General features: G+C 36.3%; 1 protein-coding gene and 1 pseudogene across 2 annotated transcripts; one reads left to right on the forward strand and one right to left on the reverse strand.

Annotated features, from left to right (window-relative positions):
• The first annotated feature begins 26,741 nt into the window (after positions 1-26,741).
• Positions 26,742-99,178, forward strand: CCDC50 (coiled-coil domain containing 50). 2 transcript variants are annotated; one of them, XM_077117882.1, is made up of 12 exons: positions 26,742-27,035; positions 65,674-65,736; positions 66,412-66,538; positions 70,754-70,844; positions 81,257-81,374; positions 85,506-86,033; positions 91,286-91,401; positions 91,816-91,860; positions 91,997-92,101; positions 92,724-92,803; positions 97,304-97,410; positions 98,745-99,178. In XM_077117882.1, the coding sequence occupies exons 1-12, from the start codon at positions 26,987-26,989 to the stop codon at positions 98,762-98,764; spliced, it is 1,449 nt and encodes a 482-aa protein (XP_076973997.1). In that variant the 5' UTR covers positions 26,742-26,986; the 3' UTR covers positions 98,765-99,178. The 2 variants fall into 2 exon arrangements, with proteins under 2 accessions (XP_076973997.1, XP_076973998.1); XM_077117883.1 differs by lacking the exon at positions 85,506-86,033 and having other exon boundaries at positions 26,745-27,035.
• LOC143648988 (U6 spliceosomal RNA) lies at positions 56,175-56,271 on the reverse strand (annotated as a pseudogene).
• Positions 99,179-144,179: the final 45,001 nt, after the last annotated feature.

Consider the following 144,179-nt stretch of genomic DNA (forward strand, 5'->3'; position numbering starts at 1 on the left):
TGGGAGGGTTTGTTTCATTTTTATTGGTGGCCTAAAGATTTGAATGGAAACCAATGAAATAATTCAAATATTCTCGGGAGTGTTTTCACATAAAGCTTTCAAGTAAAAGCACATTTCACATTTCATTTTGCTCAGCCCTAGCTGATCTACAATGCTACCTTGCTTTCCACAAGTTTCTCTTTGTTTCTCATCACAATATTTTAAAGGTTTCACTATGAGAAACCTTGAATGTTATCAGTACATTGAGCAAAGGATGAAGTTAGATATTGAACAATTGAGATTAGTTTTATTAACTAAATTCTTGGTGATAGTCATACATCTATGGAACCCTAATCCTAAAAGCAGTGTTTTGGGGAGAAGAAACTATTATCATTAATAAGGAGATTCCTTTCTCTGAAAGGAACCATTAGGTAGACTTAATATTTATGAAGCTTTTATTCTGACTTGCATTGTTTGTAACTCCTACCTGAATATGACTTTATAATTCAGCTATTCATAAATCTGTTAACTACTGTAACAGGATGAACTAAGATTTATTAGCATTATTGGATATTTCAGTAAGAGGTAGGGTTAGAGAGGAAAGGATCCCTGAAAGGTGGAGGATTTCGAAACAATCAGTTTTCTTGGCTGTGGAGGTTTAACTCCATTTATAGCCTTTATATGGGACATATCCATCAGAAATCCCTTAAATCCCTTGAATAGATATTCCCTGTGGGAAGGGGAATTTAAGATAGAAATTTGGACAGTAATATAAATATGAGTGCATCCTCTTTAAAAAAAAAATTCACAGTTAATGCATAAATACCTGTTTAGCACTGGCCAAGTGACTATCAGAGAGCTAAGTTCTATGAGGGCTAAAATTATTCAGGAATCTGTGTGCCATACAGGAAAGAACCCATTACTACAATGCAGAATGCCTAGGTTCAAGCTGTGCTGTACTATTCATGAGTGCGATGACATTTGCTGAGTCCTGATTTCTACATCTTCTTCCTCTTACTCCAGTGTTCTTCTTGGTATTTAAGGCTGACAGGTATTTAAGGTATTTAAGCCAGCAGTTGTCCATGGGGTACTACACACACGACCATGACCTAGGCCCAAGCCATTTGATTAATTACTGTGGGTTCATGGCTTTCTATGTGGTCTGACACAGAACGGGATAAGGCACACTTATTTAAGTCCAGTCTGGAACAAGACCCTTCAATAACGAAGGATGTATTACATGAAAGACACTTGGTTGATAGCTTTGAAAGGAAATTTAGTAGAGTTCCCCTGAAACAGCTTTCACAGGGACAGACCAGAATTTGATGGATTAACAGGCCAACATCCTCAATCTTGATTGGCATAACCGTGAAGTGTTCTTCACGGTCTTCCCAGTTCCGTGACAGAATTATACTCCAGCTACCCACAGGGGTAACTTGGTTGATAACATACCCTATTTGCTTTCTTCCTTTCCCAGACTCACTTTCCCTCTTCCCACCATTATCTCCTGATATTATATCCCAAATAAACTACTATACTTGAATCTCGTCTCAGTGTGTACTTCTGCAGAAACCAAATTGACACCTCTATTATAATATGAACATAGTATTTAAATCTCTTTTTAAAACTCACCAAAAATATTTTATGTTATTTTTCTTTTCTCTTATTTATACTTTTATTTTTGCTACACCCTGCTCACTGGTTTCATTTTTCTATGAATTAGGAATAACGGTGATCAAAAAATAGCGCACTTCACATCTTAAAATTTCTAAGCAATCTATCCTCTATCTATTTTATAGATTTATATCCATCTTTGTTTTGCCCTTCAAAGCGTTAAGTCAGAAACATGCACTAGAATCCAGATTCCAAGTTAATTTCAGAAATTGCTTTAAGAATCATATAGTTCTTGATAATAGTGATTGGTAACAAAAGACCTGCTTTAAAATTCTTTAACTGCTTGAGCACTAAAGAGTCTCCTCGAGTAAAGAGTTGCAGTAGCTTTCTCATTAACTCATTCCCTGTAGTAGCTTTGCTTCACCTTTGGCAGACCTTTCCTCCCCAGCACGTGAGAGATGGGTTACTGGCAGGAAGGACAGTGCAACCCAGTTAATTAAATGAAAGAGAAATTCATAGAAATTACATGAAGAGAAAGAATCAGCAATCTTCACTCCCCAGTTCAATTAGCGAATGACTGCCTGGACAGACGCTGAGTCTACTTTATTGATTGATGTAAGGCCCTGCTCCTAGCATGCTACACGAATACTTAATCATAGATTCTTAGAACCTGAAGCTACTTTGAATCCTTAGTTTGACATTAAAGATTCTTCATGATCTAGCCTCAGCTTATCTATTCTTCCTCCTCAACAACCACTCTTCTATATATGCTGTATGCTCCATTAATACTATTTTAGTCTGGGTGCTGTAGAAAAGAAACCCTGAGATAAAGTTACATCCTAATGCTTTAATTGAAAATGCAAAGAAGCATAAGTAAGAGGAAAAAGGAAGGTGTGGAATGGAAGGAGGGAAAGCAAATATAATAATATAATATGAGATGCTTCTGTGCTGGTCACAGCCTCACATGAAAACCCAGTCAATTGCTCAGTCTCGCAGGATGAATCTGGACTGGCTACAAGGAATCACTGCACCTCAGAATAGTCCACGGTGGGGGAAAAAGGACAAGGGATGCTCTGTTGCCTCCATCTTTTGCATTTCACTGTTCTGCCTTATGAAGGATTAGTTTCCTTGCACTTCCAGGTTGTAATTCTCCTTGCCCTGCCCAGGCATCCTATAGAAAAGCTAGCACCCCGTCAATATCATTTCACCAATAAGCCATTGCAGAGGTCTCTCCTATCAGTAAGTATCTTGTGTGTGGGCTCAGCTCTTTCATTTATTCCATTCATCGTCATAGTTAGATGACTATGAAGGGCTATAGTTAGAACATCTTTGGCTTGGAAGCAAGCAAAAGCCAGAGCCACGGATAAAGGTAGAGCTGAATCACACACATATAGCCCATGTGGCTTGCAATACTTCATGGATTTGGTTTGCATTCCAACATGGACCTGCCACAGAAACTCTCTCTTGCACAACGCCATTATCAAAACATATAGCCTCTAATTTACTCAATTAATACGGATTTTTGTCCCCTTTCTGGCATTCATATCTCTCTTACCAAGTTATTGAGAATATTTGCCACTTCTTTATCACCAGGTCAAATCAGAATGCTATCATCTGTAGAGTAGGCCAATGTGATATTTTGCAGAATATGAAAATGATCAGCATGGTCAGAATACCTAAGGACTATACAAAAGAGAGTAAATAAGTTAAACATTTAAAGCAAACTGTTTTTGATTCATCAAATGTCAGAGCCTGGGTTATTATGCTTAAGCAAAGATAATGCATCTGTTATTAGGAGTCAATTAACAGTAGGTATCCCACGTTTCTGCATATCTTGCAAGCAGAAGCACTGACTGCCTTTTAACTGGACTGTATTTTCAAGGGTATTTCTATAGCAAATATCTTTGGGAGATAGAGATAACATTAATTCAGAGCAAAGGGTAGATTTATTTATTGTCCTGTATAATAAAGGTTATATTCCCATTAGGGCAAAGGTGAAGCGGGATTACTGCCCTTTATAAAAGATTCAGGGTCCCCCTAAGCTTGAGATTTCTCTCCTGTAACACACTCTATTGAGTATACAAGAATCACCTGGCTTTCTTTGCATCACTTGGTATGAATTGGGACTTGTATAACCAGTGCAAAAGTTGATACTCTGGGTACCACTATTGTTGTGAGTAATAAATTGTCCATTGTCTTTGATTCAGGAGTCTCATGCCTTCCACCAGCATCCATGAAACTGCAGCAGGTTAACTTATTAGCTCGTAAATAGAGTAGAATTTCAGACATCTCATAAATTCTTGACATCCGGCACAGCAGCAACGATCGATACTATAATTTAATTAAGGCTATTGTAGTCGCTCATCATCTACCATGAGCCAACTGATTTTTAGAAAGCAGACAAGTAAATTGATCAGGAGAATGGTGATGACTAGCTTCTCTACATCTTTTAAGTCTTTGATGGTGGCTCAAATCTCTTTAATTTCTTAGAGATGTGATATTTCTTCTTATTTACTATCTTTGTGGGGGGATTGGATTGGGGGTGAAGGTAAAGTTTCAGGGGCGTCTGGTTGGTATTCCTTTATAAAATGTCAGAGGACCACTGCAAAGTTTCTGTTAGCTTCTAAGCATATCTATCTTGAACGTAAAATGTGTTGCCTACAGAAATAACCACAGAGTAAGTCTATAGATACAGGGGGTCAATGTAAGAGAGACTTTGATGAAAACTGCACCTAACACCTGTGAGACCCATCAAGTTTGCACATATATATTTTTTTTGTGGCTCTTCCAACTTTATAATTACAAACATCCCCTTACCAATCAAGTGTAACAGTCACTTGACCTTCTAATGCCCTTCCTTCCACGTACATCGCATTCCAATTAACCACAGGTGAAAGCTTTCAAAATTGTGATTCCATTATAGACTAGGAATTTGTTGCCACTCTGTTTACAACAAAAATGGAGTAAATTCCTATGGTTCCAGAATGTCGTTCTAATTTGCAAATCTCACCCTGAGGATGGCTTTTAAGGGCTGCCTTTATATCAATGATCTTTGTTTGTGTCTGCTAAAAAACAGAGCTTGTGACAAAACCAACTACATGCTAACACTGTTTGGAAGTTCAAGACCAGCAGGAGTAAAGAGGAAGGGAAAATAATCAGAAAAGAGAAACAAATGCAAGGTGGTGTTTTGCTTTGTTGGTCACATTATCACAGGAAGTGCAGGGTCATTGGATTAATAAAGATATTTAATATTATAAACTGTCAACCAGTTTCCTAAAGCAGTAGTAAGATTTCCTACTCCTAGGAGTAATGTAAGAGAGTTTCAGTTGCTTCAGTTGGTGAAAAGACTATCCTTTTACCATTGATTTGCCTTTGCATCTTTATGAAAAAATCAGTTAAATGTACATATGTAAATCTTGTTCTAGAGTCTCTATTCTATTCCACTGAACTGTTTCTTTTTGCCAATGCTACAATATCTAGATTGCTGTAGTTTTATAGCAACACTTGAAAATAGGGAGCATAAGCCCACTAACTTAGTCTTTTTCAAAATCATTTTGACCATTCTAGGTCACTTACATTTTTACATAAGTTTTAGATACATAAGCTTGTTGATTTCTACAAAAAAAAAAACAAAAACACACTGTTGGGATTTTAAGTAGAACTGCATTGGATCTATAAATCAATTTCAATAGAATTTGCCTTGTAAAAATATTCATTCTTCCAATCAATGAACATGGAAAGATTCTCCATTTACTTAGATTCACTTCAATTGCTATGAGCAATATTTTGTAGCATTCAGAGTAGGACTTGCATATATTTTGTTAAATTTATTCTTAAGAACTTCATTTTGATGCTACAGTAAATGAGGAGTTTTTAAACAGTTTTATTTTCTGTTTATATGATCCTGGTATATAGAAATACACTTGATTTTTTATATTATCTTCTGCCCTTGCTAAATTTACTATTTCTGGTAGTTGTTTTCCAGATTCCTTAGGGGTTTTTATTTAGACAATCATATGAAATATGTAATGGAGAAATTTATACCTTTCCAATCAGTGTGAATTTTGTTTTCCTTCCTTCTTATTATACTGTTGAATGTTGCACAATAGAATGTTGAAGAGAAGTGGTAAGAATTGATAAACTTTCCTTGTTCCCAGTCTTAGGGGGAAATCATGCACTGTTTAGCCATGACGTATAAGGATAGCTAAGTTCTTTGTAGATGCTTTTTATGATAATGAGGAAGTTTCTTTCTATTTCTGGTCTACTGAAAGATTTTTTGTTAATTTTTGTTTCTTGTTTTTTTTTTTAATCATTCATTGGTGTTGCATTTTGTCAAAAGCATTTTTGACAATGTCTATTAAGATGATCAATATGCTGAATTATATTGACTGATTTTTGAATGTTAAGCCTATTTTACATTCCTGAGAATAACCCTACATGTCATTTATGTATTATTCCTTTTACATATTTGCTATTTTTTTTTTGGTTTGTTAGTTATTTTGACATTTTTGCATCTATGTTCATGAAGAGTATTGGTCTATTATGCTATTTTCATATAATATTTTTGTCAGGTTTTGTATTCAGAGTTATGCTGGATTCATAAAATAAACTGGGTCATGTTTCCTCCTAATTTAGCTGAGTCTTTCACAATTCAAAATTGCATGGTAACTAAATTCAATTTATCTCCCCCATTGCTTTGCACTTTTGTTGTCATGTATTTTACTTCTACATGCTTTGTAAACATTGTTTTTTCTTTAAACAATTAATTTTCCCTAAAGGAAATAAAAAGAAAAAAATAATCTAGCCTTGTAAAAAATTATTCTGTTTAACTCTTTATTCTTTCATTACAATCTGAAATTCCATTTGTTATCCTTTCCTGCAGTCTGTTGAACATCATTTTGTATTAATGTATAGGCCTACTGAATACAACTTCTTTGCGCTTTCATTTGTATTAAAATATCTGTATGTTATTATTTTTGAAGGGTAATTTTGCTAGAGAGTGAATACTGGCTTGACAAGCATTTTGATTTGGCTGTTGTTAATCCCTTTAAAGTTCTAATTCTATTATTTTCTGGCCTGCATTTAGAAGTAAACCACCATTAATATAGTTGTTCTTTTGTATGTAATAGGCCATTTTTCTTTTGATGCTTTGAAGATTTGTCTCTCCATCTAACTTTTGTTATCAGCATTTGACTATGATCTTCTAGGTGTTCTTTCTTTGTATTTCTCCTTTTTACAGTTTGCTGAGCTTCTAGGATCTAATGTTTTGGAATAAAATTTGCAGCATTGTAAATCATTTTTTAACGGTCTTATTCTCACACCCTCTCCTCTCCTTCTAGATCTTCAAGTATATGTATTATAAACTGCACGATATTGTTCCACAGTTCCCAGAGACCCTTTTAAAAGAAATATGTTTCTACTTTCAACTTAAACAATTGCTATTGACCTGTCCTAAAGTTCACTGAATATTTATTCTTCAATCTACTATTAAGCCCATCCAATGATTTTTTCCTCATCAGTTATCATACATTTTTAATCTAGAATTTCCACTTACTTTTCAATTTTGTTTTTCTGCTATTCACTAATTTTTTGCATATTTCTATTTCTCTACCTAGATTCTACAACTGTTCACTTATTAAGACTATATATTTTGCTCTGAGTCCTTGAGCATATTTATGAGTGCTTATAATTGCTTCTTTAAGTCCTTGCCTGCAAATTCAAACATCTGGGTCATCATGGTGTCTGAATCCATTTAGTGCTTTTTTCCTTGATTATCTAACACATTTTCCAACTCCTCTGCAGGCCTAGTAATATTTGACTCGATGCTGTACATTGTGAATGATACATTTTCCCTGGCCCAGAGGGACCTTTCCAGCTGGCAGACCAAAGAAAGCACCAGCTATGGACTGAGATATGACATTTATTATAGGAATTTACTTATAGGAGTAAAGAAGGAACTTAAACATGGAATCATGCTGTTTCGAAGGTGATCGATTCCAGAGCCCAGGTGAAAGCACTCCACACTTAGGGAGGAATCTACAAGGCCAGTTATAGGGGCCTGAGACAAAGACATTCCACTGGGTATGAGAAGAAGGGTATGGCAGAGGGGTCTTGTGACACAAGTAAGACTGATTACGGTTTGTGTGCACAGAGGGAGGATTATAAATTGCTTTGTAGATAACAATAAACATGACAACATTGCAAGGACTCCAGGAAGAAGGTAGGGTATGGATTACCATCCTACACAGAGAAGGGTCTGGTCTCACATACATGGACCATCTCCATGTTGCTCCTCCCATAGAGAGGTTAGCTCAAACACTAACTGACTCATATCATGCAAGTGGCTGCATGCTTTTTTTTTTTTTTTTTTGCAAGTTTTACAAAGACTTAGGGAATGACTCGGCATTTAGGTTCTTCTTTATAACAGTACTGAATTGTTTTGTAGCTTTGTAGTACAATTTGAAATCAGGAAATGTGAGTTCTCCAAATTGCTCTTCTTTTCAGAACTGTTGTGGCTATTGAGGTCCTTTTGCACTGTCATGTGAATTTGAGGATTGGCTTTACATTTCTCCAAGTAAAGCTGTTAAAATTCTGAACAGGTATAGTATTGAATTTGTAGGTCACTTTGGGTAATACTGACATGATAATATTAAATTTTCCAATGCATTTACATGTAATAGCTTACCATTTATTTAGCTCTTCAATTTATTTCAGCAGTGTTTTATAGTTTTCAGTGCATAAATCTATTACATTATTGATTAAATTATTACTAGATATTTTACTCTTTGGATGCTATTGGTCATGATATTGTTTTTTTAATTTCCTCTTCAGGTTGTTCATTGATAGTATAAAGAAACTATTGAATTTTCTGTATACCTGCTACCTTGCTAAAATTGTTTATTAGCTATAGTAGTTTTCTTTGGGATCCTTTGAATTTCCTAATTATAAGATCATATTTGCAAATGGAGACAGTTTTAGTTATTTTCTTTATTTTCTGATTTTAATATTTTTATTGTAAAAACTTAACATACAAACATACATAATTGACATACAAACATTCCATACATGGTGTACAATCAATGGCTCACAATATCATCACATAGTTGTATATTCATCACCATGATCATCTTTTTGAACATTTGCATCACTCCAGCAAAAGAAATCAAAAAAGAAAAATGAAAAACCCATACATACCATACCCTTTACCCCTTCCTGTCATTGACCAGTGCTTCAATGTACTCAATTTATTTTAACCTTTATTCCCTCTATTATTTGTTCATTTTTTATCTATATTTTTTACTCATCTGTACATACCCTAAATAAAAGGAGCATCAGACACAAGGTTTTCACAATCACACAGTCACATTGTAGACACTATATCATTATACAATCATCTTCAAGAAACAAGACTACTGGAATACAGCTCTACACTTTCAGGTACTTCCTTCTAACCACTCCAATATACCATAAACTAAAAAGGGAATATCTGTATGATGTGTAAGATTAACCTCTAGGATAACCTCTGGACTGTGTTTGAAATCTCCCAGCCACTGAAATTTTATTTTGTCTCTTTCCTCTTTTCCCCCTTTTGATTGAGTAGGTCTTTTTCAATTCCTTGATGCCAGGTCCCTACTCATCCTGGGATTTCTGTTCCACGTGGCCAGAGAGTTATACCCCCTGGAAGTCATGTCCCACGCAGGGGATTAGGAGAGTGAATTCTCTTGCCTTGTTGGCTTAGAGAGAGAGGTCACATCTGAGTTACAAAAGAGGTTCTCTGGGGGTGACTCTTGGGCCTAATTTTAAGTAGGCTAAGCCTATCCTTTGCAGGGATAAGTTTCATAGGGGCAAACAACAAGATCGAGGACTCAGCCTATTGATTTGGTTGTTCCTACTGCTTGTGAAAATAATAAAAATTCTCCAAATGGGGAAGCTGAATATTTCCACCTTTCTTTCCATTCCCCCAAGGGGAATTTGCAAATACTTCTTAATTTGCTGTCCAAATCACTTTGGGATTTATCCGGGCATCACACCTACCTGGACGAACCAACAGTCTCACGCCCTATTCAAGATTCCATGTACTAATGGTGTTCAATTAAACTGACCATACAAGTTAAATTAGGAAATGCACTACCCAAAATATAAATTTCGCACCAAATAAACATTTCTCCCTTTAGTATCACACAGAAGTTGAAGTTTTGAAATACAGACAATATCATCCTTTACCCAGTTTTCTGATATACCTTAGTCCTATCCATATCAGCTTCATTCGTATCTCAACTTAATGTTTGATCATTTTTTCAACTTTTTAAACAGTTCCTGTATAGGGTACTTCTGACTTCCATAGCTTCAGAGCTCTAACTCTGAGTCTCAGGTGTCACACAAATACCAAAAGTTTCTGGAAAAGACCCTGTTATATACAAACAGCTCAGTATCTGAGAATTTAGAATTAGTAGTTACACCTCCTGAATATATGTGATTGCTATAAGAGTTTACAATCTAAGAACCTTTATAATATGCCCCAAATTGATATACCATGATCTCGACTTTAGTTCACTGAATTTTTATATCGTAGTTAGTCCCTATGATTGAGGCATGATAGCATTTGTCTTTTTGTTCCTGAGATTTCATTCAACATATAGGTCTTAAGTTTCATTCATCTAGTTGTATGCCTCACAACTTCCTTCCTTCTTGTGGCTGCTCAGTAGTCCTTTGTCTGTATACACCATAACTCCCCCTTTCATGCCTCAGTCATTGTACCCTTAGGCCACCTCCATTCATTGTGGATCATGAACACTGCCACCAGAGACATCAGTATGTAAATGTCCATTCATGTCCCCACACTCAGCAACTCCAGGTATATACTGAGCAACAGGATTTCAGGATCATATAGCAAACCCACTCCTAGCTTCCTATGGAGCCACCACACTGCCCTCTGAGAGACTGCACCTCTCATTTCCCTAACGACAGTAAATAGATACATCTCTTTCTTTACATTTTCTCCAGCACTTGTTTCTCTCTGTTCATTTTTAAATAGTTTTATTCACACATCATACAATCCAGCCTAATTGTATAGACATGCCTTTACCACCATAATCTATCTGAAGACATTTCTTTTTCTTCCACAAAGAATCCATACCCCTTTACCAATCTCCCTGCCTGTTGACATTTAGTTTGGGCATAATGCCTTTGTTACAGTCAATGGAAGCATATGGCAATGTTACTGTTGACTATAGACCCTAGCTTGTATTGATTATACTTTTTCCCATATTCCATCTATGTTCAACACCTTGCAATACTGACATTCCTTTGTTCTTCCTCATGCAAGAACATTTTTTAATTTCTACATTTAACAACTATCACTGTCCACTCTAAGCATTCCTAAGGTATACCATGTCAGTCTTTATCCTCAATATTTCCTTCTGGTTTCATACATGCCCTGAGCCCTTCTCCCTCTATCATATTCACATTCAACTTCATTCAGTTTATTTATATTATTGTGCTACAATCAGGAAGTTTTGTGCTATCCATTTCTGAATTTTTACAGTCAGTCCTGTTGCATACTCTATATTCCTTCAGCACCAATTATACAATCTCTACCCTATTTCTTTCCCCTAGTAATCTGGGTTCTTAACTGAAATTATCCAAGTTCACTCATTAATGTTAGTTCATATCAGTGCGACCATACAGTATTTGTTCATTTGTTTCTGGCTAATTCCACTCAGTGTAATGTCCTCAGGATCCATCCATGTTGCTACATGCTTCATGACTTTGTTGTCTTACACCTGTGTAATATTCCATTATATGTATATACTACAGCTTGCTTAGCCACTCATCTGTTAATGGACATTTGGGTTGTTTCATCTCTAGGCAATTTTAAATAGTGCTGCTATAAACATTGGTGTATAAATGTCTGTTTTCTGCATCAATTAAAATGATTATGTGGTTTTTCTGCTTTGATTTGTTGATATGGTGTATTACATTAACTGATGTTCTTATGTTGAACCATCCCTGCATACCTGGAATAAATCCCACTACGTCAGTGCATAATTCTTTTAATGTGCTGCTGGATTTGATTTGAGGATTTTGTTGAGGATTTTTGCATCTATACTCATTAGAGGATTGGTCTGTAACTTTCTTTTCTTTTCTTGTAGTATCTTCGTCTGGCTTTGGTATGAGGTGATGTTGCCATCATGAAATGAGTCAGGTGGCCTTCCCTCCTCTTCAATTTTTTGAAGAGTTTGAGCAGGATTGGTACTAATTCTTTCTTGAATGCTTGGTAGAACTCATAGGTGAAACCATCTGTTCCTGGATTTCTTTTGAAGGGGAGCTTCTTGATGACTGATTCAATCTCTTTCCTGGTGATTGGTTTGTTGAGGTTGTCAATTTTTCTCCAGTCGATATTGGTTGTACATGTCTTTCTAGGAAGTTGTCCATTTTATCTACATTGTCTAGTTTATTATCATATAGTTGCTCATAGTATCTTCTCATTACCCCCTTTATTTCTGGAGTCAGTGGTTATGGCTCCTCTTCCATTTCTGATTTATTTATTTGCATCCTATCTCTTTTTCTTTTTGTCAATTTTCTCAAAGAATCAACTTCTGCATTTGTTGATTTTCTCTATTGTTTTCTTGTTCTTGATTTCATTTATTTCTCCTCTAATCTTCATTATTTAATTATGTTTGTTTGCTTTGGGGTTAGTTTGCTGTTATTTCTCTAGTTCTTCCAAGTGAATAGTTAATCCCTCAATTTTTGCTCTTTCTTTTTTTTGATATATGCACTTAAAGCCATAAATTTCCCTCTTAGCTCTGCCTTTGCTAAAATCTCATAAATTTTGATGTGCTGTGTTTTCATTTTCATTTGCCTCAAGATATTTACTGATTTCTCTTGTAATTTCTTCCTTGATCTGCTGGGTATTTAAAAGTGTGTTGTTCAGCCTTCATATGTTTCTGAATTGTCTGACTCGCTGCCTGTTATTGATTTCCAACTTCATTCCTTTATGATCTGAGAAACTTTTTTGTTTGATTTTGATCTTTTAAATTTATTGAGGCTTGCTTTGTGACCCAGCATATGGTCTAACCTTGAGAATGATCCATGAGCACATGAGAAAAAGGTGTCTCCTGCTGTTGTGGGGTATAATATTCTGTAAATGTCTGTTAAGTCTAGTTCATTTATTGTATTGTTCAAATTTTCTGTTTCTTCATTAATCCTTTGTCTAGATGTTCCATCCATTGATAAGAGCAGGGAATTGAAGTCTCCAACTATTATAGTAGAGGTGTCTATTTCTCCCTTCCATGTTTTCAGAGTTTGCCTCATGTGTTTTGGAGTACTCTGGCTTGGTGCCTAAATATTTATGATTGTTATGTCTTCTTATTCAATTGTTCCTTTTATTAATAGATATTGTCTCTTTTAATTGTTTTATATTTGAAGTGTAATTTGTTGGATATTAGTACAGCTATCCCTGCTGGTTTCTTATGGTTATTTGCATGAAATATCTTTTCCCAGCCTTTCACTTTCAACCTAATTTTGTCCTTGGGTTTAAAATGAGTCTTCTGTAGACAGCTTATAGATGGGTCCTGGTTTTTAATCCATTCTGCCAGTCTACATCTTCTGATTAGGGATTTAATCCATTGACATTTAGTGTTATTACTGTAAAGGCAGTGATTTCTTCTACCATTTTCCCTTTTAGATTTTATATGTCATATCTAATTTTGTTTCTCTTTTTACCTTTACTCATATTCTTCGTTTCTACACTCATCTCCACATCTCTCTCTCCTGCTTTTTACTATCTGCCTGTAGTGCTCCCTTTAGTATTTCTTGCAGAGCTGGTCTCTTGGTCACAAATTCTCTTGGTGATTGTTTGTCTGAAATGTTTAAATTTCCCCTTATTTTTGAAGGACAATTTTTCTGGATATAGAATTCTTGGTTGGCAGTTCTTCTCTTTTAGAATCATATAAATATCATACCAGTGCCTTCTTGCCTCCATGGTTTCTGCTGAGAAATCCACACATGGTCTTACTGGGCTTCCCTTGTATGTGATAGATTGCTTTTCTCTTGCTGCTTTCAAAATTCTCTCTTTCTCTTTTAAAGTTCAAAGAGACCTGATAGTCTGATTAGTAAGTATCTTCAAGTATGTCTATTTGGAGCTATTCCATTTGGGCTATGGTGTACTTCTTGGATCTGTAATTTTATGTCTTTCATGATAGATGGGAAATTTTCAGTGACAGTTTCCTCCATTAGTCTTTCTCCTCCTTTTCCCTTTTCTTCTTCTTTTGGGGCACCCATAACATGTATATTTGTGAGCTTCACGTTCTCATTCCAATCAATAAGACCCTGCTCATATTTTTCCATTTTTTTCCCTATATTTTCCTTTATGTGATGGATTTCATATATCCAGTTCTCTAGTTCACTAATCCTTTCTTCTGCTTCTTCAAATCTATTGTTGTAGGTTTCCATTGTTTTTTTTTTATCTCTTCTACTGTGTTTTTCAGTCCCATAAATTCTGTGATTTATTTTTTCAAACTTTCAATTTCTTTCTTTTGTTCACCCATTGCCTTCTTTATATCCTCTCTCAATTCATTGGTTTGATTTTTTCTGAGATTTTCCATGTCTGTTTGAACATCCTGAATTAGTTGTTCCAGTTACTGTATCTTGTTTGAATTGTTGGTTTGTTCCTTTGACTGGGCCATATCTTCAATTTTCCAAGTATGACATTATTTTTTGCTGGTGTCTAGGCATTTGATTTCCTTAATTAGTTTTTTCTGGAGATTGTTTTTATTCTTTCACCTAGGATTTTCTTGCTGGATGGCTTTGGTTCTCTATCTGTTCTTTGACATTCAGTTCAGCTTATTCTAGACCTTTAGCATAAATTCTTTTGAACTGATCAGAATTTTTCAGTTCTTGTTTTTCTGTTTCTTGTCCTGCCTATATGAAGCCTTTTTTTTAAAGAAGGGTCTACTTGGATATTATAGACCCTAGCAGGTTTCCCCAGACCAGACTGGCCTCTTTTCATGAAGAAAAAGTCACCCGCATCAGTTTTCCCTGAAGGTGAGACCCAGCAGGTTGACAGACTTTCCTATAAAGCCTCTAGACTCTGTGTTTTTCCTATCTTTCCCAGTATGTAGTGCTTGCCTACCTGCAGCTTCCCACCAGTGTAAAGTGATGTGGTGCCTTTAACTTCAACAGACTCTCCCTGCTGGGGGCGTGTTTGAGACAGTGGTGAGGTTATAGGTTGGCATTAATTGCTTCAATTTTCCAGTCCCTGGAGCCTGAATTCCTTGAGGGAGATATTCCACTTGAACTTGGTCCCACCCTTCTCTTGGGGAAAGTGCAACTTTTAGGGAATTAACTTCTTTCACCTGACTATTTACTTTGTCTCTCAGACAAACTTAACTCCGCCCTTGCCTGGGGCAGTTAGAGCCTGAGAAGTCTGACAATTCTAACTAATGAACTACTAAGTAGTAGAAACAAAGCAAACAAAAAAATTCCTCGTCAGAGAAGGACTCTCATTCCTCGGGTTTGTTAATCAAGAGCTTAATTTTACATATGGCTCTATGTATCTACAGGCTTTATGTGCCCCCCTCTTTTTTTAGGGTCCAGCCCTTTTCAAGTATTTTGTGCTGTCTGACTCCAAAAGCTTCTGTTTTGTTTTGTTTTCCATCAGCCCTGTCCCCTCTTTGCCAGGGCAAAAACTCCTAGTACCTTTAGCTCATATTCCAGGTTTATCTGAGCTGGGGAACTATTTTCAGTAGTCAGAATTTGTTAATTGATTCTGCAAATGGAGCTTGATTGAGCTGAGCCCTTGCTGCTAGTAAAGTCTGCTTCCTTTCCCCTCAGGAGCCAGGTTGCTGTGCCTGTGGAGGATGAGCACAGGTCTCCATGGCCTGGGGGACTTAAGTTCTGTGTGGGGTCTCAGCCAGACTAGCTTGTCCAGACTGGTGTACACTGTGTGTCCTGACACTGATGTGCCCCAGCAGTTGTTCTGTACTGTTTCTGGTTATTTACTAGCTGCTCTGGAGGATGAACTAAATTCCATGCCTCACTAACCTTGCCTGAACTCCTAATTCTTTTCTAATTTCTATGCCCTTTACTCCTTTTTTTTTTTTTTTTTTGCCTAATTGTTCCATCTAGAACTTCTAGAATAACATTGAATGACAGCTGTGAAAGGAGGCATCCCTGTCTTGTTCCTGATCTCAGGGGGAAATCCTTTGTTTTTCACCATTCAGTATGATGTTCACTGTGGGTTTTTCCTAAGTGGCCTTTTTCATGTTGATGAAGTTCCTTTCTGTTCCTAATTTTCTGAGTGTTTCTCTATGCACTTTAGTGACAGGTCACAAAAGGAATGAAGCTCCTGACACCAGCCCCCCCCCCCACACACATCCCACAGCAGTGGTCAAAACTTGTGACCCTTTCGCCCCTTCCCACTTGTTGCAACTCATGACTCCCCTTGCCAAACATTCCTCAAGGCAAAAAATAAGGAGCAAATAGGTCAGAACAGACATGGCCAAGAAGGAAGCAGAAAGGCATCCTCCCCTCCTGGCTTCACTTCCTCCTGGCTTCACTTACTCTTTAAAACATGGCTCCCACAACAGAAAGCCAGAGCCATTTTTCTTTCCTTTCACTGGCAGGTTTCCCTGGCTCCCTGCCTGTCTGCTCTTTCCCTGCTTCCTCTCTGCTGTCTTTCCGTTCAATAAACCTGTTAAACTTCAACTCGCTGTCCTGCGTGGATTCCTTCACAACACGGTGCCTAACATACTCTGGTAAATGCTTTTCCTGAATTGACTGAGATGACCATGTGGATTTTCTCCTTTATTCTATTAATATGGTATATTCCATTGATTAATTGTCATATGGGGAACCACCCTTAATTCCTGGGATAAATCCCCCTGAGCATAGAGATTAATCTTTTTAAGAAGTTGTTATATTCTGTTTACTAGCATTCTGTTAAGGATTTTTACATTTATATTCATAAGGGAAATTGCTGTATTATTTTTCTTTTCTTGCCATTTGTTTATCAAGCTTTGATTTCAGGGTAATGCTGGTCTCACAGAATGAATTAGGAAGTGTTCTCCCCTCTTGAATTTTTGGAAGATGTGAGAAAGACTGGCGGTAATTCTTCTTTAATGCTTGACAGAATTCATTCAAGTGAAGCCATCTTGTTCTGGACATTTCTCTGATGGGAGTTTTTGATTATTGGATCAATCTCTGCAGTTGTTACAGATTTGCTTAGGTTTCCTATTTCTTTCTTTTTAAAATGTATTTTGAGATATATTCATATACCATATAATAATCCAAAGTATATAATCAATAACTCATAGTATCCTTATATAGTTGTGCATTCATCACCATGATCATTTTCGAACATTTTCATTACTCCAAAAGAAAAAAGAAAAAGAAAAAAGAAAATGAAAAAAGAAAACCCCAAACATCCCATACCCTTTATTCCCTCCTATTATTTACTTATTTTTATCTTTATTTTCTTGGTCATCTGCCCATACACTGGATAAAAGGAATGTCAGTTACAGCTTATCACAATCACATTTTCATACTGTAAGAGCTATATAGTTGTACAATCATCTTTGAGAATCAAGGCTACTGGATAACAGTTCAACAGTTTCAGGTATTTATTTCTAGCTATTTTAATATATGGAAACTAAAAAGGAGTATCTATATAATGCATAAGTATAGACTCCAGCCTTCAAACTCTATTTGAAATCTCTTAGCCACCAAATCCTTATTACGTTTCATTTGTTCTTTTGTTTCTGGCTAATTTTGCTCAACATAAGGATCATCCATGTTATTGCATGTGTCATGACTTTATTCTGTCTTAAAGCTGGTAATATTCTAAGTGGTAGTTAGGTTCATGCATCATCTTGGCCAGGTAATGATGCCCCATTCTGCTTCTGTGGACTTAAATCATCAGTATGTGAAACTCATCTCTGGCTGATTAGATTTGTGCTCAGCTAAGGGTATGCCTTCCACAATGAGTGAGGTTTAATTTAATTAGCTGTTTTAGTATACCAAAGCTGCCAGAGTGCAACACACTAGAGATGGATTAGCTTTTAATACAAGGGGATTTATTTAGATTAAAAACTTATAGTTCTTAAGAGGAAAGGCAGCTAGCTTTCATCTGAAAGTCTCACTTACATGGGAAGACACAGGGTGATGTCTTCTGGCATTCTCTCCCAGATTCTGTGTGCCAACAGCTTTCCCTGGGGCTATTCCTTTCTGCATCTCCAAACACCTGAGCTGAACTGCGAGTGCTGAAATGGGATATGTTGAACTGCTTGGGCTGTTTTTGTTGAGCTCTCTTGTAACCTCTCTCTTATAAGCCTCCAGCTAATTAAGTTAAGTATCACTCATTGTGGAAGGCATGCCCCTTAGCCCACTGCAGCTGTAACCGGCCATAGTGAATTTCACAAGCTAATAATTCAAGTCCACAGTAACAGAACTAGGCACCATTACCTGGCCAAGTTGAAACCTGAACCTAACTACCACACCAATTAAGAGCCAGCATTGGTACTCAGCTGTTTGTACCCCTTTTCTTGGGGCATGGCCCTTTTCCAGTATTCCGAGCTCAGCTGACTCCAAAAGGCTTTTTTTTGGTTTTGATTTTTGTTTTGTTTTCTGTCAGCCCTGCCTTCCCTCTGCCAGGAGAGATCTCTGGGTTCCTTCCATGCTTGTTCTGGATTTATCTGTGCTTCTGTGGTTATATTTAGCAGTTGAAATTTGGTAATTAAAACACTGGAAAAAAGATCAAAGGACAAGCTGGAGTTATAACAGTAAAAGGATTTAACAAATGAGTATGATTGCTAAATCATTTTATTGACATTTCTTTTACTCTCCAATGTCTCTGAGCAGCTAGAACTAACAAATTCCATCTCCCTTTAAAATCATCTTGTCACATCTCCTTCTGTTTCTTCTTGAGTCAATTTCAGTAAATTTTGTATTTATAGGAATTTTTCTGTTTTGTCTAGATTATCTAATTTGTTGGCATATAGTTGTTCATGGCACCTTCTTACAATCTTTTTTAATTTGAGTGTTTTCAGCATATGATTTTAGTTAATTGTGTGCTTTCTCTCTATTTCTTCTTCAGTTTGGTAACGTTTTGTCATTTTATTGATTTTTTCAGAAAAACAACTTTTGGTATTGTTGCTCTTCTTAATTACTTTATATTTTCTATTTCATTTATCTCCACTCCAATTCTATTTCCTTCCTTCTTCTAATTTTGGGCTTAAATTTGTTCTTCTTTTTCTAGTTCCTCAAGATGTTAAGTTAGCTTACTAATTTGAGGTCTTTTTTAAAAATATAGGTATCCAAGCTATAAATGTCCCTCAAGCACTGACTTCACTACTTTCCATAAGTTTTGGTTGATTGTATCTTCATTTTTTTTCATTCATCTCTAAATATTTTCTAATTTTTCTTGTAATTTCTTCTTTAATCCATTGTTTAAGCATATGCTGCTTGATTTTCACGTTTGTACATTTTTCAGTTTTTGTTCAGTTCTTGAAATCTTGATCCATTCTACTGTTGTCAGAGAAATTAGTTTGTATGATTTCAATATTTTTAAATTTGAGACTTCTCTGTGCCATAACATATGACCTATGCTGGTGAGTGATCCATGTGCACCTGAAAAGAATGCATTATTATATTGTTGTTGGGTTAAATGTTCTATATATGTCTTCATTTCTCCCTCACACTTGAACAATGTCTTTGCCAGAGATTTTATTCTTGTATAACAAAATTATTTTTTCTTTTAACACTGTAAATATGTCACTGCACTGCCTTTTGGTCTCCATGGTTTCTTCTGAGAAATTGGATGTTAGTCTTATTAAGGATCCGTTGTATGTGACATTTCACTCTTCTGTTGCTGTTCTTAAGATTTCATTTTTGTCCTTGACATTCAATAGTTTGATTGAAATGGGTCTCTGTGTAGATTTTTTTAGTTCTTCCTGTTTAGCATTTGTTGAGATTTTTGGACTTGTATATTCAGATTTTCATCAGATTTGGGAAGTTTTCATCCATTATTTCTTTGAATATTTTAACTATTTAATCTGTCTCTCTCTTCTCCTTCTGGGACTCCTATGATGCATATATTGGTATACTTGATGGTGTCCCGCAAGTTCCTCAGCTTGTATGTTTTCTTTCTTTCATTCTTTTTTCTTTGGGTTCCTCAGACTGGAGGTGTATTAGTTTGTAAGATGTTGAAATGCAATATACCAGAACTGGAATGGCTATCAAAAAAGGGAATTTAATAAGTTACAAGTTTATAGTACTAAGCCTATAAAAATGTCCAAACTGAAGCATCCGGGGAAACATACCTTAATTCAAAGAAGGCCAATGGGCCTAGAACACCTCTGTCAGCTAAGAAGTCAGGTGGCTGGTATCTGCTGTTTCTTGCTCCTGGGCTCCATTGCTTTCAGCCTTTGTTCCTATGGGGGTTCTTCACTTTGCTTCTCCAGGGTTGGCTTTCATTTCTTTGCTTCCCTTGACTCTCTCCAGGTTCTGGCTTGCTTAACATCTCATGGCACTTTCCACTGGGCTCCAAGCATCTCCGACATCTGTGTCTGTGTTCTCCAAGTGTTTGACATCAGGGTCAGCTGTGCTCTCATTCTATCTCTTTTGGCTCTAAGCTCTCTCCAAAATGTTTCCTCTCTTAAAGGACCCCAGTAAACTAATTAAGACCTACCTGGAATGGGTGGAGTCATATCTCATCTAACCAAAAGGTCACACCTACAACTGGGTGTGTGGCATCTCCCTGGACATAATCTAATCAAGAATTTCTGCCCTACAATATTGAATTAGGATTAAAAGAAATGGCTGCCCCTACAAGATTGAGTCAGTATTAAAACATGGCTTTTCTGAGGTACACAATACTTTCAAACTGGCACAGGATGATTTCAACTTCTTATCTTCAAGTTCACCAATGCCTTCTTCTGCTTCCTCCAATCTTCTATTGAATTCCTCTATTGAATGTTTAATTTCAGCCACAGTATTTCCATTTGATTTTTCTTTATAATTTCCATCTCATAATCAAAATCCTACTTTTGTCATATATTGCTTCTCTGTTTCCTTTAGTTCTTTGTTCATATTTTCCTTTAGTTCATTAACTCAATTTAAGAAAGTTGATCTAAGATCTATGCTTAGTAATTCCAGAGACAGAGCTTCCTTGGAATAGTTTCTGTTGAATTAATTTTTTCCTTTGAGTTGGCCATATTTGCCAATCCCCTTTTATATTATGAATTTTTTGTTGAGAACTGGACATTGTGAATATTATGTTGTAGTCACTTTGGAAATCTAGTGCTTCAACTCCTCATTCTACCAGTTGTCTGATCCTTTTAATGTCTTGGCTTGGAAGTCACAAAATATTGATTCTACTTGTTCTTTTGGTCTAGGTAGTCACAAATTCAGTCCAGATTCAGGCAGGGTATATAGACCCCATATTTTGATGGAGCATTATGTCATATCACAGGAGAGCATGTGTGATATGAACTAACGTTGTAGTCATCTTTCCAAATACAGTCTCTTCTAGTTTTTAGCTGCCAGAATTCAATATACCAGGGACGGAATGGCTTTTTAAAAGGGGAATTTAATAAATTGCTAGTTTATAGTTCTAAGGCCAAGAAAATGTCCCAATTAAAACGAGTCTATAGAAATGTCCAATCAAAAGCATCAAGGGAAAGTACCTTGTTCAAGAAGGCCAATGAAGTACAAGGTTTCTCTCTCAAGTGAGAAGACACATGGCGAATATGGTCAGGGTTTCTCTCTCAGCTGGAAAGGCACATGGTGAACATGGCATCATCTGTTAGCTTTCTATTCTGGCTTCCTGCTTCATGAAGCTCCCCAGGAGGCATTTTCCTTCTTCATCTCCAATGGTTGCTAGCTAATGGACTCTGCTTCTCACGGCTACATCATTCTGATCACTCAGAATCTCCAGCTTTCTCCAAAGTGTTTCCTTTTTTATAGGATTCCAGTTCCCTCCAGCCTCTCCATTACATCTTGACTCACAAGGTGATATCTATTTAATGCGTAAGAATAACCTCCAGGATAACCTCTTGACTCTGTTTGGAATCTCTCAGCCATTGACACTTTATTTTGTCTCATTTCACTCTTCTCCCTTTTGGTTGAGAAATTTTTCTCAATCTCCTGATGCTGAGTCTCAGCTCATTCTAGGTTTTTTCTCAATCTCTTGATGCTGAGTCTCAGCTCATGTCCCACATTGCCAGAAAGGTCCACACCCCTGAGAGTCATGTCCCATGTAGACAGGGGAGGGTGGTGAGTTTGCTTGTTGTGTTGGCTGGAGAGAGAGGCCACATCTGAGCAACAAAAGAGGTTCTCTTTGGGGTGACTCTTAGGCCTAATTTTAAGTAGGCTTGACCTACCCTTCGTGGGGTTAAGTTTCATATGAACAAACCCCAAGATTGGGGGCTCAGCCTATAGCTTTGATTGTCCACACTGCTTGTAAGAATATCAAGAATTCAACTTGGGGAAGTTGAATTTCCCCCCTTTTCTAGACAATTTTTGATGCACATATGAATTTGTAGAAAATATCATAACTCTAGTATAATGGGGTTCTAGTCCAGACATTAGGAAACTTTCACCATAGTTCACTCAGATGAATCTTCCTTTAGCTTTGCTTTAGCTTATTGTCCTGTTTGTATTATACTCCCAATGTCACTTTGGAAATCTGACTCTCCAGCTCCTCAGTCTGCCAGTTGTCTGGTCTTCTTAATGCTATGGCTTGGAAATCTCAAAACATTGCTCCTCCTGTGCTGTTTTGATCCAGGTAGTCACAGGTTCAGTCCAGATTCAGCCGAAGGGAAAATAAACCATTTATTTAGATGGAGGGTTACAATCTTATATTGCAGGAGAGTAAGTGTATGGTCTGTGCGAGTATGTTTAAAATCCCTGATTATGAAACTGTTCATCTCCTACTCTAATCTTTGTCAAGTGTTATGGTTGAAAGTCCCTTGTCCTGGTTACTTATTAATATACTTCCTTCATTACTGTCTCTGACCTGCACTCTCATGGCAGCCATGAAAAAATCTCCTAAGTGGCAGAAAGTGTCCAAAATCCTACTTTCTTAAAAAATATATACATTTTCCTTTTAAAATTTCAAACCAGAAATTTGTTTATCTGTACACTTTTACGTTCCTTAAACAAAAAATGAATTTCAGGACATAGTGATATAATTCTTGGCAAAGCAAAAGACTTCCCTCTCTTTTTAATCCTGTTTCTTCTCTAAATCTTTTTCCAATGAGGACTATTTTGTAAAACCTATTTTCTTTTCTTGAAATTCATTCTTAAAATCTAAGTTTCGTAAAAGATTACTCTTTAAAAGTATTGTTTTATCAAGATAGTCATCTTTATGCTTCAATATTTCTTTACTAAATACCTTATTCAACAATTTATTCAATACATATTTTTTGAGCATTATAATGGCTCCAACACTATTCTATGTATTGAAGACATAGCCATACTCTACATAGACAAAATTCCAGTCCTCATGCAATATTGGACTGAGAAAATAAAAACAAACAAACAAGCAAACAAACAAATGTAAAAACACATAACCTCTACAGGGATAACTGAACTTAACAGAAAAAAAGCAGAGTGGGGAAGATATCATTGACAGGAACTGGATTGTTAAATCAGATAAAGTCAGGGAAGGTGAAGGTCTGTAATAAAAGGTCGTATTTGGGTAGGCACCCAGATGAAACTAAAATGAGGGAGCACTTCATGCAGTTATTTGGAGGTGCATGAGGAGAGGGTGTTCCCAGGAAGAAAGACTAGTTAAGTGAAACAGCCCTGAGGTCAGAATTTGCAGGATTTATTCAATTAATAGCTAGGAGTCCTAGATGAGGGGCATGTGAGAGAGAGTATAAGATCAGGTAGTAGTAGGGGTATATTATTGTAGCACTTTGATTGTGTTCTGAGCAAGATGAGATGCCACTGAAAGTTTAGGTACAAAGGAATGACACCTTTTTTTTTTTTTACATTTTTTATTGTTAATTATAACATATCTACATTTTAAAAGCAATAAATTTCTCAGTACATTGTAACAGGTAGTTATTGAATACATTTCAGAGTTTGGTGTGGGTTACAATTCTACAATTTTAGGTTTTTCCTTCTAGCAGTCCAAGACACTGGAGACTGAAAAAAATATCAGTATATGATTCAGCACTCATACTCATTTGTTAAATTCTATCTTCTCTAACTGCGCCTTCTCCTTTGATCTTTCTCCCACTCTTTAGAGATATTTTCATGTTGTAAAGGGCTGTCAATAATATGGGATAGGGGGATGGAACTAGTTGATATTCTTGGAAGCAAGTCTTTATGGGTTTCAGGACTTAACTGGTGCTCTGACTTATTTTTAAAAATAAGCTACTATGGCTGCTCTGTGGAGAATAAACTCTAGAACAAGGGTAGCAAACAAGAAGCCCAGAGAGGAGGCTATGGAAAAATCCACGTCATGTGAGAGATATTAGAGCTTGGAGCATATGGTAGCATTCAGGTAATAAGATGTAGCCAAATTGTAGTTATATTTTGAATCTTGAGTCGACTGATTCTGGTAATAAATAGATGTGGGTTGAAAAAGAAAGGGGTCGGCAGATGACCCTAACATTTGGACCTGAGCAACTGCATGTGTGGAAGCACTTTCTACAGAGATGTGGTACACAGAGGAATAGGGGGTATCAAAGAAATGAAGAGAGCAGTTTTGGTAATTCATGCTTAAATGACAATTAGATATTCAAACAAATATGTAAACTGGCAGTTGGATACACTAATGTGGAACTCAGGATGTGTTTTGGTTGAAAATATAAATTTGAGCTGTCGGCATATTAGGTTGGGCCATATAAATTGCCAATATTTTTCCAAAGTGATTGCATATTGGCAATTTCATTTACCCCTGTGAGTTGGTAATTAATGCAAAGATATTGAATGAATTTCCCAAAGGAGTAAGAATAGTTAGGAAGTAGAAGAAATTTGAAAACTGGAGTGCAGCTTAGTACATGCCAACATCTCAAGGTCAGGGAAATGAGGAAGAAGCCCTAAAGGAGACTAAGAAGCAGAATATGATGTGTTCTGTATTCACTTATTTAGAATAGCTGTGTTATATAGGTGTGTGGGTGGGGTGGGGTGGGGAGTAGTCAATTTTGTATACGTTCTAGGGGTAATCAGTTGCTTATCCAATAATGATGGGACTATTTCCAGAGGTAGGGGGAAGGTTAAGGGAACTGGCAGCAGCGGGAAGCAATTACTATCCTAGGCCTGATGGGGCATTGAAAGGAAATGGAGGAGCTGGAGCCATGGAAAAGCGGCGGCCCAGACTGGGTTTGTGGTCAGAAGAGGACACAACTATGGCCATTTGGCCTAGCATAATGGGGAGGAGGTGTAATATATTTCTTGATATTTCCTTCCTTCCTCTGATCTCTATCTGTGCTTCCATTGATCAAGCCCAACAGGAAGCCTCAGGTCAAGAGGGACCTGGTGATATATGTCCACAGGTGTTAGACTTCCAGGGCACAGCATGGCAGAGAAGTGGAGATAATAGATTCCAGGAGGCAAACAGTTACTAATATTCTTTATTACCACAGAAAGTTTTTTATAAAAAAATCATTAGGTGGCAGGACAATTAAAAATACTCATAAAACTACCTTTCTAGCATTACCTTCTTCCAATTCACATATTTAACTCACTGAGTGTTCTCTCTGTCTAGCCCAAACTTTATCTGTAAAGGATCAGATAGTAAATATTTTAGGCTTTGTGACCTAAGATGCAAAATCGAAAAATATAACATTGTACTTACACATCTATTTAAAATGTAATCATTTATAAATTTATAAAGCAGATACATTACAAAAGCCCAGTGGGTTGTTTTTGGCTTGTGGGTGTAATTCACTGGCCCATGGCCTAGAATTTCTTCTCCTAAATTTTTGCTAACCTAGTCTCCCTATTTTTTAAAGTTAGGTTCAAATAAGACCTCTTCTGTGTGGCTTCTCATACTCCAACGCTGAGCGACAGAAACTTCTTTTCTGATAGTTTAAGTAAAATAGAAGATGAATTAAGAAGATGCTGAGGTAGCTCCTGGAATCCAGGGGCCCCAGGAACCCTTTTCATCTCTCTCTTCTCTTTTCTTCCCTAGTGCCTTAGTTCCATTGTGTATTACTGAGAGCAGACTTTCCCCATAGGAAATAGAATGCTTATCTGTCCTCTCTTTATGTAATAATCCCAGGGAAGTATTCTCGACCTGTCTTGGTCAGGCACCCACCCCTTAGATGAATGTGTGTGGGCGGGAATGGTGCGGAGAGGAAGTGCTGATGATGAAGTTCTGTATTTATGCAAGTTTGGAATAGGAACTCCTCCCTGAGGAAGGGGAAAGGGCTAGTTTTCCAAAAGAGAAAAGAGGGTGCTGCTGCCAAAGATATAGAAAGGGAAAGTTGTGTGTCTATTTCGCGGAGAAAGAAACGTCACGATTTGGTCCAATGAGTGACATGCTATAAAAGAGATGTCTGACACACGTCTTTATCACCCCCCCACCAGTATCTGACATCGCACTTGCTAGACATCCGTACTTTTTTGATGAATGAATGAATCAGTTCCCCCACCTTGATGTGAACATTCTCTCCTCTGAACTGGCCCGGGATTTCATCACCTGTTCTCTGATCTGTAGATTGTATTAGGTGCTTTTCATACCCATATACGGTCTCCCTCTAATTTTGGTTGTGAAAAGAGTGCCTGAGACAGAGTCAGACACACAGTAAGCATCCTTTAGAAATCTCATTCCCAGAACTACAGCACAGAACGCGGACTACACCGCTGACAGCAAGAACTATGTTTTGGGTGATGCCGTGGTCTCTTTGTTGAGGCCTTCAGAACATAAAGCCTCCATTTGAAGACGACCCTCCGGTGGGGAGAGAGGCACGGCCCAGGGTCGGGGGCACAGCGGGGCGCCAGCCTCAGACGCAGACCGAGCACGAAGGAGACCGCAGCGAGAGCTGATCGGGTTCGCCAGCTACTTTTGCAATTGCGGTTACGGACCTGCAGCTCCCCTCTCCTCCCTCCCCCCACCCAGGCGCCCGCCCACCTTTCTGTCTCCTCTCTCCCTCCGTACTGGACGGCCCGAGTCCATTTCCGGGCTTCGGATATTTGGTAGAGCTCCGAGTCGCGGGCTCGCGAGCAGGTGGCTGCGGTGGGGTAGCTGCGCCGCCAGGCTGGTGCGCCAGGGGCCGTCTCTTGCCGCCTTTGTCGTCGATCCTTCCCGGGCCGGCCGGCTTCTCCCTGCCGGCCCGCGCGCGCTCCGGGGCTTTGCGCCGCGCGGGGCGCTGCTGCTGCGCGCCGTGTCCCGCTCGGCCGGGAAGCGGGCGGTGAGGGGCAGCCAGGACCCTGGCCTAACATGGCTGAAGTCAGCATCGACCAGTCCAAGCTACCGGGAGTCAAGGAAGGTAAGAGCCGGGATGTGAGGCGAGCGCGCGGTCCCGCCCCTCTCCCCAGGTCAAGTTATCTCGGGGCGGGAGGTCTCGCCACTTGAGGCCCCACGGCCCTTATGCGGCGTCCGCCTAGGGCTGGCCTGCCCTGGAAAAAATGGGAATGGATTTGGGATCGTCTGTGGTACCTTGGGCGAGTCATGTTTTAAGCTTCAGTGTCTTCCTTTGTAAGGGGTGGGGGGGGCGGTGAAGATAGCACCACCCTCAGCAAGTGGTTGTGCAAATGTTCTAGTCAGTAGCGATACGTTTACACTAAAACGCGGGACAAGTGTGACCTATTATTCTTAAAAAATCAAGGCCTGGTCTAGCTGGCTTGGAAACTAGGAAGTGGGGAGGGGTTGACATTCAGTTCTTGTGGAACCTTTGTTTTGAAACATGACTCTCTCCCTCCTCCTCTCTACTTTTTCTAGCCCAGCGTCTGGCTGGCTGAGTTTTCCACCTTACTCAAGGTTTAAAAGTTTAGTCTTGGCATTGCCCGGGCAGGCAGACAGGAAGTCACAATAAGCATTTTCTTATAAAAAGGGAGTGAGCCGGGAAAGCCGGGGCTTGGCGACCTGGATTTTTTAATGGTTCCCTGTACTGATTTCCAGGAAAATAAAATTAGTTAGTTAGTACTGGCCTGGTCTTCCATCAGCTGCCCCGGACCTTTGGTGCTGGGTCACTTTAACCTTTAGTTATCTTTGGGTTTTCTTTGGCTCTAGGAAGCATTTAAGTTCCAGGTGCTAACAGGGCTATCAGATTGATATCAGGGCTGCCTTGTTGTGCATGCTATTTATTTCAACTGAGTACGTTGGCCTGAGGTATCTTGGGAGAGTGGAATTGAAGATAAGAATCTTTGCTTTCTTGCCAACTTGATTGGATTCAAATGGTTCTGTGGGTACTCTGGCCAACCCAGAAATCTCAGTAGATTAGTGACTACTCGACTCTTTTCCCAGAATTCCAAACACTGGAAGACAACAATCAGTGATTTTATGCAGAATCTTCAGTGAGGCTGGTTCTCCTTTTGTTCTTCCAAGGGTGTTAGAGCCGAGGCCTGAGATTTTGGCAGTGGTCCTTTTCAACCCCACTCTTCCTAGCCTGACTTTGGTCATGATGCTGTCATTCACACATAAATGTAGTTTTCACATCAATATCAGGATTTCCCAGTCTGAGTGATAAGAAAGGTAAATCTCCATGTGAGAATCATAGTCATAGAGATTGTCTGGTTGTTCTTGCCTTTTGGTTATGAGGTGTGAGTGCTTGCTAGTGTGTGTTTGGTGTTTCAAGAGAAAGTGATCCTTTTGTAGTGAATAGTGCTTCCTTGGGGTGGCTAGTATGTAGAGTGTGAACTGGAATTAAAATAAAACCTTATGTGTTAAGTATTTATCATGAAGTGCTGTGGTTTTACCCAGTTTCTCTATCCATATCAGTGAATATTCACTTTCTGAATATGCATTTATGTTACCTGTAGGTTTTTGGCTTCTTAACAAGATATGAATGATTTATTTTAGTGTATTCTTTCTCAAGGAGTTGCACAAATGCTGTCTCAAAGTGTAAGATCTTTCCATTCCTGAACTTTAAAATTTAACACATTTGGATTAGCTTTCATTTTGCTTAATATGGTGTTTGGCAGTTGAGCTTACATAAACTATTAACCTGGTGAGGAAATTTAGTGTGTTTCTTTCATATGTCTTCATTAAATCAGAAATATGTATTGATTTTTGAATCAGTAAAATCAAAATCAGGTTTTTTTAAACTGTTGCGAATATTATTGTTTAAGTGAGCATCTTACTTTTCTGGTTCCAAAATTGCTAAGGGACATACATGATACATTATGCTAGGAACTTGCTAATGGTAGTGAAGTTTTTGATCTGGAACGTATACAAGCCTAATAAAGTGTATGTTTCGCTAATATAACTCTTAATTATGGCCCAGTTATTCCATAACAATCTTATTGGACATTAATTAAAAAGAATAAACGCTGGTGCCTGTGATCTTGGTAAATCACGCACAAACATTGAAGCTATTCTTAATACTGAAAGTACAATCAGGTTTGAGAAAGTTTAACATTTTATTTACTATTCTGGCACATTTTGGATCTCTTTTTAAAAATCTCTCTCTGCCTTCTCCTTTACTCTTTCTAATCTGAACCTTTGATGGGTTTATATATAATTGCAATTTGTGATCATGGGGTTGATTCCAATAGAGATTGAAAATAACAGTGCAGTCAGTGTCTGCCCCTGTGAACTGCCTTTTCTTTAGGGGGCTTCAGGTGCCCTGTGATCTTTATTGTGAACATCTCAGCAAAGATCATGAGTAGCAGCTAACGCATCAGGGAAAGGGGATATTTGAAAATCTTTTCTAAGTTAAAATCCAGTGCTTGCTTACTTAGTTTTAAGGAGTTTTAAGATTCTCATCATTTGTAGACTTCCTTCCCTACCCTCCCCCACCATCCCCACCCCAGACTAGGGCAGTATGTATAATCATGAGAAATCTCCCTAAAATAGACAAAGGGAGACTTTTGAGTTGTAGGCAAAAAGAATTGCCAACTAAATGCCAGTATGTACACAATTATTTCTGGCTTAAATGCATTTTTTTTGGAACATCTGCATACTTTTTTAATTGAAAATACTTTTGCTAATGTTTAGGAATAATATTTTATTTCTTCTGAAATATTTGAGATTTTGTGCAACAAAATTTGAAGTAATCCCCAGCTATTTTATTGTCAGTAGATATATAACTGAAATAAGCCATGCTATTTGTGAACAATAAGCAAAAGGACAGGTTCCAACAATATTTTGAAAGGGCATTAGTTCATAGTTCAGACTTGGGAAATACTTTTTTGAAAATGAATACTTTTTAATCAGTTGATACACGTTAGGTTTTTTTGGCCATTTTTACCTTATTCCCTGAATTTCCTTTCTGAAATAATCAAGATACCTCATTTTTCGTTTTTAGTCTCTCCAGTTAGAATCTCATATTACTACTTAATTTGAGTTGTCTACTTATCACTATAATCTTGCCCTGTTTCCTCATTAACAAAGCTCTTCTACTATCATAAAATTTTGGTCTGAGAATATTGCTTTTTCCTTCAAAACAATTTGTAGTTTATCAATTCCTTTGCAGTTTCTTAAACATTACTGTTTTTCCATTTCTAGCCACCTAACATTTTTATTCGAATCCTCCCATCTTTTCCATATATACACTTTCTTTTTTCCTTACAGCAGTTCCCCAAATCTCATTTTTCATTATGTATTTTTACTGTTCTTTAGATGGAAAGCTCTGCCCTAGCCAAAGTTGGTTAACTTTGTGTGTGAACATGTATATGTGTTTTTATCTGAAATCAGTGCACCCAGGAATGATTTATTTTTTGAAGTATAGGTAGCTAGCTAATCTGAGAGCAAATCCTTTTTCTTTACTAAAATAGAAAATTTTAATAGATTTTCATAAACATCTATAAATGAAAACATACCTAGAAAGTGTTGAAACATTTTAGGTCTAGGACAGTCCAGTGCTTTCTTAATGGCAGAAATCTTTAACTTTAAAGGGAAAGATATAAAATTGTGTCTGGTGGAATAAGTAAACCAAGTAGCCCCAAAGACCTAAAACTTGTCATAACATCTAAAGTGTCTAGTGTTTGTGAAATGTATGTTATCTGGTTTCAGGACAAACTTGTTTTCTCTTTTCTTCAAAATTTTTCAGCAGTTTTTATGGCTGTTTAGTGTAAAACCATGGCTGGATTTCCTTGCAGTTTTTGTCTTAGTTTTCTTTACCTCATGTGGCTTCATGTCTTTCATATAACCAATAAATATTCAGTAAATATTTGTATGCATAAGTGAATGAATGAAGACATTATTTGATGCTCCCTTGTGGTTCAAGGAACGCATTTCTGGCATAATTTCATGTGAGAGTATGTGCTCTTAAAAGATAGAGATATGTGTATCACATAATAGCTATATGTATCATATAACATGAAGATTGTTTATAGAATTTTTAATGTGTTTTTCTAATGTTTATTTTTTCATAGATGTCTCTTGTAAATAGCATTAATCCAACATAGGTATGTGTAACATAGGAAGTCAAAAAAGTAATTCCATAATCTGTCTTCTCACCTTGGGGATAATCATTATTAAGAATAGAATTTTGGTAAAAAAAACATTTCTGAGGTGCTATTTTGGAATTTTTATTTTTCTTTGAGTTATAGACTTAATTTTTTCTTAAGTGCAAAGCAGAGTCACACAACTTAGAGTCTAAAAGGAATCTTAGATTTTTTTCAAAAAATAATTTATTGTTTACTGTGTACCATATATTTTACAAGGGTAGTTACACAAGAAAAAATGACTTGTAGTATGTGGACATCATCTTGTTGACTGTGATGGAGAGACACTTATCTGTGGAATACACAGAGCTGTTGTTAAGAACTTTCTAAATTCCTATGTGCAACTTAAATGTCTGCCACATTAGGGGGAAAAATCTTTCAATTATTGCTATAGGCAGAAATGCAGTAATTTCTTGAATGAATAAATGATTTTTTCCCAATTGAATGTAGCTGTTATTCGTAAAATAAAATTTCTTTTAAAAAACATTTCTAAAATCATTAAATATTTTTTTTTCACCAACAGGTGCTTAAAGGTATTTCTTCCATCTAGTAAACTATGGAGTTAATTGATATTTTATAAAGGGACCTCAGAATAGAAAACATTAAAAACCACTGATCTTGGCCAACCTCCTCATATTCCGTATGAAAATCTGAGGACCAGAGAGGAGATGTGAGTGCTTTGTACTGAACCACTGAGAAGCTAAGCAACTAGGCATTGTTGGCACATTGGAACCTCAAATTAGGACATTTTAGAAGTGTGAATATTCACAGTTCATTCTTTCTTCTTCTTTCCTTCTCCCTCCCTCCCCTCTCTCCCCTCCTTCCTTCTGTCTTCTTTTTTCTCCTTTCCTTCCTCCACCTTTGCTTTTCTCTCCTCCATCTTTCCCCTCACTCCCCACTTCTTTTAAATTGTTCTGTAGATATATAAGATTCATTCTTGATGTGCTTCATTAATACTGTCATATGGTTAAAACAGAATAAAATAAGCAATGACACAACAATTGCAAAAGCTTTCTGGTTAGTTATTTTAGGGATAATGTTTCATGTGGAAGCTAGTGAATTAACATAGGTTTATTTTATTCTTTAATTAAAAGCATTTTTGTGTAACATTTTTAATTCGCCAAATGAATTATCGGGTGAATTATAGCAAGTCACACTCCTGCCTCGGTGTTCTCTACCTGAAAAATCCCATTATAAAGTGCAGTTCTTCCATTTAGTATACTCGGAGTCTGAAGGGGCTAATGTTTAAAGGCTTGAACAGTTTAAGCTGAAACATGTTAGGGAAATAAACTCATAGAAAACCATAGGTTGTGTTTTTTCCTCAGTTCTTAGTTAGGGATGTGGGAGTTTTTATTGAGATAAATGAATTTTCCCATGGTTTCAGAAGTCAATATTATATTCTACTGTTCATATAGAGAGCAGATACACACACACACACACACACACACACACACACCATTAGACTTAAGAAAACTCTATTTGAAATCCTACTTCTCAAGACACAGGAGTATGTTTAAAAAATGAACCACCCGTTACCATAGGGAAAAAATAAAGCCTTATCACATCTATATTTGCAGTTTCAGAGGTAGCCACTGTATTAATTGATGACCCATTTAAAGATGCCCTGTACTTCAAAAATGCAAAATTAGGATAACCTAGGTCTTGATGAGACCTAAAAAAGGATAATTGATTTTTATAATCAGAAGGATCTTGGAGATTATTTAGACTATTGAGTCCCAAGGACTTGAATTTAGAAACAAGTACAACTTCATAGTTGAAAAAACAAAGGGGGAGACTATGGGGAACTGACTAAAAGTTCCCACTCTTTGGTAAGGACATGACAAACAAACAAAAAAAACAGTAACTATTTCCTTTTGCCATCAGTTCATCAAAAAAGGACAAGATATATACGTATGACAGGATTAATTAGTTAACAACCAAACCATACACTGTCATAAAAACAGAAAACTTTGTAAAAAAATATATGTATATATATACACACACACATATATGTATAGTTCTTTTTAAATTTTTGTTTTAAAACAAAAAGCCAGATTCATTGAAATATCATTTACATGAAGTTAAATTCATCCTTTTTAGTAAGCAGTAACCACCAGAGCTATCAAGATAGAGAACAGTTACATGACTCTTAAAATTCTTCATTCTCTTCCCTCCCTCAGGTCCTGCCCCTAGTAGCCACTGTTTTGTTTTCTGCCCCTGTAATTTTGCCTTTTCAAAAATGTCGTACACATGGGATCACACAGTAAGCAGTTTTTTCAGTCTTCCTTTTTTCTCTTAGTGTAATGTATCTGGTGTTACGTTGTTGTGTGATTCAATAATTCTGCTGTGTTTTATTGCTGAGCAGTACTCTATTGAATGACTGCAGAGTGTGCATATCCTTTCACTGATTGAAGAACATTTGTTTTATTTTCAGTTTCAGTGGTTATAAGTAGTCACTAGATACATTCGCTTATCGGTTTGGGTGTTTGTGTATGTGTGTGAACATAAGTTTTCATTTCTCTTGATTATGCATGTAGGGTGGGATTGCTGGATCATATGGTAAATAATGTTTATTTAACTTTATAAGAAGTTGCTAAATTGTTTTTTAAAGTCACTGAATCATTTTGTATTCCTACCAGCAATGCATGTGAGTTCCAGTTGCCCCATAGTCTTTCTTGACTAGGTCTTGTCGGGATCTTGTCTTTCTTTTTCCTTCTTTCCTTCCTTCCTTCCTTCCCCACCCTTCTCCTCCCTCAATTAAAATTTTAGCCATTTTAATAGGTATGTAATGGTATCTGAGGTGGCTTTAATTTGCATTTCCTTTGTGACTAATGATATTGAGCATCTTTCCCGTCTTCTTGAAGTGTCTGTTCTAAACTTTGCCTCTTTTAAAAAAATTGTTTTCTTATTTAAGTTTTGAGAATTCCTTGTATATTCTGGATGATAAGTCAATCATTTTTAAACCTTATTTCAATATCAGAATGTTGTGGGAACTTTGTTGTAAACACGTTTTTACTCTTATGTGATAGCAACTGAATCTCTTGGAAGTAGTCTCAGAAATTTGTATGTTTTACACACGAATTATACACTTATACAGTGGTCATTTGAAAATTACTAAATGAGAATACTATGGTCACCCTAATGCAGGGGTTCTCCCCTATACTAATGTCTTAAATTTTCATGGGCAGCTCATTGTTAAAAGAATGAGTAGCTTCTTCCCCTCCCCCCCCCCCAGCCCCCAAGTAATTGAAATTTTTTCCTCTAAGATAGGGGTCTGCAAACTATTGCCCATGGGCCAATTGGTCCTGTTCATTGCCTGGTTTTGTATAGTAGGCGAGCAAGGAATGTTCTTTTACAGTTTTAAATGGTTGACCAAAAAAAGTCAAAAGAAGAATAATATTTTGTGACACAGGATATCATTTGAAATTAAAATTTCAGTGTCCATAGGTAATTTTATTGGAACAAAACCATGCACATTTGTTTACATATTGATTGTTGCTGTTTTCATGCCACGGAAGGCTGAAAGGAGTAGCTGTGGCAAAGACTTTGTGGCCCGCAAAGCTTAAAATTTTTACTTTGATCCTTTATAGAAAAAATTTGCTGACTCCCATTAAAGACCAAAAAACTCCAAAAATTAACGTTCCGTGTAAATTTCCAGGGATTTCGTAATTAGTTAACTCAGTAGGTAGAAATCTTAGGCAAAGTGAAAGTAGTCCATCCACCAAATGAGTGAGGATCTATGGGGCTTTCTTGAGTAGAAGCGTGGGTATCCAGCAATTGAGCTTTTTCAAAAAAGCTTGATTTTTTTTTTTTTGCTTTTTTTCTTATTACTGGTTCTTTTCAAAACTTGTATTGACCGTTGCATGAATGACGTATTCTTGGTTTTCTTGGAAACTTGTATCAGAAATGCCTAGGCTGATTTACCTACCACAAACCTGAAGGCTTGATGTGTGATGAGCATTTACAGTCCTGATATAGCTCCTCACTGAGTATATATCAGGGGAGTCTACCCTGGACTTTTTTGGCTTTTGCCTTTTGTTTTTCTAATGAGTCATAAAGGCTGAGTCACTCACTAGCCCTGAGGTTTACTCTAGGACTTTTAACTGTGATAGCAGACAAAGGTGGTGAATTCTCTGCCTAGTGGCTCAAATGACCAATTCCTGAGACATCAGGGTTTCAAAGAGAAAAAGTTTATTGCTTGGCATTAAGCAGGTGAACAGATGGCTTAGTGGCCCCCAAATGTGTCTCCCTCAGTCTAGGAGGTTCAAGGTTTTTACAGATTCAAACATTAGGAGATGGAGTTGTTACCATTACAGAAGTATGTATAAACAAGGGAGAGACTAGGCAAGAATAATCATTAGAATAGTAAATACACCCAAGGCTGAGATTAGACTAGAATGACCTATTAGCATTAGGGATTTTGCCCTTACAGGTTACTCTGAGTCAAAAACTGGGTAAGGGAGAAACAACTCTTATGAGGCACAAAAACATAAAGAGTATACAGTCAGTATCAGAGATCAAGGCAGTTGGATTATAGTTCAAAGATTTCAAGTATTTCCCTCTGTCAGTATGCCGGAAAGCAAAAAAGGATATCTGTATAATAGTATTTATTCAGGTGTCATCTCTTCTGTGAGGTCTTCTTAGGTTAGTTTTTAATCTATCTGCTTTTTAAATTCTTCCAGCATTTTTATTCCTTTGTTACTTCTGTCTTATAGTATGTCCTGTTACAAGTATATTCCAACTAGAATAAAAGCTTTTTGAAGCAAATAATTATAGTTTTCTTATTCATGGCAGCACTTACAGGCAGAAATGTACTGATTGATATTAACAAAGTCACTACAAATTCAGATTCTACCACATACTGAGGTAACAAATGGCAAAATAACTAAAAAGCCAGATTCTTTGAAATTTAGGTAATTACAGTTTTAAAAAAACCTTATTTCTGTTAGAAAGAATGCCATACTTGAAGGAGAACTAATTGTGGAGGAGAAAAGAATTTATTCATGATCTTGCAAGAACGGTGCCTAGCCAAACACAATATGGTGGCTGGTGCACCAAATAATAGAACGCTGAAGCAGTTGTACCTATGCCTGACCCGAAGACCCTCCCCTGGTTCTCCGCTGACTGGATACTCCAGAAGTTATAGCCTGTCCAGGAAATCTAACTAATTTGAACTTCCTGCCGAAATTTCCCCCTTTGATTATGTTTTACATTTTAATGACCCTGGCCTTTAAGAATTTGCAACCAGTTCTGAGCTTGCATCAGAGGTCCTCCCCTTTCCCTGCCTGGGTCACTTTATGTGAAAGCTAAACAAAATTTTTCTTCTTACACATGCTCTTTCTTTCTTTTCAAGCCTTTAGTGTTCACATTTTTGTCTCTTCTTCAAAGTTGATCAGAGCCTTTTCACACTCTTCATCATAGGGATCTTCCTTTTAAGGGGGCTCTTGATGGGTATCTGACCTAAGCCTTGGGCACCTGGGATAATGCAGCAGTTAAATATTGTGAGTACCCCAGCTATGATGGTTAAAGAAGTTAGCATGGGCAGTGCCACTCTTTTCCATTCCCCAAACCAGATTTCTAACCATCTCATGAGGGGGTCATGAATGCCTGAAGTTTCACCAATTCTTCAGATAGGCCCTCAGACCTTGTAAAGCTTTGGTGATAGTTCCATTTGGGGCTGTATTATTGGGGATAAATGTACAACTTCTCCTGACCATAGCACAAATGCCTCTCTTTTTGGCTAACATTATGTTTAGGACCATCCTATTCTCCTGGGTCATTCAGCTGGCAGCATCCAACTGTTCTGGTGTTTCTCAGCTGCATCCTTTGCTGATTAATCCGGTCTACATCTCTGTTAATGATGATCCACCAGAATTAGAATGACTCAAATCCTGAAGGAACTGGGTTTTTAGCCTTAAACTCATCTGGGATTTCCCTTGACACGCCTATACTGTCTAAAATCAACTTGATCCTCTTCCTTTTCAAATGCCACGGTGAATGGGATGGTCAGTTGGACTAGAGCACAGGTCCCCTTCCACTTCTTGGGCAGAATTAGTTGGAAGATGCCCTTTCCACAATGCTACCGAAGGCTTGCTTGTGGTGTAGTGAAACTGAAGAAATTGTCAGTACTATCCTCAGTCACACCCTATGCTTGGGTATGCGAGACCATGGTCCCAAGGTCCTGGAGCCCTTCTTCCTGTCTAGAGAGACAAGCAGAGTGGTTTCCAGAAGCCAGATTGGCCTTGTTTTTCCACTCCTTACTGGAGGAAAAAGAAAGGACAATGTACTACAATTTTCACCAGGAGTAGTGTTCTGAAAAAGGAGTACCATGCGCTTGAACTCCTTTTCATGTTCCTCCATACCCATTGGGAAGAGCACGACAAGAATAGTGGGTCGGCCTGTTGCGTAAGCTTAACAGTTGCTTTTGTCTAGACTCTAGACTGTATATGTGATCCATTCCACCCAGGCATTTGTATCTTTGCACTCTCTCCCTACCCTTATTGTTTGCTCCAGTTTTTCTGTCCTGTCCTCCCTGACAACTTTGGGATCATTCTATATTAGGGAACTAAATTCTAGCTGAGTGTCCTTAGGTGCTATTGAAGGGCCATTTGGAAAGGGCATTGTGTCAGGGAGAGGGCCTGCATCCAGAATTTTCCCAGAGACTCCGCTCCAGTAATTTCTATCCACATTCCATATACTCGATCAGGGGAGGTGTACCTGTTTCAGCCCAAACTGAATTTCCTACCCTGAGTGGTGATGTTGATTTTGTCTGCCTTTTTGATCATCATCAGTACAGGGTTGTACTGGATATCTTGATAGTCTGGTGGGGTATTTTCTTCATAAGAGGGTATTTTATTTTGGGCATCCTGCCATATTTCTGAACCCCAATCACTGGCTGTAGTATGCCCCTTGTTGGGTAGTCCATCACACAAAAACCCAGGGATGGCAAGGCCCCTGTGACTAAGGGGAGTATTTGTAATTGTTTACTGGCTCTGGATTCAGTACTCATTTTCCCAACTTAATCATCACTTACTCGTCAAGTTTCTGTGGTCCGCCACCTGGTAAGCATTAAACTGCACAGTTTGGGGCTTTAAACCTTTAGCTACCCTCACCACCAACTTGACAGAGCTTATTGTGCCCCCAAATTGGAGCATTATGACTAGTATTATTATTCTCATTTTTAAATTGGGCCTCAAATCCCTCATCTGCCCTTCGACCAGGATCATTATTAATTATGTTAGGTTAATATACAAACTCCAAAAACCCCCGTTGTCCCCTAACTATTGTCTCTTCAATGTAACTTTAAAGAGTCCGAAGTTGGAGTTATTTCCCAAGAATCAAACTTATCATCTGACTCAGGTACTGGTCCTTTCACTCCGGTATAGTGGGCCCAGCCTTTCCTGTCATCCGGACAGCTGCCTCAGTTGTTAACTGAACTTGATAGGGTCCTTCCCAGAATGGCTGGGGTTTGGACCTCTTCCACGATTTGATGAGGACATAACTACCAGGTTGGTGTTGATGGACAGCAAATTCAAGAGGTGCAGTCTGGGCGAGTAAGCCATGGTGCCTGAGGGATGACAGATTAGAGGACAAAGCCAGTACTTCTTAAGGAAGCGGTCCTTTGATTCTAAGGAAAGGAGATCTCTAGTTCTTCCTGAAAAAGATAAGCCAATGAACATTTCATAAGGGAAGATCCCTAATTCTTTCCTAGGGGTAGTTCTAATTCTTAGCAGAGCTATAGATGGACACTTAGTCCAAGGTAACTTGGTTTCTAAGACTGGTTTAGAAAGATGCTTCTTTAAGGTTTGATTGATTCTTTCCACCTTTCCCGAGGATGGCGAAAGCCAGGGTGTGTGAAAATCCCATGTAATGCCTAAGCTTTGCATAACACTTCATAGTACAGGGTAGGTAAAATGACTACCATTGTCAGAATCTACACTGTCTACCAAGCCATAGCAGGGAACAATTTGTTTAAGGATAATTTTGGAAGTTCCTGATGCTATAGCTGAGAGTAGAGGATATGCTCCCACCCACCCTGTTAGATGGCCTACAAGAACCAAAATATATTTTAGCAGTCCCATTGGAGGCATCTCAGTATAATCAACTTGAATGTTTTGAAATGGCCTGAGGACTGGTTCCTTTCCCCCTTTACCTGTTTCCTTAAAACCTTTTTATTGATCTTTTGGCAAACTATGTATGATTCACAATGTTTGTTTAGCTATGGTGTAGAGACCCACACACCCAAAATGTTAAGAACCAGGTCATACATGGCCTGTACTCCCCAGTGACTTCCCTGATAAGACTGCTAATATTTTCCTCATTACCTGTTTATTCAACATCTGAATCTGCCTGCCATCCGGCAGGACCCATCTCCCCTGACTGTCTGGACTTGCTCCCAATTGTTCCAGTTCCTTTACTTCCGTCTCAGAGAATAGAGGGAAACTCAAGTTCTCTGGGAATGGAAGGTATTAAGACCATTAACTTCAACGGGGAGCAAAGGGAAGCTTCCTTAGCCTTTTCATCTGCCAACTTGTTGCCCTTTGCCTCAAAAGTATGGCCTTTCTGTGTCCATTTACGTGCACCACTGATATTCCCCTTGGTAAGAGTAGATTAATTAATACTTGTTTTATTAATTCTCCATGGACCAATTCCTTCCCCTGGCTATTAATTAGTCCCCTTCCCAGAGTTTTCCAAAGGTGTGGACTACCCCAAAGGTATGCTTAGAGTCAGTGTAGACTATACCATCTAATAATTTGAGGGTTTGGTTTAATGCATACAACTCTCAAGTTTGAGCTGACCAATCATTGGGCAATCGACTAGCTTCCCTTACTTCAAAAGATAGTCCATCCACAATTGCATAACCATTGGGCCTCTTTCCCTCCAGGACCCTAGAAGATCCATCTATGAACAGTTTTTCCCGTGAATATAAGGAGAGATCCCCCAGGTCAGGCCGAACTTGGGTTTGGTACTCAGTTAAATCCAAACAGTCATGTTCAAGGGCTTCCTTCTGGTCAGGCCCTTTCCAAAGAAAGGAGGCCGGATTCAAGCTACTGTCTATGGTCAAAACCAAGTCATCCTTCTCCGTTAAGATTGCCTCAAACTTCAAGATTCGGGAATTAGTTATCCCTGCCTTTTGGGATAAAATAGTCCTGACCTGATGAGGGTTACTGACCACTAATGCCCCTCCAAAGAATAGTTTCCTACTTTATTTTACTAGGAGAGCAGTTGCTGCAACAGCCGTACCCAGGCCGTCCCCTGGAGACAGGGTCCAAAAGTTTAGAAAAGAAGGCTGTGGGTCTCCTTTGGCCTGCCCAAGTTTGGGTTAGTACCCCTAATGATTCCTTCTACTGTAACAAATAGATGGTAAGACTTCTTGAGGGAGGGGAGAGCTAGAACAGGAGTCTGTACCATGTCCATTTGAACCCTTCTAAGGTTCCTACTTCCCCCTCCCTCCATTCTAATTTGTCAGGCTCTTCCTCTAACAGTTTTTGTTATGACCCTTTAGTTTGAGAGGCATAAGAATCTGTCCACAACCTAAAGTACTCCAGTAGTCTAAGAACTTCCTTAGTTCCTTCTTTGTCTGGGGAAGAGGCAATCTAACTATGGCCTGAATTCTCTCTGGATTTATTCTTGCTTTTCCTTCACTTGTGAGATGGCCTAAATATTTAACTTCCCTTTCCACAGCAGTAGTTTATTTTTTGATACCCTTAGTCCTTGGTCCCTTCAGAAGTTCAGCAGGTCCTTTGAAGCCTAGGTAACCCCCTGATTTTCTTTACCTGATATTAACAGATCATATACATACTGTAAAAGAGTAATTTCAGATGGGATCAAAAACCTTTCCAACATTTTTTTAGTTCTTGCTTGAAGAAATTGGGGGACTCTGAAGCCCTTGGGTAGGACTGTCTTGTTGAACTTGGTTTTAAAAATTTTAAATGAAGGTAGTCGGATTTGAGAGTTCCTAATGTCCCTCTTTTAACTATTTCCAGTTATTAGTTCTATTTAAATTAAAGCTGTGAGAGTTGGAAAAGGACTTTGCCTTTTACAGAGGCAGCCCTCTAGTAGCCTTCTGCTGCCTTAAGAAAATTCCAGGAGTGTTTTCTTTCTAATGTCCAGGTTTGTTTACAGTAATTACAAAACTAAGGTTTGAGCACTGCTGCTCAGAATGTTTTTCTTTTCTTTTTTTTTCACTTAAGAAGAACTAATTTATATATTTATATAAAAACACCTATTTATTTTTAGGCAATTTGAATAGACCTCTTTAAGAATTTTTTAAGTTGTTATTGCCACCGGGAGATATGAGAATATATGTAGACACAAATAGAAAGTTAGTTACAGGAAAGCAGAAACACAGAAATACTTTTGAGAGGGACAAATAAAGGATTGAATATTCATTATGTTATTCCATTTTTTCCCTTTTGCAGAATAATTGTAGAGGCATTTTTAGGCCATTTCTCCCATGATTTTACATCTTATTAAAGCTAGATTGTCTTACAGAAATAAACCTTTTTCTCATAGACTCATAACTAAAATCTTTCCAATTTTATAATCAGTAACCAGTTAGGAACCCTTGACTAATAGGAATCCAGTATGACATGAACTAACATTTAAAGATGCTTAACAACTATATAATTAAGTAAGCCAATGGTTAATAACTAGACCGAGCATACCAACTAACAATTAAATAGGCATTATGCTTATCACAACAGTTAACAATTAAACAAGCATTAAACACTTAATATACCTAGTTAATAAACTGGCTAGCAGTTAAACAGGCCTCCTTAATTTCACTGAAGACCAATTAATTGTGGATTACTTATTTTCTAGAAGTATGCTCAACAGACAAACTCACGTCAAGGCCTCAAACTCCATACAGGATGGTACCCAGCAAACAGAAGGTGTAGAGGTCAGAGCAAGGTGAATCATTCTGGAAGTGAGACCCAGTGCAAGGCTATAGGTTAAGGGGACTTGAAACTCCAAACTGACTTCCTGGTCAACTTCAGCCTTGATGATGCACTTACCTAGGCAGACATCCAGATTTGGAACTGAAAATTTCTCTCTTTGAAACTTCTTAAAAATTTCAAACCCAAAAGGGTTTGGACTGTTGGCAGAACAGAGAAAAACCCAGTTTCTGAGCCTCTAGACTAAAGAACATCTAGTGATTACAGAAGGCTCAGTTTCCATGCTCACCTGTTCTGCTGGAGCTCCAGAACCTTTCAGACAGCTTCCTTGCCTCATAGGACCTTTTGTTTCCCCTGGAGTCGCCAGGTGACACCTGACGAGGTGGTGAATTCTCTTCCCAGTAGCTCAAATGACCAATTCCTGAGACACCAGGGTTTCAAAGAAAGAAAGAATTTATTGCTAGGCATGAAGTAGGAGAACAGATGGCTTAGGGGCCCCAAAATATGTCTCCCCCAATATAGCGGTCCAAGGTTTTTATGAATTCAAACATTAGGAGATGGAGTTGTTACCGTTACAATAGTAACAGGGTGAGACTAAGCTGCAGTAGCCGTTATAGTAGTAAGTACAAACAAGGGTGAGACTAGGCTAGAATAATCATTATAATAATAAGTATATTCAAGGCTGAAATCAGACTAGAATGACCTCTTAGTGTTAGGGCTTTTACCCTTACAAGTTGCATTGAGGAAAAGACTGGATAAAGGGAGAAACAACTCTTATAGTCACAAATGCACAAGATGAAGGCTCTACAGTCATTATCAGCGATCAAAGCAGTTGGGTTAGAGTTCAGAGATTTTAGGTATTTCCCTTTGTCTGTGCCAAGCATACCAGAAAGCGAAAGGAATATCTATATAATGATTCAGCAACCATAATCATCCCTTAGATTCTAGTTTTTCGGGTACAACTGCATATAGTAACAGTGCGAATGATTTATTAAGATCTCTTTCCCTGCTCACTACTTCCTCATCAAGAATCAGATTTTTTGTTTATTGACTATAGGGGAGTCTATGATTATTTTTTTCTTCAAGACTTACTTTTAGGTGAGTAAATTCATTAATTCAGCAATTGTTGGGTACCACCTTCCCACCAAGTACTTTGAAATATTAGCCTTTCTTTCATGTTTTGTAGTTTTATATAAGTGTAGAATGTTACGATTGGCAAATACTGTCAAAAAACTCCCTATTGTCTAGATAGGAAATCTGAAGCAGAGAGAGAAAAAGAAGGAAATCTAATATCTTTGTTCTTAGATTGCATTCTTCCCATCTGAACATCCTATGTTTGGCCTAATATCTGGACCAGCAGCTGTTTTGGAAAGAGCTGTTCACTCTCATTGTCCACATTTATCTAGAAAAGTTTTCTTATCCTGTCAGTGATGACTGGATTGTAACATTCCATGTGTGCTTCTATTGTTTTCCCAGGTTTCTGTGATCAGACCTCATTATTTCAGGTTGGGCTTTAGTGTATCCATGAAGCATTTCTTCTTTTCTTTTGCTTTTGTAATTATTCCACTAAACCTCCACAGAGCTAATCTTTAAATGATTATTCTGGTTATATGTGTATGTTGGAAGGGCAAGACTGTAGATAGAGAAAAACAGTTATGGAGCTATTGACAGACTCCAGTTTACTGTGCTTTTAATCTTCTTGAATTTTAGGAAGTTGGTTTTAATGGCACTCAAGCTTCCCACACTAGGTTAACTAGTGGGTTTAAAGGCAGGGTTGTGGGCGGGCCACAGTGACTCAGCAGGCTGAGTTCTTGCCTGCCCTGCTGGAGACTGGGGTTCGATTCCATGCCTGACCATGCAAAAAAAAAGAGCTTCACATTGTTTGTAGGCCATCCTCTACACTATGTGAATAGTAGGAGTTGTTACTGATAATTTCACCAGAACCATAGGCATATGCAGGTGACCACCCAACTGCAGAGCGCGGCATTGCTGTAATACCACAGGAAATTAGATCTAATGACTGAGTGTTATTCTTGTCACAAAACCTTTCTGATTTTATAAATTTCAAGTTTTCATTGGCAGGTAAATCTTGAAGGGTATCTATCTTGCATAGACTGTCCTGATGTTCTAAATTTGTGTTTTTATTAATTTTATAATTGATTACTAAATGAAACGTGAAATATGCTCTATAGAATGTAGGAGAAATCATTGAGGCTTCATATAGTTGTTCTTATTTGGTTTATCAAAACTATTTTTGTTAGTTTTCTTTCTGTTCCCAGTTTATGGGTTTCCCCATGATTCCCCAAAAATGTAAGTAACAGATGTTGGGCACATTCACACAGTTGAAGGGAGGTAAGAAATGCACACATTTCTGATTCCTACCTTCCTCAGTATGTATTATAACATTTTCTTGCCTTTTAAATAGAAGTGTAGAAGGCTACTTTTTTTACCTTATATATTTCTGCTGTGCATCATTTCAGTAAGTGAGCTCCTAGAAGTAGCTTTTATAGCTTTTGCTCTTGTTTACTAATACATTAAATAATTCATCCAAATTGAAACTCAGTTTGGATTCCAATGGCTAACTACTTTAAAGGAAAAGTGTCCTGAACCTAGACTTATAAGACTTGGATTCACATCTCTTCTTTATGACTTATTAGCTGTAAGGACTCAGAGAACACCCAGTTATTATCTCTAAGCTCCAGTTTCCTTTTAGCCTGGTACATGGGGTAGCAGTGAAAGGTAACTGAAGAAATGAATATGAAAACATTTTGTAAAACTCAGTGGTATACATTGTCTCTTAATGGTATTATTATTCAAGTTGTCTTGTAAATACTCCTGCTTTTCCCTCTTCTAGACCATTATTCTATGAGGCCTAACTGAGATCCTTTGTCTGGAGTTTCCTTCTCTACTGTTTAAACATAGCCTATTCCTGCCTTTCTTTCCAGGCCTAACTCAAATGTTAATTCTCTGTTAAATTGGTCTTGCTTCTTTCCCGTGTATCTCTTTGAAGTTATTCTTTGAGCTTCATGTCTCAAGCCCTGTATTGGCCTGGTAGTTCCCTTAAGATGGAAGTGGTAGTTACTTGATCTCAATATTTCTTGGAGTTATTGTACGTAGAAGATGCTCCAGAATACTAATTAGAATTTTCTAACTAGTTTTAGTGAGAACTTGTGCTCTTAACTATTCAGTTAGTTCTCATGTATATCTAATTGAATTAATGACACTAGGATTCGAGAGATGATCATTTGCCTGAGTTCATGGGAGTGTGAGGAGGGATTAGAACCAAGTCCTTTTGCTTTTCATTGTGTGAGTTTTCTCATCTCTTGAATTTTTACAGGAGGCTTATTGGTGTTGAGTTAAACTCAAGGCGTAAAAACAGTCTCCTTGGGAGCAGTGAACTTACCTGTTTAGTTTTATAAGACACTGATAATATGTTCACATTTTCTGGGAATATGATATGGTGTCATTTTAATGTTGTTACCAGTGGATCTATATAGTTTCTTAGATGATACAATCAGAATTTTTATGCATGCTATATATTCTCCTTTAGATCTATTTTTAGATGGAAGGGGAAGCATCTTATAAAGTTTTAACTAAACAGGTAAAAAATAATGTGTATTTTTAGAGTTTTTGATTGTAAGAGAAGATAACAATAAAGAATCTGAAAGTTTTGAGTTGGGAAATAAAAAGTTGAATGTATAGATTGCAAACTTGGAATGGTTTATTATGAGAAGAAGGAAAAACTTGAGTAAAAGAGTCAGCTCAAGAGATTTTGCCTTGGGGATAGATGTAAATTGTTTCTTAAATAAAAATATAAGTTCAATAGCCCATTTATAGAATACTTATTGTTGGTTGTTCATTTATAGAATGCTTATAGAATGTTCAAAGTCAGTTTAATGTGGGTTGTGTTCACTACTGTATTTCTGGGCCTAGAATAGCCTATGTACGTGCCCAATCAATCATTTTTTTTGAATGAATGAATTTATTAGAGAATCATTGTTTTTACTCTGTTTTTCTTTGGATTTAATTCATACTTATTTTAGAGTGGCTTTCTGAATTAGGGGACACAATTTAGTCTCTTTCCATTTCATATAATGTAAATATGTAAGTTAACACTGCTTTTAAAACATGTGCTCCTACAGAAAACTAATTTTATTTTTATGTGGATATTTTATCAATTTTTTAAAAATGGCGAAAGTGATTTTTGACTCAAAAAAACAAGTGAGGCAAGCGAATCCTTTTGTGCAGAAAGGTGGACAGCTTGACTTCCTCTTCACAAATGCAGGCTGTTCCTGATTTTCTTTCGCTTCCTCTGTAGGTGAACTACATGATAATCAAGTATGCTGTAGAGTGTACTGAAGCCAGTTTCAGAAACAATACATGGAGAAGTCCAGGGCATTTAGAACATATTCCAGTTGAACTTAAAGTGTTGGTGCCCTTGGAAGAGTCTTTTGAACATGGAAGGTCTTAACTTTCCCAAGCTTTACTTTGATCGTCTGGACCCAGGAAAACTGTTTTAGTAAATGGCATTTTCCGCATTTGTATTCATAGGACAGTTGGTGACTGATGAGATGGTCTCATTTTTTCCTGATTCTGAGGGTTCTGTGAGATTTGATAGTTGATGGAGAAAGAGCCTGCCTTTTTCTAAGGCACTAGATTAAATGAAAGGTTATTTTAACAATTACTGCTGTTTAAAGCTACTATTCATATGGATAAAAGCACGTTTGCTTTTTTTTTGGTATAAATAATGAAAGCAAGAGCAGCAACAAAGGAAACAATATTTGGTGCAGGAACAAGTTAGCACATCAGACATGCTATTGGCTAGGCTTTGTATAGCCTGTGATTGTCACATTTTTAGATGATGTGTTTGTATCCAAGAGACAAATGTCTGTCATCTGCACTGATCAACTATATTTCATTACAACATATAATATCTAATTTGGATGAGTTCTTAAAGATAATTTAGACTGTGTCCTTCAGGTTAGGCCATTGAGGCTTTAATTTGGGAAGTTAATTGTTAAAGGTCACTTAGTGAGCTGCTGACGAAACCAGGACTAAAATTCTGACAGGTATATGGACTTCAGAACAGGGTTCTTTGTACCACAACCTGTTTGTACCTTATGTGCTACAATAAAGACATTATATGTCTATAAACAGGGCAAGAAATGTCAACATTTCTTAAAGTAACAATGCCAAAATGTCTTGGGTTTTGGCGGAAAGCTTTTGCTGGAGAGCTCTGAGTACAGACATTAGGAAAATCCATCTAGTTTTAGTCCTGATAAAAATTTTTAACCTACATGTTAATATGCTGGTTAGATATTAACTACTCTCCTACCATCCTTGATGGTGATGCTTTGATGATTTTTGTTTGTTTGTTTCAGTAAATTGTAAGCATTTCATATAGAATTCTACTTTGTTTTCTAATCCTGGACATTCAGCTGAAAAAAGTTTGAAGTGATTGAGCTTATTCAGCATCTCTAGACATACAGAGTTCCCTTTAACTCAGGCCCTCAATGAGTGCAGGAAACATCTTCTTCCTCAACTGGACAAAAGTGATTAGAAAGAGTTATAGAAATGTAATTGCTTCTATTGTTACCTTTACCTTTCAAGGAATTACATTTCCATGGATTTATTATAGGAAGTAGTTATTACATATTTCAGTTTAGATTCTGTATTGGAAAAGTGACTAGCTCTATGTTAACCTGTGACTTAGTGGAACCTGGCTGGAAGAAATACTTAAGATAAAAAGAATAACTAACTGTAAGAATTCATTAACTCTGATGCTGCTGCTAACGTCTGTTTATTGAACTTTTTCTTACTGAGTGGCTGATACCCTTCTCCTTCACATACCTTATCTCATTTAGTCTCTACAACATTTAACCTCATTTTACAGATGATTAAACAGTTTACCGAAAGTCTTGTAGCCTGTAAGTGGCAGAAGCAGTATTTGAGTCCTGATCTGCATGGCTTCAAAGTTGATGGTTTTCCTTCTCTGAAATATTTTTTAAACGTTAGGCAAAAACCAAAATAGAGCCATGTTGTCACTTTATGTACATTCTGTTTAGTTTTTGATTATTGAAGAGTTATGGAGAAATCTTAGACTCCTAAAGTTTACCACTATGTTATCAGCTGCAGTTTTTGCTTCTCTTTTCCCGTAGTACTGGCTGAGTTTCCAGCATTTTGGGGGACAACCATCAGAAGTTCACACCTAATTTAAGTACTGCTAAAGAAAATATAAATTTCTTCAGGGGCAGGGGGAGTTGGGATCCTCTCCTGTTGAACCAGCTACATAGGGAGCCAAAGTGATTGACTGAACCTTTCTTAAAATCTCTGATCAACAAACTTGTTATTTGCGTAGGAATTTTCTGGGCCAGCTTTGAATGAAACACAGGGCCAATTCCTTCCAATTTACTATTGGGTCATATTATGTTATATTGAGTGTATTCACAGGGGATGAAGTCTGATTTTAATGTATGCCTACTTGTATCATAATTAGCAAAGTAAATTTCCTGACCTCTGGTTGGGGAGGAGGGGTAGTATTTGAAATATTTCCCTATATTGTATAAAAAGCTGAGTTGATTCTAGCATTGTACCCATGATTTCAAGATAATTTTTAGAAATATGAATTTCTTATCAGTGAATGTGACCTATTACTGAGCATATTGTGGCATATCAGAGAAGAATTGACAATCTGTCAAGATTTATCTTTTTTTTTCAATTTATATTTCTTGATTTAATTTAATTCCTGGAAATGTGTGTAGTTGTTACCAGAATGGAATTTGAGTGTTAGAATTTGCTTTATGGAAGCAAGATTCTAAGAGTTATATCCACCATTCCTACTTGTCGCATTACCTCTGTCATGGAAATAAAATTTGGGAATTTTTAGTATTGATTTCAGTTTTGAAATTGAAATGAATTTTCTAATCCTAAGAGGAAAAAAGAGTGCTAGCTAAAGTATCTGTCTGTAGAAGAGAAGTAGAAAGTGGGACTATGTGACTCAAGGGTGAATAGAACTTGCAGTAGCTGGTACTTAAGGAAACTCTTTTAGTCATATGAAGCCAGTAAACCAAAATGTTTTTTCTCCTGGTGTAAACTTGTACTTAAGTTGGGCTGGAAGTGATCTTTTGGGTTTTAATGGGCATGACTGGGTTTATCCTGCAGAGGTTTAAGGAGATGGGTGGCTTTTCTTTCTAGGCTAAGGCAAACAGAGAACTAGCTGCCAAACCATTTGAGGGCTTGTTTAAGTGCCAGGAAAAGTGCCATTCAAATAGTGGAAGAACTGAAGGTTGGGGTTTCTTTAGGGATACATGGAATCAAAATGAAATAAATTCTTTCTATCTGGATATTCTTATTGAAAAATCCATTTTAACCCTGCAGTGTTCAACTACTTACAATGGGTATTGTCACTGTTACTCTCATTTTACAGGTCAGCAAATGTTAAGTGATGTTATAAATAAATTGGTGAAGATTATTCTACTATTGAGCAAAAGAATCAGGATTAGAACTAGGTTTGCCTGACCCCAAATTGAATACTCGTGGTTACACCAGATTGCTTCATTGTTATTAAGCATGGAGTCATTAAGGATTCTACACAAGATAGTGGGTTAAAGATGCACAGATTTATTGAAGGAATAGAGCAGGAAGAAAGTAGGTGGGCAAGCAAATGGGAGAAAGCAGGTAGGAGCCTGAAATTGGCTTCTGCCTGGGGAGCCAGCAGGAAGAAAGAGAAAATGGCTCTGGCCCTTTGTTGTGGGAGCTTTGTTTTTTAAAGGGACAGTGACACTGGGAGGGGAGGGTGCCCACTAGTGGTATGTTGTTTCCTGATTGGATAGGGGCTTATAATAGGTTTATATCTGGATCCTTGGGCCTGCCAAGGATGCTGAGGAGGGGGGCTGATTGGGGCTCTGCATGAAGAGTTCCTTTTGCTCTTAGAATTTCTTTCTGAGACTTAATACTTGTGTAATACACATGCACTGAGTATCACATGGAACTAGGGATTTTGTGTAATGTACTACAGAAAACACTGTATTAGATTGGCCTCTTACTTTTAAGTATCAATTTTTTTTTTTTTTTAACATAGGGAGGCACCAGGAATCGAACCTGTGTCTCGGCATTGCAGGTGAAAACTCTGCCACTGAGCCACTGTTGCCCATCCTTTAAGTATAATTTTGATAGCTCTATATTTTAATTGTGAAATTTTATAAATCCATTTAGAAATAAATAGACTCATATGAAAGCAGCAGAAACATTTCCTTTTTTTTTTTTTAACATGAGCAGGCACCGGGAATTGAACCCGGGTCCTCGGGCATGGCAGGCAAGCATTCTTACCTGCTGAGCCACTGTGGCCCGCCCTCCTTTTTTTTTTTTGGTATGCTGTATGGTAGGGTCACATTTCATTCTTTTTCCATGTGAGTATCCCATTATTATAGCACCATTTGTTGAATTTTTTGTTAGTTTTGTTGGTTTCTTTGTTTGTTTGGAAAGTGCATGGGCCACGAATCAAACCTGGGTTTCCCTCATAGGCGAGAATTCTACCACTGAACTACCCTTGCACCCTCAGAATGTTTCCTTTTTAATCATTTTTATGATGATAAGAAAAATTACTTGTTTAATTTCTAAATTCGTATATTCCTGAATGTTCTAAATCAGAGCACCAGTGTAAAATGTAATTGTTCTTAAGGGAAGCATTGAAAGCAGAGTACTTTGGAGAGATTACTCCTCCATTGTGAGTCTAGAAGTGCTTCCAATAGAACTTTTGTGATGATGGAACTGTTCTGTATTCTTCACTGTTCAACAGAAGTGCTGCCAGCCTCATGTGGCTATTGAGAACTTGAAATGTGGCCGATGAGACTGAGAAACTGAATTTTTTAATTGAAATTTTAATTAATGTAAACTTAAATAGCTACCTGTGACTAGTGACTACTCTGTTAGGCAACACAGGTCTGGAGGTCATTTAGACTAACCTTGTCTTGACTCTTCGTATATTATGTGGAAAAGAAAACATTTCTTTGTGATCTGTAGAGGACAGAATCATGATAGATCTATAGGAGATGATACAGACTTTAGTCCAATTTAAGGAAAGATGTTCTACTGTCTGTTCCATCTCACAGTGGATCATATGGGATGCATATCACTTGGGATTTTGAAGACAGTCTTAGTGTCTTCAGGGGATGAAGCCTGATTTTAATGTATGCCTACTTGTATTATAATTAGCAAAGTAAATTTCCTGACTTCTGGTTGGGGGCGAGGGATAGTATTTGAAATATTTCCCTATATTGTATAAAAAGCTGAGTTGATTCTAGCATTGTACCCATGATTTCAAGATAATTTTTAGAAAAATAAATTTCTCATCAGTGAATGTGACCTATTACTGAGCATGTTGTGGCATATCAGAGAGTGACCATTTGGTAGGGACAAAGACAGAACCAAGTATCAATTTGATGGGGACTCAAACTAAATGACCTCTAGGTTGAACTCATTTTGAGATTACTGGGTGTTTCTTAGAATGAGGAGAGTGCAACCTAAGTGATTTGTGTTCATATCTGCGTCTTAGAATAGAGAAGGTCTGAGTCCTAACTTTTCTTGGGTAGCTTTTATTTTGGAACTGCCAACACAGGACAGTTTTGGCTTCAAAGCACCAATCCATAAAGTTGTTGCCCTATAGCGTAGGAAACTTGAGGTTGGTTGTGTTTGTGGGTTTTTTTTTTTTCCATCATTTCTGGCAAATTGTCAGATATTTCCTTATGCAAATTCTTATCTTTATCAGTTCTACCAGTATGAATGAAAATTGCTCTTTTCTACCCTGTTACCTTTTTTCCCCTTCTTTTTTCCCCCTCCTTTCTCTGTGTTCCCTTCCCCCTGAGTTATTTGCCCTGTCAGATGGAAATTTCTGACTCAGTCATTTTTTTCTTCTCCAATAAATTACCCAGTTACTCTGTGGTCTCTGATAATGATGTAGATGGTCTGTGATATTAACGTAGTATTTCTGATTTGAGGACTTATATCTCAGCATTTTCAAAACCCACTTGGCTACAATCTGGTGTGTCAGTGGTTAGCTATAATATATTTACTTTCCAAGCAAGTGGCTTTGATCACTGGGGTTTTAATTTTACTTCAAATTTGGGGAATTAGAAAAAATCACTCAGAAACCTACTTTGATAAGTTGCATCTGAGTGAATGTTAGGATTCAAGCAATTGTTTTACTTTTTAAAATGCTTCTCTTCACTGTTCTGAGCCTTGTGTGTTGTTGGAATTGTGTGTGTGTGTGTGTGTGTGTGTGTACACACACCAGTTTAAAACTCATTCTTACACTTGCCTTTAAAACTATTGATGATATCCATTATATAATTTAGAGCTTCTTATTTAATTTTTAACATAACTGAACTTACTTTCATATAATGCTAGGCTAAACATTTCTCTCCAGGTGAAGAACGGACCTTTTTTCTGTTTCCCTTGTAAGAACTGAACAATTTTACATATTTATCTTCTTGATTTGGTTATCAGAAAGAGCAGATGCAAATTTATAGTCTTTTATAGATCTTGTTTTTTGTTTGTACTTCTGTTTTCCTTCTTTAAAAAAACCACTTTCTGGAATGCTGTTTTGTTTTTAAAGAAAGTAACTGTATAAATAAATTGAATCAGTAAAACATTGCTACTGCAGTTCACTTTTTTCTTAGTAAATATTTATTGCTTAAATTAGATTAAAACATATTTTTATTATAAAGTATTATGAAAAGAATTATAAATCATAGGTTACCCCCTCATGATATATAAATTGGAAAATTATAGAAATATTTGAAAGGAAAATGTTTCATTGTAATCCTGCAGTATATAATCATTGTTACAGTTATGATGTTTTCTTTTCCAGTATTTTCTAAATTAGAATTTAAGTTGAAAACTTGAGTACTTTGACTATAGTCAGATTATATTGTAGAGAGGCTCACAAGATCAGCTTCATGGGCCCTGTCCACAACATGGAGAGTAACTTTAGGATTTAACGTGTGCATTATTAGTCCATATGATGTGCACATGGATGTTCATCTAAGGGTTTATAAAATAGCAGACTTCAAAGTGCCATTGGTTTATACAAAACACCCACATCCTCTGGGGATTGTGATAGCCCCAAGGCTGTAACAAGGACTAATGGTTAATCACTACAGATTGGCAGGTTTTGTTTTCTGAAGACCATTTTATCAGTAGCTATGTAAAGAGGGGCTGTGTTGCTTGAAAGGAAGTGGGCTTCATGTGGTAGAGATATTTAAAAGGAATCCAAATGGTTGGTTGGACAGGGTAGTGCTGGACTGGACAACTACTCAAACCCTTTTTAATAAACAGTGCCTATAATTTTAAGAAAGTCATGAATTACTCAGAATTTTTTTTATGATTAGTAACCATCTTTTAGAGATATTTGAGGAAACTAGAAAACCCATCCTATCATCTAGGACCTTTATTATTCTCAGGGATATTCCCTTAGGATTTAAGACTTTGATACTCTAAGACAGTTTGGCGTTCTATTCAAGATGGTGACTTTAGAAGATGAGATATTTGGTAGGACTTTGCAGAGGATGCAGTTATGATATTGTGGTCCTTGTAGAGCCTTTTCTGAGGAAGGTAGCTAGCTGTCTGTTGTTTTGTGATGTTTACTGCGGGATGATTAATCTTGAAAAGATCTTTTCCAGTACCAGGATTTCTCAAGATCTTTTCCTTTTTTTCTTTTACTTCTTTTCAACCTTGCTTAATTTTTCTATTCACTTTATATTTAATTTATTATCATTTTCTGATTTTTAGGACTGTTCTCAAGATAGCCTGCAAATACAGAGGGCTTAAAAGGACATGGGGCATATTCCTACCAGCACCTCCAGCACACATCACATTCTCTGCTTCAAGATGCTGCATACAACCTAGGCACCCTATCAGATTATTTAGTTTGATGAACGTGTCCTTGTGTGGACACAACGTTTTTCATAGTACTGTGCTCCAATTTTGCTATGCCATTTACTTAGCGTATGTTATTCCAGCTCTGGATATGTTATTCCAACTCTCAGAAACATCTTTATTTTTCATACACTGAGTGATGTGTTTAGCTGTTGTGATCCAAAGATGCCACAACTGACCTACTGTCTCAGTATACCACCTTTCTAGGTATTCCTGGATTCTATTGGGTAGTCAATGCTTCCATTAGAATACCTCTGAAATTTGGGGTGAGAGAAGCAGAAACACTGCTCTTAATTGTTATTTGAGCAGTGTTGGTAGACATGCAGCTCCTGAGCTTTATTTCAGATGAGCTGAATGATGTGGATGGACTATATCTATAAAAAGTGCATTATTTCATAATCATCATTTTTGTCAGGATCCCTCTTTCCATCAGGTTATTTGAAAACTATCCCAGGCACTGGGATAAATGTTCGTGATACCAGGATCTAGAATGTATGCTGGGGAAACAGATGAGTAAAATGAATTATAATATAATCAGTACTATAGCACCATCATATTCTCTATATATGAGATAATAAAAAAAAGGAAAAAAAGTACAGGAAATCTGTTTGGGTGCAAGTGAGTCAGTTGTGATAGTTTTGGTTGCACAGTGTATAGGATTGGATTCTAGACAGTGGAGGGAGTGCAAGAGGTACTCTAGGCTGAAGGAACATGGCCCTACACCCCAACTTCAACCCATGTAATAATGGTGTCTATCCATACTTCCTTCAGACTTGCAAGGCTCTCCCATTCCCCATATTCCACACTCACACCAGCTAACCAACCAAGACTTAAAGCAAAACAGTTGACACTTTGGTTAATAATACTTGGTACCTCAGTTAATCATTTGCATACTTACGTAGAATGAAAGTCTTTGTCTTTCACAAAGAATTACAGAAATCTCTGTGTAGTTTGTAGGGAGTTTAGTAAGGGGAGATAATTATACTAAAGTTAAGACCTATAGAAAGGTGAGCCTGATTTAATTATATTGGGTGCCTCTGCTCATTGGAAAGGATAGGGGCTTTAGATGCTTAATGAGAAAAGTAGCCTAACCATCGACTACATGGACAAAGAACAATGTAAGTGAACATAGAAAACCTGAACTATTTATCTGCTTAGCATCAGCCCAGTGAGGTGTCATTGCCCTTCCTCTATGATACTGCGCTCAGTTAAAACAATATGTATTTTTAATGAGAAATCTTCACACACGTACAGTCCATTCATGGTGTTCTATTTACTAGATGCCAGATTGTGATATATCAGAAAAAGAATGGCTTTTAAAACGGGGAATTTATTTAGTTGCAAGTTCACAGTTCTAAGCCCACAAAAATGTCCCAATTAAAGCAAGTCTATAAAAATGTTCAATCTAAGGAAGGCATCTTGGAAAGATACCATAGTTCAAGAAGGTTGATGAAGTTCAGTGTTTCTCTCTCAACTGGAAAGGCACATGGTGAACATGGTGGCATCTGCTAGCTTTCTCTCCATGTTCTTGTTTCATGAAGCTCCCTTAGGGACATTTTTCTTTTGCATCTCCAAAAGTTTCTGGCTGTGTGGGCTCTGGTAGTTCTCTTGGCTATCTCATCGTTCTTGTCATTCTGATGCCTTCTCCAAAATGCTTCTTCTTTTAAAGGATTCTGGTAATCAAGACCCACCTGTAGTGGGTGGAGTCACATCTCCCTCTTTTCAAAAGTTAATACCCAACTCAAAAAAAAAAAGTTAATACCCAAACTGGGTGAGTCACATCTCCATGGTAATAACCTAATGAAGTTTCCAACCTATAGTACTGAATTGGAATTAGAAGAAACGGTTGCTCCCACAAGATTTATTAGGATTAAAACATGGGTATGTAATTAAAGTATGTAAATCCTTTCAAACCAGCCACACATGGTGTACAATCAGTGGTTCACATTATTGTTGTATATTTATCACCATGATCATTTTAAGAACATTTGCATCACTCCAGAAAAAGAAAGAAAAAGAAAGAAAAAGAAAGAAAAAGAAAAAACTCATACATCCCATACCCCTTACCACTCCCTCTCATTGACCACAATTTTTTACCCTTTTTCTCTCACCCCATTATTTATTTCTTTATCCTTATTTTTTTATTCCTCTTAAATGAATAAAATTCCTGGATAAAAGGAGCATCAGAAAAATATGGAACGCTTCACGAATTTTGCATAGCATCCTTGGTCATGCTAATCTTACCTCTATCATTCCAATTTTAGTATGTGCTGCCGAAGTGAACACTGCACTCAAGTTTATTAATTTCAACAAAATGGAAATTTTGAAATACTGAAAGACAAAGAAGAATCAAAGATTCCAGTTACCCTTTATTCCCTAATACAATAATTGCTTTAACATTACTTAGCTGTTATTCTCATTGTTTTCAACCTTCTGCCTCTAAGTGGAAAATTTCAGTTGTCAAAATGATCAGAGATTCAGAACTGGTGATCTTTGTGCATTTTGGGGATTCATAAATTGAAGGAGGTGGTTAGGAGAGTGTCCACAGTCTGTACTGGCTGCTGCTCTGGCCACTGGTGATGGTGATGCTGGTATCATTTTGCTCCCTATATGTAAACTTAGTGGAGGTGAGAATATAGAGTATTTGTCATTAAGATGAGATCTGTTTACAGACTCCCTTCACTCCTATTCTGTTCTGAAACTGAGGTGCTCTTTTTAGAACTTTGAACAAAGGGGAGAGCCTCTTTAATATAGGGAGGCAATATTGCTTGTGTAGGGCATCAAAAAGTATGGGGATTTACATATGCTATTATTTCATAGTTCAAATTGTCTTTAATTTCTCATTTAACAATGTATTAGCCTTATATTTATTAATATTCTCTTTTCCCAAAGGGAGGAAAACTCATTGAATGACACTGAATGGGAGGAAGGTGTTCTAATTTGCTAGCTGCCACAATGCGAAATACCGGAAATGGCTTTTAAAAGGGAAATTCATTAAGTTGCTAGTTGACAGTTCTAAGACTGTGAAAGTGTCCCAATTAAAGCAAGTGCACAAAGAGTCCAAATTAAGGCACCAACAAGAGGTTATCTTGACTCAAGAAAGGCTGATGAAATTCAGGGTTTCTCTCTCAACTGAAGGCACATGGCCAACGTGGTGAAGTCTGCTAGCTTTCTTTCCAGGCTTCTGGTTTCATGAAGCTCCCCTGGGGCCGTATTCCTTCTTCATCTCCAAAGCTCGCTGGCTGGTGGGTACTGTTGTTCTTGTGATTCTGGTCTGTTTCTCTCCTGTTGTTCTAAGCTTTCTTCAAAATGCTTCCTCTTTTAAAGGACTCCAGTAAACTCATCAAGACGCACCTGGAATGGGTGGAGTCACATCTCCCTCTAACCCAAGGTTAATACCCACAATTGGGTGAGTCACATCTCCATGGAGATAATCACATTTCCAAACTACATTATTGAATAGGGGTTAATCTTCGTCCCATAAAATTGGATGAGGACTAAAACATGGCTTTTCTATGACACGTAATGCTTTCAGACCAGCACAGAAGGGCTAGATAGTTTGGTTTCAAAAGGAGATTTTCCTTGAAATTTTCTACAACACCCACTATATCATAGGATTATTCCTGTGGGCTAAATGGGATAGTGAATATATATACAATTTGGCACCAGCGAGACATTGCAGATGAAAGGAACTTTCTATTGACCTTGTTTCTCAAAAGTGAACATGGGCAGCCTGATTGCTAGAGGCCTATTTCTTGGGAGATAATGAGTCAAAGTAAACTATGTCACATTTTTACTGCTCCAGTTTCTGAACAGGTGTACTACCCTTAATGAAATTTAATTTTTTCTTCTATTTCAAAGAACACAATTCACTTTGTCTTGTTTTAATTAGTGTTTAATGATACCATTATTTTCTGACATAATGTAACACATCTATTTCTTCCAGGAGTTCTTTGAACAGAAGTATTTTGGGCCAGAAGATCTGGGTTTGATTTGCAATTCATTGGTTTATTTGTTAGGGGATTTTATTCAAACCAATTAACTTCTCTGAGCCTCAGTTTTCTCATGAATACAAATCTATACCTTCAGGTGGTTAGGAGGAATAAATAATGGAAGTGCCTTGTAATCTTCAGGGTGCTATATGGATGACAAGTGTTGCTACCTGTCATTACCAAACTTTTACAAGACCGAATATGTCTCTGGAACGTCTTCCTGTTCATAGGAGTTTTTGTGTGTATGGAAAAGAAAGCAAGTATAATCCCTGCTCTCAAAACAAATGAGCAGTTATTCCAGGTACTACTATTAGCATTTACACAAAAACAGTACAATTCACAAAATTCCACCTACATAAAAGGCAGTACAGATATGCAGTTGAAAAAAAGCCTGGTTATTATGAAACTAGGCATATTTATATGGGTGGAAGCTTGTAAAAATTGAGTCATAGGAACTGTATTTTCAGAAAGAATTGGAATGTGAGTAAATGAATGGCAGGAAGAGAATAAAAATTCATTTCACTGCTAGTTTGCATAGAACTAACTGGGAAAGAGTTGGCAGTGTGTATGCTATTTGGATTATATATGAGTGTGACATGTTGTCATTCCTTAGGGCAAAAAATTCTAAGTTTTATTATGATGGGATGATTAGGTGATGTGTACTCATTCTGCATTTTTGACTGGTATGAAGGAGGAGAATTCTTGCTAACAATAACACAATTTAGTTCTTGTTTGGAACTTTTAAACACTTGAGAACAGAATTAGTTTAGCAAAATTTTCCCCCACTAAGTTTTTTTCCCTCACCAATGCTATGCCAATACAAACACAGGCCAAGTTCTTGATTCTTGGCTGAAATTTGAGAATTTTCTCATTTAGTGGAAGAATAAACAAAATTCATGCTGCCATGAAAGGGGAGCAGATTTGTGTGTGTGTGTGTGTGTGTGTGTGTGTGTGTGTGTGTGTGTGTGGTGGTGGTGATGGTTATGGTGGTGGTAGGGCACTTCCATTTTCCATGAAAAAAAGATAAAGGATCCAAAGAAGTTCTTAACACATAGTTAGAAACTTGAATCACCTTTCTCAAACATTTTTAAAGCTTAGTTTTAAAGAGAAAATTTTGTTTGTGAGTGAGGAAAACAAATACTTGCTTTAAACTGAGCTTTCTAAATAATCTTATTATGTTTAATGTAAAATAACTATAGTCATTTACTTTTTTCTTTCTTTATTGGTGGAAAGCTGAGGTGGTCTTTCTCTGGTACTGTTAATGGCTAAGAAAACAGCATTTAAAAATCTATTTTGGAACTCTGATCAGTGTGCCAGAATTTTCGGGTTCATGCAAACCAATGATGTACAATTTTCTCTTTCGCTTTAAATGCTGATTATTAGGCAGTGAAGCTCTAGCTTCTGCTTTCCTAGAAATTGTCAGGAGGAGGGCAAAGATGAGGGTGTTTTCTGTGAAAAAGGAAAGAAGTGGTGCTGTAACTAAAGTACATGGGAAATCCCACAATTTTTGGTAGGAGGAACAGGGATGTATCTGGGGTTACAAGGGTGAAGTTGGCAAGCAGATGTCTATGAAAAAATGTGTGTGAGGACAGATAATAAGAAAGCAAAAAGGTAACTATGGGAAGTAGATGCAAGAAGTGGGAAGGAAAAAGTATGGATGAATCACTCTGTTTTTCTGGACTTTGTGAATACTTTGTGCAGCTGGAAGGGATGACTTGAATTATTAATGAGCATGCAGATAGTCCCTATAGACATGGCTACTTCTCTGGTTAGCTTTCCTTTCATCTTTTTATACTTCTTCCTTTCTCTTTCTTGTCACATTTCACTGAAGGGCTAGTAGGAAAAATTTAATTGGATTAAATATAAGAGTAGCAATAATTCTTTAATTAGTATTTGTCACTGGGGCTTCACCTATAGGCACTTTCAGTTTTCCCCAACAGAAGTTATTATCACATAAGCAAAAGGATATGAAATCTTCAGGACTTTATTTTTTCTATCTTTTAAGATAAGACTAATATTAGATTTTGATTTAGGAGAAATAGGTTCCAGCAGTAACTGCACCGCTAATTTCTGTTGAAGTTTCAATTTCCCCTTCAGTAAAATGAGGGCCCTAACCTAGACATTCTTAGAGATCCTTTTCAGTAAAATAATAGCAACAATGATAATAGTAATAATAAAATAATAATGATGTAATTGTTATTTTGTGAATGTAGAATCTTGATTGTCTTGTTCTGTTGATTAACAGAGTTTCCTTATTTTTAGGAGGTAGTTTTTGGCTGGCTTGAAATGGAGTATGGTAGTCATTAGCAAATTTTCTTTGGTGCATGTCATGTAAACTGTGACCCAGGAATTCCTGTGGAGCAAAGAGATTCTCAGCATGGCACACAGAGCCTTTCACAGCTACCTCACTTTTGTAACTTTTTACTTTGGATCCTTTATGCTTCCATCATATAGAACTCCAGAGCATCCAGAGCAGTCTATGCGTTTTTTTAATTTTGTCTTTTCTCATAATTGGTCCCACTACCAAAGAAAGTTTACCACTCTGCCCATAGGAATTTGGTTTTTTGTTTTTTTGGTATGCTGTATGGCGGGGTCACATTTCATTCTTCTTCTGTGTGATATCCCCTTATTGAAGCACCATTTGTTGAATATTTTGTTTGTTTTTGTTGGTTTCTTTGTTTGTTTGAGAAGTACATGGGCCAGAAATTGAACCCAGGTCTCCTGCATGGCAGGCAAGAATTCGACCACTGAACTACCCTCACACCCCCTCTGCTCATAGGAATTTTAACCCATCCCTTGACATCTGTTTCACGTGGTCACTATTTTAACACTTTGCCCAAGTCACCTATAATCCTTACCCCATTCCCAAAGCGTGACAAATATAGCTACTCCAATATTCATGTCCTCAAAGAACTTTCTATAAGTCTTAAATGTTAATCTGTTAATCAAACTAATATTATGCTCATCTTTCTTTTACCTCTACCTTCCTGAGGGCTTGGAAGTGTCTAATTCGTTCTAAAATAGAGCTTATTGAAAAATAGATCTTGTTGAAAAATGAGTTTCACTAGATGCCCTCTATGCCATTGGTTTACTTAAGGATCCACAGCTGAATGAGAATCATCTTTCTCTTCATGGAAAATAGATTAGCAATATAAATCCCATCTCCTCATTTCTGATACCTGTTTAATTTGATGTAAACCAATTCATTGTATACTTACATATGTATCTGGATGAAAAAAAATAATTGAAACAATTTCTTTTAATGGGAATGAGGGAGGATTCTAGTTTTTATTTGAATGATGTTTGGCAAATTTACAAGTTACTGTGATCTGTCAGAACAGCAGAGCTTAATCATTTTAAAACGTTGTTTTCTTCCTTTGTCTATGGAACTGTTGCTGTTCTTCAACTTTATTGACCAGTTTCTCTTCATTTATTTTCTATTCATGAGCGTTTCCTGATATGCCATTTATTTTTTATTAATAGGCATTTTCTGAAATCATACTATATGCTACATTCAGTGCTGATTGTGTGGAAGGTTCAGAGATTAGGCCCTCAAGGTTCCTGCCCAAAAGAATTTGCTATTTGATGGAAAGGCAGTTGTGTGCTCCAGTTGAAGGACAAAGATTGTTTCTTTCTGTTGATGCTCTTCTAAGGAACAGTCCAGAGATGGATGGTTATCGGTATTCAAAAGAGACTTAGCATCCTAACTTTGGGGAAAGTGTTTGGGGCAGTAAGAAGAGGCTGTAGGACCTCACCCAGTGAGGTCTGGGTGGAACAAAGGATTACAGTTACAGAATTAACTAGGATGAGGAAGCTAATATTAGTAGTAGGGCAGGAATATTAGAAACAGTGATGAGGGTGGCTAAATGGCAAGAAAATCAGCTTCTGATTAGGGTGAATGAAAGTGAACGTGGGAGGGGAAAAGTTTAAGACCCTGGATGAAAGCCCAGGGTCTAATGGTTTGTGTTAAATTTGCCTGCATGGAAGAATGGTGAGATAAATTAATGCTATTTATACTTAGTATAATATTTAGACTGTTTATGTCAAAGTAGGTGAGGTTAGAGAAGGAACAAAGGTCTAGGCTCTGAATTTGGGCTGGCTATGAAATGTTTTCAATAACTCCCAATCTGGTTACTCATTTACAGAGTAACTGGAGTGTGAATATCTTCCAGCTGGCATCAGAATAGCAATGCAGGGAATACAGAGGCAGGTTGTTTTGGTTTGCTGAAGGTGATGAAGTACAGTATACCAGAAATGGACTGGCTTTTACAATGGGAGTATATTAACTTACAATTTACAGTTCTTAGACCATGAAACTGTCCAACTCAAGGCGTCATCAGCACAAATACTTGGAAGACAAGCTGCCAGAATTCGGCATACTACTGTCATATGGGAAGGCACATGATGATGTCTGCTGGACCTTCTCTCCTGGGTTTTGTTGCTTTCAGCTTCTGGCTTCAGTGGCTTCCTTGCTGTTTTCTTTCTCTTAGCTTCTCCAGGGCTTTTCTCTAAACATCTCTGGGCTTTTTCTGTCTTTTATCCTCTTTACAAAGGATTCCAGGAAGAGGACTACAACCCACCCTGGGTAAGTCCTCAACTGAAATAACCTAAGTAAAATATCTCACCTCCAATAGGTCTACACCCACAGAAATGAATTAAAAGAACATGACCTTTTCTGAGATCTATAACAGCTTCAAACTGCCACACAGGTCTTGAAAGGAACATAGTGTTTGCAGAAGAAATTGTGAACTTAGCAAATAATATATATTTGGAAACTGTTAGTAAACTCTGAAGTGAAAAATCAGTGTCTTTGAAAAAACAGCCTCTGTGTATGAGTGAATATATGTACTTCTTTGTAGTGAATGAAGATATTGATCCTCTTCTGGCTCAGACCCTCCCCATATCTTTTGGGTGCCAGTTCGACCTCTGTTATAAGAATATGCAAGGCCAAATCACAATAATTGAATGTACTCCAGTCTTGTAGTTTTAGATAATAAGCATGAAAGAGTCATTGTTAAGATAATTAATAATAAATTCCTTGCTCTCAGTGATCGATCAAGTCTGTGTTTTCATGTGTGTTTTAGCAGTATATGCTATTGACATAAGATGAAACAATTGGATTAAAAAAAGAAGTTACTTTCTAGTATAGAATCCAAAATACCCAGACCATCACAAAAAGCACAGAAAATAATGTAAAAGACACCAAAGTTTAATAATTTTTAATATTTTGCTTTATATGCTTCAGTTTTTTTTCTCATTATTTTTAAAGTAGTAGAATAGCATATACATCTAAGGTACATTTGTCCTGTACCTGCCCCCTTTCCTTTTTCTCTTAACCACCATTCTGGGTTCTGTTTTTGTCAGTGCCATATGTTAAAATATATGCATTTTTATTACAGGTGTATGCATCCATAAACTATATATTTTATATGTTTTTAATGTTGTGCTGGCTGAAATAAAAAAGATTATTGTTTTAAACAATTATATATGTAGCCCCTGTCTCAGTCTAAATTTTTAATTGTGGAGAACACAAGTTATTTTTATAGTTTTTTATCTTAGTCAACATTAAAAGTGTATTAAATCTATTATTTTGGTATAATTTTCTGATATAATAACTTACATTCAAAAGAGCTTTTAAACTTTTTTGAACATGTTCTGCTGAATGATACGTTTTACATTATTACTCAATACATATTATAGGCATGTATACGCATATGCATGTGTGTGTAGTGTGAAATTGAGAAAAAAGTTGCTTTGAACCATAGTTTCCGATATTAAGTATGATAAACTATGTTATTTTCTAGACTATTTGTTTCATATTTGACCAAGACTTGGTAAATTGGTTTTATGACCTAATAACAGGTTGCCACCATGATTTGTTAATAATTGTTAATGTAAGTTTGTTTTATTTAAAGACGGGCTTTTCCAATATAATAAATGTTCTTCAAATAAGGCAATGTATTAAAATAGCATTCTGTTGCACACGATTTGATTACATTCTTTTTGGTTAATTCACTTCAAATATATGTTTTCTATAAATTAAATCCATACATTTTACCTTTTAAAGATGTTAATTAACTGAAGTGTTTTAGAGGGTGCATGTTGGTTAGTATAGAATATCTCCTTTCAGTGTATTCCAGTCATGACTTACTCAGAGTAAAGGGGGCTGTCAGGGAAAAAAAGAGCTCTTGCTGTCCTGGAAGATAGGAGATTCAGAAGCTGCCCCTCAGCCTTGTCACCATCATACTGTATAGCTTTCATCAGTCTGTTCTTCTTTTCTGGCCCTCCATTTTCCCACCTGTTCAATCAGGGAATTAGACCTCAAGTGTTACAGTTTGCTGAGAATGTATTTGATGAAAAAGAATGGGATTTTTGGTGTTAATTAATTACTAGATTTGTTGATCATCTTTGCATTTGAGCAAAGGGTAAGCAAGTGATTTTTAGTTTAATATGATTCTTGGGCAGGAACACGTCTTCCATCATAAAATCACTCCAAAGTAGTCTTGACATCTCCAAGTTCGTCTACTTTGTGGTTGCATTAACTCTCAGTGGGGGACAGAGTGGTCTGAATGTGTATGTGAACATGCCCATGTGTTGAGAATGACAAGGGAGTATTTTTTCATTCCATAGAAGTTAAATGTCCTCATGAGAAATTCTGGAGCTTCAGAAAGAAATCTGTAACCTGATAAGTCCTAGGGGACAGTTTCATGAGTACCACACAATTCAGTAATTGAGGCTTTTCGGAGTTTTCCTCTTAACCTGCATTACATATTTGGAATAGAGTGAGAACATATCACCTAAACTGCATGGTCTTAAAACAAACGAAACAGCACTTTCGGTAATAAGGGCTTATCATATTTTATTTTGTTTGTGTGTTTGTTTTAAATAGCAGGAGTTTGAATGTTAGTACAATGAATGTACTTTGGGGGTCATCCCTTTTCCATTTTCCTTCAAGAAAACGGAGTAGCAAATACTCTTCTCTGGATCTCCAGATGGAGGCAGAGTTAAAAGCAAATTTCTGGTCTCCTCATCTAGGGCCAGGGTTTTCAATTGCTTTTAGCATACAGACTATTTGGAGGCAGCTCTAGGTTTAGAGAGAGAGACCTAGAGATCAGTTCTTCCTCATGTCTGAAAGTGTGGAACACATTTAAGAGTGATTATCCTTAAAGTAGTGATCTGCTCCTACCTGCGGGACTAATGAAGACATGTTTTCCATAAAGACCCCAAGATAGTTGTTTATTTCTGGGAAAAGATCCTCAGATGGCTGAGGCATAGGCTAGATTTCTTTTAACTCCTCTGACCACGTGGGAACTCAGCTGTCTCTCAGTAGCAATATGCAAAGCATCATTGACTCTTCTTTTATTTCAGCAGTACTTGTCCACCCTTTATAGAAGTGGGTTGGAATTTCTGGATCTCTGAGTTTTGTTTCTGTGGGTTATGTCCTCTCAGGCCAGAGAACAGAGCAAACCATATTTTAACACTGTGTACTTTACTAAGCAGGTATTGTGTGTACGTTGTGAGTGAAGACTTTGTGCCAATTTGTCACTGTTTTGTGCATTGCCAGTTGTAACTCTAATCATCCTGGAGTGTTAAAATGGACTTTTTTTTTTATGTAAACAAAATCCTTTTCCTTTTTTAAAAAACAATGTTAACCAACCTTCCTCTGTCTTCTCTTTCTCCCTCATCCTTTCCAGTATGCCGTGATTTTGCTGTCCTGGAGGACCACACCTTGGCTCATAGCTTGCAGGAACAAGAGAGTGAGTAATGGCCTCTTCTCATTCATGCACCTTCAGTTTTCTTTTTTTTAGTGTAGCTTGGGGCCTATTTCTTAGGGTGAGACTCAGAGAAAACACAGTCAGCAGGCTAAAACATACATCCATCTTGAAGGATTTGCCCAGGCAAATGACATCTGGATGAAGAATGAAGTTATGATTGTTTTGAAGTAATGTAGTTTAGCCAGGGATGCAAGAAAAGAGGATGTTGAGTCTCTCTCTTTACTTTAATATTATAGGAGGGAGACAGTGGTTGTAGGTGTATCTAGGGTGTGCAGAAAGCAGGGATGGGGATCTGTTCCTCCCTCTAGAATAGGTGCCTGAGCACTTTTCCCAGGAAACATTAATTTTAATTAGGTCACATTATGGAATTTTTCTATCTCTGCATGTACTCTGACTTCAGAGTATTTGTGTCTTAAGTTCTGGCACTACCATTTTTTGCTTTGTGGCCAAAGCCAACCACTTAATCTTTCTGATCATCTTCCTTCTTAATGGAAAAATGGAAATAATAATTCCTGTGATGCCTATTATACAGCATTGTTGAGAGCATAAAATGAAGTGTTAAATGTGAAGATCTTTTTAATGGTAAAGCTCTTTTAAGTTTATTATGAGGTTTATTAATTAACATGCCAAAACATTATACTTCTCTTTTCTGTCCAGTTGAGCATCATTTGGCATCGAACATTCAGCGGAATCGTTTGGTTCAGCATGATCTACAGGTGGCTAAGCAGCTTCAAGAGGAAGATCTGAAAGCCCAGGCTCAGCTCCAGAAGCGTTATAAAGATCTGTGAGAATATGGGGAGTAGGAGGGATCATACCAGTGACTGTGAGGCTAACACCGGGACAGGGGAAAGGGGGACTGTCCTTCTGTCCGTCTGTTTCCTTTCACTATTAGATTTCAAATCCTACAGTGGTATCCAGTAGTTTTCTTTGATTTGAAAAATGTTTCTTGTTGTTGGAAAACTTGAGTAGGATTTGGGCCATGTAGATTTGGGTGTTAACCCCAACACTTTTCAGCTATATGGCTTGGAGTCAATTGGTCTACTTCTCTGTTTTCCTTACCCATAACATGGGGAGAATAGTCTCTGTACCCTCTAACTCATAGGTATAGGTTGTTGGAGGAAAAAATGAATATCAGAGGACTTTGAGTTGTATTCTGTTTCTTTACTCTTTCCTAGCTGTGTTTGCTGCTGTTATTTTCCTTGAACCCTTTGCTTTTCAGGTAGAAGCAGAATGTTCTGGAAAACTTATACACTCAGTTCTATACCATATTTTCAGTATCTGATATGTTTGTTCTCAGTCTCCTTTAATAAAGAGATGATCATTTCTAAGATTCCTTTCAGCGCAGTAGCTTTTTAACTCTTTTCCAATGTTTTAAAGTTCACAGGGTACATCTCTTCTCTGAGAGTGATTCTTATCCTGAAGAGCTAATGGCAGATTTAATCATGACCTATTTTATTCAGGGAAAAGAGGCAAAGGAAGAAGTGAGAGGTCCCCTAATTTACTGAAGTGTCAAATAAAATAGAAAAGCCTGCCATTTTTACTATCTTTTTGGAGGGGTTTGTCATTGTTTTATTATTTGTACAGAGGGCTTTATTTATTTTTGTTTGGCTTCTTCATTTCGTAAATAAACATTTTTATTGACTCTTCATGAAAGGCACTGCAGACCACATATGAATAAAATGTAGCCATTGCTTTTTAAGATCCTCAGGGTGAAACCCTGAGTATTGTATATCTGGAGATGTATAGACAAGTTACAAATAATAGTCTATGAAGAGAGAAGTGGATGGAAAAAGCTTATAAAACAAGTGATATATTTAATTTGAGTCTTGATGGTTATTTAGGAGTTAACAATGATAACTGGAGAAAACTATTCCAGCCAGAGAGTAGCAAGCATAAAGGTGAGAGGTAAAAGGGCCTGAAATCGTACAGTAGCTGCAAGAAGTTCAGTATTGCCAGACTAGCGCATATGGTTTGGGACACAAATAGGAAGTAAGGCCAGAAAGTTAGTCAGGAGCCAAACCATAAGCATTATGTAAGTTATATTAAGGAATATAAATATCATAACTTTTATAAGAACTAGAGAATAACTGAAGGTGTTTTAGATTTTCATTTTGCAATGTGTTTTGGGGACTGGTGGGTGAAAAGATTGAAGACAGCATTGAGTGGTGGTCAAATTAAGAAATGATGAAACCTGAATAGAGGGTGATGGTGACAGATAATAGAGAGGAAGGAAATGAAGAGTACTGAATTTGGGGTAATGGTAATGGAGCCATAGAGAGTAAAAGATTGAAGACTTAGAGGTTCAGTGTTACAGATTGTGTTAAGGTGAGAGAGCTAGAACGTTCAGAATTCTAAATCATAATTCATATCTCCATTATTCACAATGCATCTCTTAGGAAAGCTTTGCTGAGGCTGATGCAGAAATACACATTTAAAATTTAAGATACTGAATTAGGGTAATGACAATATAATGAGGTTCTTCAGAGATTATCAAGACAAACCAGTGTAAAATTTAAATCATGACTTGGAGATTGATGGATTATGTGTCCCAGATGAGAGGAGATCCAGAATTACATTTCTTCTTGGGAAAGTGTTACTGGCTGGAATGAATAAGTTAGAAAGGATGGTTTTTAATTTTCACACCTCTGGCAACCTTGATAGCCACACACTATGGAAAGAATGAAATGCTGCAGATTTTAATGAATTAGAACCTTTCACCCAGTCTGGATCCTGGGGCTCAGGATCCACTGATCCTGAGTGGATCAGTGAAGAGTCAGGACCACTCTTTTGTCAGGATCAGTGAAGAGTCAGGATCAGTGAAGTGGATCAGTGAAGAGTCAGGACCACTCTTTTTTCAGGATCAGTGAAGAGTCAGGATCAGTGAAGTGGATCAGTGAAGAGTCAGGACCACTCTTTTTTCACTTGCTTTTGCTTCCTTAGGATTCTGTACAATTAGCTGGCTGAGCCAGAGCTGGTCCTTTTTGTCAGTATGGTTTGAAATCATTAAGCTGAGCTGAAATTTCACTTCTTTATTTTCTGAACCAGGAAATGCATCTCAGTCACTTCTGACTTTTAACCCTTCATTTGGATATGCCTTCTGTGATGTTTCTGCTTTCTTTCATCTATTATCATCTCACATGTAGTCTTTTACTCCCTCCACAGATTTTATATTAATTTGGGAAGTCCAAGGTAGAGAAAATCTTTGACAACTAAGGTCATAATTTTGTATATGATTATTAACCAGGAGAGGAGTGAATGAAAAGAGAAAACATAGGTGAAATAGCTCTGAGTAGATTTTTGTTTATTTTCAGTTCTTTGGTTTGAAGGGTAAGAATTCTAGAACATTAGACCTGTAATATGAAGTCACGCCATCCAAATTTATTTTATAGACAAAAACAACATGGAGGCATGGTTCACAGGTTATCAGTGTCAGAGTCAGGACCAGAAGTTAGGTCTGCAGACTTCTTGTCTAGTGATTTTCCTACTGATTCTAAAAAAGTTTTCCATCTCTGATTCAAGCTCTTTGTCTTGTATGCTGTTGTTCTTAATCTCTCTTGCATGCACATATACACATATGCAAACACACATCTATTTCCATCTATGTCTACCTATTTCCAAATATTTTTAAAATAACTGCTTATTTATAAAAATGAGTATAGCTTTCATTCTCTCTGTTTGTTAAAATAGAGTAGATGGGTCTTAATTCCTCTGGAGAAGTTAGTTAGAATATTGCTTCTTATCCACCTCCACCACACCCCTAAACTCTTTTCATTTATAAAAGAATAGCATTAAATGTGACAAATAACCAGGGCTGAGTAACATAGAGTATTGTAATTTTGATTGGCAGGAGAATAAAAGGATAATTCGTTTAGCATATGACCTTACATATATAATATATAAATATGTAATACATAAATATGCACACACATACACACATAAATATATAAATCACAATTGTAATTTTATTCCAACATTTTTTCATATAATAAACTCTAAATATGTTTATGTTCCTCTTTCCTAGCTATCTAGAGCTATCACATTCTAAAATTTTAAGCTGCCTGTTGCTTTTTTTAAAATTGGAAACCAGCAGACTTGTGTACCAAGGCCAAACTTTGTAGCCACCTCTAAGAAAACCAAATCTCATTTTTTGTGGGAACTGCCCTTTTAAAGGATCTGTTTCTCTGTGAGCTTCTGTTGGCAAGATGAAAGTTTATTCATTTTGTATCCCCAGTGTTGAGCACAGTGTCTGGTCCATAGTAGATGCTGTTGAATATACATATATACATAGTAGAATCTTTGTTGAATATACAAATGCCAAAAAACAAACAAAAACTGGTAACAGTGGTATCATAGCATTTGCTTCTTGGTGACCAGGGTGTTAAAAAACTGGCACCAGCCTGACAAGCTTCTACTAGGAATCAAAATTGGGGCATATATATTCTTATTTTCTTACTTTGTTAGGTATGTATTTTTAAGAAATTTAAAAATATATAGATAGATAATTTATAAAAATCATTTTAAATCTGTACTACCCCTTGGTGACCACATTATTATTTACATTTCAGTGAGTTCACTCCCAGACTTCTTTTGTGCTCTTTATACGTATTTAGATATTTGTGAATAGTAGCCTCATGGTCTATATCTCCTTTGCAGAATCTCAAAGAAGACACGCTTGTCTTTCTGTAGAGTAGCCCAGTTGGATATGGTGATCTGGTAGTTTAGGAAAAGCATGGAGCTTTTCCTTGTGTCTGGGGATCAAATTCCAGCTCTACCTCTTATTTTCTCTGTGATTTTAGGGAAAAATTTTAACTTCCCCTGGCTTCATTTTTCTTATCTGTAAGATGTGACGATATCAACCTCTTTGTATCATTGTTATGGAAATAAAATTAGGTAAAACTGTATACTGGCTCATTGTGAGTATTCAGAAATGGTGCTTATTATTTTTAGAAGAATCATGTCTTGTTTCTTTATTCATGTTATCTTTACCCTTGCTTTTTAGTGAACAACAAGATTGTGAAATTGCTCAGGAAATCCAGGAGAAGCTGACAATTGAGGCAGAGAGACGACGCATTCAGGAGAAGAAGGATGAGGTACAATTTAATTAGTGTTCCCCTACCTCGTGAAGAAAAGGAATGCTTGGCTCTTGAGCAAATACTTTCATTATCTACAGCCTCAGTATAGTGTTGCGGGATGAGCAACAGAACCCTCCTCATTTTAGGTGGAACAGTCCAAGCATTACCCTCCAGGTACCACAGTGGATTGCCTTTTGATCAGTTGTGTTAAGTGGTAAAGTCTTAAGAGATATAAATTATATTGTTTTTAAAGCTGAAAGTGACTGAAATTAGCAGTAGTGTTTGGTTTGTAAGAAGATTTGAATTTACTTTTGTGTGTTATTTTCAGCACTTCTACAAGCCATTCTGTTTCAATTTGCACCAGTTCTTTGCCTCTTACAACTATAGTGCTGTTTTTATTCACTGTCTATATTTACAATGAGGTGGAATTGACCCATAGACACTTTAAAAGATTAAAGGGGGCACTATTAATAATTTCATAAATAGGGGCTATCCTAAGCAAATGGTCACCTATGATCACCCTACTAAATAGATATGATCAGTGTCATTAGTAAATTAGCCTACATACATGGCTGTTTCCACTGAGCTGCCTTTCTTCTAATAAGACCTCTTTTTAATGTCAGATGAGTATAACACTCCCAGTATGATTTCCTTATTTCTTTAAGAAACAAACCATGATTATTTGATGATCAGAACTGCAAGTAAGAATTAGGAGTTACTTTGTTCTTGCCCATTAACACAGGGGGCTCTTCGTACTACAGCATGTATTATCTCCCTATAGTTAAGACTTTGCTTTGGGGGTGACTGAGTACTGAAAGAGGGATTTTATTTTGTAGACAGGAAAGCTTCTATTTAAAACAGGATAGAAAAAGATACCAACACAAATTACTTTAGGCCAATATTATGCTTTCATTTCAAATCAGAATTATCATTGCAATAAGAAATATACGGGCAAGCAGTACAGTGATTAACCTCATTTTTCTGATAAAGAAATTTAGTCTTAAATAATTCACTGGCCCCAGATTATAATAAGAGGCCACAAAAATGTCTGTATAATTTGGGTCATCTGACTGACTGATTCTGACTTAGAAATACTGTGGCACAGTGATAAAAGTATGGACTTTGGAGGTTTGAATCTCACTTCACCTTGCAGAACCCCAGGTTACAAATTGGGAAGTTGTAATAATTGTACATACCCTAAAAGATTGTTGTGAGGTTTAAATGAAACAGTTCATATAAAATCTGGTAAATTAATAATTGCTCTTCCCCTTTTGCTTTCTTGCCAGGTGTTTTTCAACCATTCTAAGCTGCCCCTTGTAAAAACAAGGATTTCTTTTATGAAGAGGTATCTTAAATTAGAAAAAGGAAAAAATAAACAGGCTAAGTGTGTTCCAATATATAGCATATATTGGATTTGAAGAGCCTGCAAGAATTTCCTTGTTGCTACAGACTTCCCAGTAACTTTTACTCCACTCCTGTCTGACCTCTTGAAATGTTCTTCCCTTTCCCAGTGTAGTGGAGAGGTTGAGTGAGAAATTAAGTTATGAAGGTTTAATGAGAATAGTCTTTAAACATTTCATTTACACTTTTTGGGTTTTCAGCTCTTAACTTAGATTCGAGTTCTCCTGTGCCAAGATGTTCTTTTGTCATAGAAAAATGTGGCTTTCATTTGACTAGTATGTTGTTAAACCTTAAATAAACAAAATTTGCGTTATAAAAGTTTGTTATTGAGTTATGTAAGATAATGCTTATTTATTTTAGTCCATTGGAAATTGTGTGCCTCATAGGCAGAGGAGACTGAGACTGACACAGTAGTGCTAATTCTCCTAGAAAACACTTGAAAAAGCATCCTTATTAGTCATGAACTTTCCTAAACCCTACCCCCACCCCCACACCTGTACTCTTCTGCTTTCCTGTAGTGTCTGCTCAGTTAATAAGTTCTTATTCAGCACCAGGGCTGTGGAAAATTCCTCTGGCTTTTCACCCATATCTCTTAGAAATTTATAGGGTCGGTTCTCCTTGGGAAGTTTAGAGCTTAATGTATACATCCCCAAAACAACCAAATGTAAAGGCCAGCACCCCTTTCTGCTAGGGACTGAGATTTTTTTCTGAACCACATTATGCATGAGAAATGGGGAAATTATACAGCTTTGTGTGAGTGCATTTCTAGCTTTGTTATGGTATAATTTTTATTTGCGTTTTTTTTAACAGAATACATACATATGTAAGCAAAGTAGCATTTCCATGCAGGGAGACAGATGTGGAATAAAGAGATATAAAGAGATAAAGAGAATAAAGATCCTTTGTCTTCTTATCAGCATTGTGATCTCTACCCCTTCTTTTCTCTCTTTCTCCCTTCAGCATACCCCTCCCCCCAAGCCCATTCTCTTTGTCTCTTATTTTTGTTTTTTATTTAACTCTTTTGCACAGCAGTGCCTTGTAGCTGAATTCTCCTAAGGGTCCCTTGTTAAAGGGGCTTGTAGACTTTGGGAGTACTGTACTGCATGAGTTTGTGATTAATAAAAGTAGATAAATTCCACTGGGTTGTTTCACTTCAGTCACAGCATAACTACATGTGCTATGCAGTGCTATTTATTGAAACTGAGGAATATGTGTGTATTTGATTTAGCTTGGTTATTCTTAAAGCTCTTATTTGTGTGTATGTGTATGTGTGTGAATACTTACATAAGTACAGATGTGTTTGAACTTAAGTGCAACTGTATGTGTGTGCAGCTATTTTGGGAAAAAAAAATTGGGGGCTTAGATAAACATTATGACCACATGTTATGAAAAATGGCACTAATCCAACAATTTGAAGCTGCTTAAAATATCTGTTTAGGAATAAACTTAGTAACCATTTTACATTAAAAGCTAGTGTGAACTATGATTCTTTCTCATAGCATTCTTAAGGTGATTAGAATTTTATCTTATGAAAGAATACTTATAAAACTTGGTAATAAGCTCATGTTTGGGTACTTTAAATATAAATTAGGCGGGTGTACTGAGGTGCTCAGTGGCAGAATTCTTGCCTGCCATGCCGGAGACCCAGGTTCAATTCCCGGTGCCTGCCCATGTGGTGGGGGATGGGGAAGTAAGTTATGCAAAGGGATGCATGGGTAGTTCAGTGGTAGAATACTCACCTGCCATGTGGGAGATCTGGGTTCGATTCCTGGCCCATGTACTTCCCCCCAAAAGAATAAGTTATACATACATGGTAAGATGGTGTGGAAGAGAGGCTTCTGGGTGAGAGATTTCTTTCCTCTCTTTTCCTAGTTACATTAATGTTTTTAAATCCATAAACTTGGTGTTATCCTGTATGCTCGTTCTTTTTTTTTTCTTACATCGGCATCGGGAATTGAACCCGGGTCCTCGGGCATGGCAGGCAAGCATTCTTGCCTGCTGAGCCACTGTGGCCGCCCTGTATACTTGTTCTTGTAGAGTAACTCTTTAGGGATTTTTACCTGCCTTGAGTTCCTACTGAAACAGATGTTAATTGCTTATTAAAAAAAAAATGTTAGCAATCTAATGAAATAGCTTTCCTTTTTTTTTCTTTCTGACTATCATTCAATAATCACATTTTCAGTTTTCCTTTTGATTGTATCTATATGCAAGATTTCTTCCTTTTTGAAGCCCACTACCATTGTGGGATAGAGGTTTGTAACTTTAAGGGAGAAGTAACCCTGATATAAATCAAATAAACCATAAGGTACCCAATACCATGTTTCAGTAGTTTGCAGTCTGCTGTCAATGATATACTGGGATCTGCTGCATCTTGTTTGAATTGCTGTGTCTCTTGTGGCACTTATCTTTGCATGTCTTCTATTGTGCTAATTGTTTTGCTTCTAATTCTTAATAGATAGGAACTTTTAATTTCTCCCTCATTTTTGAAGGACAATTTTGCTGGATATAGAATTCTTGGTTGGCAGTTTTTCTCATTTAGTAATTTAAATATATCATCCCACTGTCTTCTTGCCGCCATGGTTTCTGCTGAGAAATCTACACATAGTCTTATTGGGTTTCCCTTGTATGTGATGGATTGCTTTTCTCTTGCGGCTTTCAAGATCCTCTCTTTCTCTTTGACCTCTGACAGTCTGACTAGTAAGTGTCTTGGAGAACGTCTACTTGGATCTATTCTCTTTGGGGTGCACTGCACTTCTTGGATCTGCAATTTTAGGTCTTTCATAAGAGTTGGGAAATTTTCAGTGATAATTTCTTCCATTAGTTTTTCTCCTCCTTTTCCCTTCTCTTCTCCTTCTGGGGCACCCACAACATGTATATTTGTGCACTTCATATTATCATTCAGTTCTCTGAGTCCCTGCTCATATTTTTCCATTCTTTTCCCTGTAGTTTCTGTTTCTTTTTGGATTTCAGATGTTCCATCCTCCAGTTCACTAATCCTAACCTTTGTTTCTTGAAATCTACCATTGTAGGTTTGCATTGTTTTTTTTCATCTCTTCTACTGTATCTTTCATTCCCATAAGTTCTGTGATTTGTTTTTTCAGACTTTCCATTTCTTCTTTTTGTTCATTCCTTGCCTTCTTCATGTCCTCCCTCAATTCATTGATTTGGTTTTTGAAAAGGTTTTCCATTTCTGTTCGTATATTCAGAATTAGTTGTTTCAGCTCCTGTATCTCATTTGAGCTATTGGTTTGTTCCTTTGACTGGGCCATATCTTCAATTTTCCTGGTGTGATTTGTTATTTTTTGCTGGCGTCTGGACATTTAATTACCTTAATTAGTTTATTCTGTAGATTGCTTTCACTTATCTTACCTAGGGTTTTCTTGCTAAATGAGTTTGTTGTCTATCTGTTCTTTGACCTTCAGTTCAGCTTTTTCTGGGCCTCTAGCTTAAGTTTTGTTTAACAGAGGGTAATTTTTCAGTTCTTGTTTTCTTGTTTCTTGTCCTGCTTGTAAGGTGCCTTTTCCCTCCCCACCCTTAGGAGGGTCTACATAGGTATTACAGACTCCAGCCGGGTTTTCCCAGACTAAACTGGCCTCCTATCGGGGGAAGGAGTCACCTGTGTCAGTTTTCCCTGAGGGTGAGACCCAGCAGGTTGAAAGACTTTCCTGTGAAGTCTCTGGGCCCTGTTTTTCTTATCCTGCCCAGTATGTGGTGCTTGTCTATCGGCGGGTCCCACCAGCAAAAGATGTTGTGGCTCCTTTAACTTTGGAAGGCTCTCCCTGCTGGGGGCGTGGTGGAGACAGAGGAGAGGTTGTAGGCTGGTTTTAATGGCTTCAAATTGCCAAGCCCTGGGATCTGAATTCCTTGAGAGAGGGGATTCCACCTAAGTTGGGCTTCATCACTCCCCTGGGGAAGGCACACGTGGGAGATAGCCCTGAAAGCAGTCTGTTTCTGCCTATTCCTCGGGCAGTTGCAACCCGAGTAGTCCCACCGCTCAATCCAGAGGCAGCCAAGCCTCTGTAGAAACAACCACAAAAACCTGTTTCGTCCCCTTTCCTCTTTTTCGGTTAGCCCAATAAGCGACCTCTGCCTTGACCAGTTTGTCTGAGCTGGGGGCCTACTTTTAGTAGTCAGAATTTGTTTATTAATGCTACAATTGGTGTTTGGTTGGACTCAGTCCCTGCTACTGTTAGAGTCTCTTTCCTTCCCCTCTGTGAGCCACCTGTCGGGGAGGGGCGCTGGGCGCCGGCCGCCGCGGCTTGGGGAACTCACGGTTCCGGAGACTCGCAACTGGTCCAGCTGGTCCAGACTGGGGTACGCTGTGTGTCCGGTCACTGACGTGGCTCCGGGAGCTGTTCTGTACTGTTTCTGGTTATTTAGTAGTTGTTCTGGAGGATGAACTAAAATGCGCACATTGCTAAGCCGCCATCTTGGCCCCTCCTCCTCTCTTTGCTCCTAGATAGGAACTTTTAATATATTGACCTTCCCTATTTGGCCCCTAGTAGAATGCTTGGCCCATTGGAGGAGATCAGTAAATGAATGCTTTCATAAAAATGGCCTTCCTCCAGCATTCCAGAGTTCCTTAACTGTGCCCTCTTTTTCCAGAATTGGGTGAGCTTGGATACCAGAAAAGGAGGAGAGGAAACATAATGATAAAATCCTATTCCGATAAATGTAGTTACTATGAAGACTTCTCTGTAAAGGAGCTATTTCTTTGAGTTAGGGCAAAGCAAATCTCCCTGATTAATTTGACTTCAGAAGGACTTTAGAGATCTCTTAGATTAACTTTCCCAAGTTATGTGGATGTAGAAAACTAATTCCATGTAAGGTTTTAATTTTATGTGAAAAAAAGCTTCTATCATCAAATACTTTTGTAAAATCCTGAGTTACAGAAATAATGGATTTCTTTTATCAGTTTTTTCTAAAATTTAGATTTAATATGAGACATGTTTTCCATTGAATGCTTTGTGTTTCCTTCCTCCCTCCCTCCCTTATTTATTTATTCATTTATTTAGAATCTTTTTGAGACTAGTATTTTCAGGATCACAATTTGGGAAGTGGTGTAAGGAAGGAAGCTGAGGAACAAGGTGGTGGTTTATGTCAGAGGTGGCTAAGCTTCTTAGCTCATCCAAGCATTGTGACCTAATAATTGCCCTTTTTGGCTTGTTTTAGGGGAAATTACTTATTGAAATCACCTGACTGGACTTCTTGCACATTAAAGAAAGGAAAGGAAAGGAAGCTGATTTTTTCTCAGCCCTTGCTATAATCCAGCAGCAGTTTTCCTTTGAATCTTTTATGCTTTCTCCACTCAAGCCTGGCAAACCTTTTTGTCTTACCCAGACATTTCTTACCCAGTAAATTTCTTTACTCATTTGCTAAAAAAAAATGAGCCTGGTAGCTTTTTGGAAGAGCAAAAGTGCTAAGGTGCATGATGCATTATGACCATTATTATTTTTCTACTGGATTAAAAGCACTTATTTGACAATTAATACATTACAGAGAAGGGGCATCATCCTTATTTCTCTACTGATTCTTTATGCTGGGAGTGCAGCTTATTACAATGTATTCATAAAAACTAAAATTTAGGGTGGGCCACGGTGGCTCAGCAGGCAAGAATGCTCGCCTGCCATGTCAGAGGACCCGGGTTCGATTCCCAGTGCCTGCCCATGTTAAAAAAAAAAAAACTAAATTTAATAGTAGGAAAGCAATGATAAGATCCTGGGAGTGTAGTTTAATAACGTCTGCTGGCAGTTGGGCCTAGTAATTTTCCTTTATATATTTTTTTCCTCAGCTGTAGCAGGGAAAAAATTTTTGTTTTCTTTAAAATCACCTAGAAAAATGTGTTGAGCGCTTACTAAGTGTGAAAACTAAGGTAAGAATTTGAATTTTTCTTTCTACTTCTTCAGTAGGAATTTGGGAAACTATATAATAGATGATAGTTTTAGGGAACAAATTATCTGTCCTGTTCCTTATTTCTCTTCCTAAAGTGATAGATATATTACTTTGTAAAACATCAAAGGCAATGAGCCTGGCCCAGGGCTTGGAACCTGGTAGAGTCACACGTTTATTAAAATAATATATTAGGGAGTCAAAGACATCTGAACCTGGGAGAGCCCTTTAAGACTGAGTAGTTCAAACTTTTCATTTCATAGATAAAGAATTGCGGCTCAAAGAAGTTCATTTTGGTAGTTAGTGTTTCTCTCTCAATGTCTCTTTAAAACATCTCTTCCTTGAACTGGAAGGGGAAAGCTTTCATATTTGAGAGATATTTTTTCCCATCAAAGTATTAGAAATTCAGATTGCTGTTTATGAAAATTATATATATCTTCTTTAAGTGGAATTGTGTTCTTCACCTTCTGGTATTCAGCATTTTGTGAGCACCTTTAAAGTGTCTGACACAATAGGATGGGCTTTATCTAGATTATTTATCGTATCTTTCTTGATCTGGAAAATAAAACAGGGCTTCCTTTGGAGAGTGGTTTACAAACTTTTATCTAGCCATTAAACTCTTCAAATGAAATTTTATGAGGTGTCCTGACATAGAAATAAATTAAAAGCAATGTGTTAATAGTATATCTATAAGATCAAATTTAGAAATTTATTTAATATAAATTCAGATTTAAAAGGCTATTTGAGTTAACAGTAGATGTTGAGGATATTGATAATTGTTGCTAGCCTCAACATCCAACTTAGTTCAGTATTAACATAAAGGTATTCTTGTTTGTTCTGGTGACTTTTTTCTTTTTTGCCTTGTAATTTTACTGTAGTCTTCATTTGGACTTATTTCCGGAAATTCAGAAAATGGTGATTCTAATTTCAAATTTAGCTCTTTAATATGTAAATTTTTAATAAACATTTTAAATTGTATAATATAACATATATACAAAGCAAAGAAGGAGAAAAGCAATAGTTTTCAAAGTACTCTTCAACAGGTAGTTATAGGACAGATCTCAGAGTTTGTCGTGGGTTACCATATCATTATCTCAAATTTGTCCTTCTAGCTGCTCCAGGACACTGGAGGCTAGAAGGAAAAAATATTTGTTTATCATCACGATAGACTTTTTTTTTTCTTTTTTGTGAAAAATAACATATATTCAGAGAAGTAATCAGTTTCAAAGCACAGCACGACAGTTAGTTGTAGAATAGATTTCAGAGTTTGGTATGGGTTGCAATCCCACAATTTTAGGTTTTTACTTCTAGCTGCTCTAAGATACTAGAGACTAAAAAATTACCAGCTAGTGACTTAGCAGTCATACTCATTTGTTAAACTCTACCTTCTCTGTATAACTTCACTATCACCTTTGATCTTTCTAGCCCACTCTTTAGGGGTATTTGAGCTATGCCCTTTTTCGTGTTGAAAGGGGCTATCAATAATAAGGGGTAGGGAGATGGAACTAGCTAATGTTCTGGAAAGGCTGCCTCTCTAGGTTTCAGGACTGATCTGGCCCAGGGACCCATCTGGAGGTTTTAGGTTTCTAGAAAGTTACCCTAGTGCATGGAACCTTTGTAGAAAATTATATATTGCCCTAGATGTTCTTTAGGATTGGCTGAAATGGTTTTGGTTGGGGTTTGGCAAGTTATGACAGGTAGCAATGTCTAACTGGAGTTTGCATAAGAGCAGCCTCCAGAGTAGCCTTTTGAATTTGAACTCTCTCAGCCACTGATACTTTGTTACACTTATTTTCCCCTTTTGGTCAGGATGACATTGTTGGTCCCATAGTGCCAGAGCCAGACTCATCCGTGCGAGTCATCTTCTATGCCAGGGAGACTTTCACCCCTGGATGTTATGTCATATATTGGGGGTTTAATATGTAAATTTAAGTGCTCCTTGCATTCCTTATTCTAAATCTAAAAAAAAGTAAGTACTCCAAACAACTTATCATTTTGATTACAATTTACCAGTGAATGCTGTTGTCATATTTGTATTAGTCTTATAAGAATCTGGTACAACTATGGACCTTCTCTTCAGAAAAGTGTACATGGACATAAAAGTTGTTGTACTGTTTTATGGGGCTCTGATAGAAATAATGGGCAGGATCAGTACACTGAACTAAACTTGTCACTTTTCACTCCCTACATTAGAAAGTCCAGATGTCTTAAGATCATGTATAAGAAGCTCCTATGATCCAGCCTCAGACTGTATTTCCAATCTTACCTTCTACAATACTCTGTTGGACTGTTGGTGGTTCTCTAAACTAATATCTCTTAAAAACGTTCATACCTTTGCTGTGTTCTCTCCTTACACTTTGCCTGTTGGATTTCTGTTATTTTTTCAAAATCTTAACACCACTTCAAAGTCTTATAGTAATTCCTTTAAACAAGAAATAATATTCCCATAAATATGTTAACCCTGTGTCTGTGGCATTTATAAGTTAATTTTACCATAGTTATTTATATATTCCTATGTTTTCATAGGGCAATGGTAATCTTTTGGGGAATAGGATCCATGTGTTATTCATCACTCTGTATTTCACAGTACCTCATACATAGTAACAGCTAAAAACTTACCTGGGAATGAAGCAGGCAGTGAGATTGGAAAGCTTCATTCTGTTTTACAGTTAAGGTGGTGGTACTCTAATGCAAAACTGAATTGGAATCACTGGAAGAACTGTTGTTTCTTTTTTTCCTAAATAGTTTTCAGACCATTTTAAACTTTACAGAATCTGATAATTCAGACTTACTCATCATCATACAGACCGGGCCCACAAACATGTATTTTTTAAGTGTCCAGGATGATTCTGATGTAGAACTGGTTTTAGAAGGTGCAAGGTTTGAATTTGTTCAGATTTGGTTAGATTTAAATTTCAATTAAATTTTTTTTAAAAGCCTTTTACACTCATCTGGATCATGTGCTATCCTTGCTCTGTGGTGTTTGGATTACATGAGAGTAATGCCAGAAAGTCTGGTGAGCTATGGAAAGAACCCATAAAAGCTTGGCATTGGAATATTGGCCATTGACCTGTAGGATCACTGTATGAGGTTTGTTCATTCTTTGCTAATATTTATTTCTATTCCCTCTGTGTTTGCAGGACATAGCTCGCCTTTTGCAAGAAAAGGAGTTGCAGGAAGAGAAAAAACGAAAGAAGCACTTTCCAGAGACCTCTGGATCCAAGGCTTATGGAGATAGTTACTATTATGAAGAAGGAGGTAACATTATCTGTATCATGACTTACTTTATCCTTTGACTCAATCATAAGACACCTTTGAAATTTGTCCAGAAAGGGACCTGGGAAGGTTTGTTTTATCCCTAAGCACTTGCTTGTTATATTTAGATTTGTGACTAGAATCTGTCCAAATCTAATGAATTTATCTGTTCCTTAGTTGAATGACCTGAGCCATTTTAATGGCTTTTAAAACTTGAATTGGTTTTTGTAAGATTTCACATGCATTCTTATGTGCAATAGCTACTTAGAATGCTATTTTACATTCTAAGCATATAAAGTGGGGTGGAGAAAATTGCATATGAGTCTCTAGACTTGACCTTTCTCAAGGAAGTCTAGACAGTATTATCTGAAGCAGTGAAGTGTCATGAATAAAGAAAGTATCCCATGTATCATTTTTGGGGTTTCAAAGCTTTTTTCCTATTTCCTGTCTTACATTGTTGAGCTTATTGATGACAAACAGTATCGTATTTAAGATTTCCCATTCTTTGCTCTTGATGCTTTCTCGTTATTTGATTACAATATGAATATTTTTAACAGAGATGGAAGTTCTTTAAAATTCAGTTTCTCTAGTGCTTGCTTTTTCAGTGTGGTGATGGTGGCAGCTGTGTTCTGGTGATTCTTTATCTTACAAGTGTGTTGGGAAAGGAGTATTTGCTAGTATTCTTCAGTCCTCAGAGACCTGCCAAAGGAAACACATTTCCTGTAGCTTCCAGTGTCAGTATTTCTTGAAGTTCAGCTTGGAGACCAGACTTAGGATAACAAGTGGATCAACCCTATAAGCAACTTCTACAAAATAAAATATTAAAGGCCTTTGCAGACTAATTATCAGTTGCCTCTCTATAATTACATTATAAAATGGTATGTAGGCATTTCTGTTCAGTGAATAGAATGAAAGGAATGCTGTGTAGATGGTAGAATTATTATATTCTTGGCTAGTGACATTGTCGTTTTAAATTTACCATAATTGTCAGAGCTAAACTCTAGACCTGCTTAGTAAGCAGACTGAGTCTCTGTTCTTTGTTACTTGATTTGTTCTTCTTCCATATGTAAAATGTTTAGCTTTTTCTGATAGTTATCTTCTTTTTCTTCTGTTTTCTTTTTATGAAATCATGTTATCAAACATTAGGAAGTCAAGTAATTAAGTACATGAAAGTCTTTATTTTTAACCTTCCTCTGTTAAAGCAGGTACTAATCTCTTGATGAGACTCAAACCTGGCTATTTTGAACAGGTTGCTTTCTACCTGATTCATATATGTAGGGTATGAACTTGTGTTTAAAATTTCAGTGGTTTTCAGGTATACCTAACAATTAAAAAAATAAGAATTAGGATTCCTCTTGCCTCGGCTATGTTGTTATTATATATTTATTTTATATTCCTGAATATGTGATCCTCATTTATAAGTCTTTGAGTTAGACTAACTTGAGTTCCACAGAACACAGAAACCACATTACGATTCAGCTAATATCTACCAAAGCAATCCTTATGTTCTTTGCAGTGGTCCTTTCCCAATACATCTGAAATATTCTTTCATTGTACTTCTCCATCTGTATGTATAATATGATTTTTGCCTTACTTGCATAAGAATGACATTGTATCATTACAGAAATCATCTTTTCAATATTTATTTTACTTAATGTTCAATAATCTTTGACCTTTTTGACATGATCATTTATAGAGTTTTCTACAAATATGAAATTATCTAAAACATCTGTCAAATTCAGATCAACAGTGAAATTGTATGGCTTATTCATTTGTGAGCCCATGTTTTTCTTTCAAAGCCACTAATCTGTATTGCAGACATTTTTTTTTCAAGTCGTAGTCTTTGGAGTCATAAGGCTTGTATTCAAGGTCTGTCTCTTCCTTAGAATAAGTGCAATTTTAAGAAAGTTATTTACTGTAATCTCTTTAAGCCTATTTTCTCATCTGTAAAATGGAGATTCTGTAAATGCATCCTTCACAATTATATTAAGATCAAATAACGTAATTTGAATGCACTATTATTAATACATATACCAATGTTATGTGTGTTATAGTATTTTATTTATCTAAACAAAAATTATCATTTTATTTTGAAAGACAAACATGGAGGAACACGTAGAATATAAATAGATCTGTATTTTGGCTATGAGGGAGTTAATTATATTTGCCAAATAACTTGATCTTAAGTAACATGTAAGTCTCAAACAACTGGATGGAGTTTTGAAGGACTCAAAAAGATTCCTCCATCCCTGTTTTTAAATTTTTTTCTGCCCCAGGTTTAAAGATATCACAACAGATAAGTTAAATAATAAGTATTTTTCCCAGTCAACTCTATAAAAATGTAGTGATGGCTCTGCTGTAGTTGTTAAAACACATTTGCCTAAAGTAAAACTACTGTCAGTTCACTGTCTAGAAGAAATAAATAGAAAGAAAAACAAAACAATCATAGCCTCACAAATCATGTTGTAAACAAAACTCTTCTTGTTTCTTTTGGGTTAAAGGAGAACTTCACTCATGCGACCCTCTGTGGGCTCATTAGTATTAGCACTGTAAACCATTGTTCCCTGGATATGGCCCTTCTTTAATAGTTGGACAATATTGTATTTATTTTATAGCAGTTGTCAGTTGATTTCTCAGCTGTCAGGATGCACTTAAAATAATAGTTTGATTAAAGGAACAGTTACTTTCTTATCACAGAGAATAATTATTATTTTGTTTTTATGTAAAAAATAAATTTAACTGTAAATTATGGGGATAGATACTTTTACAGACTGTTTAGAAGAGAGATTTTAATTTAGATGTCATCTTTGTAGCAAATTTCCTTTTCTTCTGGAGCACTATGGAAACACTTGGAAGTTTTTGAGTTTATGTTTACTCCAACAGTGATGCAATTACCCTTTATTTCACCCTTGGCATCATTGATGAAATTACTTCTTATCTCCCCCTTGTTCTATCCCTTTATTAGATTAACAACACCAAAGTAAAAAAAACCAAAAAACCTAAATACTAAGAAAACATATAGTCCTTTATTTCCCTCACTTCCCATAGAAATTACAATGGCTGTTTCAAGTGCAAATCAGCAAGTCATTAATTCCAACAAAGAACAAGGTATTTTAAGTTTCCCATGGAATTAGGATTGTTTTTTTTTTTCCCCCAAAAACTTTAATATAGTCTTAAATAATGCTAAAAAATATATGCTCTTGCAAAGTGCATATTATTTTGCTTCATTTGTTCTCAGTATGCTGGTTCCTAAATGAGACCTGACAGTAGTACCTATCTATATTCTGTTTTAGAAGTTTCTGTTAAACTTGGAGCTTATATATTTTAATACATACTAAAGCCAAATTTTATAGAAAGAAAACAATATCACAATTTTTTTAAATGTATTTAGAAATTGACCCCTTTTTGCTTATTCCATGCTGACATTCTTTTTAAATTTTTTCCTCTTCCAAGTTTCACGTAGATTGTTATTAATGATAACAGGGTGATTTGTTCATTTAAAATCCTCTTCCACTCCATCCCTTTCCACATTGAGCTATAATCGAGAACTATTTTCTGAAGTGCTTGAGAGTGGTTTATTAGCCAAGTAAGGAGAAAGGTAGAGAAATACTAAAATCTATGGATTATTTATCTCAGCTAAGCAGAAATGAGCAACATTCTGAAATGACTAAAATAGCTTTATTGTCATTTCTAGTAAAAAAATATTTGGAAAGCCTCTGAATGAAATAAAAAAGTTGATGTTTTTCTGTCTTACAAGACTCCTTTACTCCCTACTTTTCCCCCCATATCAGTTCCAAATTGGTTTTATAAATAGAATTTAACATTTAATGGCTGCTGGTTATTGTTATTGGCAAATATGAGAGTACTGTGTTTACCTAATCATGATAAAGCTCTTCTTTCAGATTTAAGTTCTTTCACTTAATTTTAGTTTAGTGCTTTACCTTTTTGACTCTGTATCTAGAATCTTTCATGTATGCATGGACTATTCCAATAATCCTTTCTTCTCAATTTAAATTGAAAAAGCAGTTCTCTCTATTTTAAAATGCTGAACTTGGGTCCTGTCTCTCCCCTGTAGAGTGAGTTCATTAAGTTAACCTACATTTCTATTTTTTACATCCCTCTACCTCCACTCAGACCAGTCAAGGTCAAGGAGGGCGAGGGAGTTGGGTTCTGGATTGTCAAGGCCTCATAGACTCCAGAATGATGGGAAACCTGTGAAGCAGAGGAAGAAGAAACCAAAAATTCCAATGGAGAACTTGGAAGATCTGGAAGCACATCATTTATCAGAGAGATCTGTATCATCCCCTAGTTGGAGCAGAGTGAGGGATGATCCCCAGATTAACATTGAACAGCATGAAAGGAAATGGCCTGGTCATGAGAAGCTTCGGCAACCCACACTTCCCAGGATCAGTGGTGAAATATTTTTAAGCACTGAATTTGATGACTGGGAGGCTAACAGTAGCCATCGAACTCCAAATGGGGAAAAACAGTCCCGACACCAAGACCGACTTTCACCGAAGTCCTCACAGAAAGCAGGGCATCACTACAAGGAAGCTGTATGTGGGAGGGACCATGGGCAGGGTGAGCACAGAGAAAGGAGACACAGGCCAAGGACTCCTCCCTTCTCAGAGAGTGAGGAACGGCTCTACCGCAGTGACACAGGTAATAAAAGATAGTCTCATTGGAAGCCCTGTGCAAACCAGTATATTTATAATAAACATCTTAAGCAACCTTTTCTTCTTCTCATTTATGCTCATGGCTTTGAAATAAATCCGGTATAGCTAAATATTGCAAAAGATATTTATTTAATCCCAGGTCTATAGAAAGAAGTAAAATATTTGTACTTTTCTCTTTCTGTCTTCTGTGAGGATACACTAATTCCTTGGAAGGTTCTTCCAGCCCAAGGTTGTGCAGTAGAGGTGTCAACCCAGAGGCAATTCTTTATTTGCCAAGACCATACTTCAGAGATTCTGATACCAAGTCAAAGTTTCTAAAATTTTGGTTTTATGTCAGTGAACCCAGAATTCTGGTGAAACTACCTGCCGAGTGTTCCTATATAGAAGGCCAACAAGACTGGAAGTGTTAGATTTTTTTTTGGCCTCGTTTTTCCAGCTATAAAGTGAGGGGATAAATAAGCAGTCCTTTAGAATGGCACTTTTCAAATGGTGGGCCTCAGTTCAATTTCATCAGAATTAGCTGGCCTGCTTGCAAAATGCAGATTTTTAGTCTCAACTATATTTACTGAATCATCATTTCTGCAGTGAGGCCTGGTAGTTTGGGTATGTTTTAGATCTAGAGGTGATTCTTAAATACCAAAAGTTTGAAAACCATAGCCTTAAATTAATTTTTATGCTCTTTCTCCAACTCTAACTCTGCAGTTGATATTCTAAAGTATCAATACCAGGTAAGTTCTTGGTACCTGTATAGGACTGAGACTAATATTAGAGTTAGACCTCAAATTTCTGACATCTCTGTGGATTAATTTTGAAGTCTGTCATTTAATCAGTAATGGCTCTTTCTGTTCTTGTCTGACAACTGCTGTGGCAATGTTTTCCATGTGGCTCTAACTCTAGAAATCTGGAATTTTAATTACCGTACTTATCTTCCTGGCTCCATTTTACTCTTACTGAAGTTTTACAGAATTGGAAGGATTATTGGGAAAGAAGGACAGAGGAGGCACCTGTTCTGATTTTCTCCCTCAGCCTGGCCAGTTTGGAAACTGGTTTCTAGGTTTCAGATTCAGGTTAATTCAATTGGTTCTATCACTTTATCTCTCATTACAGGACTTGGTTACAAAGAAAATTAAAATTCACTTCAATAAGCCATCTTAGAATCATAAATATTCTTGCCTCAGGCTTTATGCTTGTCAGGATTAATAGTCAAGCCCAAAAGACAGACATAGAAACAAATAATTGCAAGTGAGATAAGCTCCCTCAGGGAACCATGAATAGAACTGTGGGAGGATAGAGGGTGAAGTAATAAATTCTGTCTGGAGTGGACTTCTTGAGGAGATTACAGTATACCGGGTTTAGACAGATAACACTCGGGTTCAATGGGTGGGAGGGATTGTGGGGGAAAGAATGGTGATGCTATTTTCTAATTCTGTGAATCTGACTTTATAAGTGCTCTAAGGGGTGACTGGTTACTCATGAATATTCTTGCCTCAGTCTTATGCTTGGATCTGATTCTCGGAGGGTTAATAGTCAAGCCACATTCTTGATGGTTTATAGTTAAACAGGCTCAGAAAGCATGAACTAAACACTGACTCCCAGGCCCTAGTACTGGGGTTGCAGGCATATGTTTTTCTTTTGTTTTACCAATAGAAGGATCTAAAAAACAGTGTGGCTAGCCAGTTATTAAAATAAGTACAAACAACATAAGTTGATTATACTCAGTCAGCTTTTCAAATTTGATCTCCCTCATTCCTATAGGCACTTGATTTTACGACTGCCTGGAATAGGTATGTCACTAGATGCAGGTATCTATTCTTGCTATTGTAAAGCCACAATTCTTAATGTTAGCGTAGGCCAACATTTTATTTAACTTAATAAACTAGCAGGACTACAAAGAGTAGGCTTAAGAGCATTTACAGAACAAGATTTATGGAGTCAACTGAAAAAGGCATGTAAAATAAAATTACTAATTTAATGTAGTATTTGTTAACTTTCTACAGGGAAGTAAAACCATGCTCCCTTTAAGGATGACCTTTCTATTGGGCTGTAAATTCATAATAGCTTATCATTTTCTGCAGGTTAACTTCTAACCTGTCAGGACCATAAAAATCTGTACCTTTCAGCTGTGAATTGTTAGTCAAACATACCTTCCACAAGAGTAATGTCAGGTCAGCTTATTGCAAAATGCTCTAGCATATCAAAGAATCTATCAAGCATCCTTTTCCCTTTTTCCACACTTTGGATAAATATCTCTTGAATAGTTTTCAATAATTTTATTCTATCAGAATGTATTTGGGGGCGGGAGTTTTATTTGTACTCATTTAGGGAGATTCTTACATACTTAAATTGGAGAATGATGAACAACAAAAAAAAAGAAATTAGTTTAAGAAATGAAGGTGAAACTCTTGAAAATATTGCTCACCAGAGTGTCTGGAAATTTTGTTTTGGCTCCCAAAATGAGGGCAGCCATTCTGTTAATACCCTTCAATTAACTATATATAATTTTAAAAGCATCTTTTTATCTGTAATGACAGCCTTATACTGTACTATCTGCAATTTCTTCTTAAGAATTTACAAAAGCTCCTTTCACTTGTGGTGCAGATGGCACTATAGTAACTAGGCAGTCCTGCCAGTCCAGGAATCCAGTATCCCGAAGTGTTGGTATTTTCTACCTAAGAGATTGTAGATTCCCATGATCTATCAAGAGTGAATAAACCGTTACCCACTAAATATTTGGGACTGAGAGAGTACCTTAAATTCTGACACTTATTAATGAAATCATTCTTTTTAAGTTCAAAGGTCTCACTCTTTGTACCACCCTGTTAGATCATGAATTTGACTGTTTCATTTGAACACCTTCTAGGTGTTTTTGATAGAATTTAAAACAAAATATTTCTCAATTAATTCTGTGGTGTAGGGTAGGAGGTATGACAGTGCATAAAGTTAGGTGTCTTGAAATCTGAGCATATCCCACTCTACCATTGATGGCAGAATTGATGGAGCTAGATATAAGTATGATCTTCTCCATTGTCATTAACGTAGGCTTTGGGCCACTCATTGAAGTATCATTTTTCTATAGATAGAATTATGGTACAGCAGCCTTCTTTGTTTGTTGACCTTGCCTAGAAGTAATTTACCTATATAATTTCATTTATTTCCTCTGAAATACTCTTTTCTGGTGACGACCAAGCAATAACTCGGGAAGGTTTATATTCCATTTAAATATGGCCCACTCCTGGGAGTATGCCACTGTTTTCTTGCTATCCCAAACCACTCAGAAATCTGTGGTAAAACCAGCCTTGGGCGGGCCACGGTGGCTCAGCAGGTAAGAATGCTTGCCTGTCATGCCTGAGGACCTGGGTTCGATTCCGGTGCCTGCCCATGTTAAAAAAAGAAAAAAAGAAAAAAAACCAGCCTTACCCATTATAAACTTCAGTCACTCTCACGGTGATTTAAAGTGGGTTGTATATTGAGGGTACTATGATACAAATAGACCTGAAGTTAAGCCAGATTTATAAGCCTTTATTTGTGGGAAAGATGGATGTGATGAATCTGTGGCTTTTGGATTTATCACAAAGCTAGTTTGAAGCTCTACAGAGGTATGAATAACTTAAACTTTCTTCTTTTGCCTGAGATTTGGTTGCATTTTTCTATTCTTTCTTTTTTAATAGCAAGTGAAGCAGCATGGTGAGGCATTTTGATATAAACCTTTTGAATATATAGTTAACTTGAAGGACATAATAATACACAAAACTAGTAATTCCAACCCGTACTACAAATACGAATCAACTGGGAAAATTAAAAAAAAAAAAGTTTTCGAAGTCCTGGATATCCTCAGGCTACATAAATTGGAATCTGTATGGGTCAGGCCACATATTTTTATATTTATTTAAAGTACCCCAAGTGATCCTAATATGTAGCTATGGTTGATCACCATTGGCATAAAGAAATAGACAATTGGGAATAGATCTTCCTTCTCCCCTCAGTAATCAATTTACTGAGTTGTTACTCTAGATTGCTAACCTTGTTCATTGCATTAAAAATGCTTATTATTTCCAAATATCCATAATATGTTCACACTGTAGAATAATTGTAATTTATAAAAGGGTACAAAGAGGAAAATATATTCTACAATTTTGAAATAACCATTAGCATTTGCTACCTAATTAAGTTATAAAAGGAATATATGCTGCTTATAAAATTTCAAAGTATAAAGCCAGAATTTCAGTCCCCCCATGCTCCCTTTTCACCAGAGGATTAGAACTCTTGAGGTCATTGTGTGCGCTGATACTTCGTTTATGTTGTATCTTCTCTAAAATATAGCAACAATATTAAACTGATAAAAGTTAAGGGGAAACAGTTAGCAAGTGATTTTGTTTACCCTCAGAACAGAAGATATGCAGTGCCACTGGTTGGCTGGCAGGGACTTGTTGGAGCCCTGATGGCTAAGTGTTTGAATTGGGTCAGATTTGTGTATTTTTAAAATATTGTCCTTTATGATACAAACAAGGTATTACTTCAGATTAAAAGAGGGTAGATTTAAAGCAAAAGAAAGAAACCTCTCAACATCCTCTGGGATTACTTTCCTGTGGAATGACCCATTGAAGGTACTTAAGAAGGTTGGGTCAGATTTGAAATACTTATTACAACACAAATTTCTATCTCCAGCTCAAATTTAGAAATATGGGAACTTACTCTCTTTTACCGGAGCATTTTACATTGCTTCACTCGTGTCTGGCTCACATAACTCAAAGGGTGATGCTGTTTCTGTTTCCTAAAGTACAGTGTGCAGAGCTGAAATAAATAGAAAGATATTCTCTTGTCTTCTCAAGTCTTGAACAGTTGAGCCCCTTTAAAGCTCAGGCTCTGTAACTTTCTTTTCTCTAATTTTTTTTCCTTTCACTGACTTTTTCCTTTCAAGTTTCTTTTCTTTTCCATTTCTTATTTTGCAAAGGCCTCACTTGCAGCTCCTTGAATGATTTTCTGTTGTTGAAGAATACTGAAGTGTGGGGAATTTTTACTAGGCAGGTTTGTGTGGGTAATTTCATTTAAATATGTGGATTGTCTGAATTCCTACTTGCATGGCTAGGAAAAAAAATATTTCAAGTGTTCCCCATGCTGATATAATAATTCTGGAGTAGAAGAAGTACTGCAGTAAGTGTAAGATCCTAACACAAAACTTAAAATTTTAACTTTTCAGAAAATAGCCTCAGTTGCATCATTACATTGAGTTTTTTCTAGGAATGAAGCCAAGAGTGATGAAAGAAACTGTCCCTACTCCATCCCAAGTGACCCACAGGGATCAAGAATGGTATGATGCTGAAATAGCCAGAAAACTGCAAGAAGAGGAACTTTTGGTGAGGAAATTTTAAGTCTAAGTTCAGGTGAATCAGTAGTTTTGTTTTGTTTGTTTTTTTGTGAAGTGAATAAATCTTGAGATATAGGCATGGTTCTCATGAGTTGAGATACTGATAGCTTTTTTATGGGTGGAAGAATCAAGACAAAGGATATAGAAGTCTATTTTTACTTACTGAGTAAGCATTAGAAACAGAACTCTGTATCCCTCTCTCTCCATCTTCTAATCACCTGCTTTAGAAACTGATAAAAATAGACCCTGTGATGGCTCATATGCCAACTAATTAACAACTTAAAGGATCTTAAATTACACCTATTTATTTCAAATACTAGTTTCTTTTTAATTAGGCTGTTTTTTTTTAATGGACAATGTAGATTCCAATAAGTCTCTCTTTTTTGTATTTGCTATGCCACAGGCTACCCAAGTAGACATGAGAGCAGCTCAAGTAGCTCAGGATGAGGTGAGTTCATGTCTGTTAATGTGTTTGTTTAGCCAACGTTCTTTGGTTTGGTTTGGATTAACTAATGTCCCATTTGGATTAACTAATGTCCCACTCTCAACTCTGCAATTAATGATACTGACTGGATTTGGTTTAGGAAATCGCTCGATTGCTAATGGCTGAGGAGAAAAAAGCTTACAAGAAGGCCAAGGAGCGGGAAAAATCATCTTTGGATAAAAGAAAGCATGACCCTGAGTGGAAGGTATGGTGCTTGTTTGTTTTTTTTGCCTTTTCAATTACAAATAAAATTAGAAGTGAAAAGACTCTGCTTTTAGAGTAAGCTCTACAAATTTAGAAGATTCAAAATATCTATACTGAATATGTGAAGCTGAGTTATAAGAATTGTTTCTTTATGTAAAATAACTGAATTCTTGACAGTAACTGTAAAAAGCTGCTAAGACTGAAAAACTCATTCCACTCATTTTAAGATCAACAGATATAAGTGCCTCTGGTCATGAGCTATCTTAATTTTTACAAGATGTATGCTATAAAAGCAGTAGTATTTCCACAGCTCTCAGTTTTCCAGCTTTAATAACCAGCAGCTCAGCACATTCATGTGGGTAAGCATGTTCGTGTGTGCCTAGTAGTCTCATCTGACTGAATTGACAGCCTCCAGCATACCTTGGTGGCTGTAATTTTTTTTTTTTTGGCTGTATTTAAAAATATTTTATATTGCTCAACTAAATACTAAATATGTTACCTGAAATTAGTAAAGAAGGCTTCAGCATGATTTATGTATTTTTTAAACCTAATCTTTCCCTTTTCTTTTTTTGCTGTTTCTGTATGTGTTCTTCCCTTTTTAAAAATTTTTATTTTGTCTATAGTCAAAAACAGCAAAATCAGCACACCCAAAATCAAAAGAGATTGATGAACCTCACCGTTCTAAGAATAACAGGCCAGCACGGTAAGCTAACACCTGAAAAGGAGAGTGAGGACCTTGACTGTGGGTGACTTTGATGGCAGTTGCCTGGGAAGAGTGTTCTTTGGAGAGGAGATCCTGAAATCTGCAGTTGTGAGATGGTATCAAGTCTTGCAGGGTTATTCTGAAACTTTGTTTCCAATCTTATATTGAGTTGTACAAGTCAAATCAGAAGATTTGGGAAATTTCGTAGAAGCTAGGGTTTGTAAGGAAGGATAAGTGCTTTTGTTAGGATCAGATCTTATCTCTGGATTTGCTGAATTGATGCCTTCAATTAAGGAGTGATGAGGTTGCTTCAATTAAGGAGTGATGAGGTTAAAACCATTTGCCTCAGTAAAATCTCAGGTTTTAAATTTTTTAGTGAGTTTTGTGGTCACACTTGTGTATATGGCATTTACACATTCTCAGACTAATTTCTGTCAGAGTCTCAGTGTCATAAGCAAATACTTGAGCCATAGTAACTAGCTAAATCCAGACAGATAAAATAGCTGTGGCTGTGGTATACACACGTTTTGACTCATCTTGAACAGTCTTGGGTCATAGTTTTGGAGTAACTGCTTTCTTTACCTGAAGTAATGAACATTTAAGTCCCTGGGGAAGCAACCTTCTTATTCATTTAAATTTATTTTTGTTTATTTGTTTGCTTTTTAAAAATTTTTTTGCATGGGCAGGCACCTGGGTCTCTGGCATGGCAGGTGAGAACTCTGCCTGTTGAGCCACTGTGACCTGCCTTAACCTTTTTATTTTTTAATTGTTTTCTATACCTTTCAAAAGAAAGTGTAGTTGGAAACTAGCAGGGAAGAGGACATGAAATAGAAAAAGGCAAAAGTAACACTAAATATAACATGAGAACTGTCAATTATTAAAACCTTGAGTTTTTGGTCTTGATTATTAAAAAAAATTTGTTAATTCTTAATGTATAAGATTTATCACAAATAATACATCCTGTTGTTGTACTTATTGTCCACATTTGAGCTATTACTAAACCCCTTTCCTTAAAGTGAATATATTTAGTGTCCTTAAAATGCTATCTTCTTTTTTAAAACTTATGGGTTTTCAGAAAGTAAAGAAAATTGTAGCAGGTTTTAATTGCTCTGAGGACAATGGGATAATCTCTCTAATTATATAAAAGTGGTTCCTTTTGTAGATGTTTGTTAAGGATATGAACAATATTTTTAAAATGTATATTTTGGAAATACATAGTTTAGTTTTATTTTTATCTCCAGAATATCCAAATGAAGTAAGAAGCCACTACTCTGCTCTGAGTAGATAAATAAATCCAGATTATTATGCTTTTTTTTTTAGCCAGATGAATTAAAATCTTTAGGGTTATTTAGTAGTCTTTAAAGCCCTTGGGCTTATTATCTTTAGAACAGCAATAACTTTGATAGCCGATACAATACACCAGTCTGAGGTGGCTATTTAAAAAGATCAGTTAAAATTGGAAACAAGTTTCTCGAATGCAATAGGTACTCTATTACATTTGGCTTATTTGGAAAAATGAGTGATCAAATGCTTTTCTATTTAAAATGGTTATTATAGATAAAGTAGTGAAATAAGACTTACATTGTTTATAGAGCTGAAGTCATTTTTGTTTTAGAGGAACACTTTATCGTTTACAGAGATGTTTGTGAAATATGTATTTTCATAATTTAAAAAGTAAAACCTGTGATCTTTTATAGATATGTTGAACAACTAATATCAGAATTATATTTTCTATTTAGAGTCTGTGGTTTCCTTTTCCTTGGTTAATCATGGTATAGAAATTTAGTTAGCCATGTTTACATAAAGAAAAAGTTTTGAGGACTGAAAAACATGAAACTTTCTAGGTTAGTCCTGTTTCATTTTACTTTAGTTCAGTAGTAGGACATAAATTCTCATGTAGAGCTTGAATATCTAAAATCCAATGTCTTCATACGTTATAATATTTTCTATTCTTTCTAAGGAAATAAAGACAGTTTGGCAGTCTGAGTTAATTCTAAATCTTTGTAATTAGAAAAAATTTCAGGTGAATTCCAGATTCTTTTAGCTATCAGATTTCATTCTGACAGTACAACTTGGTATTTTACTTGCCATTTTCTTATAAAAAAAAAAAACTTAAAGATTTCAAAAATTTCGTTTAGTGCCTATGGCATTCTTATGAATATGATATGCATTTATTTCTACTTAGTCATTCATCATAAATTTATTCAGCATTCTAGTAAGTGTTCAGAACTGTAGTGAAAAATAGTTAACAAAAGGAAACTGTTTTCTGCTCTCAATGAAGCTTGCAATCAAAAGAAATAATTTTAAAAGTAACTATTATGATCATGTTAAATGCTATGGATGAAAAGTACAGGGTACCATAAGAACATAAAGAGACACTTTACTTAGTCTGGGTATCTGGGAAGGCTTCTTGAAAAAAGTGACTTCTGAACTGAATTGTAAAGGATATTTGGCTTTTATCACCAACTTAAAGAACAGTAGAAAACAGGTTATTGCTATTGGTTATCAAGATTTTTCTAACTTTAAATTTAAATATCGTTATTTTGAAACAACCCTCTCAACTGCAACAAAGTACTACTGGAAGCAATTAAGCTAAGATTTGTTCTCCAGTACCCCTGGAAGCAATTAAGCCAAGATTTGTTTTTCTGCATAACCAAAATCTAAACAGAACAGAGCATGAGGAGAACCGAGGACATTCCACATTGATTGTTTATCCTTATGTGGAGATTCTAGAAAGTTCCCTGTGCTTTTGCTTTGTTTTGTAACTTTGGCATTTTTTCCTTGATGATAAATTGATGATGAAGCATTAATTATGAAATTTAGTTTTGTTTTTTCTTTAATCCTACTCAAGTTTTGTCTAGGTGGGATTTATTTGCATAATGAAGTCAGTGAAAGAGTAAAGAGTAGGCCCTGGCTACCGTTCTTACCAGTCCTGTATCCTTAGACCTAAATCACTCCTGTTTTTTGAGTGTAAGTTTCTTAATACTGGAATCATATTGTTTTTATGCAACGCTTCCTACCAAGTCTTGTGTTGCTTTTTAAGATAAATATTAAAAATATCAGTAATTAAAGAAAAACTCTGTATTCATTTACTTTCAATAATTTGTAACAAATAGTTCAAAAGGAAAAACTAGAAAAAATGCTTCATTGTTTTGCTCATGTTAATTGTAATTACATAACAAATGCATGAAGAGACATGCCAAGTTGGAAGTATAAATTTAAATATATTTATATATAGTCTTGAATGCAGATGCTGCTGCTAGTAAAAATACGCAGTTATGTAGCAGAGCATAGTATAGTAGTGAAGAGCATTGGTTTTGTTGGTTTTATTTGAGTTTGAGCTCTTACTTTGCCGTTTAACAATTGTGTGAACTTGGACAAATCACTTCATCTGGCCTAATTTAATTTTAAAATGTATGTTACCGTATATATGCTGCCATACAGACTTGTCCTGAAAGTTAAGTAGGTAATCTGTGTAGAGCCCAGAGCATAGTCTTTGATACATATATATAGTCTTTGATAAGTACCCCTGCTGACCTCTTCTAGAATCTGAATACATAGGGAAAGAGTTCATTGGGGGGGGGGGCATAGTGAGAAATTTAAATACACTTGCCTCTATTCTTATATGCCAGAACCCATTGTACCAAACTGACTATAACTTTCTAAACCTCAGAATACTTATGCCTTCTATACTATATATATAATTACACAAAGCTTCCTACAACTTGGTTATGTTTTTGACAAATCTTTTTAACCTCATCTGGTTCCATTTTTAAGTTATAATGCTAACTATGAGTACATCTTTGGACAGCAACAACAAAAAGAAGAGAAACACATTTATCTCCCATCAATGCCACCTGTTTACAAAAGTCTATATTAAGTAATTAAAATTATAAAAAGCTCGGAGTAATATAATTTTCCATTTGGTGTGCTTTTCATATGACAAGTTGTAACTGTATTACTGTTCTTTCCTTCTGTAAAGATCTAGTTTGCCACCTAGTGGATAAAGGAACGTTGCTTCCAAAATTTTATATGTTGCCGAAAGTTCCTTTCCACCCTCCCTCCTTCCTTCCTTCTGTCTTTCCTTCCGTCTCTTCTGATTTTCTTTCCTTCTTTCCTTAACTTTCCTCAATATCTTCTCCCCATCTATCTTTTTTTTCTTCCTTATTCCTTTTCTTGGTAAAATGTTCCAAAATAAAGTAAATCTCTTATTGATGGCAGGGGCCACATCTCATTAATCTTTGTTTCTCTAGCCCTTAGCACAATGCCTGGACATATTAAGTGTTTGGGAGATATTTGTTTTTATTAAATTACATGCATCAAAACAAAGAAACAGCAAGATTAAATAATTTATACAAGATCTGGCCAGGAACTAAATTGTGAATTCCAAAGTATTCTGCTTTATATTTCTGCAGAAAATGTTTTTACTGTGTAATTCCAGAGTTGGAATCGTAGTCATTATATTTTAGAATATCTCTTTAAATTCTGGCTTCCCTTCAGGCCACCTCCACCTACCATGACAGATGCTGAAGATTTGGATTATAATCGATTTACAAGCCAGCATAATTCTACACGTCATTTCTCAAAATCAGAATCCTCTCATAAAGGTAAGAAGAACATATGTGGTCAGTTTTCAGGATCTTTATTCATACTTCTCATGCTATGGTAGAAGACAGAAATGCCATCTTATAAATTACTAAAATGGAAAAAATAAGTTAGCCTCTGTCAACTTATCTGTATAGTATTCTTCACTTAAAACAAAACAAAAAAGATACTCCAGAAAAAATAAATAAAGCAAAACAAAACACCTTACATAGAATGCAAGATTATCTGTGTTTGTATTTTACTCCAAAGAGAGTCATAGCTTTCATCAGAGTTTTAAAGGGTGAAAGTGCCTCCATCCAAAAATTTGGAATCAGTGGGCTGTATTTTTTGTGCTGACTCTTGTTTTCCACCAGCTCATTGAATCTGTTCATTAGATTTACACATACATATACACACCATATAAAACTTTCATGCAAAAGGGAAAATGGGATGAAGAAAATGAGAAAAGAATATGGAAATCTAAGTTGGGTCAAACTCTTAAAGAAATAATCGGGCAGTATTGCCATTCCTAGACTAGGCATTTTCCTATGTATATACAGTCATAAAATGTGACAGTGATAAAATAAAGTAATGAAAAGGTAGTTTCTTATATTAATTGCTTCATCTGTAAGATGGTGATTTTAATAGTATCAGAAATGGAATTAGGAGATGATCACATAATTATTACACCATGAGCAAATAAGATAAAATACATGAAAGCAGTTTGTAGATTGCAATGGATTTTACAGATATTAGAGCTTATTAGTTGATGGAGTTTGTTTTTATGGCTAGTGAAATCATCTCCCAAATCTAATGACAGCCTTCCCAAACTTTTTTATTTTTATTTTTTTCCTGCTATTATTAATAAATATCAATGCACAGGTGCTATCCCAGACTGCCAGTTGAATCAGAATCTCTGGGTGGAGGGTGTTAGGCATTTGTATTTTGTTCAAAGCTCCTACCTCCCCTCCCCATGATTTTCTGAAGTTCAGCCAATGTTGAGAATAAGACAATAGACATTTAACAGATGAAATTACTTAGATATTATAAATGGCTTTATCAAAACAACCCATCCATCACAAGTTCATCAGTAGGTGGCATTGTAGCCATCCCTTATTCAAGTGGATATATCATTTTTTGTATGATGCTTTCCTGTCCTTGACATACATTATATTTTAAAAATAGTAAATTGATTCTATTTATAAAAATATTTTACAATTAAGAACCAAGAAAACAGAGTTATTTGAAAAGCATAGAAAATGATAAATTGCTTTGGGCAGGAGAAAAACTGTATGTGAGCGTTTCAAAGATTTTTTTTTTTGTTTAATTTTGTTTCCTTTTATCCTCCTGTCCCCAGGTTTCCATTACAAGCAGTAAAAACCTAGGAATCTGCCTTGAAAAACCTAGGATCGGACTCACTGTAGCAAATACTACTGGATGATACAGAATGCATTCCACTTTTATTTTTTCCTCCTAAGTTTACATTCCTGGGACTTATCTTTAAGAGTATTTCTGACCATAAATAATTTTAATTCATTTCAAATGTTTTGTTTATTCCTAATCACTTGGGCAGTACAAGAAAATCTAGCTTCTGAATATTGGCCCCCTCTATTTTGTAAATGCTTCCTGGGAGGCAGTATTTAAGAGTTCTATGAACCATTTTTACTAGATATGGAGTATGGTATGTAGAGACTAGGGTTTTTTTTTTTTGTAGCAGTTAAAATTTTATGAAGATGAATGCTCAAGGTAAGCATAATGTTTGCAATGTAGAATAAAAGAATAAAATAAATAGCTTTTTTTGTCCATTAGTGTATGATATATTGCATTTTGTACTCGGTAGGAAAAAAATAACAAGTATAAAATATTTAAAATATATACCTGGAGCAGTTCAAATATATTATTTTGACCACATGATCTATAGAGGTTTTGCATATCCTTGTAGGCCTCCTGGGAAAATTGGACTAGAAGCATTCTCTAATAGTTCCTGAATATCAGGGATTTCCATAGCCTCTGGGCATCAGGCTGTTGATTAGTATTTATTGGCTTAAATTTAACTCTATGGGATTTTAACTCATGTCTTTGCAAAGTCAACTGAAAATGAGAAATTTCATGTGCCTTCTCTTGTTTTACATTTATGTGTAGAATCAAGGGAAATGGAATTAGAAGATGATCAAATAATGATTATGTCATGCTCTCTGACCGGATGGAAGTTTTCTTCTTGCTTCAGAGACAGAGCAGTATATGTTTTGGCTACCTTTCAATAAATGTCTTGGGCAGCTTTCAGTAATCAGATTAATTCAATTTGAGGTTAAAGTTCCTAAAATGATTCGTTAGCCAGATATTTTGTTCCAAATATTTGTTAATGGGCATTGGATGCCTTTTTACAAGACCTTTAAGCCTTCCTTTCTTTAAAAAAATTGAGGATCTTGGGTTTAGCTGCTAACTTCATAGAAGTACTTATTTTCACATGCTACTTATTTAATATAAATGGCAGTCAAGCTATGTATATAAAATGAACCCCTCAGCTTGATTTGCTTTTATTTTTCTCATATGGATCAGACTTTTTCACATGTCAACATAGTATTAATTTAGGAAAAAAACGTATAGGTGAATAGAGAAAGTTATTAATTCTTTTCCCACTGGGTTCTGTTTGCCTTAACTTTCCAAATAGTCTTTAAGTTAGACTGTTTCAGAGCTATTTAGAACAATTTTTTATAGTAGATTTGGACCTTTCATTTTGGAGAAAATATTTAGTACATGATCCCTAGTACTAAAGATGGAACTTGGGCAAAAAGCATCTAAGCATCGTTACATTTTAGGGAAAAGAGTAATATTGAAACAAAGCCTAAAGGATATAGTCATCTTGGAGAAATATAGGAAAAGAAAAATAACAAGATTTAGAAAAGCTGTAAAGAAAAATCTAAATTTAAATGGGTACAGGGAGACAAAATGGAGAATTTGGCCTTAAATGAAATTCTAGAGGGTGGTCTCAATACCCAAAGTTTAGGCCATGTTGACTTATAGGAATGCTATATTTTTCTTTGTCTGCCCTGTGATTTTGTTTCTTTAAAAAAAATTTATGATAGTTTTAGGAAAAAAAAATGTAGTGTATTTTTATTTGATAATTAGGCAAATGGGCAACATCATTTGCAATATTTTTATTTTATAAAAGTATATTTTTCTATCATAAAATGATCAGGTTTACTTTTAAAATTCTGCATTTTTTTTGCTTCTCATGTACTTCAATCATATTTATTACTGTAAAATGTTAAATAAGAGAAATTTCATGTGAAATATGTCAGGCCACTTAATATTTACCACACGTTAGTTTTTCAGCTGTCTTAGTGAATTTCTGACCAAAGGTGGTATTCCCCTTGTGACATATAGTTCAACATCGTATTAAAAATTTACTTTTTAAAAAAATTTTTTTTAAAAGATTAGAGTTTTTAAATATTTTATTTTATTTTTGTAAAGCAAACACTTTTTTAAGAGTATCAGAACAATTCTTTCCCTGTGAATAAGGAGACAAAAATCAAACTCAGCCAGTTAAAGCCTCTGATTTTTCCCATTGAAATAATATATTATCTTTGAGACTATAGAAACAACTAGCACTGTTTTCTGTGCTTTTTACTTTGTCATTTTCATATAAATGTGGAAACTTATACTTTGTTCCTTTTCCCATTGCTGGAATACATGCAGTTTTATCTTTTAGGCTCACAGTTAAAAGCTCATATTATGCTTTAATGTGTGATGTAAACTAAATACTTCTGGCTTTAGAAATCCTTTCGTTTTCTGTTGCTATCACTCTCTTTTTAGGAGATTAGTCTTCATTAACACTGCATATTCTTGAATGAACACAATGTGTAATGGAGTCATATTGTAGGGCTACTTTGACACTTGTACCCTCCTTCCCCCTTCTGATTTTTGTAAGTCGTTGCTGGAAGCAAGGTTAGATAAGGGTTAAATTAAATGTTCTAACTTGAAAAAAATAATTGACTATAATGTTCAAACCATTGTTAGGCATAAACACTTTATTAACAGTTGCTACACATGTCTTAAAAGAACACTGAGATTTTTTGAAAGTCACTTTGCCTACCATTGAGTTATTATTTTTCAAGTGACTTTACAACAACCAGCATCATGTTAATGAACTAAAAATGTATGTATATGGGTTTTGATCATATAGGAGCATTTAAATTAAAAAAGAAAGGTATGGGTAGATGGTTCTCAGGAAGAGAAACCTTTTCTGATTGGGAGTGGCCACTTTGATCTAGGTCAGTGTATTCCAAAATATGTATCCCTGGGCCTTGTTTTCCACTGAGCTTACTTTAGAAGTTTCTGAGCCTGACCCATTTCCTTCTTTCTTCTCTACTGTGGCCTGCATCTGAGCTGGATAATGAGTAAATTCATTGCTGGCTATTGTCTACCACTTTCCTTCAATGTAAGGACATTATAGTAAAAACTAGTTAGCTTTTAACTAAGAAGTGTTTTTCTTTAATACTGTCACATCTTCTCTCAATTTTGTCTTGTGCCAAATTGTTCTTTGCGGATATCTGCTATAATGTGATGCATTCAGTTTACCACCTAAATGGTTAACTTTTGAAGGCCTTGATTTTTAATAAGTATTGCCTTTGTATAAAAATCACTTTGGGGAATACCAAGATTATTCATTCACTCAGTGATAATTTTCTTGAAAGATAAGTGATTTGCTGTAAAATCTTCAGCCTGATAATAGAGTGAGATCCCTGTGTAAACAGCTTTCTGAAGAACTGAGATCAGAAAGAACATGCAGTCAAAACTTTTTTTCCCTTTGTGGAAAAACCATATTTGTGTAGAAAATGTTAATGTTGGAAGGGAACAGTGTTCAGGTAGATTTCACTATACATAGTGTGCCATACGCTGATAATGTAGGCTTTTCAGACAGTCATAAATAAAGCAAAACCTGCTATATCAGAAAAAAAAGAAGATTTTTTAAAGTACTTAATCCATCACTTACTACTAATAGTTGAAAAGTGACTACATAAAACAGTCCATTTTTTCCCCTTCATTTCTGGTAATGCCTGTGAGTCTTAAAGCCATATCTGCTTATCTTACTGTTGATGTATTATTTTTTTCTCCTTGGTCCAGAGTAGGCAATATGGGCAAGGAGAAGCAAACTGGGAACTGTCCTAATAATGCTGCATGGGGTACAATGTCATCCAAATTTTTGGTGGAAGAGTCTCTTTTAATATGTAAGTTTACTAAAGGGAAAAGTCAGAGGCTGTTTTTCCTGGCATTTAACAACTGTCATTAGAAATAATGAAATTTGGTACTGGAAAAGTCAAGAAGGAAAGCATAAATTGGAAACATTTACTTCTGCAGAGTCATTTTTTTTTTTTCTAATGAGACTTGCACTTTATGCTAGTGATGTCTGAGGAGCAGTATTGCCTTAAATTGGGTTGTTTCTGATTGAGATCCAGTGTACTGTACTTTCTATATGTGAATGACAGCCAACTCTCCAATAAGATATAAAATTCCCAGATGATCCCCAAACATCCTTGTCATCAGGAGCTTTGGACCTGCTCTCCCACTGAGCATAATTAACCTGCAACATGATAGATTTTGCAGTCATTTACAGTTGCTTGATTAAATTACAAATGAACAGTGTCATGACCAAAAAGGCTATAAACAAACAAAAAGACATGAGAATTTCCTGACTGAGAGTTGATTGTCCTGTTATATGGCAACTATGTAGATATTTCCTAAGTTCCAATACATAGTGAAGACACTCAAATTCATTGTTTTGTAAGAATTTCACCACACTCTTGCATATTGACATGCTTAGCATTAACAGCAAAAAAAGAAAACGAAACAGATCAGAGTTCTTTACAGGAAATGGGAGATTGGTTGATGTGAAGAGTGTTTGTGTTTGATTACTTTTAAGAGAAAATTAACCAGGAAAATTTTCCTATATGCAGGGAAGATAGCAACCAGAGGTTTTTTTTTTTTTTTTTTGAATATTCTATTTGGTGCCACAAACTAACATAATCATGTAAGTAATCATGTTGATTTATGGAAATACCTGACCCGAAAGTCATTCTCTTTTTCTTGTGTCTGTCTGTGTGAACACTGCCTAGTACCAATAGAATTAATATGCTTTTGTGTACTCTTTTAGCAAACAGGAAACTGTTTTTCTCTTCTTATGAAGTAACTCTTCATAACAGAGCCAGCACTGTGCTGGTTTCACATTTCAGATAAGGGCAAAGTTAATTGTATAATTTAGTGTTCCATTATTCATTGCTGAGGTTCACATACAAAGAATTAAAGAATTGAAAGACAGGGTTTGAGTGATATTTCCTTCATGAGAGAGAGAGGATTAAGTTGAGAAAATATACTTTGACACATTATATACTTAGGCTATGTTTTCGTTGCACAGAATTCCAGATAGTTGAGAGAATATACTTAGACATATTATATACTTAGAATATGTTTTTGTTGCACAGAATTTTAAACCATAGCTTCCAGAAGAGTTTCTAGTTGCTAAATTTAGTGAGAGGGTTTTTGATGTCAGAAATTTTGTATTTCTGATTAGCCTTTGAAATCCGCTAGGCTATAACTTTAGCTTTTGCTGTAAACTGGACAATTGTCCTTTCTCAGAAGTAGCTGTATTCTTCACCTTCCTTTTCAAAGTAGCCCAATATTCATTATATAGAATAATAAATAATGAGGAGGGAGGTATAAGCAGAAGATAGCATATAAAAATAATATTCCAAATGAGAATTCCCTGTAATGAAGTTTCCTTTAAGGGGTATTTTTCCCAGGATAATGTTACGTTTTAAAAAGGTGCTGAATTAAAAAAAAAATATGAGTTTGCTTGCAAAATCAAGTTGCTCATGGAATTTGAGGTGGTGCTCTCATTTTATTATAATTTGGAGAAGTACTTCTCTGAGAGAATATTAAACAGTGCCCAGGCATTTTCATGTTCTTTGGTAAGAGCACATTTTGACATTTGAAATACAGATACGTTAAAGAAAATGGTTAAATGTTATCCCATGTAAGGATACATCAATTAATAACCAAGCCCAGAGGGAAAGGTAACTTTGAAATAGCTACTTCATGGAACTTAACAGAACCTTGATGAGATACAGTTACCTATCTGAGTACAGAAAACAGAGACCACCTCAAACCATATGCATATCTAGAGATTAAGTGAAACTATGAGGGACACTTCATGGATGCCTTAAAGGTGACCAGTGTTGGCATACTGGTGGGTATGTATGCACCCATCTGGACTAGGCTGATAGAAGCAGTCTATTTCATTTCACCTTTACACAGCACAAGCTGTTCCTGCTCATATAACCTTGAGGAAAAGGAGAACATGATGCTGGTGACTATCAAGCATCTTGTGTGTTTGAGGTGATGAATGTCATTAGCCATTATCCAATGCTCAGGCCTCCCTTAGATGCCATGTATACATCTATATTAATTCATCTATGCAAGCTTGTGTTTTTGTGGCTTATTGTCCCATTTGGTTTTTCACACATCTGGTTTAACATTGATATTATGAATAGTTTTTAAACCAAAGTATCGTATAGGTCTGTTTGTTTTGCTTTCCTGAATGACTCGACTAAAGCAAATACCAGTCTTGTCTTCTCTCTCAATAAAGTCATCCATTTTTTAAGTCAGTGGTCTCGTCTCATGTTGTCTTTACTGCCTTCAAGGATGCAGGAAGTTATGGGAATATTATTTGATTTTTAATTTTTTCTCTACAGAGTAACACTGATATATCTTTGTTTAATAATAATAAAATTTTCTCTTGTTCCAGTTGCATCCACTTTCTGTAGACATGTATAACAATGATACTGATGCCTAGGATGTTGAGATTCTCAACAAATACTTGCAGGTCTAAATTGGTTAGAGTGGCTTTGTTATCTGTATGATGGTTGATTAATTGTCTGTTATATTTGAGAGAACAGGTAAGTAAATGCTCACACAAATATAATCCTAATGACTGAAGACTCTGAGTGCCACAACTCAGTCTGCTGCACTATACCTGTCACCTATAGACACTCACATGAACTTTGAGAAATGGATATTAATAATTACCATTTATTTAACATTTTACTTTTGTAAAGCATGTTCCTTTATCTTATTTGGTTTAATAGCCATGATGTTGCAAAATGTTGCTGACAAACGGAACAAGCTTTTAAAAACTAAGAAATACTGTTTTCAGTGACGGCTGAAACTGATTTTTAGAAAGGTCACTGTTTAGTTTCTCTAGAGCAAATTCTCTGAGTGTCAGTTTCTTCTCTGGAAAGTATAATAGTGAGTATGAATGGGCTGTGTAGTCATTACCAGGTGCCTAAGGAGTACCAGTGACCAGTGAATAGAAGGTTCGTTTTGTTGATTTCAACCTTTAACAGTCTGTAAAGAATGGAGATTCTTTTAAAAAAAGGATGAAATTGTCAATGAGGAAATTGACGTGTTTAGAAGCCAATATATATAAATAATTAGGGTACTGTTCTTAATTGGTGGTAGGAGGTGCTCGGTGTGATTGAGTGGGTTTGTGGAATGTGGCCATGTCTGAGTGCCAGGGTATTGTGGGGTAGCTGATGGCTGGTTAGCTGATGGCTGGGGGTAAGCGGCCATACTGAGTCAGACACACAGGCACAAAGCACACAGCACGCGACTCAGGAGACAACCCTCGGGAAAATGGAAGGCATCTGCTTTATTCAGGAAGTGCACAGGCTTATATAGGCTGGGAAGCATGCAGGGACACGTGTCGGGCTGGGATTGGTGGTCGTTGTTGCTAGGCTGGAGGGCAGATTACCGGGATTGGTCACTGTTGTTGCTAGGGCGGAGGGCAGATTTCCGGTTAGCCATTTTGTGTTGGCTTGTATCAGCCACGGCAGCCATGTCAGCGATGTTTATGGCTTCTCCAGCAATAGGAATATTTTATGACTTCTCCAACAGGGTATGGCTCTGTAATATGGCACAGAGGCAGCACATAAGTGCCTCCTGAAAACAGAGGCAATCAGGAGAACTTTTCTGCCTCCCACACCCTAGGAATTAGAAATCTTTAAGAGGCTTTTAGGCTACTTCAGTTACAGGGTTGGATTGAAGACAGTTGTACCCAGATACAGATTCAAGACAGTTATAACCAGTGGAATAGAAAGACCACTTTTTCCCTCCCCCTGTCAAATCTGAGGTACAAGCTTAAAACAATTGAGCAACACAAACTAAAAGCTGCAGCAAGAGGTGGGCCACAGTGTCTCAGCAGGCAGAGTTTTCACCTGCCATGTCAGAGAGGGGGTTCAATTCCCGGTGCCTGCCCATGTGCAAAAAAAAAAAAAAAAAAAAGACTGCAGCAAGTCAGTGTACAAAAGAAATAAGGAGGTCTGGGTTCTAGACCTGGCTTTCCTATTAATTTGTTTTAGGACCTTAAGACTTTACTTATCCTCTGTACTTTAGTTCTCTCTTCAATACAGTATAAGTACATTGCATCAGGACTTGGTGATCTCTAAGCACTCCTTCAGCTCTTCCATTCTAGGATTCCTGTTGCCAAGAGCTACGGAATTCCTCTAAGATATCCCTAGGAAGATATTAGTCTCTTCTAGTACTGGGGACCTGGAGAGTCAGACTTCCTAGACAATCATCGGGAATGCCTTATTCCTAATCCTGGGATCTTTTCTGTACTATTCTACTCCTAGCTCCACACTCAGCAGAAGGCCTTTAAATTTGCATGTGTTCCTCTAAGCAAAATCTGTTTATCCTTATTTTTATCTCCAAGCTTCAAATTTAAACCTTCTTTATCAAATAGGCTTTGGAGGTTTTCATGAACTCTTGTACCTTCGACTGGTTTATCTTGCTTTCCATACCTCTAGAACATACCCACTTTACTTACCAAATTGCTCATTTTGGTTTTAGTCATGCCAGTTCTGATGGGCTTTATAAAACTGTTCAATTTCAGTAATTGTTTGAACTGTACCCTCCCAGGCAATGCTCTCCATGCTTTTACTGACCTTGCTGAAGGCTTTCCTGCCAACCAACTAAACTCCTACACTCAAATCCTTGACCAGGCTTTAGGGGCTCTCAGACACAGAATTGGGAGCATCTAAGTGTCCGTGTGAGTGTGTCTGTGTCTGCAGATATATCTGATATTGGCTCTAAGGGTATGTATATAAATGACTGGATTTTTCTGGTCTGGAGAGAGTAGTACCAAATATATATTTTTAAATCTTTCCTTCTGTGGATCATGCTTTGGGTGTCAATTATAAGAACTTTTTGCCTAACCCTAGATTTAAAGAGTTTCTTCTCTGACCCTTTGTTTTCTGAAAGTTTTGTACTTTTACATTGCACAGTTAAATCCATGATCCAATTTGAGTTAATTTTTATATAAAGTATAAGTTTGCATCAAGGTTTTCTTTTCTATAAATGTCCATTGCTTCAACATGATTTGAAAAAGTTATTGTTCCTATATTGAATTGCCTTTGCACCTTAGTTGAAAATTGGTTGCTATATGATGAGTCTTTAAAGTAAGTTGACTGATCCCTTCCATTTTATTCTTTTTCAGAGTTGTTTTATGCATTCTAGTTCCTTGCCTTCCATATTAATTTTACAAACTAACTTGCTAGGATTTTTTTTTGTGGGGGTGCATGGCCCAGGAATTGAACCGGGTCTCCTGCATGAAAGGCGGGCATTCTAACCACTAAACTACCTGTGCTCCCGCTTGCTAGGATTTTGGAAAGAATTGCCTTAAACTTCTCCATCAATTTGAAGAGAATTGACATCTTTCTATGTTGAGTTTTCCAATCCATGACTATGGTATGTCTCTGTATTCAGCTAGATATTCTTTGATTTCGTTCATCAGCATTTCTTGGTTTCCAGCATACAAGTCCTATACACCTTTCCTAGATTCACAACTATTTCATTTTTTGAGTTATTGTAAGTGATATTGTATTTTTAATTTCAGTGTTCATGTATTCATTGCTAGTATATAGAAATACAGCTGATTTTGTATATTTATCTTGTATTCTGTGACCTTGCTGAACTCATTTATTAGTTCTGAGAGTGTTTTTTTTTTTCCAGTGGCTTATAATTTTCTACACAGCCAACTATGTCATCTCCAAAGAGGAACACTTTTATTTCTTCCTTTCTAATTTGTATGTCTCTAATTGCCTTTTCTTAATTTCACTGGCTAACTTCTAGTGCTGTGTTAAATAAAAGTGGTGAGAGTGGACATCCTTGCCCTGTTTTTAATCTTATGGGGGAGGAATTCAGTCTTTGACCACTAAGTATAAAGTTAGCTGTAGGGTATATATATATTTTTTTGTGTTCTTTATCAAGTTGAGGAAGTTCCCCTCTGTGCTGGTTTGAATTTGTGGACTCCAGAGGAGCAATGTCCTTTAATCCTCATTCTGTATTGCTGGATGGGAGTTTTTGATTGCCCGTGGAGATATGACCCACCCAGTTGTGGGTGGTATCTTTTGATAGGTGACTTCCATAGAGGTGTGGAAAGTATGACAGAGCTAGCACAACCAGAGACCTTTGGAGATGTAGAAGGGAAACACATGGGGGAGCTGAGACAGAAAGCTACCAGACCCCGACTGCCATGTTTGCCATGTGCCTTTCTAGTTGAGAGAGAAATCCTGAACATCATCAGTCTTCTTGAACCAAGGTATCTTTCCCTTTATGCCTTAGATGGGCATTTCTATAGACTTGCTTTAATTTGGACATTTTCACAGACTTAGAACATATAAACTTGCAACTTAATTAATTCCCCCTCCTGAAAGCTGTTCTGTTTTTGGTATATTGCTTTGTGGCAGCTAGCAAAGTAGAACGCCCTCTATTCCTTGTTTTCTGAGTTAGTAGCATGAATGTGTGTTGATTGATTTTTTTCTGTAATTGCTATGACCATGTGATTTTTCTTTAGCTTATTAGTATGGTAAATTATATTGATTGATTTTTGAATTTAAATCAGCCTTTGCATACTGAAATAAACCTCACTTGGTCATGTTGCATAATTCTTTTTATATATTATTGAATTCTATTTGCATAGATTTTGTTAAGGATTTTGTATCTGTAGTCTAGTTTTCTTTCTTTTTTTCATTTTTTTTTTTTTACTGCATTTAGTTGGTTTTGATATCAGGGTAATGCTAACTTCATAAAATAAATTAAGAACTGTCCCTTTTTCTGTTTTCTGGAAGAGATTATATAATATTGTTATTCTTTTATAAAGGTTTGGTAGATTGCTCTTATGAAACCATATGTGCCTGTGAATTTCATTTTTTTTTTTTTTATACATGGGCAGGCACCGGGAAACAAACCCCGGTCCTCTGGCATGACAGGCAAGCGTTCTTGCCTGCTGAGCCACTGTGGCCCGCCCTGAATTTCATTTTTGAGTTTTTCAGTTGCATATTCAATTTCCTTAATAGTCATAGATCTATTGAAGTTTTCAATTTTATGTTAGGCTGGTGTTTTACAAGCAACTGGTTCATGTTATCCAGTATGTCAAATCTATGTGCTTAGAGTTTTTTCTCTGATATCTACAGGATCTGTAGTGATACTCTGTTTCATTCTTAGTATTGGAGATTCATGTGTGTGGCTGTGTATGTGTCTCCAATCTTGCTAGAGGCTTATCAATTTCATTAATGTTTTGAAATACCCAACTCTTTTATTTCATTGATTTTCTCTATTTTTGTTTTCAATTTTATTGATGTCTGCTCTTTATTATTTCCTTCCTTCTACTTGCTTTGGGTTTTTCTTTAGATGGGAGCTTAGATTATTGATTTAAACTTTTATTCTTTTCTGTTTTAAATATTTAGTGATTGCTATAAATTTCTGTCTGAACACTAGTTTAGCTGCGTCCCACAAATTTTAATATGTTGTATTTTCATTTTTATTCCATTAAAACCATTTTTTTATTTCCCTTGAGTCTTCTTCTTTGACCCGTTGTTTATTTAGCAGTGTTTTGTTTAGTGTTCAAGTATTTGGAGATTTTCCTTTTATCTTTCTGTTTTTGGTTTCTAGTTTGATTCCATTGTAGTCTAAGAACATGTGCTACATGATTTCAGTTCTGTTCAATTTGTTGAAGTTTGTTTTATGACCCAAGGTATGATCTAGCTTGGTATATGTCCATGGGCACTTGAAAAGAGTGGGTGTTCTGCTGCTATTAGGTGGAGTGTTCTATAAATGTTGATTAGATCTTGTTGATTGATAGTAGTGTTGAGTTTTTTCTATACCCTTCCTAATTTTCTGTCTAGTTCAGTTATTGAGATAGAAGTGTTTAAGTCTCCAGCTGTAATTGTGGGTTTGTCTATTTCTCCTTTCAGTTGTATCCATTTTTTGCTTCACATAGTTAACAATTCTTGTATGGTGCATTCACATTTAGGCTGCTATGCCTTCTTGAATTAGTGATCCTTTCAATATTAAAGAATGCTGTTTGTCTCAGGTAATTTTCTTTAAAATATACTTTATATGGTATTAGTATAGTCAGTCCTACTTCTGATTAATTTATCATGGCCTTGTTATGTCAAGTGATAGTACAATTTAGAAACCTTGCATTCTTTAATGACTCCCCTCCCTCAGCTCTAATTGTCTTGCATATTTCCTTTACATTTAGAACTCTATCAGACAGATTTTATTTTATTTTATAATTTTATTTTATTCTCAGTTGTCAAATAATTTGGGAAACTCAAGAGAAGAAGGAATTCTTCGTGTTGTCTATTCTTCCTTCCTCATATTCTGAGATTCATTTTTTATTGCTTCCTTTCTTTTTAGAGAACTTTCTTTAGCTATTTTTAGTGTAGATATTCTGGAAGTAAATTCCCTTGGTTTTCCTTCATCTGAGTATTTCTTGACTCTTGCTGAAGGATATATTTTCTAGATGTAGAATTCTGAGTTGGTAGTTCTTTTTCACTTGAAAAATGTTATACTTCCTTCTAGCCTCAGTAGTTTCTTATGAGAACTCTGCTGACATTTGAATTATTTTCCCCCTGTAAAAAAAGGTGAGATTTTATCTCTTGTTGCTTTAAGGACTTGTCCTTTGTCTTTGGTTTTAGAAAGCTTGACTATGATGTGTCTTGATGTGGATTTCTTTGGATGTATCTTGTTTGGGTTTTTCTCAGCTTCCTGAATCTGTACTTAGGTTCATGAATTTGCCTAATTTTGGAAGTTTTCAAGCCATTTTGTTTTTAAATATATTTTCTGTCCCCCTCTATTTCTTCTTTCCTTCTGGTACTACAGTGAAATGAATATTTGTTTTTTTTTTTTAATTTGAAATATTTGTATCTCAGAGTAACCAAAGAGTTGATGAGGGTAAATTTCCCTTTACAGAAGTATTTTGACTAATAGCCAAAAAAAAAATGATAGATTAAGATTAATATCAGTTTGCAGCCTTCAAAGAATTAGCAAACCTAGGCAGTGACCGTCAACAGCCGATACTGAAAAAGGAGAGAAAATTAGACATTATATGCCTCTTCATGGAAATCACAAAATTAGCTCAGATTGATCAAGTCTCTATTAACTTATAAGAAGTATAGTTTACTAAGGAACATTTAAAATAGCAATTTGCAAAATAAAGATTATGAGATACTTTATAAAACAAAGAGTAAAATTTCTTCAATAATAAAACATACTTATAAGGAATGAGAAAGAGAGAAAGGGACACATGTTAGATGTAAGTGATGCTTTATTCCAGTGATGCTTTATTCCAGACAAACTGAAACAATGCAAGAAAACAAAATTCAAAAGATAATTTGGGAAATGTGGATACTGATGGGATAGTTAGTAATATTGAATACTGATGGGATATTTGATGATATTGATGAATTATTTATTTTAGGTGTGATAATGGTATTGGGTTAGGTTTTAAACAAAGTCCTTACATTTCAGAGATAAAAACTGAAATATGTACAGAAAAAATGATATAATATCAGGTCATGAAAAGTGAACGAGGTGGAAAGATTGGCCATACATCAGAATTTGTCATGGGCAAATCAGGTTCATTATACTGTTCTCTCTATTCATACACATATATATGTTTGAAAACTCCATAATAAAGTTGTTTTCTTTTTTTTTGGTTTGCTGTATGGTGGGGTCACATTTCACTAGTTTTCTGTGTGAGTGTCCTATTATTGTAGCACCATTTGTTGATTTTTTTTTTGTTTGTTTGTGTTGCTTATTTATTTGTTTTTCGGGAAGTACATGGATTGAGAATAGAACATGGGTCTCCTGCATGGCAGGTGAGAATTCTACCACTGAACTACTGCCCTTGCACTCACTATAATAAAGTTTTAAAAATGATAGGGGAATCTATTTTCAGACAAAACTGCTATGCAAAGCCACTCTAAAATAAATATGTGTATGTGTTCTTCAGGCAGAAGGAAAATGGTCTTGGCTGCAAGGTCAGAAATACAGAAAGGAATAAATAAATGAAAACCATATATCTGTTGGTAAATGGAAATGCATGCTATCTAAAACAATGATAAAATATGGGTTTAAATATAAATAAGGTTAAAATAGATAAAAATGGTGTTTAAATTATGAAAGAGTAAATAGAGTTAAGGTGTTCTGAGGCAATGTTTCTCAAACGTTTTCATATACAGGTCATATGGGGATCTTATTAAAGTATAGATTCTGATCAGAAGGTTGAAGCTGGAGCCAAACATTTTGCTTTTTGAACAAGCCCCCAGATAGTTATTATGCTACTGGTCATAGAAACGTATTTTCAGCAGCAAGGTAAAAATCTTTCTGTTTCTTGGCGGTGTTAAAAATACTTTTATTAGACTTTGAGTTGTTAAATATGCGTGTTGTAATCTTCATTTTTAACACTAAAAGAATGATAAAAGAATATAAAACTACAAAGCTAATAGTGGGGAAATGGGATAATAAAATGTAATCAGTCTGAAAGGTATGTAGGAAAAGTGAAGCAAATAACTATTAGTAAGATGGTAAACTTATATTTATAGTGGACTAAATGTTCAAATTGAGAGACAAGATTGTCAAAGTGATAGTAAACAAAACCTAACTACAGGAAACTTATAAAAGAAACACTTTATAAATATAGAAACATTGATAGATAAAGGATGAAAACATGTTCCAGGGAAATATTAACCAGAAGAAAGCTGTGGTACATATCAGAAAATATAGAATTCAACACAAAATTATTGGTAAAGAAAAAGGGAGACGTTCATAAAAAAAGAATTTTGCCTCACCAAGAAGATTTTGACAAAGTAGACAAATGAACTTTCCTAACAGTCAAAAGTATCTTTGGGAAGTAGCAAGTTATGCACCATGCAGTGTTCCAGTCACTCTGAACTCATTCTTTCCAAACATACAGCATCTTCTATAATTTTATGAATAGATATAAATGAAATCTAGTATAAGAACTTTCCCAAGATGCGGTGAACTACCCTGGGAGAAGGTGATTTCTCACCAAACACAGCCTTGCCTGGGACTACATCTTATTCACATGTTTATCCCACTTGTTAGCACAGTGCCTGACACATATAAGAGCTCAATACAGAAGTGTCTTTCTTGAATAAACAGATGAATAGAAAGGTATTCCTAAAAGCCCTCTCCAATTTTTACCTTCTTGGTGCCGCCATTCACTGTATTAATTAAACAGAGCAGTCTTACTGAAGACTTGAATAGATTCATGAATATTCTGAAGGTGCATGGAATGAGCAGAAGGACCAGAAAAGGCCATCAGAGATAATGTTTTCAACCTCCCAGTTTGCAAAAATGAACGTTTCAAAGGAGTTCCACATGTCTCGAGCTCAGGGAAGATTTTTGAAAGAGGTCTCTTATTTTTCTTGGCCTTTTTTGCTAAGAGTAGGTGCTGGCAGACTCATAAGGAATGTCATCGTCATGTGGCATGTCATACACCCATCCTCACTCTTTCTGACCTCAAATAGAAATGCAATAATAAGAGTGGGAAGGCCTTCTCTGTGAAAGGACCAACACTGAACTGGGAGTTAGACATCTGCCTTCTAGACGTAGTTCTGTGGGACTGAGGGATGTTCACCTACTGTCTTTGGTCTCAGTTCTTCTAAGACTCAAAACTAAGCTATGTAATATCAAAATGTTCCCTAGTTTTTAAATAATTCTGTCAATATCAGGTATCAGTGTTTTCATATGGGGACAAGAATACCTAAACATAACATTGCTCTGCATATAAATAAAATGGTGCAGTTTCATGAGGCTAATAGGTAGTACACTGAGTAATCAGAAGAATCTGGAGTCAAGTACTAGCTCCATTAACACCGTTTCCTTGAGAAATTAGCCTTTTAAAAGTCTGTCTCCTCTTCTTTTCAGTGACTATTAGATGTATTACTAAACTGTTGTAGTTGGACATAAAACAGTGTGACAATGAACGTGTCTCTGTGTATACCTTTTGGCTCATTTTAAATAGCAGAATTCTTAAAAATTCACAAATTTTGCTTTCAGGTGCTTAAAATCACTAAAAATAAGTGTTCAGCTGAAGACTTATAAAGAGAAGTATAAAAGCACAGTAAACAGCTTTCGTGTTTATTTGTTAACCATTTTCATTTTTAAGGTCCAGTAACACATTTGCAGTTGGTCACTGCAGTGACAGGGGACACTGCTGTGGCCTCTGGGTATCAGATCTTCCTTTGAATAAAACAGCTGGATCCTTGACCCACTTGATTTGCCAGTACTAACCCACTTGATCATCCACATGATCATCCCCAACTGGATGTATCTCAGGGCCTGGGCTGGGAAGTCCTCCCATTCTGTGACTTTGGTGGTTTCGTCTTTCCACCCTTGCATCCTTAGTATACACCTGCTGAAGTATTTCCTGGTTAGCTGGAAAATGCAAAATACTTCTTCCATTCAGATTAGATGAAATGCCAAATTTGCTCTTATCCAGGGCATCCAGAGTGTCCATTTTGATTAATGTCAGCCGTCTCCATCTTTAGATGAATTGTAGTTGATTGTCTTTATTAACTCTAGTTATATTCTTTCAAGTCTCCACCAACACCAAATCTAAATCTCCTTATTTTTAAGATGGAAATCATAAAAGTTTCTACTTGATAAATCGTTGTGAAGATTAAGTGAGAGAATGCTTACCAAGTGTTTAGTAGAGTTTTAGACATTTGACAAGACCATCAAAAGTTGTTGGTATGATCACATTGAACAACATGACAGGATATAACCATAAAATTTTTATTTTGTCTACCACTGCCACCTTTAAGTATTTCACGCTGAACAATTCTTTCTCTTTCTTTGGATACAAACCCTGTAACTTCAAACCAATTTTAGATGATAAAGAGGCATGCAGTCTCTTAAGTTGTGAAACATAACCTCAATTTAGTGGTTGAAATGTTCTATTCTGTATAGGAAATCATCCAAACCATGAAGTGGATTTAAAGTGCAAAATTCTTACTCCACTCAGGTCTCTTGCAGAACGAAAACTGAAATTGGGGAAGCAAATATGGGCAGTCTGTTTTTGTCTCTTGTTTGTCCTCTGCTCTTCCCCCCTCAGCAAGCTAATTATGATTTCTGATTCTCTAGGGTTGGAACAAAAGGATCAAGAGAGATAGGAGGACAGGGGATAAAGGGAAGAGAGGAGGGCATGAAGGTCTTATTTTATTGATATTGTTGGAAAAATGACTGTTCCTGTGGGCTTGGTAATGCATGGGTATTTTAATGGGTTCTTCTGAGCTCATGGATTCCTTTCTCCTTTCTAGCCCCATCACTGGGGATCATTCATCTTGAATTCCCAGAATCTTTTGCATTCTCAGGTATTCAGTGGTCCATCTCCAGTTTTCATCTGCTGCTATCCATCATCCCTCCAGCTGGCCCATGCTAGCTCTAACTCACAGTCCCCTAGTCTGGGAGTAGAGGCATTCTTTATCCTGACAAAGTCTGAAAGTGCAGGTACTTTTCTTACACAGCCCTCTTGTTTGCTTCCACAGGCCACGTGGCCAGCCTTGTGGCAAGCTCTTTGGGTGATCCCATTGGTGCCGCCACTCAATAAGTTGGAAGTCATACATAGTCACTTGCCACCCCCTGTCCTGGCTGAGAGGGGAGAGCTGGCTAGTTAATTATACATGAAAAACTCTCTCCAAAAATCAATCAAATGCTTTACCAATATTTACTTTCCCAGTCTTTTTATAATCCCAATATAGATGGAGGATTTAGAGTCATCTAACCATCTTTGACACTTCTGCATGATAGGATCACTTTAGAATATAGAATCAAATGACTGTTGTAAAATAGAAATATAAGTCACATATGCAATTTAAAATTTTCTCATAGCCACATTAAAAAAGGTAGGAAAAAAACAGTGAAATTAATTTTAATAAAATTTTTAATACAGTGTATCCCAGATAACATTTCAACATGTAATCAGTATAGCATTTATTAGATACTTTAAATTCCTTTACTCCACAATAACTCTTAAAATCTGATGTGTATTTTACATGCACAGCTCTCCATTCAAACTAGGTGCATTGCAAGTGCTCAGTAGCCATATGGGGTTATTGACTAGTACACATGAAAAATTCTCTCCAGCTATAATTTGCGTCAGCTGTAATAGAAACAGAGAGTCCATTTTAACATGTTAACTAGCTGTAATACAATATTGGAAGTGAAGTATTTTGTAAGTTGTAAAGTGATTGATAAATATAAAGTGATGTTTTTTGTTTAAGCTTCACCAGACTAAACTCTCTGTATAGAGGAACTATGTATTATTGAAACTAGTATTGAGCAAAGTGCCTGGTACACAAATAATCTTAGTTTTTGACTGGATGAGTAAAAGAATGTAGACGATGTAACTAAAGAGATTCATAAAGGTGAAATTCATTACAGGTTACCAGTGATGTCATACTGGTAACCTGTAATGAATTTCTGTATTTCTAATTTCTGCTCTTTTTTTTTTGAAAAAGAAAAAAAGTTTAGTTTAAAAAATCTAATTACAAAATTGAAACTTTCCCTTTTGGTATAAAAGAAACAAAATATTATGCGTCTGTATAATATGATATTTAAGGATTGGACTTAAGAATTCTGCAGCTTTGTATCATTCCGATTCAAGGAAGACAAAGTTCAGCATTTTCAACAACTTTTATCATCCATCCCCGTTGCCTTGCATGTTGTACCTGCACTCTGCCAGCAGAGGGTATGCAGGGCTGGCAAGACAGCACAAATCTTGAAGGACTCAGTCCCGCCAAGACAAAATCATGAATACCTTTTACTGTATTTGGTTTCAAGTGCTTTCCTCTGCACAGAATTTAATTCCATGTAATTATAATCTTATTAAGAGTCAAGTAAGGGTAAGGGGGACTTGAGCATGTTCAAAAGCAGTTGGGAATGACCTTCTAGAGAAAAAAGTTGAAGAAAAAGGAAAGTGCATTCTTGATAGAATAACATTCCCAATAAAGGTGAATCAGAGACATAGTCATATAATTATACATATATAATACATATGTTACATATATATGTGTGTATATGTTATATATACATGTGTTATTGGATTGACCTTACATATCATTAAAAGATTAAAATATTAATATGAAAGGAAAAATGAGAATTGCACATAGATTTGGTGGTTGGACGTAGAAAGAGGCTCTATCTTATGACTTTTTAAGCTATATAGTACAAGGTAATGATGTGCGATGTTAAGAATGAGGGGACAGAGTTAGAAGTTCAGGAGAGTGATATAAAGAGCCAAGTTATATTCTGCAACAGAAATGTGGGGTTTGGGAGCTTATGGAGAATGGTGACAGTTTGGAAAAATGGCTGAGGGAAATGATGGAGGGGACTGACTGAAACTGCTCAGCACTGGAGATTGAAGGAGCAGCTGTGATTGGATTTTATACATTTGCAATGACATCGATCTTCGTGGCTGCTTGATTTTTGAGCAGCCCCATCAGCAACCCACTTTTAAGAGCAGACAGTATGACTGATCTAAAAGTGACCCATTGTTGAGGTTTAAACAGGCATGTATAGAGTCAAAGGAGTCAGATGGGGCCGAGATGAGGTACCATGAAGTCTTGGGAATGAGGCCAAATAAGGAGAGTGGTAACATTCTTGGAGAATAAGGAGTGGCTTTCCAAGAGATCACAGAAAGATGAGAGTGCAAGTGTTGTGAAATGACAACTGAATGTAAAGGATGAAATGTAATACTCAGAAGGATAGTATTTTAGATATGGAATAGGTCTTACATCCAAGGTATAAACAACTGACATATAGTACAAATAAAGGTGGATATAGTTGAGGGGTCAAGGAAATGTAACCATGGGATGTCAAAATGTCATTACATAGGCTTTGGGTCTCCTAGTATGAAAGAAGGCATTGCCATGGAAGCTTGCATCAATATTGTCTTTGTCAGTCTGCTATCAGATGCCATGTGATGGCAACAATTATTGGTTCATGGTTTCAGAAGTCAGAAGTCCAATTCTAGGTATTGGCAAGACCATGCTTTCTCCTAGGATCAATGATGTTCTTGTGCTGGTTACCAGAAATCTTTGAGTTTTCTTGGCTGTGTCTCCTCCTTGTCACAAAAAGGAGATGTCCTCTCCTTTCTCTTTTGGGCTCCCTCTGACTTCCAGCTTCTCCCTGTAACCTTCTTTGTCTCAGGTGCCCAGTTTCTTCTCTTTAGAGGTCTCCAGTAATTTCAATTACTGGATTAAGTAATGGATTAAGATTAAGAACATTTATAAATTGAGGTACATAATTCAGTCTATCACAAATATCAAGAAAACAGATCTTAGAAGGGCAACAATTTCATGATAAATCATTCTTGGGTAATCAGGACTTTGGGACAATTTCCATGAGTAAGACTTGGCAATGAAACAAAGGCTGTTAGGGAAAAATGGCTTTCAGGATAATAAACTCAAAATGTTTTCAGGCCATGTTGCATGGTGTTTTACAAGCATCAGACAGATTTGGGTTAGAATTATGTCTGCTTCTTGCTAGCTCTGTAGCTTGATCAAAGTACATATCAACTCTGAAATTTAGTTTTCTAATCTGTAAAATGGGGTTAATAATACAAACTTCTTCAAAATTTGTTTTGAGGATTAAATAAAATAATAATTTTATAGCATGTGGTTCATAGAAAGTATTCATTAAATTATAGCTGCCATAATTAGAGCTAAGACCCAGTGGGGTTTAAAGATAGAAGTCAGAACATGTTCAAACTAGAAGGATCCTATGAATGCATCATTGGTATTAGCCTCAGTTGTGGGCAAAGCAAAACTGAAAAAGACGTCAAGAAGAAGTTCAAGATCGTATTAGAAAGAGTGTCATGAGCTCTAGCTCTTAATTCGCTCCTGTTAGTGCCATTTTACTTTTCTTAGACCAGCTGACCTAACTCCTTCTTGGTGTGATCATCCCGTATCAAAGACCTTTATCTGGCTTCTCCTCAAACATGTCCCAGTGTAGAGAGCTCATGAACACTTCTTTCAACACTTCCTAGTATAGGGAGCTTCCAGAAAAACAGCTTTTTTTTTTCCTGCTGAAAAAGTTTAAATTTTCCTTTATGCAACATAAATATCTTTATTTCCAATCATTTGGCCTTCTTCTGACCTCTGGCTGTTCTATTTTCTCTTCCACAAGACAGTTCTTCAGGCATTTGAAGAAGGCAACAATGTTTCTCCTTATAGTTTGCTTCTCAGGTAGATATCGCTGGCGATATCAGCTTCCTTTTATGACATAGCCCAGGCCCTTTGCACCTCTAATTGCCTCCTTTTGCCTGTTTCAGTGTATATCTGTCCCTTTTGGAACCCCATCTCCAGGCTTGGTCTGAATTCCATAAAACCAACTAGGGTTTTTGCCAACCTAAGTCGGGGTCCACAGTTCATGCTGTGAAGTCTACATTGATCTTCCATTAAGCTTTCAGTCTAGTCTCAGTTACTGTGAGTATTTCAATCTACTCAATTCATTTTAACCTTTATTTCTCCCTATTATTTGTTTATTTCTTATTCGTATATTTTACTGATCAAAGGACAAACCCTTTTGTTAAAAAAGAGAACAAACTATAGGAAAGAGAAAACTCAGGGTCATGTTAGCAGGACAAATGCTGAAATTGGTTGCTGCATTCCTGGTGTCTGTGGGGAAAGTGCCAACCCATTAATGAGGTAGGGCCATGAGGCATAAAGAAAGCCATCAGCCTCATAGGAAATGGGTTATCTTGATAACTACCAGATCTTTCCTACCTTGCTTTACCCACTTCCACTCTATATTAATTGACATACTCAGCAGTTTTTGATCTATAGCAATTAAGAGGCAGCTTCTGCTGATGGAAGCGGGTCAGGCCTTTGAATCTGACACCAGGACCAGAGGGAGAGTGGCATCTGCTGTGGGAGGCTGGGCTGTCAGGAGGAGACAGTGGGCTTGACCTTCCAGGGGAAGATTGGCTTTGGCAGGAATAAGCGCTTTCACCCAGAGGCAGCTCTGCAAGTGAGATGAGAGCAGTGTGCAGCAAGTTAGCAGACGCAGAGGAGCGAGCTGGCAAAGACAATCACATCACATCTGCCAAATAAAGTGATCAAAAGAAACAAGACTCAGGCAGCTGGCAAAAGGTGACCCCTGGGTACTCAGCTGCTTCAAAAACACAGCTGATCCTGGAGACTGTGAGAAAGTGAATGGATGTGTCCACGATGAAGTCTCCTTCAAGCTAAATAATATCTCTCCTCTTCTCAATTAAAAAGCAAAACAAAATATCCTTTCTATTTTATCACTTACAGATTATTAAGAAATAATTTTTGCATAATGGCTATGAATTTGGATTTTGGGTATTCCAATTAAACCCAGATTATTTCTTGGGGAACTCTGCCCCTACTAATCTGAAAGCTTCTTTAGACCAGAGACTGCTCTTGATTTTTATTTGCATATCATCAGTTCAGAGCCAGATGTTGAAATGAACTGAAAAACTTGTTCATTCCAAATTTAAAAAGAGGATATTTTGCTAAAAGCCCTGCCTAAGGCATATAAGTATTGTATCCAATTCTGTATGAGAAGGGATACTTTTCACCTGATTCATGGTCCTTTGGCCACATTCTTTGTTTGCTGTTTTATTCAGGCTGGAACTTCATAAAAACAGAAGGGGTCACTTTCTCATGGAACTAATTTATTTATTTTTCTTGATAATGATATTGTAACAATGTGAGATGCGTTGTCGGCAGGAACACATATATTTTTAAGTTAAATGTGTTTTAAGTAAATGTGTTTGTTCTACTTAAACCTATTCATTCATAAAGGTGTGAATTTTATTGAGTATTTATTAAAAACATATGTCCTAGGAAACCAATTCCTTGTTCTACTGCATAAGTACACACTGAGGACACTGAGGCCCCAGAATGAATGGAGTCTGCCCCATGTTACCCAGCTCAGTAGTGGCAGAATCAGGTCTTTGATTTTTTTTTTTTTTTTTTTTTTTTTTTTTTTTTTTTTTTTTTTTTTTAAAGGAAAGACAGAGAGAAGGAAGGAAGGATAGAAGGAAGGAAGGGAGGAAGAAAGGGAAACATCTTTTAAACATTTTCTTGTTTTATTGTATTTTGTTTCTCCGTTTTTGTTACATGGGCTGGGGCCGGGAATCGAACCGAGGTCCTCCGGCATAGCAGGCAAGCACTTTGCCCGCTGAGCCACCGCGGCCCACCCAGGTCTTTGATTTTTACTCTTGATGTTTATCCTTGTTCTCTTTCCAACTTGCTGTTCTACTTCCTGTTTCATATATAAACTTATTATCCAACTATAATTAATCAACAATGGCTATATTCTTGTTATTCAAATTATGGTCTGGTAACCAGCAGCATCTTCATGGCAGCATGATAGAAATGCAGAATCTTAGACCCTTATTTGAGATTTATGGAATCAGAATCTGCATTTCAACACGTTTCCCAAGAGGTTTGTGTACAAATTGGAGTGTGTGATTCTCAAGTGAGACTTTTAAATTTAATTGATGGATATATTTCTCTGGGGTAGGCGCTCCAGGCTTTACAGGATTGCAAAACAATAAATTGCGCATTTGTTTTCATGTTAACTCATAAGACATGTTACATGACAGAAGTTCAGCATCATAGATAATTAAATTGATGGTTACTTGAAATCAAAGTATAGGTATAGGGATGATGTATAATGTTATGCAGACTGTTGGATAAAATAATGTCTTTGGAAGCTGAAATTCACAATCTGTCTGAATTTGGTGTCGGCCTTTGTTTAGATAAGAGAGGAATGTTACTATGTAAAATAATTTTAGTAATTAAATGGGAAGGTATGAAACTAGGCTATTCCCTTCAGTTGAGAAATAAATAAAACATTAGAAACTCAACCTTAAAACATTCTTTGGAACCCCAAGTCGAAAGCAGGGAAGAAAATTTTTTGTTCTCTTTCTTATAAGTAAATTTTGATAAGGGAAGATGTGACATCACCAACTTAAATTATTTGATTCCTACTGTGAAATCTAGGAGCCAAGATTGCCTTCTCATGCTAATTTTGTTGCAAAAACTCATCCATAGTTTCTTCCCTGTCCTCTCCCTCTAAATAATCCAGGAATTTTTAAAGAGTTTTCTTCTTTAAAAAGAAGACCATTTTCTAGAATGTCAACAGAAATACCTTTTTAAAAAAGCACAAAGCAAAATCTGAGACTCTTACTACTCCTTGCTTAAAATCCCCAATATCTTTTATTCTTGTAAGATAAAGTAAAAACTTCTTAATAAATCCTTTCATGATTTAATTCTTATCCAATTCACTAATGAAATGTGTGATCCTTGATTGGGCTCTAGATAAGAAAAAGAAAATGCCTGATCTATAAAAGACATTAATGGGACAATTGAAGACATTTGAAAAAAGTCTTTATATTAGAAGAAAGTATTGCATCAATGTTAATTTTCCGATTTCAATTACTTCACTGTGTTTAGGAAAGAAAATGTCCTTGATTTTAGAAAATCACATTGGAGTGCTCAGGTATAAAAAGATGTCATCATAAATGTAGTTTACTATAAGCTGTGAATACTTACACAGAGAAAGAGAGAGCACAGGAATGATCAACGTGTAGAAAAATGTTAGCATTTGGGGAGTTTAGCTAAAAAGATTATAGAATTTATTTGTATGACTTCTGCAATTCTGTAAGTCTAAAATTATTTCAAAATTAAAAAAAATTTGGAAAGGAAATAAATTTTGCTAAGTTGACTGGGTAGAGGATCCTGCTACCATTACATTTATGTTATAACATAGTAATCCAAGAAATAGCTTCAAAGTTGATTTTCGAAATAAATAAGGATGATAAAAGCAATAGGTATACTATGATTCAAGTTTTATAAACTGTATATGTACATAGAATAGAAATTAGACTAGACTAATGAGCATATACATTTTAAGAACATTTCTTGCAATTAAGATTATGTGTAGTTTTAATATATTTTTCTTTTTGCTTATCTATTTTTTTCTAATTTTTTCAAATATCTATATAATTTTTTAAATGAGAAAATAAATTTATTAAAGTCACAAATTCTCCATTAGATTTCATTTCATCTTACTTGGAAATTAGGATCACAACTAATGAATTTATTTTGCATCGTAGTTTATAAAATGTTAGTGCCTGCCTTAACCTTGCTTGCTGATCTGAAATCAGCATTATAGACAATTCAATTATTTTTGTTGTATTTGTTTTTCTTATTTGATGATATGGAAAATATTCATTGTATTTATTTCTCTTAGTTGGTGATATGGAGACAATTGAAAAAAATCTTTTCTTTCTCAAATTTTAATTAGTAGTTCCTATCTATTTTTAAATTTCAGTTTTTAACTGGAGCTGCTAAAAATGGACAAACTGAGTGGTTCGAATAGGTATGTACAATTGCCTTGAACCCACTGATAAGAGTATTAAAAAGTGCCAGATAAACAAAGGGCAGTTCAGTAAGACAATCTGAAGAAATTAATGCCCTCTTCATTTAAAGGACAAAGAGTAATTTCATATTTATTTATTGAATAATTGGTCCCCCAAATAATTGTGCTTGGCCATGGCAGGGAGTCATTGTGCATCAAAAGGTGAGTTGCGAATGAGGGGTTTTCATCTAAAAAAATTAAAAAACAATTGTAGAAGGGAAGCTTAAGTATTCCTTTGGATATTACCTCTTTCTCTTCCATCATCGGTCTTGAAAGGAAGACTGTCCTTTTTGAAAATTGTCAGTACTTTTCTTCTTATTTGAAACCATAATGTACATAAATCAGAAAACAGGTGAAAATGCTTTATAATTTGAGAGCAAAACAGAATGACTCATTTACATTCTTCTTAAGCCAAACGCACATATAGATACACAGTATTCATTTTATTAAAATGTGATCATATTATTTTGTAGTGCATCTCTTAAAATTAGTCTATTGTGTGTATATTTACATGTAAGTGTTCCACTGTGTTTACCAAAGGCGATTTAAGCAAATTCACATTTATTTGATATGTATTCCATTTTAAGTTTATTCTCTCTGCTAATAAAGACATGACTTTAATAATTGTCAAATCTCTGTATACATTCTTAAATATTTCCTCAGCACAAACACCTGGAAATGCAGTTACTACATTAAATACTATTCATGTTTTAAAAATTTTGATGAATAATTTCAAAATTTCCTCCAGGGGGCTGGCGATGGATGGATGTGGTATTATTACTTCCCTTTGAGATATACCTTTATCCTTCATAACCCTGGAAATTACCTTTAGTCCTTTTCAACTTGACAGTAGGGGAATATTATCTTGTTCTAAGGCACATTCCTTGATTATTAGAGAGACTAGCCTTTTTTTCTTTCAAATTCTTATTGACTACTTGTATTTCTTCTCACGTAAATTATCATCCATTTTATAACTAATAATAAAATATGAGAATGCCAGAGATGAACTAACTCTTGGTAATCTTCTAGCCTGGTCTTTTCTTTGTTTTCCTTTGCTTTTGTTTTTGTTTTAACCAGGAAGCCCTTTTTCAAGTAAAACTTCTACAAGGGAAACTGTGTGAAAGCATTATAGCATAGCTGCCCAGGTGAATGGGCTATGGAAACAGGAGCACAAGAGTCAACTAAAGAGAGTAGAAATTTGAAGAAAAAAAGGAAAGGAGAAAACACAAGAGGAAAGAAGACCAAGCAGAATACAGATCTATTCATGCAGCAGAGTGGTGATAAAGATCTCTGTGTTTATCAAGGATCAGAAAAATGATGTGCTTTTCTCCCTCTCTCCTACAAACCCTAGGGAAGTCTTAAATCTTAGAGCATATCCATAGATTTAATTGAGTCTGACATTAGAAAAATAAGAAAGACCAGTATTATGAGAATTTGATTATTTGGTTCTCCTGTAATTCCGAGCCACAAAGATATAAGAGAACACCTAAGTTGGTGCTTCTAAAGCTTGAATATGCAGATAAATCACCTGGGAATTTTGTTAAAAATGCAGATCTAGGTTGAGGTCCTAGATTCTGTTTCTAATAATCTCTCAATTGATGCCACTGTGGCTGTTCAAGGGACCACTTTAAGGAGCTAAATCTGGCTCAACTCCTTTGTTTTATAGATGTGTTAGAGACTTAAAGATGTGAGGGCATCTTTATCCAGATGGCAGATTATATGACCAGAAAGTTTACCTCACAACACACACACAAACACATATACCCATGTGTATACACACACATGCACACATGCTACATGGAATATGGGTGAAATGTGAATCATATTTAAAGTCGAGATGAGCTACAAATAAAATAGAAATAAAATAGGAGCCAAAACTAAAGAGGTGATAAACTAAAGTGCAACTACATGAACTACCATGTAACATGTTGAGAACTACTGATATCATTTTCCAAGGAGTTCTAGAAAGGGAAAAAAATGACTTAGATATGTATTTTTTACCCCTCCTGCCATTTCCCAATAGAACCTGAAAAAAGTTGTGATGAAGAATAAGGAAAAACCTGTATACCAGAAAGTAAAATTTACTATAAAGTTATTGTGATAGCAAAACAAAACGAAACTGGAAGAGACAAATCAGTGGAATGTCATAGAGAATGGAAACAGAATTAAATATAAATGTAAATATGTATTTACTCAGTATATGATTAAGATTGCATTTCAATTCAGTGGAAAAAGGAAAAGGATGGTTACTTTAATTAATGAATGGTGATGCGACAATTGGGTTTTCTTGGGAAAAAAATCAAGGTAAGTCAACAATATATATAATGGTACATTATAGTCTAAACAAAAAATTTCACTTAAATTGTAGTAGTAACTAAAAAATAAGTGTAATGAGAAAATAAAGGAGAATCTTTATATATACTCTACCGATCCATAAGCCCCGAATAAGAGCAAAAGGACAATTTACACATATGCAAACACAAACTTCTGCACAAAGACACTAAACACATTCACAAAACAAACAGTAGTGTGGGAGAAAATGGTAGAATGCTTATATAAATTTTATACACCCAGTATGCAAAATCACCCAACAAATTGATAAGAAAAAACAACACATAGAAACTTTTAAAAGTATATATAAATAGATGGTTAAACGAAGAAGATATGCATATGGGGGTACAATAGTTGTCAGGGAAATGCAAATTAAAAATTTAATGCCCACTCTGTGTGACCAGTGACATGATCTTAGGTTTGAATTGATAACCAGACTCACGTGAGAAAGACTAGACTTTAGTCATTAGTACATTTATTCACCTTATGACAGGATAAGTGAACGACACCAACAAATTATGCATGGCACCAATATAGAGGGTTTTTGTAGGTCTCAGGCACAGCTCCCAATGTCCCAAAATACTATACACTTGGGACATGTGTAGTCACAAGGGACAAAGCTAAGTTCCTGGAAGCCATCAGCCTACTTCCCTTCCATTTTGAAAACTGGTTTGTCTGCATAGCATCAGTATCATTTACTTATTGCCTGAAAAATCATATCAAAGATTATGCCGGTGCTAGGCACAGTACATAGTACTCAGGCTGGATCTGGTAAAGTTATAATTCTAGTTATTGGTTTCAGAGAAGAATGTCTCCAAAGGACAAATATTCAGGTGTTCTTGAAGTTTTAGAGTAAAGGCCACATTACTTGTATAAAATCTTCCCAGATTAATAAAGTTATATTCCACATATTTTCACCAATTGGCAACATTTAAAAAAATAGACAAGATTAGATGCCTTCAAAGGCATCAATTTCATGAATTCTTGATGAATGAACTGCTACAACCTTTTGGAAAGTAATCTGATACTGATAAACTTCTTTTAATTTTGAAAGTCTATAATTTGTAACAAGCAACCCATTATTAGAAATCTTTCCTATTCAAATATAAAAGCACAAACTAGTGAGTATATGCTAGTCTTCTGAATTGGATATTTACAAGGTGTCTGTGCTGCTTTGATCTGTTATGTACCATAGGAAAGACCATGTTCATTTAAACCATTCTTGTGGGGGCAGACCTATTGTGGGTGGGACCTTTTGATTAAATTATTTCAATTGAAATGTGACACTGCCCATTCAAGATTGATCTTAATCCTTCTGCTGGGGTCCTTTATGAGAGGATAAAAGACAAACACTGGGAGAGGGAAAATCTCATCAAGAAAGTGATCTATGAGCAAAGATGTATTAGGCAAGGAAATTTGCAAGAATGGTAGTATGGAGAGAAGGTGCAAAAGCTCTGAAGTAGGAGCATTCACGGGATACTTGAGAAACAGCAAGGATGTCAGTAAGAAGGTTGAGCAAGGAAGAGCAGGAGAAGAGAAGGTCAGTAAGATGATGATACAGAGACATTGTAAAGCCTTGGTGATCCCTGCAAGGGCTTTGGCTTCTACTTTGAAATGGGAAGACACTGAAGGTTTGGAGCAGAGGAGTGATAAAATCCCATTTCAGTTTTAATTGATTCATTCTATCTTCACTGTTAAGAATATTATAGGGTCATACATTGACTTCCAGTTGACCAAATGGTGGTGTAAGATGCTGTAGGGAGCCATCCCTCACCGAATCTTAAACAACTAGCAAAAACTGTCAAAACACCAATAAACAGTTAAAGGGTTGGTAACTTGGCAAGTGAAGAAACAGGAAAACACAACTTCAGAATTGGAAGGTGTAGCTCTTACCACACTTACCATCCCTTCCCTATCATGATGTGTAAGCAGCCTGCATTCCCATTGTAGGTCCCTGATCCTGTTCCAGAGAGAGCAGTTAAGCTCTGTTGTTCATAGTGGGATGCCCATATGTCAGTGGCAATCAATCAGGAAGCAGCATCACTGAACCAGGAAACTTGGCTTTGGCTAACTCTCGTGGGACTTGACTTGCAGACAGAAGCAATTTTCAGACAGCTAAAACAGGGTAAAAAGCTTTTACATAAAAGCATCCTGAGGTGAAGTACTCCCTGCTATAAAACGTAAAATTGAGAAACCAGAAAGGAAGAGGGGATCTATCTCTTAGGGAATGGAGGGGACAAACAGATTCCTTTAAATGGAGGCATTTCTAAGACCACAAGCTAGAGCTAGCCCAGGACAAGGCATAGGCTCAGAAAAGACAGAGGACCCTGCATTTCCCTGTCACGTCTGGTTAATCTTTATACGAGGAATAACTGAAAGAGAGCACTAGCCAAAGCAGAACACATTTTCAAAAACTGTGAAAGATGTTTTTAGCCTTGGCTTATTTATTATTTTAGCTTCTGGGACTCAAGGAAATTTCTGTCATGTCTTTAGCTATATACAAATTTTTTTTTTTTTTTTTTTTTTTTTAGAAAGAGGGAGGAAGGGAAGGAAAGACAGAGAGAAGGAAGGAAGGAAGGAAGAAAGGGAAACATCTTTAAACATTTTCTTGTTTTATTGTATTTTGTTTGTTTGTTTGTTTTTTACATGGGCTGGGGCCGGGAATCGAACCGAGGTCCTCCGGCATGGCAGGCAAGCACTTTGCCCGCTGAGCCACCGCGGCCCGCCCGCTATATACAAATTTAAAGAATAGACAGCCCAGGTACTATATCCAAGATTTAACACATTCAAACAGCAAAATTTCCAATGTGCAGCAAAAGATAACAAAACAAACAAAAACAGGAAATAATGGCCATCAAAAGGAATAAGACAAAAATTAAACCATCAGCAAAGAAGAACAGATTTTGGACATACCAGACAAAGAGTTTAAAAAAATGATCTTCCATATGCTCAAGTTGATAAAGGAAAACATGGAGAAAGAATTAAAGGCTATCAGAAGAATGATGAATAAAGAAAATGAGAATCTCAAAGAGAAAATTTTCAAAGGAACCAAATAGAAATACTGGAGTTGAAGACCACAATAAATGAAATGAAAAAAATTTCTCTAAAGGATTTCAACAGTGGACTGGAACTGGCAGAAGAAATTATGAGTGAACTCAAAGATATGACAATTTAAATGATTCAATCTGAGGAATAGAAAGAAAAAATGGAGAAAACCGACTAGACACTAAGAGACCTGTAGGACACTGTCAAACATGCCTATATACACATTATGGGAATCTCAGAGAAGAAAGAGAGTAAAGGGCAGAAGGAATATTCAAAGAAATAATGGTAGAAAACTTACTAAATTTAATGAAAAACATGAATATATACATACAAGAAGCCCAGGGAACCCCAGACAGGATAAACTCACAGAGAACCACAACCAAATACATGTATTCAAACTCTCCATTACCAAGAAGGAGAAATTCTGAGCTGCAAGAGAAAAGCAATGTGTTATATACAAGGGAGTCCCAGAAAGATTAAGTGCCAATTTCTCATTAGAAACCATGATGGCAAGAAGGCAAGAACTATTTAAAGATTTGGAAGAAAACATTTACCAAACAAGAATTTTATATCCAGTGAAATGGTTTTTCAAAAATGAGGGATTCTGGATGGGCCACAGTGGCTAAGCAGGCAAGAGTTCTCACCTGCCATGCTGGAGACCCAGGTTCAATTCCTGGTGCCTGTGCAAAAAAATAAAGAGGGATTCCCAAACCATGCACCCACCCCCCCAATAAAAAACCAAAATGAGATATTAAGACATTCCCAGATTAACAAAAGCTGAGGGAATTTGTTACCATGAGACTTGCCCTAAAAGCGATGCTAAAGAGATTTCTTCAGACTGTAAAAAAATGGACACTAGACAGTGGACTGAAGTGGAATAAAGAAATAACAACTTCTGGTGAAGGTACCCATCTGGGTAATTATAAATAACAACTACTCTATTGTATATTTTGCTGTGGACTTCCACTTTTTACTTCTTACAGGTTGTAAAATGCAAACACATAAAAATTAATGATAAATCTATGATTTTGATAGACAAAAATAATATAATTTGTAACAATTACAGCAAAAGGTAGGAGGAGAGGGAGGTATAGTAAAAGTATATGGATATGATATTAAAGTTAAATTGTGGTCAAATCAAACATAATTTTATTGATTTATGACATTAAATTTAAGACCCATGGTAATTACAAAGAAAGCATATGGAAAATATGTACATAAAGAAATGAGAAATAACTCAAAATGGTATAATCCAAAAAAAATAAAAAGGAAAATAAACATTAATGGAAGAATTGAGGGACAAAATAAGTGGAAGACTTACAAAACTAAATAGCAAAATAACAGAAGAGAGTCCTGATTTATCAGTAATTACTTTAAATGTAAATGGATTAAACTTTTCAGTCAAAAGGCAGGAGGTTTTAAAAAAAGTGTGACCCAACTATATGCTGTTTTCAAGAGATTCACCTTAAATTCAAAGATACAAGTAGGCTGAATGTGAAAGGATGGAAAAAAATATACCATGCCAATAGCAGCCAAAAAAGCAGCCAAAAATTATCTATACTAATATAAGATAAAATAGACTTTAAGGCAAAAACTGTTATGGAGTCAAAGTAGGTTGCTATATACTGATGAAAAGGTCAATTCAACAAAATACAATAATTATAAATATATATGCACCTGATGGCAGAGCTTCAAACTATATGAAGCCAATATTGACAGATTCTATTTAGTGAAATTTGAGGTGGTATGTATATTACTAAAATAAAAATAAAAGTAAAAAATTGACTATAGCACAGTGAACCTTAATGTAAGCTATTCATTATATTTAATAGTATAATTAAAATAATATAGTTTCATCAACTGAAACAAAGGCACCACACTAATGCAAAATATTAATAATAGGAAAGAGAGAAGTGCATGTGTGAGAGTAATACATGGGAACTTTTAATATTCTGTGTGAGTTTTCTATATATTTATAACTTCTTTAGTAAAAAAAAAAATTAAAAATACTGTATGGAGTCTAGAATGAGACATAGCTTAGTAACCAGGTAGAATGTTTATTGAATAATCCATGTGGGAGATGTCAAAATCTTCATTACATTTTGTTAATATTAGAGTAAGTTAAAAGTGGTCAGTTTCTGGGCATATATTGAAATTAGATCTAACAGGATTTGCTAAGAGATTGATTGTGAGTGTTAAGAGAAAGACTAAGAGTCAAGGACTACTCCAGGAGTTGGTCTAAGCAACCAGAAAGGTAGAGTTGTTCTTTACTGAGATAGGGATGACTGCAGAAATAGCAAGTTTGAGGGACAAGATCAGACATAGTAAGTTTAAGATACCTATTAGATCTCCAAATGAATATTTAAAATGGAATAAGATATATGATTCTGGTGGTTAGGAAGGAGTGAAGATTGAGAGACATGGGGTCCATTACCCAAAAAGCAGGCACTGGCAATTCTCAACTTAATGTCAAGACCTTGCCAAAGTAGGGCCCAAGTCTGTAGCAGAGAATCAGACATGAATCATAAGTTGGGGAAGAGTGCTTTTTTATATACACTGAGAAATCTGGGTTGGACATGTAGATATGGAAGTCATAAATATAGAAGTGGGATTTAAAGACATAAAATTAGGTGAGATCACCAGAGCGACTGTGGGTAGTAAAGTCTAATGTGGACCCTTGGGCACTCCAAGGTTAAGAATTTGGGGATGTGAAGGGGAAACAGAAACTTTACTGAGAATGAGTGATGCATGATGAGGAAGAAAATCGAAAGTGTGCAATGTCCTGCAAGCTAAGTGAAGAAAGTGCTTTAAAGAGGAGGGAGTGATTTTCTGAGTTTAATGATTTCAATAAGTAAGGTGAGAACTGAGAATTGACTACTGGATTAGGCAATGACTTCAACAAAAATAGTTTCAGAGAAGTGGCGGGGGCCAATCCTGGTTGAAGATGATTCCAGAGAGAACTTGGTGAAACAAACTGAAGCCTGGGATTTAGACATTTCTGAGGAATTTTTCCATAAGGAGATCACAGAAATGGGGCAGTAGCTCTACAGAAATGTGGGAATCAAGAGGTTCACTTTTCTGTCTTTCATTTATAAAGATAAATAATAGCATGTTTGTATGTGGATAGGACTAATACTTAGAGAGGGAAAATTGATCATGCAAGGTGGGGAAGTAGACGAGAGGGATGCAGTTGAGTGCTAAGTGGAAATTTTAGCCTTATAAAGGCTTATAGTTCATTCATAGGAATAGGAGAGAAGGCAGAGTTTATGGCCATAGGTGCTGGGTTGAGAGTTGTGGAAGTTCTTTTATGATTGCTCAGATCCTTAACAAAAAGGAAACAGTTATAAGCTGAGCGTGAGAGTGGAATAGAAGTTGGTCAATATTGACCATGTTGAAGAATGCTTACTGCAGCAGCATTGATTTTTTAGAAAATATTTTTATTGGCACATCTTCACACAGAGTCCATATATGATGTACAATCAATGGCTCACAATATCATCACATAATTGTGTATCCACCACCATGATCACCTTATAGAATATTTACATCACTCCAGAAAAAGAAATTTAAAAAAAGAAAAAACTCATACATCCCATACCCCACACCCCTGCCTCTCATTGCCCACCAGCATTTCCATCTACCCAATTTATTTTACCCCTTATCCCCCCATTATTTATTTATTTTTATCCATTTTTTTACACATCTGAAAAGGAGCATAAGACACAAGGTTTGCACAATCCCTCAGTCACATTGCAAAAGTTTTATCTTTATACAATTGTCTTCAGGAAGCAAGGCTACTGGAGCATGGCACAACAGTTTCAGGTACTTCCTTCAAGCCAATCCAACACACCTAAACTAAAAAGGGATATCTATATAATGCATAAGAATGACCTCCAGGGTAATCTCTTGACTCTGTCTGAAATCTCTCAGAGACCTTCATAGTCAGTTGTGATGGGTTTTCAACAGGCTTCATTTAGGAGGTCAGTAGGGATACTGAATAATGAATACTGTTTTTGCCCTAAGCTAAGAGGTCAAATGACAGCCCCTACCTGCTCTGGAAGAATTAGAGAGTCTAAAGGATTTCTATCTTGGATTACAATGCTCCTATAGGTCTTTAGGATGATACTTTCCCTGAGGAGTTTGCCTCATCAGAAGATCAGGAAAAAGATTCTTGATGGTAAGCAGGGCACAATAATACCTATGAATACAGGACAGAACCTTACTCCTGGGGATCTTCACTGGACCTGGAGGTTGCTCAGGTGGTTAAGACTGTCTCCAGAGGAGCACACACCCTGGTGGGATTGGGGAGGAAATTTATAGGGTTCCCGGCTAATTTGGCGAAGGGATCAGGATTAATCATTGGGTGTTCTCACACCTACTGTGAACTACAGAAACAATTAGGGCTCCCTCAGAGTTCACAAATGATCTGGAATTCTTCAACTTTGGAGGCCTTCAGAGAGTCCCTGATGGACTGCCAAGCAGATGTCCAGATTCTGGGTCCTTTGGGAACACCATGGTTAGATTCGATAGCTCTAAATCTTCTGAAAGTCAGGATGGATGATCTCAGGGGTTGGCAGCCCCTAATGAATGTTTAGAATTGGGAAACCCACTGGAATTTTCTTTAAAAAAGAAGCAGCCCATTCTATCAGTCCCTACACCTTCTGGGAACAATCGAGTTTTGAGATTCCTAGCCTGATAAATGTATCTGTGCCCCTCTAGTTTACTCCACCTACCCCCCACCCTGTGGTAAGAAGAAAAGGTTAAACCCATCCTATGAGGTCAGAGAGATCAGTTTGAATTGTATGCATGAGGTTCTTGAAAGTTAGATTCTGAAGCTTGATACTAGCTAGATTAGATCTGTTCTGGAAGCCATGGAGTAGAGCCAAGGCTAGGTTATAAGGCCTTCCAGACCTAAAAGGAAGAGCATGAGAAAATCTCCAGTTTCCAGAGACCAAATTAATCCTGGAATTCTTGCCATTCTGTTGCTGGCCCTGGACCTCATTAAAAGACAGCTTTTTCTGCAGGGCATGGCTGTCTTCTTTGGCAAATTTTCAGAAGTTTTGGCCTATTTAAAAGGCAGTCCTATTACTTAGAAGATCCGTAGGTGTTTAGGTGAATTATTTATGGCCTGAAATCCTGTACATTCACTTTCCAAAAGAGTCATGAAATATAGATGAGGCCTGAATTTTGCCTCAATGCATAAACCATGCTCAGCATACTTAATAATGATCTTCTCCTTTGGAGTCTTTTGGCATCCTCTGTATTTTTAAAACTTCGTGGCCCAGGCATAGCTCAAGGTGAGGCAAGTGTCCATGGGAAGTAGTAGCTTCCTTGTGGAATGGTTGTTGATTCTTTCATCATTAGGGTACACCTTAACTGAGTTTTCAGTATAAGTGTACTGGTTATGATCATTATTTGAAATTCTTAAAATAATCCAGCAAGGAGATATATTTTAATTTTACTAGGGAAGAAATTTAGACCATGGTAAATTAATTTTAATTTATTAAAATTACATGGTAGACAGATTTGTCTGTTTGCAAACCTGAAAGTGGCCTTCAATTTAATTCTTCCAATAGCCCTGAGATTCTCAAATTTAATACACCTCAGAATTACCTGGAGGCCTTTGTATAATGCAAATGGCTGGGCACCACACCCCAGAGTTTATGATTCTGTTAATCTGGGCTTGAAGTGTGTGTGTGTGTGTGGGGGGGGTGGTACAAGAATTTGCTTTTCTAGCAAGTTATCAGCTGATGCTGATGTTACTGAACCAGGGGACATACATACTTTGAGAGCTACTTCCCTAGACCATTTGAAGATCTTGGAAACACTCATCTACTGTTGTTATGCTTTAGAAAATTATATTGCTTTATACCTTGTATAGTACATCAACATCTTTTATATTGTCATATATATATGAGTAATGCAGAGATAGTTCTAGGTCATGTTACTACATTTTTATTTTTGAGGGGCTTTCTTCTTTAACAAAAATATTTTTTAGCTCAAATGGAATGTGTGAAATTCAATAATTTGATTTTATTTACCTAGGAATACAGGACAGAACTTTGCTTGGGACTAGGTGAAATAATTTATACTCTGAAATTTCTGCAGCAGGTCTGGATTCAAACTTAATGTGTTTTTCTTTTCTTTTGAAAACTGAAATTTAACTCCTGGGTATAATTTTTCTGCTTGAGAATACTGAGAACAGCATTACACTATTTTCTGATGATACTTATTGCCAAATTCTGCCTCTCTAAAACTGAGAAATTAGGAATCAAGGGATGATTATGGTTGCTGAATCATTATATAGATGTTCCTTCTTGTTTTCTTATACTAGAAAGTATAGATGGAGAGAAATACCTGAAATCTTTGAACTGTAATCCAACTGCGTTGAATTCTGAGAAGGATTGTTTAGCCTTTATCTTGTGCCCTTGTGATTGTAAAAACCTTGTAATTGACCCTCATTTTTACCCATTTTATCTGATTTTTCAACTTCAGAGTCTTGTGATCACTAAAGACAGCCCCTTATGTTTATTAATGAAGGGCATTGGGTCAGCCCAGAACTAACCCAAAGCTGGATCTAACCAAATTGGGCCCTGCTGACATGGGCAGTATCATAGAGCTAACCTTTAAATATCATGCCCATCATCATATTAAGGCCACCATTTTCTTACCTCCATTCTGTGATTAAGCATGTAATCTATCTCTGCATGCTCACTAATTAGATCACCTCTAATTATATCATCTGGGGCCATTGCGCTCATTATCCTAAAACTTGCTCATCTTTTGATACTATAAAACTATCAGAATTACAGGGCCAATATACCATCTGATCTGCTTTGCACCTAGCAATAAACTTTTTCTCTCTTTGAAGCCCAGGGGTCTCAAGAACTGGTCATTTGTGCACATCAGGCAAAAGAATCCACTGCCTTTATCAAATAAAAATTTGTTGACCTATGTGGGATACTGCCTGAGACTCTGGAGCCCCAGCAGAACAAGTAAACATGGTAAATGAGCCTTTTGTAGCCTCCAGACATTCTTCAGTCCAGAGGCTTAGCCATTGGGTTTTTCTGTGTTCTGCTGGCATGCCAGACTTTTGGCACCTTAAAAAGCATCAGTAAAAAAAAATGAAACCATTTCCAGTTCCAAGTCTAGACATCTGACTGGGTGAGTGAGTCACCAAGGTGTAAAAGTGGATTCGAGTCCCCTAGACCTAGGCTGGTTCTTGCTTGCAAAACAATCTCCCTTGCTTTGACCTCTATACCTTCTGTTTTCTGGATACCATACTGTGTGGGGTTTGAGGCCATGACCTGAATTTGTCTGAGTATACTCCTAGAAAATAAGTCATTCAACAATTAGTTGAAATTTAATGAAATTAAGTATGCCTGTGCTACTGTTAATTGGTGTGGTACGTAGGTCTAGTAAGTGTTTATCACTTGTTGAATTGTTAATTGGTGTGTTTGGCCTAGTTAGTAATGGGTGTGTTACTTAAATATATAGTAAGTGTTAAATGTCTTTAAATTTGTTAGTTGGTGTCTTACTGTATTTGTGTTGCTCAAGTGTTCCTAATTGGTTACTAATTATGGAAATTCTTTAAAATAGGAACTTTTGGACTGTGTTGAAAAAATGGAAAGAGTTTAGTTATGAGTCTATGAGAAAAAAGTTTATTTCTATAACACAATCTGTCCTCAGTATGATTTAGAATCAGGGAAGAAATGGCCTGAGAATGACTATAAATTGTTCTGCAAATGGGCAGAAATGAGATAGGATAATGTATAGTCAATCCTTTGTTTGTCACTCTCACAAGTATTTTTGTGTTCCTTTTTCTTCTGACTTTCTATTTTGTGTCTGCCTCCCTGTTCAATGTATATTTTCATACCTCTGGATGGTAATAGCAAATTAACAAAAAATTTTAAAGAGCTCTATTTTTATTGTTTAAAAATGAATAGGTACATATCTATGTATAATATACATAGATATATATACTAGTAGTCCTGAAATCCCAGAAGGAAAAAACCCTCTAGGCAGCAGGGTTTAAAGTCTTAGTTTTGGTAAATACACTAAACAAAACTGAACATTAGAAAGGAAATGCCCCTGGAATTTCCTTAAAGCAGCAGAAGGCTGCCAGAAGGCTGCATCTGAAAAAAGCAAAGAAAGGCCTTTTCCGATTGTCTGGGTCACAGCTTTAAGTGAAATACATCGAATAATTAAGGAAATAATTAAAGGAAGGGCACAAGTAAATCCTACTGCTCTCATTTAAAACTTTTAAAACCTAGTTCAACAAGCCAGACCTCATTCTTTTCTATCTAAACTATCCCTGCCCTGCCCCAGGGACTAAACACCTACATCAGTTATGGGGAAGGGCTGGGTGCAGAAACATGGGGGAGGTTTGGTTTAAAATTGTTTTTTCACAGGGCCTGGAGATTAAAAATGGTAAGCAAGGAAAAAATGCTGCAGAATAGGTCATGTTTGCTAAAATTATTTTCTCACTAATACCTTTGCAATGGTAATTGTAATAAACAAATCCTTATTAAAATATAAAGAGCCTTGGGATAGGAGTAATTGAATAAGATCTAATTGCCAAATGTCAGTGAGTAAATTAAAAGGTCCTTGAAATTTTCCTGGATTTATGGCTTGGGATAAATTAAACAATTCCAGTATGTTACTTTTTTAAAATTTTATTTCTTATTGATATATATTGTATATTCACATACCATATGGGATAGGGGGATGGAGCAAGCTGATGTTCTGGAGAAGCTGGCCCCTCTGTGTTTCAGGACTTATCTGGTTCTGGGAGCTATATGGAGGTTGTAGTTTTCTGGGAAGTTACCCTAGTGCATGGAACCTTTGTAGAATCTTATATATTGTCCTAGGTGTTCTTTAGGATTGACAGGAATGGTTTTGGTTGGGGGTTGGCAAGTTATAGTAGGTACAATGTCTAACTGAAGCTTGCGTAAGAGTGACCTCCAGAGTAACTTCTCAACTCTATTTGAACTCTTTTAGCCACGGATACCTTATTTGCTACAATTCTTTTCCCCCTTTTGGTCAGGATGGCATTGTTGATCCCATGGTGCCAGGGCCACACGCATCCCTGAGAGTCATCTCTCTTACTGCCAGGGAAACTTTTACCCCTGGAGATAGTCTTTTAAGGTTGTTTGTAATTTTAAGATATTATGAAAACAAAGAATTTTTTTTTTAGCCTCCAATAGGAGGAATTTAATGGTGAATTTTTTGTGTGTGTGCAAATGTTGGGACTTTGCATTTTGTATTAATATTTTCCTCTCACATAGTTTACATCAATTTATAATATTGATGAATTTTTGAATTGTGCAAATGCAATTTTATTCTGCTTGTTCTCCCTAAATTTATATAAACTTTCTGATAAAATAAGCTATTTTTATAAGTACAATCTCAAAATTACATTTATATAATATAATAAAATGAGAATATGCTGATGTTCCAAATATATACTATTTTAAAAATCAGTTAAGTTTAATAAGAAATATAAATAAGATTTTTTTACAGCCTTACCAATACAGATTACCTGGATTTCAAATAATCTGGCTTTTTAGTTACTTTGCTATTTGTTACCTCAGTAAGTTAGAAGAATTTGAATTTTCAGTGAGTTTGTTACTGTCAGTCTATTTTTCTTAGTTAGTGCTGAAATAGGGAAGACATAATTCTTAGCCTCAAAGAGTTTATATTCTAGTAAGAATATACTTGTAACAGGGCATACTATAAGACAGTAGTATAAAAGAATAAAAATGCTGGATGAATTTAAAAAGCAGATAAATAAAGAATGACTTAAGAATAACTCATAGAAGAGATAACACTTGTATGATGACCTTTAAATAAGGAAGTAGCATTTGAATAAATAGAACTCTGAACTAGATTTTTGAAGCTATAACTCAATTTTTGTCAACTAAAATATTCCTGGTATTATTTAATACTTAAGAATAGTGTTGAAAAATTTGCGTTCTTTCTGGATATAAATCCTTTAATTATTAAAAGTTGATTCTGTTTCAAACTTGGGCTCTTCTGACCTTTGAAGGTAGTACTAGATTGGACTGAAAAATTTTAGACATATTGTAACCATTTGTGTGCTATAAGTATTAAAGTATATAAATGCCTCACTGTGTGCCAAATGGAAGCATAAATCTCTTTCTTTTTGCATTATTTTGTACTATCTCTGTCTCATTTCCCCTTCATGAATACTGTTGTTGGAGGAAGTATGCATGTTCAAAAAGCTGTGTGAATTTATCAAATTTATTTCTGGGTATATGCAGCCTGGATAAATAAAAACTATGGGTGGGATGGATAATATTTTAATTATTTTCCATACTAAGGTGATCATATGTTCTGATTAAAGTGAATTTTGTTTGTATCTGACTACAAGCCTGGAATGGATATGCAACATTATAGGAGGTTTATAAAAGTGAATTATGTAAGGGGTATGGTATGTATGAGATTTTTCTCTTTATTTCCTTTTCTGGAGTTATGCAAATGTTCTAAAAAATGATCATGGCGGTAAATATACTACCATGTGATGATATTGTGAGCCATTGATTGTACACCATGTATGGAATGTTTGTATGTTAAGAATGTTTGTGTTTGTATGTTGTTTTGGCTTGTCAATTAAAAAAATAAAAAAATAAAATTAAGAAAAAAAAAAAAGAGGGAACCATTTGGGAAAAGCTTTAGAGCCCCCACAGTCAGAGACCTTTGGAGATGAAGAAGGAAAACATCCCCAGGGGAACTTCATGAAACAAGAAGCCAAGAGAAAGCTAGCAGATGTCACCATATGCCCTCCCAGCTGACAGAGAAACCCCAAACTTCACGGCTTTTCTTGAGTGAAGGTAACCTCTTGTTGTTGCCTTAATTTGGGCATTTTCACAGCCTTAGAGCTGTTAACTTTCAACTTAATAAATTCCCCTTTTTGAAAGCCATTCTATTTCCAGTATGTGGCATTCCAGCAGCTTGCAAACTAGAACAATCACTAAGAGCCTGATGCTTCCTAATACTTCTGGAGATCATGGTAATATTGATCAATGTGGTGAGGGATTTTGTTATTGCATAAAGAAATATGTCAATATTTGACCAATGCAGGATGCTAAAAATCATGCATGTGTTAAAAAAAAAAATCCATTAAAAGCACAAGCTATACCTATGAACTTTAATGTAAAAAATAAAGTGAATTCTGAATGTCATGGTCAATGCTGACCAGAAGTTGATAAGCATGTTTTTAATTTTATTAAAAATAGAGCTTTTGTGTCAAATCATGTATTCATACAAAACAAAAGTTTACTTTGCTCTCTATTAAAATAATGTAGATTGTTAGTCTGCTGTTAAAGAAAAGTTATAAAAAGTTTTCTTAACCATCTAAGTACTCTGAGTAGAAGACAAAGATTGTATATCAGAATAATATTCTTGTTAATGTTTATTTACCTTATCATTCTTTATTTCAGAAAACAAATCTCACTTTTAAAGAAAAACTGTTACAAAGGATTTGTTTATTCACCTTATAGAAATAAGATGCTAAAATACTTTAACATATTACATAGGAGGTATTTGGTAAGTATTACAATAATTAAAAGCCATTTTCTATATTTTTGTTAGCTAAATTTGGATGGATAAATGTTATTCATATATTTAGAGATTGTATAAAAATTCCCAAAGACTTGGTAATACTCTCACTGTATCTGTATTATGCTAGACTGTGTTATGATGTTGTTAGTCATGGTTTAGTTACTCTTAGGAAAGGCTATAGATCATGTAAACACCCAAATTTATTTGTCAATCACACTGCTTTGCTCTAATCCTTCTCTAAAAGTATATGTGGCCAACTATAGGTCAGAGCTTCATCCACAGCAAGGAGAGACTTTTACAGAGAGGCAGGACAAATATGTATATATGATATTTCTTCTGTTATTTTAACGTGATTCTAGTAAATGTGTAAAGGTGAAACGGCAAAACCTCTGCTATAGTTTGCCAATATGACAACTGTCAAATGCTTTTATTTCTGAAAGTAGCTTCACTTAAATTTCAAACTCTTACTTACATCAGTCACCTTTACTCTTGAACTTTAACTGTTGTTTCTAAATTCTGAGATACTTTGCTCTTTGTATAGCCTGGTAGTTCCCTGGAACTTTAAGTATCTGCATGACACTTAAGACTCAGATTTAGTTCTCCAGCTCTGCAAGTCGGCATTACTTTATACAGCAGCTGTTTAAACAACTGAAAAAGAAATCAAACTCTGATTAGAGATGTGAAAGAAGCTGATCCTGTTAAACTACAGATAAATCAGAATATAGGGTAAAAGATAATACTGTCCGTGACTTAAAAATTTTACTTTTGTATGAGACCAAAAGAACAGATGTTTATTTTGTCCAAAATTTGAATCTTCTGTAGCACATTATCTAACTTAACCTGTTTATTCAGATTGATTATTTAAGTAACCTAATTCAGCTTTACATGATGTGGAAAGTAGACTGAAAAAACAAGAATTTTAATATTCTGTACAAGTAACGTTAATGTTATACCTGATGTATTTCAGAGTATTTTGGGCAAAAAAGAAAAGAAAAGTATTTGCAAGGTCCCTTGAGGGACTAGAGAAAAAGTAGGACTATTAAACTTCCCCACTTGGCTGATTCTTGATATTTTCGTAAGCAATAGGGCTTCCAATTTAACAATCCAAGACTTCAATCTTGAGCCTTGTTCTTATGAAACTTATTTTTGTAATGGCAAAGCTGAGCCTACTACTTATAATTAATGCTTAAGAGTCATCCCCAGAGAACCTCTTTTGTTGCTAAACATGTGATCTCTCTGTAAGCAAACTCTGATCTCCCCTCACCCACATGGGACATGACTTCCAGGAGTGTCAGTCTCTCTGACAACATGGTATATGACTCTCAGGGATAAGCCTGGCCCTGGCAGTGTAGGACAGGGTTCCCAGGGATGAGCCCAGCCCTGGCATTGTGGGATTAGTTGACCAAAAGAGGGAAAAGAAATAGCGTTTCAATGGCTAAGAGATGTCAAATTGAGTTGAGAGGTCATTCTCGAGGTTACTCTTATGCAGGTTTCAGCCAGATATTGCAGACTGCCACAGTATGGCAGGCCCCAACCAATGCTGTTCTTGGAAACCCTAAAAGATATCCTTTTAAGTTTGTTTTTCAGAGATTTAAAGTTTCCAGATTAATCCAATGCCAGATAACTCTGACACCCAGAAGTACCTGTCTCTCAAAGAGCAGCAACTAGTTTCATCCTCTGCCCCATAATGTCAAAAATGCCCCTTTTATCAGCATGAAGAAATTAGAAGAGTCATCACCCAGATATCCCTCAAGATTAAGAGATAATTATCAAATGAGAGGGAGTAGTTGTAACCGAGAAATTAGGAATTAAGTGATGATTGTGATTGCTGGATCATTATATAAATATTCCTTCTTGCTTTCTGGCATATTGGGCTAGACAGAGAGAAATACCTGAAATCTTTGAACTGTCATTGATCTTTGAGAAGGATTGTATACCTTTTATCTTGTGCCCTAGTAACCTTGTGACTGAACCTCACTTATAGCCATTTTATCCAGTTTTTTGACTTTTAGTGTCTTGTGATCACTAAAGACAGCCCCTAATATTTATTAATGAAGGACCTTGGGTCAGCCCAGAACCAACTCACCACAATTCCGAAGTTATTTTTATAACCAAAGCTGGATCTAACCAAAATGGGCCCCTCTGACATGTGCAGTATCTTACACATTAACCTGTAAGTTGCCTATACCTCATTATAATACTAAAAATCATGACTATCATCATATTAAGGCCACTATTTTCTTACATACATTCTGTGCTAAGCATGTAATCAATCTGCACATGCTCATAATTATATCACCTCTAATTACATCATCTGAGCACATTACATTGTGCTCATTATCCTAAACCCTGCCCCTCTTTTGATACTACAGAACTATCAGAATTACTGCAGTTCAGGGAGACAGAATTTGGGGCCTGTTCTAGTTTGAAAGCTGCCAGAATGTGATATACCAGAAACAAAACATCTTTTAAAAGGGGGATTTTATTAAGTTGCAAGTTTACAGTTGTATGGCCATTAAAATGTCCAAATTAAGGCACCAACAAGGCCAGTGAAGTTCGGGGTTTCTCTCTCAGCTGGGAGGGCACATACGATGTCTGCTAGCTTTCTCTCCAGGCTTCTTGTTTCATGAAACTCCCCCAAGGGTGTTTTCCTTCTTCATCCCCAAAGGTTTCTGGCTACGTGGGCTCTGTTGGTTCTGGTGGCTCGTTTCAAATGGTTCCCTCTGAAAGGGATCCAGTAAGCAATCCCACCTTGAATGGGTAGAGACACACCTCCATGGAAACTATCTAATCAAAAGTTACCACCCACAATTGTGTGGGCCACATCACAATGGAAACAATCAAAAAGATGTTACCTACAATACTGAATGAGAATTAGGTAACCTGGTAACCTGGCTTTTCTGGGGTACATAGTACATTGAAACCGGTACAGGGCCTATATGCCACCCAACAATAAACCTTTTCTCTCTTTGAAACCCCAGTCTCTCAGGAATTGGTCATTTGAGCA

The sequence above is a fragment of the Tamandua tetradactyla genome, chromosome 10, assembly GCF_023851605.1.
Source record: "Tamandua tetradactyla isolate mTamTet1 chromosome 10, mTamTet1.pri, whole genome shotgun sequence".
NCBI classification, from domain to species: domain Eukaryota; kingdom Metazoa; phylum Chordata; class Mammalia; order Pilosa; family Myrmecophagidae; genus Tamandua; species Tamandua tetradactyla.

Bases quoted from the DNA above. Each gene is read 5' to 3' on its own strand.
- CCDC50 (XM_077117882.1), top strand. From the start codon at position 26,987: ATGGCTGAAGTCAGCATCGACCAGTCCAAGCTACCGGGAGTCAAGGAA. The intron at 66,539-70,753 runs GTGAGAATATGG...CTTGCTTTTTAG, and splicing joins CAGAAGCGTTATAAAGATCT to TGAACAACAAGATTGTGAAA. The intron at 70,845-81,256 runs GTACAATTTAAT...CTGTGTTTGCAG, and splicing joins TTCAGGAGAAGAAGGATGAG to GACATAGCTCGCCTTTTGCA.